Source organism: Mesoplodon densirostris, chromosome 3 (assembly GCF_025265405.1).
Source record: "Mesoplodon densirostris isolate mMesDen1 chromosome 3, mMesDen1 primary haplotype, whole genome shotgun sequence".
Classification (NCBI taxonomy): Eukaryota; Metazoa; Chordata; class Mammalia; order Artiodactyla; family Ziphiidae; genus Mesoplodon; species Mesoplodon densirostris.
This window is the reverse complement of record NC_082663.1, coordinates 38,127,782-38,271,960: the sequence shown is the minus strand read 5'-3', so window position 1 is coordinate 38,271,960 and position 144,179 is coordinate 38,127,782. Positions and strand designations below refer to the sequence as shown.

Genomic DNA, 144,179 nt, shown 5'->3' with positions numbered 1-144,179 from the left:
ACACCTACTGAACGCTGGCAGAAGACCCCAGACCTCCCAAAAGGCAAGAAACTCCCCACATACCTGGGTAGGGCAAAGCAGAGAGATTCCCGCACAGAGGAGCGGTGCCGAGCGGCACTCACCAGCCCGAGAGGCTTGTCTGCTCCCCCACCAGGGCGGGCGGCGCTGGAGCTGAGGCTTGGGCTTCGGTCAGAGCGCAGCGAGAGGACTGGGGCTGGCGGCGAGAACTCAGCCTGAAGGGGGCTAATGAGCCACAGCTAGCCGGGAGGGAGTCCGGGAAAACTCTGGAGCTGCCGAAGAGGCAAGAGACTTTTTCTTCCCTCTTGGTTTCCTGGTGCGCGAGGAGAGGGGATTAAGAGCGCCGCGTAAAGGAGCTCCAGAGACGGGCGCGAGTCGCGGCTGAAAGCGCGGAGCCCAGAGACGGGCGTGGGACGCTGGGGCTGCTGCTGCCGCCGCCAAGAAGCCTGTGTGCGAGCGCAGGTCACTGTCCACACCGCCCTTCCGGGAGCCTGTGCAGCCTGCCACTGCCGGGGTCCCGGGATCCAGGGGCGGCTTCCCTGAGAGAACGCACGGCGCGCCTCGGGCTGGTGCAACGTCACGCCGACCTCTGCCGCTGCAGGCTCGCCCCGCACTCCGTGCCCCTCCCTCCCGCCGGGCCTGAGTGAGCCAGAGCCCCCGAAGAGGCTGCTCCTTTAACCCTGTCCTGTCTGAGCGAAGAACAGACGCCCTCCGGCAACCTACACGCAGAGGCGGGGCCAAATCCAAAGCTGAGACCCAGGAGCTGTGAGAACAAAGAAGAGAAAGGGAAACCTCTCCCAGCAGCCTCAGAAGCAGTGGATTAAAGCTCCACAATCAACTTGATGTACCCTGCATCTGTGGAATACATGAATAGACAACAAATCATCCCAAATTGAGGAGCCAGGAGTCAGTGCTGTGCCTCTGAGGTGGGAGAGCCAACTTCAGGACATTGGTCCACAAGAGACCTCCCAGCTCCACATAATATCAAACAGCGAAAATCTTCCAGAGATCTCCATCTCAACACCAGCACCCAGCTTCAGTCAACGACCAGCAAGCTACAGTGCTGGTCACCCTATGCCAAGCAACTAGCAAGACAGGAACACAACGCCACCCATTAGCAGAGAGGTGGCCTAAAATCATAAAAAGTCCGCAGAAACCGCAAAACACACCACCAGACGTGGACCTGGCACCAGAAAGACAAGATCCATCCTCACCCACCAGAACACAGGCACTAGTCCCCTCCACCAGGAAGCCTACACAACCCACTAAACCAACCTTAGCCACTGGGCACAGACACCAAAAACAACGGGAACTACGAACCTGCAGCCTGCAAAAAGGAGAACCCAAACACAGTAACATAAGCAAAATGGAAGACAGAAAAACACACAGCAGGAGAAGGAGCAAGATAAAAACCCACCAGACCTAACAAATGAAGAGGTAATAGGCAGTCTACCTGAAAAAGAATTCAGAATAATGATGGTAAAGATGATCCAAGATTCTATTTCCCAGATCCAAAATATTGGAAATAGAACAGACAAAATGCAAGAAACAGTTAACAAGGACCTAGAAGAACTAAAGATGAATCAAGCATCGATTAAAAACACAATAAATGAAATAAAAAATACTCTAGATGGGATCAATAGCAGAATAACTGAGGCAGAAGAACGGATAAGTGAGGTGGAAGATAAAATAGTGGAAATAACTGCTGCAGAGCAAAATAAAGAAAAAAGAATGAAAAGAACAGAGGACAGTCTCAGAGACCTCTGGGACAACATTAAACGCACCAACATTTGAATTATAGGGGTTCCAGAAGAAGAAGAGAAAAAGAAAGGGACTGAGAAAATATTTGAAGAGATTATAGTTGAAAACTTCCCTAATATGGGAAAGGAAATAGTTAATCAAGTCCAGGAGGCACAGAGAGTCCCATACAGAATAAATCCAAGGAGAAATACACCAAGACACATATTAATCAAACTGTCAAAAATTAAACACAAAGAAATCATATTAAAAGCATCAAGGCAAAAACAACAAATAACACACAAGGGAATCCCCATGAGGATAACAGCTGATCTCTCAGCAGAAACTCTACAAGCCAGAAGGGAGTGGCAGGACATAATTAAAGTGATGAAGGAGAAAAACCTGCAACCAAGATTACTCTACCCAGCAAGGATCTCATTCAGATTTGATGGAGAAATTAAAACGTTTACAGACAAGCAAAAGCTGAGAGAATTCAGCACCACCAAACCAGCTTTACAATAAATGCTAAAGGAACTTCTCTAGGCAAGAAACACAACAGAAGGAAAAGAACTACAATAACGAACCCAAAACAATTAAGAAAATGGGAATAGGAATATACATATCAATAATTACCTTAAATGTAAATGGACTAAATGCTCCCACCAAAAGACACAGACTGGCTGAATGGATACAAAAACAAGACCCATATATATGCTGTCTACAAGAGACCCACTTCAGACCTAGAGACACATACAGACTGAAAGTAAGGGGATGGAAAAAGATATTCCATGCAAATGGAAACCAAAAGAAAGCTGGAGTAGCAATTCTTATATCAGACAAAATAGACTTTAAAATAAAGACTACTAGAAGAGACAAAGAAGGACACTACATAATATTCAAGGGATCGATCCAAGAAGAAGATATAACAATTGTAAATATTTATGCACCAAACATAGGAGCACCCCAATACATAAAGGAAATATTAACAGCCATAAAAGGAGAAATCGACAGTAACACAATCATAGTAGGGGACTTTAACACCGCACTTTCACCAATGGACAGATCATCCAAAATGAAAATAAATAAGGAAACACAAGCTTTAAATGATACATTAAACAAGATGGACTTAATTGATATTTATAGGACATTCCATCCAAAAACAACAGAATACACATTTTTCTCAAGTGCTCATGGAACATTCTCCAGGATAGATCATATCTTGGGTCACAAATCAAGCCTTGGTGAATTTAAGAAAATTGAAATTGTATCAAGTATCTTTTCCGACCACAATGCTATGAGACTAGATATCAATTACAGGAAAAGAGCTGTAAAACATACAAACACATGGAGGCTAAACAATACACTACTTAATAACGAAGTGATCACTGAAGAAATCAAAGAGGAAATTAAAAAATACCTAGAAACAAATGACAATGGAGACACGACGACCCAAAACCTATGGGATGTAGCAAAAGCAGTTCTAAGAGGGAAGTTTATGGCAATACAATCCCACCTTAAGAAACAGGAAACATCTCGAATAAACAACCTAACCTTGCACCTAAAGCAATTAGAGAAAGAAGAACAAAAACATCCCAAAGTTAGCAGAAGGAAAGAAATCATAAAAATCAGATCAGAAATAAATGAAAAAGAAATGAAGGAAACGATAGCAAAGATCAATAAAACTAAAAGCTGGTTCTTTGAGAAGATAAACAAAATTGATAAACCATTAGCCAGACTCATCAAGAAAAAAAGGGAGAAGACTCAAATCAATAGAATTAGAAATGAAAAAGGAGAAGTAACAACTGACACTGCAGAAATACAAAAGATCATGAGAGATTACTATAAGCAACTCTATGCCAATAAAATGGACAACCTGGAAGAAATGGACAAATTCTTAGAAATGCACAACCTGCCAAGACTGAATCAGGAAGAAATAGAAAATATGAACAGACCAATCACAAGCACTGAAATTGAAACTGTGATAAAAAATCTTCCGACAAACAAAAGCCCAGGACCCGATGGCTTCACAGGGGAATTCTATCAAGCATTTAGAGAAGAGCTAACACCTATCCTTCTGAAACTCTTCCAAAATATAGCAGAGGGAGGAACACTCCCAAACTCATTCTATGAGGCCACCATCACCTTGATACCAAAACCAGACAAGGATGTCACAAAGAAAGAAAACTACAGGCCAATATCACTGATGAACATAGATGCAAAAATCCTCAACAAAATACTAGCAAACAGAATCCAACAGCACATTAAAAGGATCATACACCATGATCAAGTGGGGTTTATTCCAGGAATGCAAGGATTCTTCAATATACGCAAATCAATCAACGTGATACACCATATTAACAAACTGAAGGAGAAAAACCATATGATCATCTCAATAGATGCAGAGAAAGCTTTTGACAAAATTCAACACCCATTTATGATAAAAACCCTGCAGAAAGTAGGCATAGAGGGAACTTTCCTCAACATAATAAAGGCCATATATGACAAACCCACAGCAGCATCGTCCTCAATGGTGAAAAAATGAAACCATTTCCACTAAGATCAGGAACAAGACAAGGTTGCCCACTCTCACCACTCTTATTCAACCTAGTTTTGGAAGTTTTAGCCACAGCAATCAGAGAAGAAAAGGAAATAAAAGGAATCCAAATGGGAAAAGAAGAAGTAAAGCTGTCACTGTTTGCAGATGACATGATACTATACATAGAGAATCCTAAAGATGCTACCAGAAAACTACTAGAGCTAATCAATGAATTTGGTAAAGTTGCAGGATACAAAATTAATGCACAGAAATCTCTGGCATTCCTATATACTAATGATGAAAAATCTGAAAGTGAAATCAAGGAAACACTCCCATTTACCATTGCAACAAAAAGAATAAAATATCTAGGAATAAACCTACCTAAGGAGACAAAAGACCTGTATGCAGAAAATTATAAGACACTGATGAAAGAAATTAAAGATGATACAAATAGATGGAGAGATGTACCATGTTCTTGGATTGGAAGAATCAACATTGTGAAAATGACTCTACTACCCAAAGCAATCTACAGATTCAATGCAATCCCTATCAAACTACCACTGGCATTTTTCACAGAACTAGAACAAAAAAATTCACAATTTGTATGGAAACACAAAAGACCCCGAATAGCCAAAGCAATCTTGAGAACGAAAAATGGAGCTGGAGGAATCAGGCTCCCTGACTTCAGACTATACTACAAAGCTACAGTAATCAAGACAGTATGGTACTGGCACAAAAACAGAAATATAGATCAATGGAACAGGATAGAAAGCCCAGAGATAAACCCACGGACATATGGTCACCTTATCTTTGATAAAGGAGGCAGGAATGTACAGTGGAGAAAGGACAGTCTCTTCAATAAGTGGTGCTGGGAAAACTGGACAGGGACATGTAAAAGTATGAGATTAGATCACTCCCTAACACCATACACAAAAATAAGCTCAAAATGGATTAAAGACCTAAATGTAAGGCCAGAAACTATCAAACTCCTAGAGGAAAACATAGGCAGAACACTCTATGACATAAATCACAGCAAGATCTTTTTTGACCCACCTCCTAGAGAAATGGAAATAAAGACAAAAATAAACACATGGGACCTAATGAAACTTCAAAGCTTTTGTACAGCAAAGGAAACCATAAACAAGACGAAGAGACAACCCTCAGAATGGGAGAAAATATTTGCAAATGAAGCAACTGACAAAGGATTAATCTCCAAAATTTATAAGCAGCTCATGCAGCTCAATAGCAAAAAAACAAACAACCCAATCCAAAAATGGGCAGAAGACCTAAATAGACATTTCTCCACAGAAGATATACAGACTGCCAACAAACACATGAAAGGATGCTCAACATCTTTACTCATTAGAGAAATGCAAATCAAAACTACAATGAGATATCATCTCACACCAGTCAGAATGGCCATCATCAAAAAATCTAGAAACAATAAATGCTGGAGAGGGTGTGGAAAAAAGGGAACACTCTTGCACTGCTGGTGGGAATGTGAATTGGTACAGCCACTATGGAGAACGGTATGGAGGTTCCTTAAAAAACTACAAATAGAACTACCATATGACCCAGCAATCCCACTACTGGGCATATACCCTGAGAAAACCATAATTCAAAAAGAGACATGTACCAAAATGTTCATAGCAGCCCTATTTACAATAGCCCGGAGATGGAAACAACCTAAGTGTCCATCATCGGATGAATGGGTAAAGAAGATGTGGCACATATATACAATGGAATATTACTCAGCCATAAAAAGAAATGAAATTGAGCTATTTGTAATGAGGTGGATGGACCTAGAGTCTGTCATACAGAGTGAAGTAAGTCAGAAAGAGAAAGACAAATACTGTATGCTGACACATATATATGGAATTTAAGAAAAAAAAGTGTCATGAAGAACATAGGGGTAAGACAGGAATAAAGACACAGACCTACTAGAGCATGGACTTGAGGATATGGGGAGGGGGAAGGGTAAGCTGTGACAAAGTGAAAGAGTGGCATGGACATATATACACTACCAAACGTAAGGTAGATAGCTAGTGGGAAGCAGCCACATAGCACAGGGAGATCAGCTCGGTTCTTTGTGACCGCCTGGAGGGGTGGGATAGGGAGGGTGGGAGGGAGATGCAAAAGGGAGGGGATATGGGAACATATGTATATGTATAACTGATTAAATTTGTAAAATAAAAAAAAAAGAAAAAACTGAAATCATTACTCAATTTAATTGAAGTAGTTATTAGCAATTCTAGTGTTGTGTCCATCGGTTGCCAAACTAAAGGTCTACATACCCACTCTTTCAAAAATAATGAGTTGTTTAATATTTCACAATTTCCCTCAACCACCAAATGCAACTGTTGCAAATACCTTGCTAATTCACAAATTTGTGAATACTTCTGGAAACGGGAATTGATCCAGGAAAAGTAACAAGAGGGAAGCTCAGCATTATTGGAAAGTGATCCTTTTTGTGTGAGAAAACTTTGCTCTCCTGTTGATGAGAGCTTCCAACACAATCTTCCCAATACTTTGAAGCTGTGTTCAGCTGGGAAATGGGCAATGGAAAACTCTCAAATCCTGGAAATGGACATGGTCCCCTTTTCTTAGGAGGACACAGAGCAAGACATTTTGAGAAGTGTTTCCCTGTGGTCTGAAAGCTGTCACAGGAGTGCTGAAGGGCACTGAGCTGGTGCCCATATGCCTATGTGTACTCTAATAAATTCACTTTATTCTCATTTGTTAGATTTAGGACCCTCTATCATGCAGGACACAGAGCAGGGGTCTCTTTGCCAGGTCTAAGGGTGGTACTTCTTCCAATAAGGGAATGAAGTCAGTACTATCACTATCTTCATTTGAGATTACGAGGAAAGGGGCACATAATGGCTTGATTTACACAAAGATGGCCTGGTAGTAAGTGGTAGAGGCAGATTCAACCCAGTAAAGTTAAATTCAGAACACAAGACTTTAAAACTACACAGAATAATGCCATGAATCTTTTAGGATTACTAAGGACTAAATTATTTGCTGCTTTCCACCCCCTCTGTACAGACCCCAGAGCCCATCCATCTTCAGTTGTATCCTTCTCTACTGTTAGAATGTTGCTGAATGTCCTGTTGCTTTTTCTAACCTCCTGCATCACCTTTGCTCTGAACTGCTTCTATATTTATTATCACATTTTTGCTTTCTTTTTTTCCTTCTTTCCCTTCTCTTCCCATGATTACATTTGTCTGTCTTCAGTCAGTCCTTCTAATTGTCCTGTTTCAGATTATGCAATGCCAAATAAAAAATATCTTTCATCTGTCTCTAATTGTTCTTCAGGAAGACTGAGATTTTACATCACAAACTGAAACATGTAAACTATAGAAATCATGATATTCCTTGGCAAGTTATGTTTTAGTTGTATTATTCTGTCTTGCCACGTTTTAATTGTTCATGGAAAACAGGAAGACTTAAATGTGCATCATGTGATTAAACTTTGTAGTCACTATGGATTCCAGTGGAATTCTCCACAGTGACAAAGCTACTTGTCCAGCTATTCAGGCTTCATTTTTGCATGTGATAAAGTATTGTTGTGATCATGTTACCCTGATAAGAAAAAAGCAAGTCATACTATGCAGATTTGTGTGGGAAGTGACTTTTCACTCAAAGGGCACGACAACCAAGAAATAAATTTGTGTTGTGAGATCTGGCTGCAACATAACTTTAATCATTAACTATTCAATTTTTGTTCCCCTGTAAAATAAAGCAATTGAGCTAATATTAATTACTTCTGTTTATCTCAATGTCTTAAGAGAAAAGGAGCCTATGAGAAGTATATTCATACTTCCCATGTAACAGTTTGAATGGACAGGGGTCAATAGGGTGCTTCTTCCACTCTTAGGTATTGAAACAAGATGGAAGAAACACTAAAAGACAATGAATACCGTACCATGGTTTGGGACAGATACTATGTATAACTTCCCTATTTACTTAGTGCTTTGAGATGGAGTTCTATCCTAATAACTTTCCTGTGTGAAAAGCACCAAATGAGGGCCAATGAAAGTGAGTCATGGTCCCAAAGTGGATTATTAAAATGACACTCTTCATCATCTACATGCATCCCAAGGGAGTTTCTTAGACTTTTCTACTCGGGGACCATGGATGGGAGAATGCTAAGGGTGAGGAGAGTGGACAGGCATTTGACATTACTTGCTTTTATTTTTTTAAATATTTTACTTTTTTCCCCAAGTTTTACTGAGAGATAGCTGACTTACACCACTGTATAAGTTTAAGGCGTACAGAATGATGGTTTGATTTATAGATATTGTGAGACAATTACCACAATAGTCTCAGCTAACGTCAACCTCCACATATAGGTACAATAAAAATAAGAGAAATAAAAAAAGAGAAACATGTTCTCCTTTTGATGAGAACTCTTAAGATTTACTTTCTTAACAACTTTCCTATATATCATACAGCAGTGGTAGCTATAGTCACCATGTGGTACATTACACCCCTGGTACTTATCTATCTTACAGCTGAAAGTTTGTACTTTTTGACCACCTTCCTCCAAATCCCTGTCCTCCCACCCTCTGCCTCTGGTAACCACAAGTCTGATCTGTTATACCCATAAAATATAAATGGGTATGTCTTCACACACACACACACAGGCACATTCTTAAGGTGATTGATTCTGAAAACCATGTGGATGGGCTAAGAAGTAACTTCAATAAGATCATTTCGTCCCCTCAAATTTCTTTAGCTAATATTATTATTGAACAACTGTATTATCATTAGTACATGAAAATACATAGAATTACCCTTCAGTTTTCAGGAATTCAGAATTCTAGCCACACCCTGTATCTAAACAGTACCTCAAATCTCAAATGTTTCTATGGCATTTTTTAAGAGTCTTCAGCACCATAGATTTACTCCCTCTTCAGTAGGTACCAACAACAAGACAATAAGGATCCCCAAACTAAGTGTTGAATTCCATTTACCTTGATTGGGCAGGACAAGAGCAGAAGAAATGTGCTTTCATCGGCTGGCAATAGCTGTAAACAAAAGCAAAGATAGCTATTAAATACTGAGTGCATACTGCTGAATGTTTTACATAATATCTCATTTAAGTTCCCAGCAAACGTTGCAGTGGTTAAAGCAGACTCCAGAGATAGACTAACCAGATTTTAATTCTGGTTTCACCATATCATGAACTGTGTGGCACTAAGCAAGTTACTTAACTTTCTGTGACTCAGTTTTCTCTTCTGCAAAATGCAGATGTACTAATAGTATCTACTGCACAGGGTTATTATGAGGATTCCTGGATTTGTATTTGCAAAGTGCCTAGAGCTCTACCTGGCATAGAGTAGTACATACTGCATAAAACCCTAGAGGGCTGGCAATGCTTTGCGCTTTTCAGATAAAGAAACTGAATCTTAGGGAGGTTCACCAACTTTCTTAGATTACATAATTTGTAAGGGCCTGGATTTGGAAACAGCAATGGAAATGAAGAAGATAATTCTGTGACAGATGTTGCCAAGTCAGACTTATTATTTATAACTGTTATTATTAGATTTTACAGAACTTAGCAACTGTTTAAACTTAGGGAGTGAAACACTTCTGATTATTTCTATACTCGACAAGAATGCTAAAAACACAAACTCCATCTGTTATTTTTGGTTGAACCAAAATGACATGCTTCTGGCCACTTTCACAACAGCTTTTAGAACCAAACAGCCTTGACAAGCTTAGATTCATTTAAGTCATAGTACCTCAGCTTGAACATAAATCTGTTTTTCATTCAGTTCTTTTTTATGACATGCAACACAATTAAGAAGCATAACTATAAACACAAAGTTATTTATAAAGATCAATGTGCTCTGCCCCACATCATTTGCAGGGGAAATTGTGTGTGAATTTTTCCCCCAGAAATCTGTACAATCACACTTAAAGCAAACAGTCTTAAAAGTGAATGCTTCTGTGGGGTTAAAAAGCAGTTCAGAGAGGACTTCTCAGCAGTGTTTTGCAATTTGGGGAAGAGTAAATATCTTTTTATAAAATCACTCAGTGAGTCCTTTTGTAAGCCTACACGTTTTATTCTGTTGAGGCTTGGTATTAAAGAAAAACATGGTGTTTGCCTGCTTTTGTTTACTCCTTCTCATTTACGTGGTGTGGAATCTTAATTAATTCAAAGCCATCTAATAATAAGGCTACTGTTGTGTAGAATAAACTAGGCATTATGGTAGTAACTAAATTCCCTGAGCATCAAGAATATTTCAAGTTTCTGGAGAGAGCCAAAGCACCACGAGGGCTTCATTCTGCCTTTGCTTTTAGCCCACAAGCCCCTCTGATATTAATGGCTCCCAAACACAGCCATCCAAGATTTTGTCCCATGTAGGGGAGGGGTAACTGAGTACATTTTTGATTGGTCTCTGTGTGTTGTGTACGAGAAGGAGGGGGAAGAAGATGATGACTCGCACTGAGTATGACCAACTGGGGCTCCAATTATATGCAGTTCTGTATTTCTTGGAAAACATTTCTTAAGCACACTCAGGTGGTCTGATTTGTCAAACAGCTTTGTCTTCTACTGCTGAGTAATCCTACTATAAATGGGAAAGGAACCCAGTAAAATACAGTGACTTAAACGAAAAGTGTGACCCTCATAAGTTCCAGAAGTCTCAGTCAAGTTAACAATCAGAAGGTATTTTTTTGCTTCAAATGCTCAGTTACTTTGTTCAATGGATCTAAACAAGCCCTAGGCAGGGAAGTGAGAGCTAGAATACAAGGCCCCGCATAAATATTAAAGGAGACATGGAGATATCTCTGCTAATTGAATCTTTGAATCTCCTCTAATTGACATATCCTCTAACTGAAAAGGAAACTTCCCTAAGCATTGATCCAAGGTAACCATTTCCATGGGAAATTTCCAAAACAGGGCATTTGAGCACAGAAATGATAAAACAGTAAAATACTAGAAATAGTATCAATGGTAAATTGGTATGCCATTTTCATTACTTTTCTGGATTATAATGAAATATATATTAATTGTAAAATAAATTTGGGAATTAGAGAACACCATTAAGAGGAAAATAGAAATCCAATTCCCTAGAGATAATGTATTGTCCTATTACAAATATAATATATACTTTAATATAAAATAACTGAAGCTACAGAAAATAGAATGAAAAAAGTTATTCATGATTCTTACAGATTAAAGGCAACTACAGTTAGTCTTGACTGGTTAAGTGATGGATTAATTCTGTTATATCAAGGATGTTGAAAACTTAATAGTTAATTTTCATAAAATCAACTTAAAATCTTGGATTTTAATTAAGCTCAGCCTAATTAATACCAAGGTAAGATATAGCAGATCATGCAATCATTTCACATTTTAAATACATGTATATAATGCTAATATTCAAGAGGTTCATATGGATCAGTCTCCTTATGGAGTCAAATGTAAGAAGCACAGTTCAGTACCATAACTAAGTTGAAAAAAAATTATCCTATAGAGTCCTCCACACCCAACTGAAACCCCACACTAATACTTTCAAGAGTCCCTTTATTCACTGCCTAATTCTTCATACCCAGCAGCAGTTGGTCAGAAACCTCTTGCAATTGAAACAGCAAAATTTCCTTTCCACATTTCAGGCTCTTAGTATGCAATTTCAACTTAGAAGTTCTGAACAGTTGCACTCCCAGCTTCTACCTCTTTAGCCAACTGGTTTCCTAAACACCAGAGAATCACAAAGATCAACTCTCCTTCCTCAGAATGTGGGAAAGGAGAGAAATTCAGTTGCAAATAACTATTTGTATGTGTGTAGGAGATGGAGAAAGAAAAACAGTGAACATTTTCCTCATTGTTTATTTTTCACCTGTCATATGAACAAAATATAGAGTTTTGTTGGATTCTATTTGCACTGTCTGGTTTGAACTATAAAGTTGAGGCATACTTTTTTTATGGCCTAGGTATTATTGAATACCCAATGAGTCACATTAAAACATTGCAAAATAGTTGAATTTAGATGTGTGTGGGGGGGCAGGGCTTGGGTAAATGTGTCATTGTACATGTCAGCAAATAAATAATTACCAATATGAGGTTAAAGAAGGGAGCTTTGGAACCTAAATAAAAAAATTAATTGACCAATGTTCAGCATGTTGTTGAACATGGTATTTCTTTTTGCTCATGATATTTCTTTTTGTATTATGAGAAACCTGTCTGTAGTCAGGGAAATCTTTTCATGAGAAAGTGGGTTATAAATACTCTGCAAATAAGACTTATTGCAATCTTGAAGAATAAAAGATGAAGCCAAAATAAAATAAGAAAAGTGAACATAGCAATTTTAAAAATGAAGACCTCACACATATACCAAAAAAAAACCCCAATAAAGTTGCAAAATTACTGGAATTTTATGTCTTTCTATTATCACCTTACATGGAATTCAGACCATAAATGATAAAAACTAAATTAATTGTCAACTAGCTGGATTAAATGCATGTTTAAACAAATATTATTTTAGTTTAATTATGTTTTTATATCAACTCTCTTTCATGGGAATTACAGTGATTCCTTTCTGAATAACAAAATTTTCAGTGGGGAAAAAATAGACAAAATTTCGGTATATAAGGAAAATTAAAAAAATTTTTTTACATATGCCCAGAACTACCAAAATTATAAAGTTAATTGATTTATTTTAGACTAAAATGGATATTTCTCTTCTGAAACACACTAGATTATCTTATTTAACCACCTACAGTTCTCCTCAAATTTAATATGCCTGGGTCATCTAAGAGTCTTACTGAAATGTAGATTCTTCCTCACTAGGTACAGGGTAAACTGAGATTCTGCCTTTCTTTTTTTTTTTTTTAACATCTTTACTGGAGTATAATTGCTTTACAATAGTGTGTTAGTTTCTGCTTTATAACAAACTGAATCAGTTATACATATGTTCCCATATCTCTTCCCTCTTGCATCTCCCTCCCTCCCACCCTCTTTATCCCACGCCTCTAGGTGGTCACAAAGTACCGAGCTGATCTCCCTGTGCTATGCGGCTGCTTCCCACTAGCTAGCTATTTTACATTTGATAGTGTATATATGTGCATGCCACTCTCTCACTTTGTCACAGCTTACCCTTCCCCTCCCCATATCCTCAAGTCCACTCTCTAGTAGGTCTGTGTCTTTATTCCTATCTTACCCCTAGGTTCTTCATGACTTTTTTTTTTCTTTTTTCCTTAGATTCCATATATATGTGTTAGCATACGGTATTTGTTTTTCTCTTTCTGACTTACTGCACTCTGTATGACAGACTCTAGGTCCATCAACCTCAATACAAATAACTCCATTTTGTTTCTTTTTATGGCTGAGTAATATTCCATTGTGTATATGTGCCACATCTTCTTTATCCATTCATCCAATGATGGACACTTAGGTTACTTCCATGTCCTGGCTATTGTAAATAGAGCTGCAATGAACATTTTGTTACATGATTCTTTTTGAATTATGATTTTCTCAGGGTATATGCCCAGTAGTGGGATGGCTGGGTCATATGGTAGTTCTATTTGTAGTTTTTTAAGGAACCTCCATACTGTTCTCTATAATGGCTCTATCAATTTACATTCCCACCAGCAGTGCAAGAGTGTTCCCTTTTCTCCACAGGCTCTCCAGCATTTATTGTTTCTAGATTTTTTGATGATGGCCATTCTGACCGGTGTGAGATGATATCTCATTGTAGTTTTGATTTGCATTTCTCTAATGATTAGTGATGTTGAGCATTCTTTCATGTGTTTGTTGGCAATCTGTATATCTTCTTTGGAGAAATGTCTATTTAGGTCTTCTGCCCATTTATGCATTGGGTTGTTTGTTTTTTGTTATTGAGCTGAATGAGCTGCTTGAGATTCTGCCTTTCTAAGGTGCTCCCACGTGTTGTTGCTGCCACTGTTCATGCTGCTCCTCACGTTCTTGGACCATATCTTGCATAGCAAGTGTTTATGCCAGCCTCATTCATTGGTACTTTCTACAATGATGGAAGTGTTCTATATCTGTAAATGACTATCGAGCACTAGAAATGTGACTACTGTGACTGGGAAATTAAAAATTTTTAATAAAATTTTAATTTAATTTACATAACCATAAATGACCTATTAGGCAGTGCAGGACTCTACACAATATAATTTATCAGAAAATCGTTAATTGTATATGGTCTGTGTAAACACACGCCAGCTGTGAATGTGTTGCACTCAGAAGTCTTTATGATAGAGAATGGACTTGAGGACACGGGGAGGGGGAAGGGTAAGCTGGGACAACGTGAGAGAGTGGCATGGACATATAAACACTACCAAATGTAAAACCTATAGCTAGTGGGAAGCAGCTGCATAGCACAGGTAGATCAGCTCGGTGCTGTGTGACCTCCTAGAGGGGCAGGATAGGGAGGGTGGGAGGGAGGGAGATGCAACAGGGAAGAGATATAAGGATATATGTATATGTATAACTGATTCACTTTGTTATAAAGCAGAAACTAACACACTATTGTAAAGCAATTATACTCCAATAAAGATGTTAAATAAATGAATTAATTAAAAAAAAAGAAGTCTTTATGAGAACACAGGTGCCCAGGCTGTGAGACAATGCACTTCAGTGAATTCTCTGGGTGAGATTTACTATCCTGGTGGCTACTCACTGGGAAAGTTCATTCCATAGTGTTCTGAAATTCACCTGTTGAAGACTGGAAAATAGAAGGTGAATCATCAAGAAATGTTGCAGATTACCAAGTAGCTTTTAAGGCAAAACAGTTCTTGTTTTTTCTTTCTCTTTCAACTGAGTGAAATACCCACAAAGGCATGTACACAATAGAAACATGAGTCTTATGCAATCAGAACCCTAGTTTGCCAAAATTATTCCATTTGCAGATTAGCTTTTATACTATGAGTGTTTTCAACAGGAAAATGGCAACATCAAAGTAATTTCTGAGCCATGTGACAAGGTAGCTACTTGTGATGAACTTGAAGCCCAGACATTTGAGTCACAAACTAAGTTCTAGCTTTATTCTGTTATCACTCACTCCCATCTTGGCCTTGGGCAAGGTGTTTCTCATTGTAATATTCAGCTCACATGCATAAACATGGAATATAATGACAAATGTTGATATGAATATTCATTGCTCAAATAAGTATAATCATAATGATACCAATAACAGTGATGAAAATAAGAACATCTTACTCTTCTAAATTACTTTGAAGTTTACAAAGTACTTACATATGATATTCATATTAATTTTCAGGTAAGATAGCAAACAAAATGTCCAAGAAAAACAGCTGTCTCTTGTTTTGTGTTTATTTGTTTGTTTGTTGTTGTTGTTAATATGCTTCCAAGAAATAAAATGTGATCATTTCATACTCCTCTGGAGATGTGTTTGTTTTTTGTTTTTTTGCAGTACGCTGGCCTCTCACTGTTGTGGCCTCTCCCGTTGCAGAGCACAGGCTCCAGACACGCAGGCTCAGCAGCCATGGCTCCTGGGCCTAGCTGCTCTGCGGCATGTGGTATTTTCCCGGACCGGGGCACGAACCCGTGTCCCCTGCATAGGCAGGCGGACTCTCAACCACTCTGCCACCAGGGAAGCCCTGGAGATGTGTTGTGATGCTTCACAGACACCATCCTCTCCCTCCTCCCCCTTCTCCCCCTCCTCCACCTCTTCCTTTACCTCCTCATCATCCTTATCATCTTCATTTTCATGACAATGTCCCTAAGGACTAGAGAAGAAGTATCAATAATTTTTGTGTCTTCTTGAAAGCCAGTGGTGTTTTATGCAAGAAGAAATCTACCCTTCAATTTATAAGAATTGTTTTTTCTCTCCTAAAACCTATCTCTTGCAAAAGCCCTTTCCTGATTAGGTTAAAGAAAATTAAATTCCAAAATCCATCAAACTGCAAGAAAAATCAAGGAGTACTTTTGGTTGCTAATAAGCATCCAAACTCTAAGGAGTAATATTAAAAACAAACAAAACAACCAAACCGTAGTGCATAAAAGTGCCCATGTCGCCAGATAACTTTTATCTTTAAAGTTCTCTCTTTGAAAAATATAACCAGAATTCTGACCTCTGAAAATATACTCAGCAAAGGTATATGATCTTGCAATAATTTTCAAATTATAAACAGTTTTCAACACAGTCAATTTGATTTTGTTTTTTTCAAGGGATGTGAACAAAAGGGCATCTCAAAGCTTCACAGTTATAATGAAAAAAGCAAAACTAAATATGCATGCATTATTTGTGTTAGAAAAAAATCCAAAATGGAGTCGATCATTTTAGGCTGATCCTTTTGCAAATTTTTATTAACGTTTTTATTTTTTAAAGATTTATCACCTCCTAACACAAAGGGGGAAACAGCTATACATTCAATTACAAGTGCAGAAACATATAATACCATTCAATCTTGAAAATGTAACAGCCATGAAAGCATCCAAGATTAGTGCTTTCTGAATGGCTTCTGAGAATTTCTTCATTTAACACATAAAATTGTCCATGATCTCTTCTGACTTGGACCCAGAATTTTTACCAGTGTCAGTTTTAAATAAGCATATAATCCATGCAGATTCTGTTTCAGAATGTTGATAGATGACCTCAGTCAAGTTGTTTTGTACTAATCATGAACAATTCTGCACATTGGTCAAATCTTAGAGGACAGAGTGGAGCTAGCAATATTTTTATTTGTTAAACTCAGATACATATAAAATTTATAAATGGGTGCATCTGCCCTGGTTTAGTATTTAGGATGCATTCTTTTTTCAATTTATCACAAATGATGTGAGTTAAAATGCCTACTTTGCACAGTATTCAATTCTTAAAAGCTGAAGACATAAGAAACAATTTTTAGATGGGTCAAAATATCTTCAGTTTGAAGACTGTTGCTTTAATACACAATGCTGCTGCCATTAGATTCCTATGCATCCAATAAATCTGTATTATGAAAATATATTTATGAATGCAGAAAAACCTTAATGAAATATTTGTAAGTGAAAAATTCCTCAAAATATACATTTATTGAATGCTGTTGATATATTGGGTCTATATTTTTATAAAGAGAAATATAGAGATATACACACAAACATGTAACCAAATATCTGTTAAGATACACATCAAAATTGTAAGAGTGGTTTATTATTAGGTTGTGGAATTATGGTTAACTGGTTTCATTTCTCCATATGCTTTTTGAAGTTTCAGGTATTAAGCATGATCTACCTTCTAACTGGAAAATGTTTTATATGTGCGTGTGTGTGTATGTGTGTAACTTTTTTCTTCAAAGAATTTTTTCTCTGAAATCCACCTCCCTATAGAGATTTTGCAGCAAGCAAACATTTAGCCATAAATAATAACATTAACAACCTCATTTGTATTGTATTGATAATACAAACATTTCTGCTAAAGGATGAACAGCATTCTTTGATTCTAGTTAATACAAATGTTTGATTTCAAGCTTACCAAAGACATCAAAGTTCAGAGAGAAAGGACCTTATTCTACAATTAAGGTTTTCTAGCACAATCATATTGCCATGGATAAACCAATTTGCCTTTTAAATGCTTAAAGATGATTTAACATCAGCCATAACCCATGGAAAGCATTGCTGAGAGAGGAGCTTTATTCCATAATGGCTGAGATGAAAGAGTTTTCCTATTTGCTTATTTCTTCAAGGAAAACAAAATACCATTGAAAGAATGTATAAGGCAATTTAACAATTGACAGTTGGAAAATTAGGCAATTTAACAGTATGAATCACTAACTACCCCTTCTGGAGAACAATTTATGCTGCCCTATTTTGTGAAATACTGAGAGCTAGTTTAGGTTGCAAATTTGGTGATAATCATGATAAACTCTAGTAGTCAATTCAATTCAGCAAATACTCATGAACAACTACTTTATTTTGCTAGGCTGTGAGCCTAGCCTCTGGAGCCAGCTCTGGAGACAGAATTCTCAAGTAAAATCTGGATCTAGCATTTCCTAACTCTGAGACATTGGACAAAGTTATACAACCTCTCTCTGCCTCTGTTTCCTCAGGTGTAAAAGGAGATTATAACTATCTCATAGGGTTAAATAGGCTAGATGCATTAGGGTCCAATCACATCTCACCAAGCAAAATCAGAAAATGTCACCTTCTCAGATGCAAACAGTGTGTCTTCAGCATCACCCATATGAGAAGGTGATTAATAGAGAAGCTTATGGAGTCTTTCAAGTTAGTCCCAAATTATTTTTTTTGTAAAAAGCTCCCATATTTAATCAAGGAAGCTAGAGTTTTTATCAATTGTATTATACTATGCCTGAATCTTTGATAAAGATAATTAAAGAAGAAAAATTGTATCTGTAAACTGAGATGGACCAGTATTAAACTGAAAGGGTACAGACAAGAAATAATTTTTTCTTCCATTATTACCTTCAAACATTTGCACTTAAATCTTTCTTCACTGTCCTTTAAAGATTTATTGAGTAAATTCTATAATTCTCTGCCAGTTTTAGATTTTAAATTCAAATCCACTTTAATCCAATTTAAAATGTCAAGCTCGTATGCAATTTATGGCTCAGATTTGGAAGAGGCGTGGTCAGCTCTCCCATATCCCCCTTCCTTCCCTTTTCTGGGTCCATTTCGTCCAGAATTTTAAAGACCACGATTAGTGTTTAGAGCAAAGGGGCAAAGACTTTTTACTTAACTGGGCTAATGTAGTTCTTGTCTGCCTTTTGTGGCTTCTCTGGCTGACATCAACCAACTGTGCCATTGAGGGGCAGTAATGCCAGTGACCCCCTCGTGGAGCACTCCTATTGGGGGTGGGGGCAGTCAGGTGGTGCAACTTTCCAATTTTTGCAGTGCCAACTTGACCTTCAGCCTTAATACACTGCAGATGTCCCAGTGTTTGACTACAGCTTATCTCTCTACTCCCTTATCTCCCTCTAATTCTAGTCTTGCCCCAGCTAGATCTTCCCAGATGGCAAAATGTCAAGCTGCTGCATACAAAGAAGTCCATCCAGGAAATGAGTTGCCAATCTTACCTTCTCCTCTTGATTCTATTGATTCTTTTGGAGCTATTCCCCAGCTGGCTTGACAGGAGGAGAAGGAAAGAATGTCAAAACATCCTTCCTCGTACCATATGATATCACTTATATGTGGAATCTAAAATATGACATAAATGAACTTATCCACAAAACAGAAACAGACTCACAGGCATAGAAAACAGACTTGTGGTTGCCAAGGAGAAGGGGCGTTGGGGAGGGATGGATTGGGAGTTTGGGGTTAGCAGATGCAAACTATCATATTTAGAGTAGATAAACAACAAGGTCCTACTGTATAGCACAGGGAACTATATTCAGTAACCTGTGATAAACAATAATGGAAAAGAATATGAAAAATAATGTATATATGTGTATAACTGAATCACTTTGCTGTACAGTAGAAATCAATACAACATTGTAAATCAACTATATGTCAATAAAATAATTTTTTAAAAAAAATCCTTCCTCAGGTAGAAGACTCAGGATTTTCTGAATGCAATGAATTTTCTAACGGTTGGGAAGGGAGAGAAGGATTCAGGAAGTGGTTGAGAGTAGCCAAGCTGATATAGATACTTTAAATAAACCCTGGACAAAGTTCTGGAGTCTACTGTTTTCAGTTCTATTTTCAATAGTCCAACGGTAGATAGAATAATGGCCTCCCAAAGATGTCCATGTCCTACTCTCTTGGACCTATGGAAATGTTGTATCCCATGACAAAGACAAATTAAGGAAGCAGATGAATTTAAGCTTACTAATCAGCTGGACTAAAGATAAAGACATTATCCCGATGGATTATCCAGGTGGACCCAATGCTATCACAAGGGTCATTAAATGCAGACAAGGGAAGCAGAAGAGTCAGTGTCAGAGTGATGCGATGTGAGAGAGTTGACCAGCCACTGCTGGCTTTGAAAATGGAAAGGGACCATGAGGCAAGGAATATAGGCAGCCTCTAGAAGCTGGAAAAGGCAAGGAAACAGATTCTCCCTTAGAGACTCCAGAAGGAATGTAGCCCTACAGACACCTTGATTTTAGTCCAATGATACCCGTTTCAGAGTTCTGACCTCTAGAACTGTAAAATAACAAATCTGTGTTGTTTAAGGACACCAAGTTTGTAGTAGTAATTTGTTTTAGCAGCAATAAGAAATTAATACAAGGTCCTAGTAATCAATTTTATTACAAAAATAAAAATCCCTCTATCTTTCCTGTTTTGTGACCAAAAGAGACTCACATCATAATTTGCTAATGTAAATGTTCTGCTTTACTTTGAAAGTACAGTCTGGTTTTGTTATATGGTAAACGGAGCTGTTCACTCAGATTCAATACACTTCTCCACATTTATAAAGCAATGATTCCATTTAATTTTTTTTCCATAAGAGACATTAATATGTGTGAGAGAATGCATTAATTCATGGTCAGAGAACTGTTCATCTCTTCTGCATTGAAATAGTAGGCTTGAACACACTAAGAAAGATTTCACATACCAGTCCAGGAAGTTTGAAATAAATTCAGTAGCCAACCAGCAGTCATTGAATACTTTGGGGCAGAAAAGAGACACTCTGAGAATGAACATATGAAAAATTCCTCTGGCAGTAATGTGTATAATTATTAGTAGAATGAGGATAGACAATAGAGAAACATATAGATATTTATTTCTTTAGTGCAAGCAGGTGATAATAACTATCTAAAACTAGAACATGTTAATGACAACAAAAAGGGAGAGATTAATTGAAAATAAATTGTCAATAAATTTTAGTGATTAACTTGATATGAAAGGACAGACATGAATGAGTCAAAGATAAATTCTAATTTTTGTATATGAATGACTAGGAGACTGAGGGTATAAAACTGCTGTGAAAAAAAATGTAGAAAGGAAGATGATTATGGATAATGTTGAAATAAATTTGTAGACTCAAGATGGAACTGCTCCTCTTGGGGTGCCACTCAGCAAATAGAAATCTATACAGCATTTAAATTTATACAGTGTCTCTGTAAATGCTCTGCTTGACCAGAAATGTAGTCTATTCAACCAGCCAATCCCCAAAAGCCAAGCCAACTCTGGGCCCTGTACTTATTTCCCTGTTCTTTATTTATTTTCTATTTCTCTCTTCCTTGTTCTTTATTCCTTATCCTATAAAAGCTTCCTGCCTTTCACTCCATTTTGCAGTTCTCTGCACCATTGGGAATAGAGACCACCCACTTTATGAAGGGTTAAAGTGTATTTGTATTGCCTTCTTTAATCATTTAAAATAATAATAAAACCACTAATACTTTGCTAGGCACTTTACAGCTAAAAAGCACTAGAAATTTGTACTAGGAAAAATAAACTTCAGAGACTAATAACATATTTCCAGAGTAACAGTCATTCTTCTCATTTACCATTAATTAATTTCATTGAAACTTAAGCCTGATTCTCTTGAAAGAGAGTCTAAGAGAGATACAAATTAACTGCTTCTCTTAATTCATTCGGGCTACTAATAAAAAAAATAGACTGGGCATCTCAATAAACATTTATTTCTGACTTTTCTGGAGCCTGGGAAGTCCATGATCAAGGTGCCAGCAGATTCTGTGTCTGGTCAAAGCCCACTTCCTTATCCATAGGTTGACATCATTTCTCTGTGTCCTCATGTAGAGGAAGGGACAAAAGAGCTCTCCTGGGTCTATTTTATAAGGACACTAATCCTATTCATGAGTGTTCCACCCTAATGACCTAATCACCTCCCAGAGGCCCCACTTCCAAATACCGTCACATTGGGGATTGTTTCACCATATGAATTTTGAGGGGACAAAAACCACTATGGTTGTTTTGCTGGGGAACAGATACACAGAGCTCTTTATACTGTCATTTAGAAGGTGGATCTACTGAGTGGCATTTTTATTTATTTTTATTTTTGGCTGTGTTGGGTCTTCGTTTCTGTGTGAGAGCTTTCTCTAGTTGCAGCGAGCGGGGGCCACTCTTGATTGTGGTGCGTGGGCCTCTCACTGTCGTGGCCTCTCTTGTTGCAGAGCACAGCCTCCAGACACGCAGGCTCAGTAGTTGTGGCTCACGGGCCCAGTTGCTCCGTGGCATGTGGGATCTTCCCAGACCAGGGCTTGAACCTGTGTCCCCTGCATTGGCAGGCAGATTCTCAACCACTGCACCACCAGGGAAGCCCCTGAGTTGCATTTTTAAAAACTAGTCTTAAAACCACCTATTTGTCTCTCAGTGAAGATAGCTCAGGCAGAAGTAAAAACACAGGGTAACTCTTACTTTCATTTTCTTAAACTTCAAAAACATCTGACTTAAGAAGCAGCATATTAGAGCTGCTTCTAGCAAATATTGCTGGGGGGTGAGGTGTCCAATTACAATTGCCATCGTGTCAGTAAGAACAGTGTGTTGAGAAGCCTGTTCACTACCTCTTTAAAAAGTCAGTTATTAAATCACTCCTCGATTTTCTCCATGTTTATTGGTGCTTACTTTTATAATGTTTCTGCAGAACTATGTATCAATTTCGATTCTATTCCGTAAATAGAAACCCTCCAGGTATTTTGAGCAGAAAGAGTTTTAATATGGAAAAATGACACCTGTAGAATGTTTAAACGGCTGGAGCAAAGGGATCTCATTGAGACCTGTACCACAGAAGGCCACAGAACACACCACCAGAGTAGCTACTACCTTAACCGCACTCCAGAAGGGTTAGGAACCTGAAGGATGCCAAAGGAAGTTTTAGGTTCAAGAACCACACTTCTCGGTAGCACACTGACGATCAAGAAACCAGGATTGAGAAGCTGCTGCACCACCACTATTAACTCCTTCTCAATACCAAAGCTGTTGACTAGACATGGAATTCTGCTGCAGAAAACAAAAACAAAACAATTATTTCTCCATCCCATGGGTTACAGCTGGAAACAGCCAGCAGTAGAAGGAAGATGATGTTTGTCTCATTTCTATCTTCTAAATCTCACACAGTGCATTTAATAGGCAGAAAATGATTTATATCTAGAAAGCTAATTACAAGGAAATGGAGCATTTTGCTTTACAGGCCACACAAAACAAGAAAGTCCCCAAGAAATGGCTAAGAAAAGTAAATATTGGGTGCTAATTAATCATATCCAACACAAAGTTTCATTTTAAAACCTTTATTTTATTTACTTCCCAAGTTGTTCTATTTCTCTTCAATTGTTGAATGTAAGTGAGATATGATATCTTATTAAGGCATAGTCTTCGCTAATTAATTAATTATATAAAAATCACTTAATCTAACACTCAAAGTTCTCAAACTTTCTATTAACCAGAACCTTGGAGTTTCACCACAAAAATAATAACTCATCCTCATTTTGATGATCTTAAAGCCCAGTACTCCTTTTAAACTACAGAACTGTCTGTACACCAATATGAAGAGTATACTTCTTAATGTTTCCCAAGATTTTTCATTTCAGAGAAAGTATTTTATTTCAAATGTATTATCTTATAATACAAAAAAAGAAATTATGACAGTTCTGTATACGTAGTCTATTCACTTATCTAGTCAGTGCAAGATGTTTTTTCACCTGATTTAGCTTTTCTAAAATCTTACATTTGAACTTCCAAATTATTTAAAAGTTAATACAGTGAAGAGGCATCTTAGGTCCATGGAGAAAAAAATGGCATCCTGGACTGGCAAGGCTTTTTGGACATCAACAAGCTGATTCTAAAATTTACATGGAAAGGTACAGGCCCTATAATAGGTAAAACAACCTTAACACAGAAGAATAAATTGGGAGCAATCACTTAATCAATATTAAGGCTTACTATTAGTTACAGTAATCAAGGTAGTATGGTACTGGTTGAGGGACAGAGACATAGATCAGTGAAACAGTACAGAGAAGTCAGACAGGCCCACACAAATATGCTCAACTGATTGTTGACCAAGGCATAAAAGCAATTTAATGGAGGAAGACTAGCATTTTCAATAAATGGTGCCAGAGCAACTGACCCTACATCAGCAAAATTATGAACCTTGAACTAAACCTCACACCTTACACAAAATAAATCAGAGACCTACATTATAAAATTATAAAACTTCTAGGAAATAAAACATTGGAAAGAATCTTTAGCATATAGAATAAGACAAAGAGTTTTTGACTTGACACCAAAAGCATGATCCATAAAAGAAAAATTTGACCTCATTAAATTAAAATTTTTATCTGCAAAAGATGCTGTTAAATGGATAAAAATACACACTACAGTGTGTGTGTGTGTGTGTGTGTGTGTGTGTGTGTGTGTATATATATATATATATATATATATATATATCTTAAAACTTAATAGTTTAAAAAAATCCAGTTAGAAAATTGGCAAATTTTCACCAAAGAGGATATATACATGGCAAATAAGCACTTGAAAAGATGTTCTACATTATTATTCATCAGAGTAATGCAAATTAAAACTGCTATGAGTTATCAGCAGATACTTATCTCGAAATTAAAAAGAAAAATAGTGTGAACACCAAATGCTGGCATGGATATGGAAAAACTAGATAACTCATACCTTGCTAATAGGTATGTAAAATTGTACATTTACTCTTGAAAAAAAAATTGGCATTTTCTTAAAAATCGAAGTATAAAGCTATCAAACTTCCCAACAATTACACTCCTGAGTATTTATCCCAGAGAAATGAAAACTTACATTCACACAAAATCCTATACATAGCTGTAATAGCCAAACACTAGAACTAACTCAGATATTATTCAATGGGTGAATGGATAAACTATGGTACATCCATACCATGGATACTACCCTGTAATAAAAAAGAACAAACTATTGCTACACACAACAACCTGTGCATCATCAGAGAATTATGCTGAATGAAAAAAAACAGTCCCAAATGGCAACATACTATATGGTTCCATTTATGTAATATTTTTGAAATGACAAATTTTTAAAAATGAAAGGAGATGAGTGGGTTGCCAGAGTTGGGGATGGGAGAAGGTGGAGGTAGTGAGTATGGTTATAAAAGGGCAACATGAAGGATCCTAGTTATGAGAATTGTTACATGTTTTGACTGTGATTATAGATATGCAAACCTATACATGTGATAAAATGTGATCAAACTAAATACACACACACATACATGCACACAAATGAATATAAGCAAAACTGAGAAAATCTGTGAAAATATGTGATTGCATTCAATGTCAAACCCAGGTTGTGATACTATATTATAGTTTTGGCAGATATTACCATTGCGATAAAGGGTATAGGGTATCTATCTGTGTTATTCCTTACAACTGCATATGAATCTCCAATTATCTTGATATAAATTTCAATTAAAAACTCAAAAAAATGTGAACAAATTGCTTTAAATTATACTCTAATTATACCACTTGTGCATATCACTCAAAAGCTATAATTTCAAATCTATTTATTAAAATGTTTCACTGGAATATACTAATCATGTTTATACACATTTGCTTAAAACAATGAAAAGCTTATAATACAATGAAGGGACCTGAGAAATTTAGTGGCAATTTACTAATTTCCTTTACTTAATATAATTTAATTTCATTTTTAATATACAAATTATCTCATGTTGAACAAATTTGTATGACAAAATAGTCCTTAAAGTGTGAAAAAAATGTTCAAGAGAAATTCCATGAGGAAAAAATAGAAAACTGTCAACATGAAATGTAGCCTTGATTCTTATGAAAACTAGATTTTTCATTATAAAAATTCATCTTAGAGGAAAGAGAGAGATCTAAGCCCCAAGTCTTATCCCCTCTGCACTTTGGACCAGATGCTGAGCTAAGACACATACCTGAATTCAACCTTTTTGTTTTTTGGTGTTCTTGGAAAATAGAGTCTATGCAATTATGCTTTTCATTCATCCAAAAGCTTTAAAAACCTTTGTTTACCACTTCCTTCGATACTTCCAATTGTGAGATGAAAATCTGCGGAGTAAAATTATATTTCCTTGATTTCTATGTTATAAATCTTCAGGTGAACTTCTTAAGCATCTCAAAGAAATATTGATTGAGTTTATTTCAGACTAAGGTAGCTTCCTCTAACAGTACTTTGAGCTCAAAATAATTGTGAGGGAGTGCCCTTTGTAAGGACTCAAGTAATAATATATGAATCTCTTATGCTAAAGAATAATTTTGAAGGTAAAAAAAAATGCCAGAAAAAGCTTGCTTTCTATTTTGGCACATTCCACACTTAATCCCATCATAGCTTCCACCTTGATCATACCAAAAAAAAAAAAAAAAAAATCCTGAAGTACGACCTTTAAAGTAAAAACAAAAGAAGTATATCATAACTTAAGGGAAAATTTTATTCAAGAAGCTTACAGTAAATTTGTTGCAAATAAGGGCAAAATTTGATTTTAAAGTCCCTTGCTATTAAAACCAAATATTAAGTATAGTGAATCACTTAAACATTTTATTTTAAAAAAGCATAATGATAGGTAAGCTTTTTTTCTATCATTAAGTTATAAAGGACTGTGTTGCATATGGCTTTATGAAAGATAATAAATAATACAATGGTGGTATCTTGAGAACAGTTTAGATAAAAGAGCAAATTATTTTTAAGAGGTGAATATTGATGTGTATTAACCATAAGTATGTAAGTGAGATTCTGTGGATGGAATATAGATAAAGTTTAGTAAAAATAGATTATAGATAACATTGAAAAATGGATAGAAGCTAATCCTTTCCTCATTCTAATTTCCAACACTCACTTAATCTTCCAGTCTTTCTGATTTCATCTTACAAATTCCCCTCAAATCCATATAATTCAATCAGGAACCTGCCACCACCCCCAAAACCTGGTTGTCATTTCAACCACTTACATGAGTAAGGTGGATGTCCAGTACCCAGCCAATTTTCCCAGGTGGCTCACTTATCAAATCAAGTTTTATATTTGATTGGCTGAACATAAGTGACATGTCTGCACCTTAACTTAAGGGATATTAAAAATTGTAGCTTTTGAGTTATACCTTAAAAAAATAAAACTCAGAATGCACTAAAACACAAAGATGTGAGTGTTGAAGAACTTTTAAGTGTCCACTTCAAAGGCTTTTCATGATAGAGATCCTTGCCTTATCTCCAGTCTCATTTCAAGCCATCACTACTCTTGTTTATCTGATGCAGCCATTATAAATTTCTTTCATTTCCTTAAATGTACCAAACTCTATCCTGACTCATGCCTCTATTCACTCAGTTCTTTATTCTTAGAGTTCTCTTTCTCCAGTTCTTGGATAATTTCTACTCATTCTTGGAGTTTGAGACTAAAGATGATGTGATGGTTAGTTCTGTCAACTTACCACAGCTATGGTGCTCAGTCGTTTGGGCAAACACCAGTGGAGATGTTGCTCTGAAGGTATTTATTTTTTAGATGTGACTAACATTTAATAAGTAAATTTTAAATAAGCAGATTAGCCTCTAAAATGTGAGTGGAACTCATCCAATCAGCTGAAGGCCTTAAAAGACTGAGATCCCCTGAAAAAGAAATAATTCTGCCTCAAAACAGCCTTCAAATTTGAGATTGTGATATCAGCTCTTGTGGGAACTCCCAGCCTGCCCTGCAGATTTCAAACTTGCAAACTCCCACAGGTGAGCAAGCAATACCTTACAATCTCTCTCTCTCTCTCTCTCTCTCTCTCTGTACACACACACACACACACACACACACACACACACACACACACACACACACACACTATTGGTTCTGTATATCTGGAGAACCCAGACTAATACTGATGACTTATTCAAAGAAGCCTTCTCTCACATTTTAAAACAGGTTAAATCCCTTTATTGCAATCTCTAAATACTTTATCCCCTTTCAGAATATGCACATGTATAATCACCTTAGCTTTCACCCCTTAAGACTATGATTCCGATGAAAAAGAGAAACAAATTGCCTTGCGTGTTGCTAAGACTCTTGGTGTAGTAAAACACACTGATTAAAATGTAGTAGGGACCCAAGAATTATGTTTTGAATTTGATAAGGAACATAAACTCTAGGGTCAGGGTAGCTGCCTTCAAATACTGACCCCGCTCTCAACAGCTGCATGTCCTGGGGAAAGTTACTTTATCTCTCTAAATCTTAGTTTCCTCCTTTATAGAAAGGATGTAATAATACTGTCCTCATAGGCTGATTTTGAAAGTTAAATGAGATGGTAAATGTAAATCATTTAGCACCACACTTGGCACACAGTAAGCCCTCAACAAATGCCAGCCGCTTGTATCATTATTTTCTTATTTTTATTTAACTATTCCTCTGAAATATCAATGACCTTAGTTGTAACTTTACAGCGACTACCAGTTATCAGGGATGACAGGAAATCTTCCATAGGCACCCTACAGTCACTCTGTTTCTAGTCTTGTTCATTAGCAGAGTCTGCTTCCCGTGACAGAGGGTGAAAGTGACAGACACTCCATCTCCTGCCCCCTTTGCAGTCAGTGTGGCCATGTGACCAAGTTCTGGCCAATGAAATGAAAGAAGTCTATAGGGGGATTCTGGGAAAATTATCTTGCTGACAAAAGTCAAAAAGAAGATCTGCTCCTTCCTCTCTGTTTTTGGACAATGCCCTGTAAGATTGTAGTGCCTGGTGCAGCTAAAGAAGGTATCACCAACATGCTGAGAACGGTAGAACAGAAGGTGGAAACAGCCAGAGCCCTTTCTGAAAACTTTACTTTGCTGACCCAATCCTGGAACATTCTACCTCTTACTTTCTGTTTGGTAACATGAATATTTTTATTTTTAAAATCACTCATGTATTTTAACAGTTGTAGCCAAATGTTCTCTGATATCGCAGTTTAAAATTGATCTATACACTACCAAATGTAAAATAGATAGCTAGTGGGAAGTAGCCGCATAGCACAGGGAGATCAGCTCGGTGCTTTGTGAACACCTAGAGGGGTGGGATAGGGAGGGTGGGAGGGAGGGAGATGCAAGAGGCAAGAGATATCGGGACATATGTATATGTATAACTGATTCACTGTGTTATGAAGCAGAAACCAGCACACCATTGTAAAGCAGTTATACTCCAATAAAGATGTTAAAAATAAATAAATAAAATTGATGTTTCCCAAAGCACAAGTTTGCATAAGGCAGACAGTGTATAATGAAATCCACTGGGTAGGGATCAGTTTCTATTATCCCATCCATTACAGGTTGTGACTGTTCTAGACTAGGGAATACACAAGCCACACACACAGCTACTCCACTGGAGCCCTGTTGTTCTCTGTTATAAAGCTGTATGATAATGATGATAAAATGTTGTGAAGCACTAGTGACTAATTTATGTGAGCAGAGAAATAGGCCAGTGTTCGTGGGCAAAAGCTAGTTGTAAACAGCCAACTCCTTATGCTCAGAGATGGTTAGATTTATAAGCCTACAATTATGGCTACGAATGACAACTTAATTATTAAAATTACTGTAAGAAATGTAAATTTGTTTTTTTCAAGTTTAAACTCTCTAAGCCATAACTTCCTTATTTCTCACTGAAATGATAGTACCCTGAAATAGCATATTTTTTGATCATAAAAGATGACTTAGAAATATAAGTATCAGCTCTTTTGTTAATTTTTAGAAAGGTAGAGCTTTCGAAACAATGGTGATTTTGAGTCTTGTTGTAATTTCCTTTTCAGTGAATCAGAAATAGAATTTTCAAGTTGCAGACTCACTTTAGGAAATGAGACACTGCCCTGGAGTGTGACAGAGTCTACAGGAGGCCACATGGGGAAGAGGACGTCAGCATTTACTAAGTGCCTGCTCTGTTCACGCTCATATTTTTAATTCCCACCAAATTTCCCCAAGTTAGGTAGAATTTTCATTTGTTGCATGACAAGCAAATTGAGACACAGAATTTTAACAGTTAAACTAAAATTTTTTTTCTAATATTAGTCCCTCAGTTTACAAATTCTTGGTACGAGAAATTATTTGTCACCCAATAAGCAAGAATACCTTGACATTTATTTCTGTCTGGTTTTAATTAGAAAAGTTATTGAACTTGAAATATTAATAATGTCACCACTATCAAGTTTTAATATCTCCAAGTATAAAGGGTTCGTGTTCATCCAAACCAGGTTAAGACACTAGACCACGAAGTATGAAGACTGGTGAGAATAGAAACTCAAACACAGGGTTGCTGTGTTTGGTTTGACACAGACCTAAGCAATGCAAAGAAATCAACCAGATAATGATAAAAGTGGAAGCAGCTCCCCAATGCTTCACTCTTGCTTGTTACCTAGATGTTAGTTCTTCATAAAGTTCATTCAAATTTCAGAGGTCAGTGCAACCTGTGTAGGATAATCATCCTGCTAGGTCAGAATTACTCACATCTCTGGGCTCCCTGTGTTTTATCTATTAGTTGGGCTGGAAGGACCATAGCAACATTCAAGAATTTGCCTACTAATACAAGTCACATTAAGTCCTTGCTCTATTCCTTACTGTATCATGGGGCAGTACCAGGCCTAGCTATGCAAAACTCAGAGCTACTTACTTCTCCTTCAGTACACAAAGGTGTGGCTATTTTAAATCATTCCTTCCTCCAAGTTCTTTGACATTCCTTCCAACAAGAGGTAGAGTCTATGTCCCCACCTCTTATATCTCAGCAGGCATGGAACTGCTTCCTCAACTACAGACCAGCATAATTGGGGATAGTAAAGGATGACGCAGCTTCTATCACGTTGATTGAAAACACATGTATTGGGAGCCCTGTGCCACTCTGTAAGATATATGAATAAGTACCTTGAGGCCACTATGCCATGAGGAAGACAAAACACAGGGAGAAGCCATGTATAAGTTATGCCAATTGGCAATGCTAGTCTTCTAGTCCTTATAGGACAACAGCAGACATGCTTGTAAGGAGTGAACTTCAGATAATTCTAGCCCTTGACTCTTGAGTCACCCCAGCTTTCAACTGATCTCATTTGAGGCCCAGACACCATAACATAGAGACTAGCAACTTTCCTATATCCTGTCCCAATTCTTGACTCCAGAATTCTTGCCCATAATAAAATAGTGGTTATCAGCCACTAAGTTTGGGGTGCTCTGTAGTATAGCAATAGTAACCAGAACAGATGATCAGACACCAATCACTTTTTTTCAGTCCCACTGTGTGGCTTGTATAGAGCCCAAAGCTTAGTCAAAGGGAGTAGATCCCTGTCTTTAAATGTTATTATTTGTAACCCTATGCCATACCAACTTCTCTGGCTCATACAGAATTTTTTTCTGTGTTATAAATATAATTCAAGTATTTCTGAGAAACTTGCATAAAAAGATAACCCTAACAAAAGTGCTATCAAAAATAATAAACCATAAGAATACATGAATAATATGTCAATTCTGCTTGTATTCCCAAATATATGTTGGGATAGTGTTAGTTAGGATCAGTTTTTGCTACTTGTGATAGAAAAGAAATTAACAGTGACAAAAATGCATAAAATTTTTATCCTGGAATTTGACAGTCTAAGGTTCTGGGGTCAGACGACATACCTTAATTAGAACAATATTTCATTAGAAACACACACATTTTTCCTAGCTTCTAATGATCCATTCCTAGGGTGTGACCCTCTTCTGCATGACTCAAAATGGCTGCTGTTGCTCCAGTTATTACTTTTACATTCCAGTCAGCAAAAATTAGGAAAGGGAAGGAGTGGGTCAGGCTACCTCTTTAGCACACTTTCAGGAAGTTGAACATTCTATTTTCACTTTCATATCTGTCAGAACTCAAATGACCACACTTAGCTGCAAAGATACCTGGGAAATGAAGCATATCCGGGAAAGCAATGTGACCAGTGAACATTCAGAGGTTCTGTTCTAAGGACAAAATGGAGAATGGATATGTGGTACTACTAGAACTCTCCTCTTGCATAGGGTGTGCACAGAAAAACATTTCAACTGAATACTTGTTTCAAAGAGAAGAGGGAACACTAGCACATATGAAAGAAGCACCTACTATGTGTCAGAGACTACATTGTTAGCCCAACTTGTGAGGTAGCAATCATTGGCCTTATTTTATAGAACAGAAATTGATTCACCAAACTTAAAAAGAGACCAAGTTTCCATTGCTAATAAGTAGCAGAAACATAGTTCAAATTAAGGAAGGCTTTCTGACCCCAATACCCATTCCTTACTCCCTGAAGAGAAGTATGGTCAATGACCTTTGAAGCAGGAATCTTGATAACAAGCAATCTATGTCCTGCTTGTTATCAGCTACCGACAACTTACAACAATGACTGAAGATGAAGATGAAGATGCTGACCTTTATTGAGCACTATATCCAGGCACCCCTCTAAGTGCCAAACAGGTTATAAATTCATTAATGTAGACTCTACGGATTTCTTTTTCCTAATAGTGCATTTCACTTTCACTTAGAAAGAAGTAACAACACTTAACATTTTTTTTCTTTAGTTATTTCTGAAGAATAGGGCCATAATTTTGTTCAAATGTTCAAAGTGATTGTTGAGTTCCCTTTTCAGTCATACAGTGATTTCTTTGGCCCTGCACACCAGTCCACTCTAAGTTAACTTGTCTTGATTTGGTTGAAGAAAAAGTTTTTGTATTTTTAGTTGTTTTAGTTTATCTGAAGAATCTAGAGTACCCTTTATTCAGCTTGCTAAACTGAAAAATAATTCAAATGTTAACTTTGTAAGAAGTCCTGTGACCTTTTAACCTCCTCTGATGTATTTTGGAAATGGCTATTTCCAATATTTTACAGTTGGTTGTACATCAGTTTGTTCTTCATTAAAAATAAACCACTGTACATGCCTGGGAAATTGTTGAAAACTGGTGTTATCCAACAACTTTGGAACTTATAAAATTATTCTCCTGTTAAAGCATTATAGTCCTTGAAATCCATAAAGCCTACAATAATAGTTCTAAGAAAATCTGGAATCACCAGAATAACACCATTGTGAAGTAACAGCATAAACAGAATAAGGTCAATTAAGTACACCACTCCAAAAGTGGGAACCTGCTGTATATAGCACAGGGAGCTCAGCTTGCTGCTCTGTGATGACCTAGATGGGGGGTAAGGGAGTGAGGGAGGCCCAAGAAGGAGGGGATATAGGTATACCTATAGCTCATTCACTCCATTGTATAGTAGAAACTAACACAACATTGTAAAGCAATTTTACTTCAATAAAAAAGAAAAAAAGTGGCCTGGGATGCAGGAAGAGGGAGGGTCATAATGAAGATTCCATGAAATTTGGAAACTGTTTGCCTGAAGGAAGCATATTATTTGCTTTTGAAATGTAAAATATTCTCTAGATTTAATCATTTCTGTTGGTTTCTTTAATTTCCAACCTACTTTCTCAATTCTTCAAGTAAATACAAATTTAAGTAGCAGCATTATTTCATGGCAAGAAACAACTAATTTTTCACTGGTGTTGACACAAGTCTCAAGAGCAATAAAGCTAAGACTGTTACCTTTGTCAAACCTTTCTACAGAAAATCCCAGGCCATGGGTCTCTGGGTTTTGCAAGTAAAGACATAAATTAAAAATTAAAAATTAAAAATCAATCAGGATGCTATTCAATGATTATTAATAATCAATTTTTATTGTCCATAGAACTATGTAACCAAATATGATCCTATATTCCCAGGTATTAAGTCTTTAAACCCTAAAACTTTCTCAGTAGGTGGTGAAGAATTGTGTGTTGCTAAAATGCATACTGTAGGCTTTGAACTAAATTTTAGTGAGCCATAAAATTCTGAGTCTGAACTGTCATAAAAAATTGTAGTGAAGTAGCTATCTTCTAGCAATGTGTCCTTATCTGCTATTTTCCTATTCTCTAAGTTGTGGTTATTTGTCAAATCAAAGAAGTCAGAAGTCAATGAAGCAAAGAGAAATTTCCAATCTTGTAAATTAGAATATATTTTAAATACCTAGATGCTAGTGCCATACACATTGTTTTATTTTTAACCTATGCTGGATAGTTCCAGAACTGAAAGAAGATTTTAGGCATTTCCATACCATATGTAAAGGTCTGAGTTGAATTCCATAAACAATCAATCGCATTCTTTGTTCTAAAAATTTTAAACATCACCCTATATACCACTGTTTGTTGGATTGAGACTAACATATAACAAGTTGATGTATTCTAAACTTTTTGACTACTTAATATTTATTTAAAGAAGAAGATAATTCCCTGAGGTCCTAATATCACCCACATAAATTGCTTCAGGTTATGAAAAAAAATTTAAAAATTAAACCATTTAAAATTATAATTTAATAGTCATGGAATGAGGCCCAATGACAAGGAATGTGCTTAAGGCTGGCATGCTGTATGCTCGGTCTCCACCCCTTTCGTTTCATTATGCAGTCTTGAAGATTAGCTGGGTGGCTGCCAACACTTCAAGGCTAAACACGATTTTCAGCCAGCTATTCAGGGTGAAAGACTGGAAATGGAATATGTATAAAGAATGTGAGGGTGATGGATTTAGCAAGAGAATTGCTGAGGTCATTGGGTTTGAAATCCGGATGGTTGAATGTGTGATGCAGGCAATTTCCAAGCATGATAATTTCACTTCCATTTTAATTTGCCTGGACAGGGTATTCAGTATATAAGCAATTAGTCCTCCAAAACACATTACAAGCTAAAAATAAAAGAGATTATTTTACCTTTCTTTGACTTTTTTTCACTTTAGACAGATTTATTTTTAGCAGACCTGGACATTTGTGACATTTCCTATTATTAACAGTATTGATTTCTTTGATGAGGAAACTTTCTAAAAAAAAGAAGCTTATTATTAAGCTTCATTTATTATTTATTTATTATTCTTTGGAAGAAAAGTTAAATGTAAATCATTTGGAAACTAATTATGGCATTGTTCAATAGTACTTTAAGTCAAGTAGATATTCTAAGATTTTTTTCATGGACATATGGCTATTTTCTGATTTTTTAAAATCATGATATATTTATAGTTTATATACTATACCATACATTAGTTTATATACTATACCATATACCATAGATTATATACCATACCATACATGCCTCATCAGATGTTCATTCATGCTACAAAGTGAAAGCCCACAGATCTGCCACAGTTTGGTAAACTAGATATAAAACTAATGTCCATTAGAAGGCTGAAGAAGAAATAACATGTCTTTATGTAGTGATCATTTGCCTATCTTAGGAACTAGGTACCTTTAGGCTTGACGGAAAAAAGAAAGAGCAATTCTGTTAAAAAAAACAAAAGTGTATAGAGGTTTAAAGGGAATAGCAGTTTCAAATCTATATTTAAAATATACATATAGGGCTTCCCTGGTGGCGCAGTGGTTGAGAGTCTGCCTGCCGATGCAGGGGACACGGGTTCATGCCCCAGTCCGGGAGGATCCCACATGCTGCGGAGCGGCTGGGCCCGTGAGCCATGGCTGCTGAGCCTGCGCGTCTGGAGCCTGTGCTCCGCAGTGGGAGAGGCCATAACAGTGAGAGGCCCGCGTACTGCAAAAATAAATAAATAAATACATACATACATACATATAACTAAGATTAAAAATTAGCCTCTAATCAATAATGATATACTTTACCAAAGAGCTTTGGTGGCATTTTAGAATTCACCACTAGTAAGATTTTGAATCAGTCATCAACTTTTGTTTGTTCTGTGTGTTTTGCTCTATGTTGAAACTACTCTGCCCAGGTAAGGTACAGGTGGTAATGACATGTTTGGATTACATCACCAATAACTGCCTGTCAGGATACAAAGGATTAATTCCCTACTGGAGCACAGCTTGGAAACCTTCCACTGTTTGCCTTGCCCATGTACATACACATGTGAGTGTTACTTTTCTACTAAAAGAGAGTAGAAAAGTACCATTCAGATAGTCCTTCCCTTCTTGCTCTTATCATGCACATCTACTTTAAGTGGTTTGTTCAGTGACCTATATCTTCCATACATGTATACAGAAAATATAAGTAGATGAACAAACCAACTAATATACAGCAGGGAATGATGAAGACTTTGGGCCACTCAAGAGCATGTGTCCAGATCAAGGACTCCGTCACTTCTCAGCTCCAGCTAACGTTTTTATGAGCCCAGTATAGCAAAACCGTCCTTTTTTCTCTCCTTCTTCTTCTTCTTCCTCCCCTTCTCCCTTTCCTTCTTCTTTTTATCCAGAAGTTCAATTTTTATGTGTAGTCTCTCTATTTTGAAAATAAGTTAAGCAAAATGTATAATAAAATAAATAAATAAATAAATAAATAAATAAATAAAAATAAAAATAAAGATGGATATTGCCAACAGGCTACCAGTCCAATGTAACCTCATTTTACAAATGAGAAAAATGATTCCTCATAAGATTAAATACAAATAGCAAAATGGTGAAACCAAGAGTAGAATCGTGGATTCCCTGGGTCCAGGCTGTTCCATTCTCCAATACTGCCTCTCTACTCCATGGTTTTAGTTGCCATGGGATTAAGTCTATCAGATTTCTCAGTCATCAAAACTAACTTAAAACTATTCTAGTACATTGTTTTCCTTTTATAATCAATTTGTGTTTTTCATGAACTGTATCTTGTTACGGAAATATAATTAAAACCCAAATGTCCTCTCAACCCAGAAAATCTGTCCACAAAGGTAGAAGAAAAAGAAAACTTCATTATTGAATAAATATTAGGCCTGCAAGCTGCTCAGAGATTGCAAGACAGAAAGAAATCTCACCCTTGTGTATAACCAAGCAGATACAACTCGTTACACACATGTTCTCAAGATAAACAGTAAATAGTCCTCCAGTAAGAGTACTTGACAGAACCATTTGTCACATATTCATCCTAAACTCATCTGGTAATTGGAGTGACTGCCTATGTTAGCTAATTGGCTTTAGCCAAAGGAAAAATAAACTCATCTTTTTGACAGGTGGTAAGGCACCCACCGAAGTAAGGCTCCCACCCTTCCACGGACACTAGGAGATGGGGCCACCATCTTCCTGGATTGCATTTTAAAGAAATGACTCCTAGGTCCTTGAGAAAGACATTCCTGAGTCGTAAAGTGCAAGAGGCTTATTTAGTTTTTAAAGAGATTTATGTATATTTCAAAGAGACAGAGATAGAAGTTTTCTAAAGAAATGCTCTAAGACAGGAGGGTCTCTTTCCTTATTTTCAACAGGGAGTATTAAGCCTCTTATTTTTAATTTGTATCTGCCCTTACAAACCACATACACATACGGTGTTATAATTCCAGGTTTAATTGAATTAGTTTGGCATCCCTAGTGATTTAGCTCTTTAAAAATATTTATTTTTGCAGATAATTTGCAGTTTTATGATTTTTATAACTGGAAAAAAATTTAATTCCCTCACCAAGAGGTGGATATATATTATTTTTATTTCTGCATCAGGGCTAGAAAAACAAGTACTGAGAAATCTGATTTTTATGTAAATTAAATATAGGACAGCCAATTTGTTTTGAAAATAACATTCCTATTTCCAATATGTAGATATTTTCTTCATAGTCTAAACATTTAGATTCGTTTTGTAAGGTATCATCAAATTGCTCTCAACCATGAGTTTTAGCTCTTATAATTTGCTTGTCTCCTTGGCACACTTTAGCATTTTGCACTGGCTGTCTTTCTCTTAAATTATTGCTTCACCGAGTGGTCTAGACTTAACTTATTTTCCTTCAATCTAATGTGTCAAACTCTCAATACTTCTTGTTGTTAATATGGGTGTGTGTGTGTGTGTGTGTGTGTGTGTGTGTGTGTGTGTTAGTTTGTTGATCTCGTTCCATTTTAGGTTAGATACAAGGAAGTAGCTTGAAAAATATAATTTTCACTACTTTATCCACATTCTAACCTCTGCTATAAGTTTTCAGAAATAAACATTTTCTTAGGTTTTCGTGCTAGATCATCTGCTAAATGCCTGCCAACAATTCCTTCCATCTCTGTACACTCCTGTCACTTGTTCCATTAAGAGCTGGAGTCTATTTCCTTCCTGTCAAATCTTGACTGGTCTGTGACTAGATGTGACCAACAGAGGACAGTAGAATTGATTCAGGGCCAGCTCTGTGCCTAAGCATCAAGAGGGCTGTCAGCTTCTCCTTTCCACTGTCTGAGAAGCCAGCTGTGTGGTAAAGTTGGGTAACCTGATGGGAGAGATAAGCCTTGGTGGATGAAACTTCACATAGACAGAGAGGTCACACAAGGAAAAATGACAATACATGCAACTGAGTCTGGAGACTCCATGAAAAGAGAGAGGTTCAGCCATCTCACATAACGCCACCCAAGACGAGGTTCTGGACAAATGATAGAGGCCATCATAAACCATTAACTCCAGTGGGGTTGCCCTAGCTAATACCATGTGAAGCAGAGGAGCCATCCCCATTGAACCCTGCCTGAATTTCTGATCCACAGAATACGAAGTAATAAAATAGTTATGGGCTTCCCTGGTGGTGCAGAGTTTAGGAATCTGCCTGCCAATGCCGGGGACACAGGTTCGAGCCCTGGTCCCAGAAGATCCCACATGCCGCGGAGCAACTAAGCCAGTGCACCATGACTAATGAGACTGCGCTCTAGAGCCCGTGAGCCACAACTACTGAAGCCCGTGTGCCTAGAGCCCATGATCCACAACAGAAGCCCCTGCAATAAGAAGCCCACACATCATGACGAAGAGTAGCCCCCGCTCACCACAACTAGAAAAAACCCATGCACAGCAAGGAAGACCTAATGTGGCCAAAAATAAATAAAATAAATAAATTTCAAAAAATAGTTACTTTTACCCACTGAGTTTTGAGGTAATTTATTATGCAGAAAGAATTCATTGAAACAGACATGCCCACAAAATATGAGAGATGAGTTGGCAATCATCTAATGCACTGTGTCTGAATAAACTACCACTGGCAATTATATTTGTTGATATTGTAGAGAATTTCCTGTTTATAAGATGGCTTAATAAATATTTTCCATGCCTTATTCCAGAATTCCTTATAAACCCAAAGAAGAAATACTATTATTTTAGCTGTTATATAGCTGAGAAAATTGAGGCATAAAGAGGAAAAATTATCTGCACAAAGACACATTAAGTCAGAGAACAGGATTTGAACACAAGCAGTATTATCCCAAACTTGAGAGCTTAACCACTATGTTCCTTCAAACAAAATTACTTCATTTTAAAAATCCAGGCACTGAATTATTTCTATTATGTAACCATACTGTCCATATTCACCAAATAAAGTATTTATTTGTTCATTCAACAAATATTTGTGGACCAATTTTATACCAGGCACCATTCTAAGTGCTAGAGATAGAAAACAAAAGAGATCAAATCCCTGCCTCATGAAATTTTCATTTTAGTGAAGGTAAACAGACAATAAACAAACAAGTATATACTAAGCCAGACAGTGTAAAGTGCTATGGAGCTAGATAAAGCAAGATGATGGATGCAGGAATATAGGGGATATAAATGGAAATGCTATTTTAAATAAGATGGTCATGAAGGAAGGCCTCTCTACTACAGTTACATTTACGAACAGACAGAAAGAAGTAGAAGGAAGGTAGGTCCAAGGGGCTGGAGTAGAGTGAGTGATGGGAACGTTTGGAGGTCTTGTATGCAGAATTCTAAGGTGGCTCCCCAAATCTCAGGACCCTGGTATTACACCAGTAAAGTTCCCTCTCTCTGAAGCCAAATCCAGCCTCTGTACCCTGACACTGAATTAAATCTCGGAGACAGAGTTTTGGGTGAAGTAGAAAAGAATAGCTTTATTGCTTTGCCAGGTAAAGGGGGCCACAGCAGGTTAATGCCCTCAAAACTGTGTGTCCCAGCTTGGAGAGGGTAGTGAGAAGTTTTATAGTAATAGTTCAAAGAGGGCGTGGTCAGCTCGTGGATGCTCTTCTGATTGGTTGGTGGTGAGGTAAGTAGGAGTCAGCATCATCCACCTTCAGGTTTCAACCCATCTGGGGTCTATGTGCTTCTGGGCAGCATACCGTCATTACCATTAACTTCTCCCACTTGATGGGGGTTCCAAAGACGTTGTGTGTATCCCTTGATGGGGAACTAGGACCTTGCCCCAAGGCTCCACTATTGTTTCCCATGACTGTTTCTCCCTTGTCTCATATCCCCTCTCTTCCCTAATTAACAACTGCTTGAATCTGTCCTTGGAACTCAGGGAAAGTCATGGAGGCCGAATGAAGCCTATTTCCCGTAATCAAAGAATAGGGGGACACAGAAAGGCTTTTGTGCCCAGGAGCCCCACAGGGCCCTACTTGGTATCACATTTAATAAAAGAATATAGCAAAGGAGAAGGCACATCACTGCCTTGATTAGTTTACACTATATGGCAAAGATGTTGAGCTGCCTCTCACATGATTAAGTGGCATTGTATAAGCTTCATCACAGTAGACTGGAGTGAGAGGCTCCCCTCACTATCTTTGAAAATGTAAGGTATCATGTTGTGAGAGGACCACATGGAAAGGAACCATGGCTGCTTCTTGGAGTTGGAGTGGCTCTCAGCTAACAGCCAGTAAGAAAGCAGGGAACTCAACTCAGTCCTATAAGCACAAGGAGGTGAATTCTTCCACTGACCCAAGGGAAGTTGGAAGTGGATTCTTACCCAGACAAGCCTCCAGATGAGAATGCAACATGGCTGACACCCTGACTGCAGCCTTGTGGGGCCCTGAGCAAAGGGCCCAGCTAAGTTGTGCTCAGATGCCTTACCCACAAAAACAAAGATATTTCATGTGTGGTTTTAAGCTACTAACTTTGTGATAATTTGTTATGCAACAAGAGAAAACTGATACAGGAGGAAAACAGATTGCTGTGATCATGTGATGGTGTGAGAGTAGGGGCCAGCCAGTTCACTTAAGATTTGTAAGTCACAGTAAGATCTTACTGTTTTTGTGTCTGGTTGTAGCACTGTACTATAATTGTGCAATATGTCACCATTGGGGAAAAACAGGTGATGTATATAAAAACCTCTTGTAATATTTCTTACACCTGTGTGTGAACCTACAATTATCTCAAAACAAAAATTGTTTTTAAATGATGTGTTGTCAGGAGAGAAAAGGGTAGAATAAAGGAGAATTTGATGGAGGAAACAGTCAGAGGGACTATTACCCTAAGTACAATGAGAAACCATAAAGTTTTTTAAGCAGGAGATTGACCTAGTCTATTATTTGTTTTATGAAAGATCTTGTGTTTAATTAGTCTCCTCTCCATTATTAGTTTCTGCTATAATGATCCTGAAAAGTATTTTCCTTGACAAAAATTCTAATAGCTACCTAACAGTCAACAATTTCAACTTTTCTTAAATTATTCCATATTTTCCTTATTCTTCCAATTGCAATATAAATTTTAAATTCCCCTTTTTGTTGTATTTCTCACACCGTAATATCTTCCATTAATCTTTGCTGTTTCTGGGGTCCCTCAGGAATCTGATCAGAGCTGGCTTTGATGTTTTGCATGCCAGGAGAGTACACTGGAAAGTTTGAGATTTCCAGACCATCTTTGAAAGAGTCAAGCCAAAGAAAGCTCATCCCTCATTTCTGCCCCTAGTTTTCTCTCTCATTGACTATTTTAATAATAATCCTGGGGCTTCCCTGTTGGTGCAGTGGTTAAGAATCGCCTGTCAATGCAGGGCACATGGGTTCGAGCCCTGGCCCGGGAAGATCCCACATGCCGCGGAGCAACTAAGCCCGTGCACCACAACTACTGAGGCTGAGGTCTAGAGCCTGTGAGCTGCAACTACTGAAGCCCACGCGCCTAGAGCCCATGCTCCTCAACAAGAGAGGCCACCACAATGAGAAACCCACACACCTTAACAGAGTAGCCCCTGCTCGCCGCAACAAGAGAAAGCCCATGCACAGCAATGAAGACCCAATGCAGCCAAAAATAGATAAATTAATTAAATAAATTTAAAAAATAATAATCTATCACAATTTGCTAGAGAAATATCTCGAGAAGGCAAGAAAATACCCTCTTGTGAGTACTACCTTTGCCCTTCATTTAAGTTGTGTATCCTGAGGTCTCCTTATATTTTCTACCTATGAGCTTGTGGCCTCAATACATTCAGCTTAACATCTTTGCCTTGGGCCCTTCCATTTCCTGCATTGGTAGATTAGAAAATTAGTTTTTAAACTGTGAATCCTACATATTGGACTGAGAAAGGCTTAGGGAAAATACTGGCAAGTAAAGGAAATTTGTTTTAATATTAGATAATGTCTTTGTTTAATAAAGAAATAGCAAAGTGCAAGAGAGCAAGGGGGGAAATATATCAACCAGAACAGTCTTGACTTTTCACCCAAAATAGCCCTACTCATTTCCATTTGAGGCCAAACTCAATGGCCGGTAGCAAATTTTGCAAACCTCAGCTCATTATGGATGTTGACCTTCCTGCACTATTCTTGCCAATCCACTCTACATTCCTATATTTAAAGTTATTTTTCTTCCTTTTGGTTATCCATCTTCCTTTTCCTCTTCTGTACATGTCTTTTTATGATCTGTAGACATAATACATATACATTCTCTGCATAATTATGTCATTTTCTTCCACTATCAGCTTTATTTTCTTTCTCATTTAAATAATTTGAGATTTGCATTGTCAGAGTTATATCATTAGCACCTTTTGCTACCTTTCTGAGCTTTCTTCTAAGTTTGTCATATCTGAAATTTTTGAAGCCTTTCTTCTTAAAGTCTAGAGTACCCATCTAATGAATGTCCCTCCCAAGGTACTCCAAATTCTTAAAAATGACATGGCCAGTTTTTCCAGTCTCTTGTCACTGGCCTTTTACGAACTAAATTCTCCTTGCTGATCAAAATTGGGCCAGAAATGATAGTTCGTATTATCACTTCCTTTACCCTCCAGGGCATGAAAATGTCAATAAGACCAGGCAAGACTTCGTCAGTTGTTCTGCTCGTGTGGAATAGACTTCCAGAAGGTGAACAGATTGAAGTTTCTGTGTCACTTCTTTAGATTCCATTGTAACAGTTTTGTGATTGTGTAACATACACATCACCAACTGATTTCCTCTAACTGGACAGATAGCGGTAAGTTTTTGCCATACCGGAATTACCGTTCCTATTTTTTCCCTTAATCTCATTTAAATACACAAACTTCTATCCATATTAAGGTTTATAAATGTCTCTGCATAGTATACAGTTTTATACTATAAAGTGATGTTTACCTTCACTTCTGATTCCATGATTATGAAGTTTGAGGAACTTAATAAAATACGTATAACTTAGAATAGTACTTGGCACATAATAGGTACTCATTAAATATTTATTAAAGGAATATCACATTATGAAGATGATTATTTTCATCATTAGAAATTCTCTTGCATCTCTCCAGCTTGTGACTGTGTTTCACGTCGTCAATCAGCATTGATGTGCCTCTCTAACCATTCTTGAAAATTGGATTAATGCAGATGGGATGACTGAACATTGAAAGTCCCTGTAAAGAATGTTGCTGCTGTCCAGCCTCGAATTCATTATTTGCACAAAGCTTTTTAAGCGGTTACAGCAGAAGGAACTCACTCAATAGATGATACAAAAAAGCAGCAGTAGGATATGGCAATGGTTTGAACAAAGGATTATAAGAATGAGAGTCCTTGGTTTCCGTGGTGGTGCAGTGGTTGAGAGTCCACCTGCCGATGCAGGGGACACGGGTTCGTGACCTGGTCCGGGAAGATCCCACATGCCACGGAGTGGCTGGACTCGTGAGCCATGGTCGCTGAGCCTGCGTGTCCGGAGCCTGTGCTCCACAACGGGAGAGGCCACAACAGTGAGAGGCCTGTCGCGTACCGCAAAAAAAAAAAAAAAAAAAAAAAAAAAAAGAATGAGAGTCCTTAACCTCTCTGTGTGTTTAACTGGAAAGCAGACAGGATGATAATACTGCCAGATTTGTGAGAAGGTTAGTGAAGTGAACTGATGTAGAATGAAAAGACTAGAAATTTATTTATTTATTTATTTATTTATTTATTTATTTATTTATTTATTTATGTATTTTTGGCTGTGTTGGGTCCTCGTTGCTGCGTGCGGGCTTTCTCTAGTTGCGGTGAGCGGGGGCTACTCTTCGTTGCGGTGTGTGGGCTTCTCATTGCAGTGGCTTCTCTTTTGCAGAGCACAGGCTCTAGGTGCGCAGACTTCAGTAGTTGCAGTGTGTGGGCTCAGTAGCTGTGGGTCGCAGGCTCTAGAGTGCAGGCTCAGTAGCTGTAGCGCACGGGCTTAGCTTCTCTGCAGCATGCAGGATCTTCCCGGCTCAGGGATCAAACCCATGTCCCCTGCATTGGTAGGTGGATTCTCAACCACTGCACCACCAAAGAAGTCCCTAGAAATTTATTTTTTAAAATCATATTGCATTTCAGCTATCAGAAAGATATCTGACCAAAATAATAAAATCTCTAGATTATGATACACACAAATTTCACCAGTAGTGAGTATGTTACCATGAATGGCAATAACAAAGAGTATTCGTGGGTTAAAAATGAAGAAATCTTCTGCAACAAGTTTTGGCAGTTCTAAAACATTTGACAATTTTAGACTTTAGTTTTGTAGAAATGGAGAGACATGTTTCAAAGTATCCCTCAAAATACTGTCTTTTGGCCATAGAAATAAAAAATAGAAGTGAAGATTTCCTTGTTACAGGAAAAAAAAAAACCCTGTACAATGATCAGACAGTTGTAATCAGAACTGCCTAGAACAAATTTCTATACATTTCAAGACTAATGACTAAGAAATTTGAAGATGCAGCTGGATGAAAACCTATATCTCAACAAAGATCACTCATAGTAGGTACTTTTTCTGAAATTATTACCTCTAATCAAATCAGCCATGGTGTTTGTTTCTATGTTGTCTACAATATCATTTGATGACTTCTATAAAAATTCCATGTGAAAAATAAATGTCTGGAAAAGAATCCCTGTATTTATTAGACAAAATTAATTTTAAATAAACAAATGCTTTATCACTACTAGTTTCATAATTAGTTAGATGATATGTTTATTCAAATTTAAGTTATTGATAATTTTATATTTTGTATGGCATTTCTTTAAGAGAGCAGAGAACGAAGATGGAAAGAGAACCAATATTTATTATCACTCTTCTATCCAGGCACTTTGCTAGATGCATTGCATGTATCATCTCAGTTTTATGGAATATTTAGTCCCATCACTCTATCCTCATTGTGGCAGCAAGTATAACTATGAAGCAGAAGGAAGTATAATTAGCCTTTTCAAAGTGAAAGAAATGACTAAGTAAATGGCACAACTTAAGATGCAGGTAGAAAGAAACCTGTATCTTCCTAAGTCTATAGTCTTAGTTCTCTCTTAAAAGCAACCTCCTTTATTCCATAGAATTCTACCTATAGCTACCCAACCATTCTAGCTAAGAGACAACTATATAACAAAGAGATGGAAATGGATAGAAAATAATACAGAAAATAATACAGTTGATCCTTGAAAAACAAGGGTTTGAACTGCACGGGTCCACTTATATGCAATTTTTTTTTTGCTAATTATGTCCTACAGTACTGCACAATCCACAGTTGTTGAATCTATGGACATGGAGGAACCATGCATATGGAGGGTTGACTATAAGTTATACATGCATTTTCCACTGCATGGAGGATTGGTGTCCCTAACCAGGTTGATCAAGGGTCAACTGTGTATTATATCAAAAAATTGTAAAGAACTTTTTATAAATGTCAACCCGGCATATTAGTTTTCTAGGGCTGTCATAGCAAAGTATCACAGACTGGGTAGCTTAAATACCAGACATTTATTTTCTCCACTTCTGGAGGCTGCAAGTCTGAGATCCACAGGTCATCAGGGTGGTTTCCTTCTCAGGCCTCTCTCCTTGACCTGTAGATGGCCATCTTTTCTCTATATTTCCACAGCATTTTCCCTCTGTATCTATTGGACAGCATCTATGTCCAAATTTCCTCTTCTTCTGAAAGCACTTTGTCTTATTGGATTAGAGCCCATCCTGCTGACCTCCCTTTAACTTAATTACTACCATAAAAACTCTGTTTCCAAATGCTGTCACATTCTAAGGTACTGGGGTTAGAATTTCAAAATCTGAATTAGGGGCAGGGCATAAGTCAGCCCATAACACTCAGCCAAATACAAAAAGCCTGAAAATTTTGAAGTAAGAATATTATTACAATTTCTCTATGTTATTTCTAGCTTTCCAACTAAAACCCAATGGAACAAATATAATATTTAACAAAGTTGCCCACAGACAGTCTACCAAGTTTAATAAGATCTTTAGTCTCATTTGCTTAGGGGCAGGTCCTCCTTCCATAACAAAATTATACAAGTGTTTGAGAAAGTTGACCCACATTATGAAAAGCTATCGATAGTAACACAAACAAGGGTTTGCTTTCATTTTTTTGTTTTGTTTTTGTTGCTTTGGTGGGTTTTGCTTTGTTTGTTTTGTTTTTGCTTTTTTTGCTAAAATTATTGTTTGATAGGGTGATTTCCTGCATCAGATTAATAAGAGAGAGCTGATATATTTTTCTGGATGATGTCTAAAGTTCATTTTTAAAATGCCAAGGTTAGTCATTGTGTTTTTCTAGGTATTTGATTTTTACCTTTTAGTAGATGGTGAAACTCACTGTAATTGTATTGAAGGAGTAAGTGAATAACATAAAAGACAAGAACACACCCAAGGAAATATGCCACTGGGTAATAAATTACATACTGTTTATACCTAGAAAATAATTACCCACCAGGAATGTTCTGTAGGAACAGAACAATTAGTTCATTCTTTCTATAAGATAATTTACTGATTGTTTTAAAAATGGGTCTCAAGATTTCAGTCTTCCTATAAGCTTTAAAAGTATAAATTTACTCAAAATTATGCTAAATGATGATATTTCTTACTTCAGAGAATAATCATTTCTTCCCAAATCATATCACTAAGTACAAAACTAAAAGATTATATATAATTTGTAACTTTCCAAGATATATCATTAAAGAAATTAGAGGTAATTACATCTAATAGTGTGTCAGAACCAATAAAGTATGTAAAACTATCTTCAGAGATTTTTTAAATACATGAAAAAATTACTAAAATTTAGCTTTGAAGAACAAATGACTTATTTTATTGCTTACTGTGGGAAACACCCATAGTTATGCCTCCCAGAATTGAATATTCTTACCAACACATTTTGGCTTGATTAAAATAACATATATTCAGAGATATTTAAAAGGCAATGTTTAATTGAAACTAGGGTGAGTTACAATATATACTTAAAAGGCTTAAAGTCAAACCTCTCTTACCCAGTATTTCTCCCTCAGCTTTTCCCATTTCCAATGCAATTCCATTGCCCCCTTAAGGAGATATTTTATACCTTTTTCTTTTTCTATTTGTTTCTACCCCAAGAAATTTTAATACCACAGATATATTGTAAATCAGTTCATGTAGTACTGTATCTATAGCTACATGTTGCACATAAAATATAGTAAGATTATTTTCACCTCTCAAGAACAAATTTTTATCCCCTTGAGGGTGATATTACCCCACGGAAAATGCATGCTACAGAGTGACAAATAGCACATTGCTTGGTATGTAGCCACACAACAAATGTTTGATGTCAAATATTTAGAAAAGAGTTTCTTAATATGATGTCCACAGAAACCTCATAGACTCCTGGGTAGGTCCACCAAAATCATATGGAAAAAAATTGTTCATCAAGAACTATTCTGAGAAATAATGCCATCTGCAGCAACATGAATGGACCTAGAGATTGTCATACTGAGTGAAGTAAGTCACACAGAGAAAGAGAAATACCATATGATATCATTTATATGCAGAATATAAAAAGAAATTATACAAATGAACGTATTTACAAAACAGAAACGGACTCATAGACTTAGAGAATGATCTTATGGTTACCAGTGGGAGAAGGGTGGAGGGAAGGGGTAGTTAGGGAGTTAGAGATTGACATGTACACACTGCTATATTTAAAAAGGATAACCAACAAGGACCTACTGTACAGCAGAGGAAACTCTGCTCAATGTTATGTGGCAGCCTGGATGGGAAGGGAGTCTGGGGGAGAATGTATACATGAATATGCATGGCTGAGTCGCTTTGCTGTGCACCTGAAGCCATCACAACATTGTTAATTGGCTATACTCCAATATAAAATAAGTTAAAACAAACAAACAAAAAAAGAAAGCATTTCCAGTACATGTTTAAAAGTTATTCAAATGAGTAATGCATTTATATTGTTTTTATCAAATGTATATCAATTATTTTAATTTTAAACTTTAATACTTAGAGATCCAATTCATATATACAGAAATGAAACAAATTTTAAAATTCATTAAAAATTGTAGCCATTCATTATAATATTTCAATCTAAATAAATGAATTATTTCAATACTCTTCAGCAACATAGCACAACAGCTAAGAGCTAGGATTTGGAAAATGAAGACTTGAGTTCAAATTTCAGACATAACATTTATAAGCCAGGTAATTTTAAGTAAGTTAAATCAACTGTTTTGCCCTCAGTTTGCTTTTTGAAAGATGCCATCAAGAAAATGAAGGGACAATCCAGGGACTTGAGAGAAAATACTTGAAACATATATTTGAGAAAAAGGACTTACATGCAAAATACAAAAAGACTACTTAGAGCTCAACATAATACAAAGGCAAACCAATTTAAAAAAAAAAAGAACTATCCTGAGAAGTTCACAGATTTCACTATATTAAAGTAATTAAGAAGTACTGGTTTTAGAACAATAGGAAAAGGGACATTTGTATGCTGGATATAATTGCTTATTTTCTACAGGACTGGAAATGTTTTAGGCATTGATTGACTTAATGAATTGTATATAATAGCTTCCATTTTCATTTGTTGAAATAACCAAATTCAGTGTAGATCTTCAAAATTTGTTGAGCATTGACTCTGTGAAAATGGCTATAGTACATGTAAAGAAAGTGGAACATTGTCTTAAAGAGCTTTCTTAGAACAAGAGTTTTTGTGAGAGGGTTTATACTGTTAGTCCAAGTTTTAGCCTCAAAGTAGCTGGCAGGATTACTAGAGATCTTTAGATCCATATTGGTTGTATGTGGGAAACTTTGGATCACATGTAAATTTACAAAGGCCTTTGAGGTCTCTGAGTGGAATAGGTAATAAGAAACTCTTCTGTCTCTGAAGTGCTTTGGGAATGTTTAAAATTTTAGGAATTTAGTAAATAAGACAACTTATATAAAGCTAAATTTGAACAAAGATGGAGATTAACTTATATTAGTGTATTTGCTGGCAAATTCTTTTAAGAAGTCCTTCCAACTCCCAAGACCTTCTCCTACAGCTAAAAAGATTTAACATAAGATGGAAGAGTAGAGGAGGAAATATGCTTTAATGATATTTCTCAATCCATATTTCCATTAGTAGTCGAATAAGTAAATAAAAAACAAAATATCTTGCAGCAGTGATAATGATCTACAACGACACACAATAGCATGGATGGACCTCACAAATATAATATTGAACAAACAAAAAGTCAAATATGATTTTCATACTTTATCATTCCATTTCTATAAATTCAAAAGTAGGTGAAAGTAATTTTTAGTGATCTTTAGTGATAAAAGTCAGGATAGTAGTAGTTGTATTGTGTATGGGGTGAGGGATGACCAAGGAGGACAAGATAGGGGCTCCTGGATTATTGGAAATGGTCTATTTCTTTTCTTTACTGAAGCAGTTTTTACATATACACTATAAGAAAATTCATTGAGCTTTACATTTATGACATAGGCCCTTTTATGTGTATTATACTTCAAAATTTACTTTAAAAAAGAAAAATTATTTCTTTAGCTTGTTGAAGTTTCCAGATAGACACTACACAGTGAATCAGGCTTGTTCATATTTTTTGTACTAATAAAATAATACTTTATATATAATGGATATGTATGAGAAGTATATATTCTATCTTAAGGGTACTGTAAAAGTTACCAGTTTAGACCACAGTTAAAATAGAAAAATCAAGCTCACTGGTACTTTTTCTTACTTGAGAATCATTCCTCAGTTACTCAGTTTAATGCAGAATTTTCCATTTCAAATAGATTTTGCAACTCCTGGAATGGCACAGCAAAGCATGCTAAAGCACCTAACAGCTGAGAGTCTGGACCAGACCTTGGGCAAGTGTTTTCACACTTCTAAATTTCGTTTAGTTTATTTGTAAAATGAGGATAATAATAGTACTTATTTAATATGATTTCCATGAGTATCAAATTAGATAATGTATATAAAGTCAATAACCCATTCTAGGACATTCTGGATGTTCTGGCACATTCTAGGAACCTTGAAGAAGTCAACTATTATGAGCAGCACTGGCAATAGATTATACCAAAATGATTTGAATCAAGAGATTAAAAAGGTTTTTTACTCATAATCTTCCTCAAATCTTCATGAAAAGTACCTGTATTTATCTCATTTTGTTCCAAATGTATATCACATTTTAATTATGTTTTACCTCCAAACCTTATTTAACACCCTAAAAATGGACTACTTCCTGCTAATCCAAGAAACCCCCGGGAAAACTACCTGATCTATTTCTAGTGTCTGCCTGGATTATACATTAGTAATGTTCCACCAAAGAAACAGCCAGTGTTCTTTTCCCAGTCAGCTCAGTAACTGGGTGTGCTTTTCCGGTAGGCATGATCACCTCCGTGATTAAATTATTTTCATGACCACCCTGAGTTTCTCTCCTTTCCTCCTTGATCCATTCATCCTAGCTCAAGAGTTGTTTCTATTTCCTTACGTTGCTTTTTTTTATCACAGTGGCCATTGAGAGTTTCCAGGTCTACCAGAGTAAGCCCGTAAATGTTTAGCTCCTGGAGTTGGGGGTGCTTATTTTTGCAGTGTAATACTTCTGCTATGGTCTGTTTGAAGCAACCTATATGATATTACTGAGCACAGAGTTGGGAAGAGACTCCTACAATCTGCTCTGGACCGGTACCAGCCAGCTCTAGCACACCACTGTGTTCACTCAAATCTGAGCTCAGATATTAAATGCAAAAATTCATTTAGATCTGTCTTCCCTCATCCCTTCCTGCCTTCCCCTTTCTCCTTCTCTTTCCCTTTCTTCCTCCTCCTCCCTTCTCCTTCTCTCTCAATAGTTGGATCTTCTTCTCCTACAGAAGCCACGTTGAACTTGCTCAGACTATGTGAACACCCTTTCTCAGTGCACTGTATGGAAGCTGCATATGGGCCACCATGCGGCAAAGTTCTTTGGTTTGCTTCTCAACATCCAGGTCTACATTTGCAGGTCAGATCATTGGGAACACGACGGGCAATTGTCTTCCTTTCGTTCAGGATGTAAGTTCTTATAGTAGATTGGTCAATTCACAACAATTTAAAAATTTTTATATGACTAACCCTCATTTGAGATTAATGAAATAAATAGAAGTATGCAATCTAACCTTTAAAAAATGTTAAATTTCTGACAACATATGGTGGCAAAATTACCCAGAACAATTTGACTGTTTCCACAGAGACAAATGCAAGAATTTTGTTAGGAAAACTCTAGAAAACAAAGTTTGCTTTTGCTTTTTCTTTTCCCAGAATCTAGGGCATTGTCAGAAAAACCTCAAATGTTTTTCCAGTGTAAAAAAACATTTATTCTGTTGTTTGATACTTGAAGAGTTATTTTCGAAGTGAGACAAATTCCCTTTGTGAATTATATATCAAAAAGTTAAAAGTCTAAATGAAATTTCCTTGCAGTACTAACTGAATGAAGTATTTACCTCAACCACTAGGGTGAAGGCAAATCTGTCTTTGCTTGTCTCCATTTTCTCAGATCTTCAAAAATATCAGTCTATAGTCTTTAGATCTGTTGCCAGCATAACAGATTAGTCAGGACACTTCTATTTTTAAAATTAGGTCCCACACCAGCCTACATTCACCAGAATTGGTCCTAGCTTTTTGACATCATTCTCTGTAGAAATAAAACTACAGCTTTGCTGAGTGGTGCTTTGCTTCAGAGCATACAAGTTTGCCTGTCAGCATGCTATACATCATATATAATTTGTAAGCTTTCCTAATTTTAAATGGTTTTAAAACTTTTTTAAAAAATGTCTTGCTTAGCCACAATATAAGAGACTGGAGAATGGTCATTGTATAGGTATTACCATTGTTAGGGGGAAAAATATTCTTGTAAAATAAATCAGCATTAGGCTCCCAAGTGCAATGATTGTGCTGTCATCATCTTTGGTTGTCTACTTACTCCTAGGGAAGGACCTCAATCAATGTGTAAGGAAGTTAATTGAGTAGAAATTGTAATAACTGACATTTGTCTGGGATGTAGAATTCACATTTATTGTCATTTTCCACTAAAAGCAATTACCTAAGGTCAGTATTGTTAGCTTTACCATTTTGCATATTTGCTTGTTAAGAAGCTTCATCAGTGGATATGGGAGACAGTGAAATACATATTTTTAACCTGAGATTCTCTAGTTATTATCAGTTAATGGTTATCAGGCAAGGCCAGACCTAGCGTGAAGCAGGAAAAGTACCTAGAGTACAAAAGTGAAGGAGGCAATTACATTCAGGGTCTTGCAGCACAGGGCCCTGGTCCTGGCTCTGTAATTAAGTCACATTAGCAGAAAAATTCAAATGATATTGGTTATTATCTCCAACACCTGTCAGTACAGGTTGTATCCACATGACAAATGTCCATTAATTACTGTTGCTAATCCCAGGAGATGTGCTATAAGTGGTCAAGGATAAACTCACTGCTACAGGGACAGCTCTCAAAATTTCACCATGCTTTGTTGTAATGTGGGGAAGAAGGGTTCACTCAGTGTTTCTGAGCACTGTTACTTGTGTTTCAAGTCTTACTGAGGTTTAATGAAACCACTTTTATAGACATCATTCACAGCACTCCTGATAGCCTCTGGACTTGGACATGAAGTCAGTGCAATCAATCAGGACAGAAAACAAATACCAGGGACAGATCCTCTGCTAATTAGAGTGATCCACCTTCTGATAATCCAGAAATTGATTTCTTAGTTATCTCTATTCACTCTGTCATTTATGATAAACTTTCCCTCTGTTTTATCCACCCATTCATCTATCCTTCCATTAACCTATCTATTCAACAAATATTTATTGAGAAAATTCTATGAACCAGGCACAGTGCAATGGAGTCTCAGTGTTAGACAAGGATTTTATCACCTTCTTGGGATGCTATTAGACTTCCACACCCATCCCACCAATCATCCAGACCTGTCTGAGTCTTTGTATTCAATTTGGGATCCCTGCTTTATTCTATAAAAGGTAAAGAAAATAGTTATGTAAAAAATAATGATGATAGCAGTCCTGCAAACTTTAATTATGTAGGATCATCTCTCAATAATCCCTGAGAAAATATATTATTTTTATTTTAAAGATTTCCAATCAGTTTAAGACTGGGGGATATGAAAAGGCCCAGTTAGCTGTATAGTGTCTATAGTGTCTAACTTCAAGAAGCCAAAGAAAGACTTTTTCTTTTTTTAAGTAAAAATTTTAAAGTATAATACACATTAAAGGGCATACAGCAGCAACTAACACAACTTTGTAAAGCAATTATACTCCAATAAAAATGTTAAAAAAAGGGGGGGGCATATGTCATAAGTGTAAATCTCAATGAATTTTCACATAGTGTACATACTAGTGTGAAAACTGCCTAGATAAAGACACAGACCATTTCCAACAACTCATGAGCCCCTCTCATGCCCCCTTTGCTCACTCCCCACTTAGTGAAGGCTTCTCCCTAGATTTGAGCAAGAGCAGTTTGAGCAATTATTTCCTTCCCTGCCCTTGAGTGGGAGATATGACTAGAGCGTAGATTTTTTTCAAACTGGTTCTCACCAAATCCTGCTGAATCTTCAGCAACCTGACCATTTTAGATCTTTATTGAAGATGACTCATCCAGCAGGTTCCCAGACACTTTCTTTGAAATTTCATCCTGTCAGTCTGACTCATAACACATTGTAACTTGGAGTTCAGTCAAAGCCTCCAACTTAACATCCTGTTACTCTAGTATAAAAAGAAAGTTTTGACTTTTTGTAGCCAGCCATCTTAATAAATTTTTTTTCTGTTCAAAAAGATTGTTGGTTGAATTTCTTGATATTCTTAGGTATTCAATTATATCATATGAAAACAAAACATTTTCTTACTACATTTATTCCACACTGTGCCTTTTTGAATTACCTAAAATCACCAAAAGAGTATTGAATAATTGCAGTGGCTATCAGAATGCTTGCTGTGTTCTTAATTTTAATAGAAACTCCTTAATATTTCACCACATATATTTGCTGTTACTTCCTGAAACAAACTGTTAAGGGTATTTAAGACTTTGGCAGGCACTAATATAATAATTTTTTTTCTTTTTTCCATGAAGTAAATTAAATTTCCTAATACTGAACCAACTTTATGTAACTGGGATGTGGAAATTTCCTTTTTGGGTCTGCAACCACTTGTTTCCTTGCTTAAAACCACTATGTTATTCATCCCTCTTCTCAACATAACTCAAAACTGTTCCTTCAAAGATCTCTGAAATTCTCTGTGTTTTCAAATTCCTTTCTTAGTCCTCTTTTTCTTCCAGCCTGTGGAATTCTTTGTGTGTCTGTACCACTGAGTAGATCGAGTTCTTTAAAACAGGGACTGACACATATTTGCTATCTCCAGAAATTATCATAACACCTGACATGTAACAGATGTTCAGTAAATATCACAATGACTTATAGGACACTGCTCTCTGAACTTAACAATATTAAATAAACATAAGATGTAACTACAATTATTTTGGTATATTTTCTTATCACCCCACATCTTTTGTATATGACTATCTAGTTTTCCCAACATGATTTACTGAAGTGATTATCCTTTCCTCATTGTCTGTTGTTGGCAACTCTGTAAAAGAGTAGTTGACCACATATGTGTGGTCTTATCTCTGGGCTTTCTATTCTCTTCCATTTAGTCTATGTGGCTGTTTTTACGCCAGTCATACTGTTTTGATTACTGTAGTTTAGTAATATAGTTTGAAATCAGAAAATGTGATGCCTCCAGCTTTGTTCTTCTTGCTCAAGATTGCTTAGGCTATCTGAGGCATTTTGTGATTCCATACAAATTTTAGGATTGTTTTTTTCTATTTCTGTGAAAAACGCCATTGGAGTTTTGACAGGGATTACCTTGAATCTATATAGAGGTTTGAGTAGTATGGAGATTTTAAAAATGTTAATTATTTTAATTAATGTAGATTGTATATTTTTCCATATACCTGTACCTTCTTCAATTTTTTTCATCAATATTTTACAGTTTTCAGTAACAGATCTTTCATCTCCTTGGTTAAATTTATTCCTAAGTATTTTATTCTTTTTGATGCTATTGTAGAGGAGATTGTTTTTGTACTGTCTTTTTTAGATAGTTTACTGTCAGTGTGTAGAAACACAACATGTTGACTTTGTGTCCTGAAGCTTTACTGAATTTATTAGTTCTAACAGTTTTTTTTCTGGAGTCTTCAGGATTTTCTATATACAAGATTGTGTCACCTGCAAACAGAGACAAAGAAAAGGCTGGAACCAGATGGCTTCACTGATGAATTCTAGCAAATATTTAAAGAATTCATACAAATTCTTTTGAAACTCTTCCAAAACATAGAAGAGGGAACACTTCCAAACTCATTTTATAAGGCCAGCACATAGACAGGGATGCTACAATACAGGCCAGTATTCCTGATGAACATAGATGCAAAAATCCTCAACAAAATACTAGCAAACTGAACTCAACAGCACATTAAAAGGATCATATACTATGATCAAGTGAGACATTTCTGGGATGCAAAGATGTTTCAACATTAGCAAATCAATAAATATGATATATAATATTAACAGAATAAAGGATAAAATCATATGATCATGTCAGTAGAGAAGAAGCAATTAAAAATTCAATATCCTTTCATGATAAGAAATCTCAACAAATTAGGTGTAGAAGGAATGTACCTGAACATAATAAAGGCCATATATGACAAGCTCACAGTTAACATATACTCAATGGTGAAAAGCTGAAAGCTTTTCCTTTAAGATAAGGAACAAGACAATGATGCTCACTCTCACCACATTTATTCAACACAGTACTAGAAATCCTAGCCAGAGCAAATAGGCAAAAAACAAATAAACAAACAAAAACAAACAAATTTTAAAAATGGTATCCATGTTAGAAAGGAAGAAGTAGAATTAAGTCTATATATTTCTGATAAAACTATCCTTTGCCTCTTTTGATTAGTATTTATATAGAATAACAACATTTTTTAAAGTTTTTAATCCAATTTGACTGTCTTGGTCTTTTAATAGGATGATTAATTTATTGTACTTCTGATTACTAATATATCTGGATTTATTTCTACATCTTTTTCTGAATCTTTTAATTTACTATGCCTTTGTTAGTATCTTGTGTTTTTTTTCTTCTTTTATCTTCTATTGACTTGATAGAAATTTCCTTCCTTGTTGGGAAATTAAACATTCTATTTCTATTGTTGCAGTGATTCTATTTCCTTTAAAACTGTTACATATACATTTAACTTTATTTCTTAGTAATAAAATCTAAAGTAAATCAATATCACTATTTTCTTTCAAATATATGTAACAAAGTATATTCCTTTCAGGTACTCCTCTTTAGTCATTTGAATTACTATTCAGTATTTAAGTTCCACTTGTTTTTAAACCCTCCAAAAGTAGTTACTGTTAGTGATCTTAGTATTTTAGTATTTTTAAATTTGTTAGGTCAATTGGTTTGGTCACTATTTTTTCTTGCTTTACAAACTTTTCTTATGAAGTAAGTTTTTTTCTTGCTGAAGTATATCCTTTAGTATGTGTTTCAGTGAGGGTCTATGGACACCATTTTAATTCTGTTTTTATGTTTATGAATGTCTATGTCTCCCCAGCAATTTGAAAATATTTCATTGTATTCACACATCTATTTTTCCTAATGAGAAATATTATAGCAATTGAATTATGTCTCTTTATAAATAATCTGTCATTTCTCTCCAGGTTCTTCACATCTTTTTAAATCTTTGATATAGTTTCAGAGCACAGTGTCTGGTTATGGGGACTTGAGATGTTTTCTTCCAATCTGAAAATTTATATTTCTCTTCAATCTGGAACATTTTTCATCAATATTAGAATAGTGTCTCTTTTCAATTCTCTTTTGTCTGAGTTTGAATTTGATGAATGATGGATAATACAGTATAATTCTTTTCTTCTGAATGATTTCATTAAATCTGGCTTGTATTTGACTAGTATTTTCTGCAGGTATGTATTGTTTAACCCACATGAGGTTTTTATTTCCTTATGTGTAGGTATGTATAGTCTCTAGAATTTTTGTCTTTTACTTTTTTGTACACCTCTCTTTTTTAGAATTCAAAGTTGTCAGTCCTGTGGCCCTGAATGATCAATGCTCACTAACATTTAAACACCAACCATCTCTTAAGAATACATGCTTCAGATATCCCCATGGGCTGGAACAGTTTGTCTACAACTCAATTTTTCAGCTATAAGCACCCTCAACATTTCTGCCACTTGGTAACTTTGAGTTTAACTTTTTTAATGCTCTGATATTTTATTCAACTTTTCTATGTGTTTTGTGGGTGGAGGAAGGGGGACATATCTCAATGTATTTGTCAGCTAAATTTAACAAAATTTTACCCACATAGACCTTAAGATATGTTTCTTTCTCTATCAGTCATCCATATTTTTTCATAAGAATGTATCTTTATCTATCTATCTATCTATCTATCTATCTATAGTTACCTGATTCCTATTCTGAGTATAGGGGTATAATATATGGCCTAGGAACCATTTTTCTCTAGGAAAACATAAAGCAGATGAAATTTTATATCCTGAGCTTAAATAATAATTTAACCTAAACATGTTAGTACAAAATTCTATGAGGGCAGTGTCCATTGATAATCAAAACTTTAAGTTGAGTATGATTATTTTGCCATTTCTCTTTATCCAATGTCTTATTTAGCTGGGTCTTTTACTATATAAAATTGATGTTTACTTTATAGAAGTATTCATTTTGTTAGGGTCATCACTTTGATGGACAAAGAAACAGTATTAATAGAGACCAAGATCAGATGGATTATTCCATTAAGCAAATAAACCATGAGAATGAGTTAATTATATGGTTAAAACAATACTGGCATTCTGAATTGGTGAATATCCTAACTTATTTAGTGGAATTTATGTAAAGAATTAACTACAATTACATTTGGTAAATCTTGAAGCTTAGGAAACAGTCCTAAACATTTTAATTCAAATAATTGTTCAGCACCATGAGTATATCTGTCAATTACTTGTTAATTGACTGAAACAGGACTATGTAACTACACCATCTGTCACCAACACTCATTCCAAATACCAGTTGATCCCTTAGTGTTAAATGCAAATTGACCTGTTCATTCAACTAGCAAATTTTATGTACTTGATTCAATTATGCCACTTTGTCACTCCTTTATAATCACCACACACATCTGGATTTATTTTTGCTATGGCAATAATTGTGTCAATAAATATCAAAATTTACATCATTGGGGCTTCCCTGGTGGCGCAGTCATTGAGAGTATGCCTGCCAATGCAGGGGACACGGGTTCATGCCCCGGTCCGGGAAGATCCCACATGCCACGGAACAGCTAGGCCCGTGAGCCATGGCTGCTGATCCTGGGCGTCTGGAGCCTGTGCTCCACAACGGGAGAGGCCACAACAGTGAGAGGCCCATGTACCGCAAAAAAAAAATGAAAATAAAAATTTACATCATTTAGCTACTATCATAATTTTCACTCTAAACATAGCTTCAAAATTGATCTTTTTAACCCTTAGAATTTAACCATAGTGTTTTATTTAGTAGTCAGGGTAATTCTTTACTTATAATTTTTAACCCAGATTAATAGAAATATTTTAAAATACCCATATCTGGTACTAATACAGTTGAAAATCTATTAGGAATAAAGTAACAAAAATGTGAAAATTTTCAATGTCATTTTGATAAAACCTCTGAAAACAAAACAATTCTGTATTCATTTAAAGGCTAAAATAAACAAAGGGATATTCAAAGCTTCACATGCAGAGATGTTCTTATCTTTGTCTAACACAGGGGATTCTGTACAAATTATTCTCATTAAAGCTAATGATAATCTTGACTATAACTTCCCTAGGGTCTCAGTAGGAAGTTAGAGGCTGGCATTTCTAAAGTTATCTAAAGATAACCATGCTATAGAATAATTTGGATGTTACCCACTGCTTACAACCCATAGTTTACTTAAATGGTTTTAATGTTCTATACAACACGCAAGTTAATCATCACTCACAACTGCCATTGCAAATGTGGTACCAAAGTTAGGCCTCTCATTATAGTGGATACTGTGGTGTGTTGCCCAGAACTCCTCCTCGGGACTGAAACACTCATTTCATCCATTGCTGGGAATGTTGGTGGCCAACAGCTCTCTGATTAATCTCTCTCCAGGAATCAGCCTCAGCCAAAAAAAGCAGGTTGGCTCAAAATGACCCCCTCCCCAAAGTGGCCTGCATTCAATGGTTGATGGATACGGGAGCATAAAATCTTGCTCCTTGCCTCAAAACACAAAACTCTGAAGGGCCATCCCAGGTGGAGGGCTTTCTGTAAGATGGTCCAAAGCCAATGCTGCAACTGCATCACAGCTCATGTTCTTAAACTGCTCAACATCTCTTCAATCATTTTTCCTATTTATTCCCCAGAGCAATCCCCTGCACATAAATCTCAGAGGCTCAGGGTCTGTTCCTTGGGGAATCTATCCTATGGCATTAGTTTCCCTTGACTTATATGATGTTTCAGTGAAAGCAGCATAACATCTCATTTTCTACAGGAAAAAATTTCACAGTGAATAGAAGTAGCTAGAAAGAAAGAACTGAATGACCTAGGTACCTAATCTGGCAAGCTGGGGACATTTAGAAACACATTTTCAGTTATCAGCAGGAAACTGTTTCAGGCACTCACAGAAACTTTTCTCAAAACAGAGGATAAAATTTCTACTAAAGGACTGTAACAATTCCTTGAATTAACTGGAAGATGATGCATTTTGTAATAGCATTTAATTAACTATAGGGTATGCATTTCCCCTGAATAAAAGTGATGATTTGTCAGAGAACTACTTCATCATTAAGAAAAAGAGGAAAGAAATACAGTATTAATAATAGTATATTAATCAAAACATTTAGGTAGGATACCTCTAACTTAGTTATATGTAATGCACAAATACATAACAATCTGGGTGCTGGCAATGAAGTAGGGTGAAGATAAGGAGAGTTAAATTAAACCTAAGTCCACAATCTGGTTTCCACTAGGGCTATTGAAATGGTAGATCATGTTTGTATTCACTGAAATGGCAAAGAAAAATAGCAGATCTCTTAGATATTTCATTTAAAGAATCCTGAATTCTGGGACACTTGAGCACCTGCCTCTTGAACAATTTGAGAATCTCTAAGGAAGTAGCTCATTTATACCACCTAAGCATTGTTTCACTCATAGATTATGCAACTATAATTTGACAGATGTTTCACTGATTTCGACCGTTGGGAAAGTAAAAGCTCCCCATTAATGAACTGGAAACGGATAAATCAGCATTACATTTGTTCAAAAATTGTTTACTTAGATCACACACCAAAAAATTGCATTTTTTCTTTTCTAAGGAGTACAGAATGAACTCACTAGCCATCACAAACTGTGATTAATCACCAACAGCTGTGCATTATGTAATGCTATATATGGACCAGAAGACACCATCTTCAGAGCCCAGTGTCTTATTAATCATGCTTAGGGTTGCTGGAGTATATTGATGAATGCATTTGTGCTAATAAACAAATATAATCTATTGAATTAATGTCCTACAGCTGAAGTTTAGCTTTCTTTCATTCTTATTGATAGTGAAGAGAAAAACATATCTTTCTGCAAATCATTTGTATGTGAATTTATTCTATAAATATGAGCAGTTACATTTTATTTATAATAGATTTGTTCTATGTATGTGTGTAATATATTAAACCTCAGTTCTACCAAAATTGAAGTGATGTAAAGGCCTGTAACTTATGCTTGTCATTGACTTAATTTCTTATATCAAATTAGAAGGAGCAGTCAGAAGCTTATTCTTGAGTCAACAGATGGCTAAATTAATGTCATTCGCAATAATGACAAACCAGGCAAGAGATTATGATTGGGGACATATAAATCTCTATTACTAAAAAAAGGAACTGAAAACACAGACCACTGAAAATAAAGCAATAGCTTCAAACCTTGTGACAAGACAGAATTCAACTTGTAAGAATGACAGCAAAGTTTGTGATAATTATCAGATCAAGTGACCTCATGTACAGCCCTAACTTTTAGACTTTTACTTTTTCTTTTAGGGCATTGTCTTTGAAAGACCATGATTTGCAAGTAATTCATTCAAGAGAAATGTATTTGCAGCTCCCATTATGTGTCTAGCATTATGTTGTCATGGGGATACTAAGGTGATTAGAACAAAATCTTGCCCTCAAGGAGCTTCCAGCCTGGAGGAAGAAAGATAAGTGAAGAAATAATGGCAATAAAATAAGGATAAATACTACAATAAAGGCACAAACTGATATGACAGCACAAACAAGTAGAAAATTAATTCTGCCAAGGTCAAGGGAAGGTGTGGCTAATGTTAAGATATGCAAAAGGAAAAATAAGTAGAATTTCTCCAGACAGTCAAGATATGGAAGGGAATTCCAGATGCAGGAGCACAAGGGGCTAAATAACAGAGGCATGAAGTATATGACAAATTCTAGAATAAACTAAGGGAAAATGGGTGAAAAGTGATGCTGGAAAGGCAGCTTAAAGCCTATATTGAAGTATAATAATATCTACTTTCCTACATTATATGCCATCTTTCAATTTTCCATGGCCTTTAGATTAAAAATAGCATTTCAAACAATGAATTAGTAATGATGGCTTTAAATCAACCTGGTCAATAAATACCAAAAAAAAAAAAGGGTCGATCAACTTCAAAATTATTTGATCTCTGAGCAACTCATTAAGATGCAGTGTGTCACAGAATTCCACTGAATTGAGAATCAGGAGACCTGGATCCCTCTTGTAGATTAGATAAATCATTTCACTTCACTGACTGTCAGCTTTTTACTCATCAGTAAAATGATGGTTGAGGTTCAATTTTGCCTTAAGGTCTCTTGCAGCCCTGAGAGTCTGATTCTTATTGAACTAAGTTTCAACCCTAAAAGAAAATCCATTAGAGGGAAATTGTTTTTCTAAAAAGGAGAAAGGCAAGTTAAGCAAAAATACAACAGGCAAGGATTCAGAGGTCAGATGGAGAACACACTGAATATGAGTTGAAAATGCCATACTCTTTTAAAAGTCAACAATTTCTGTTAAATGGTAGATCCTGCTTTTTCCAAAGGCTGCATGTAGAAAGTTTATTGAAGGTAATTTGAAGTATATTTGCAAATTTTCTTTTCATCTACTTATGTATATGTAGAGAATATATAGTCCAGCTATGAATTTATATGTATCTGCTCTAAACTCTCTGGGGGGATTTTTATAAGCAAGATTTCTAGATGTTGATAACACATTCTTGTAAAAGGCAACACAGGACAGAAGGGGCATTGGCTTTGAAATCAGATGCACCTGCCTTTCTGTCCTGGCTCCATGATATCTCCGTTGCATGACCTTGGGCAAACACTATACCCTCTTCCTAGGCCTCGGTTCCTTGATAGGCAGCAATGGGATAAAAATGTTGAACCACCTCATGGAGTTAATTATCTGAACACCTGGAAGGGGGTGGACACAATATGTGCTAATTGATATCTGCATACCACGCTTTCCATCGTGCTGCATTAGGGTCCAGTCTAAATTAATGGTAACTCTTTAGATGAGGCCTAACTTGAGTTCTTCAAAAATAATTCAAGAAATTAAATTTCAAAACACTGGTAAGTTTAGAGCTAAACCAAAAAAAATTTTTCTACTGCCCTCCCTTTTATTACTCAAAACATTAGCATATAACATCCAGGTATTTATTACTACATTGATTTTAATCCTCTGATTTTGAGATATAGATATATCGATCTGGATATTTCCCCATCTTTTCTAGATACAAACAGGATTTTTCTCACAATTGGGTGTTTGTTTCAAAGGAGGAATATATTCCTATATATTCTATATATAACATCCTATATATAACATCTAAAACCAAGGCAGTCGATTAATTAGGACTTCAGGAATTCTCAACAAAGAAACCTGTCTAAAGAAACTTGGGTCAGTGCCATGCATTTGTGACAACTCAAACATACGTGTAATTTAAACTACACATTTAACACATAGAAATCATACGATTTAAAATAGACTTTTCCATCATGCGTTGGAAAATCCCATTTGAGTTTCTACTCAATGGCTTGGGGGGGGAGAGAAAAGAAATGGATTCTGATTATGGAAAGGAGAAGAAACATTAGATCATCTAAGAGATGTAAGCAGTATGTATTAAGATCTTTCCACACAACCTTAAGTAAGTGAGTAAATGGGCATTTGATACTCTGCCTTCCCATCCCAAAAACATATGAGTATATTGTTTTGAAACTTTCTCGTCTTTCATCTTTCTTCCTTACATTTTTCCTAACTACCACTCTTTAAGCAGGTATTGCTATGGAGTACATTAACTAGAGAGTTTTCAGAGGAATGTGATTTCTTTGTCAGCCTAAAAACAAAAGTTTACAGATAAATATGGACTTCAAAGAAACTCTTTAAAAATCTTCTCTTAAATAACAGAATCTCTTTCTTTTTAACTTTATGTCAGGTTGACATCAAAAGCATAAGATTGTTTTTCCTGTTTGGAACAACTCAGTTGACAGTCACTAATATAGTTTGTTTGAAAGACTTATGAGACAAATAAAAGAGATCTATTTAGGCTGATTTTCTTGTCCAAGGACAATCTGAGGGAGTCTTGCCGAGGGACAATGGGCAGTGCCTACAGAAGACAATGTCCATCTAACCCGAGGGCAAGAAAATGAGTGTGCCCATGCCAAAATAACCCATCTGTAACCTGCTGTTTTAATTACTGGGAACTGCAGTACAAATGACACAAATAACAATGTTAGAGCTTAAGAAGGGGAAATTATCTTAATTGACCTTGGTAGAATTTCTCTGTCCTAAAATAGATGAAGTATATCAATTTTCACAGGTAGTATTAACTCTGTTCTAATTAGAAACTTTATTTCCTGAGAAATGGATAGTAAACAATGTCAGAGTAAGAAAGCTTCTTAAAAACAGGTTATTTGACAGATAGATATTTGTAATGGTATTTATATTCATTCTGCTCATAATTTCTTTATTTCATCTCTTTTATCAATTTTGCCTTTATCTTATAAAAATTCCTATACACATGTTAACCTATTTTCTATTCAATGCACACAAATTTATATCTCCACTTTTTAATGTATGTTGTAAAGTTTTAATGTATAACATAAATCTTGCTACAGCATTACCCAAGAACAAGTGGTAAAAAATAACATCGTACTGACCAAGAAAATTGTACTAAGTATCATAAACTATGATCAGGGGTCAGTAAACTTTTTCTGGATAAAGTAAGACAATAAATATTTTAGACTCTATTGCTACTACCCAATTCTGTTATAGCACAAAAGTAGCCATAGATAGTAAATGAGAGTGGCTGTATTCTAATAAAGTGTATTGACAAAAACAAGGGACAGCCTGGATTCGGTGGTGCCAGTAGTAGTTTGCAAATTCCAGACATATATAACTAAAAATCAACTTGTAGCAAATTTTTCAAAAATTAAACCATGGTATAAACAGTAGGAAAGCAGTTCAAATGTAAAGTTTTTCTTTAGTAACAATGAAGCACAACACGGTACTGGTTCATTTGCTTGCAGTGCTTTCTGCTATGTTTTTCCTGGTATGTTTTTCCAAGTTTAAATGCTTCTGCAACATGTTTAAATGTGTCGTTACCAAATGCCAGGTTTGGTGTAAAGGAAGAACTAGAAGAGGCTGATACCACACCAACTTCCTGTTTGGCTAATATAAATGTTTCAGCCTCCTTATTCAAAAGCAACATTCCAAATGCATAAAGTCTACAAGTGAGATTCTTCACAAATACTGGTTAATAAGTAAAGTGATACTAAAAAGAAAGCATGTCTCTATAACGAAGTCCAGAAGTGAAAATTAGTATCACAGAGGTCTTTAACTTCTCTGTGGAATGTTTAGTCCAAGTATTCACCCATTGCTGTTCCCCAAGAACAAAATGAGTAGATGTGGCTTCCTGGGAAAGAGGCATTGACAGTTGAGATCAAACGTGTAAAACCTGTATTGATGCATTTTCATTGCTTGAAGCATATTAGGAAAAAAATGGATCTTTTCCTTTGTTTCCTCTCTCAAGCATTAACAAGACTAAGAGCTTGCCAGAGATATCCATTACTCTCCATTCAACAGGTGCTTAATCTAGTAATAAATAACCAAATATATTTCCCTTTGAAAAAGTGAGAGCATGAAGGTGAAACAAACAGGCTTAAATAAATTGTAGGGAAGATTTGTATTCAAATGCCATAACAGACTACCTTGGAAAAGTGTGAGAAATCTATTTCTTTGGTATTTAAAAATTAAAACATAAGGTAATAGTAAGCAAATGATACATAGATTATTTATACTGAAACACCATGATTTGAAATTAACCTGTTATCAAGTTTTTAAAAATTGATCCAAATAGTTCCATAATTTATGTGATTATTTCAGTATCCATTTATCTCCCTACAGCTCTTCCTTCATTCATTTATTCAACACAAATATACTCACCAAGGCAGGTGCTATCATGGTGAAAACATAAGAGCCTTGCCTTTCATAGTTTAGGAAGAATTTGATGTGCGAAGAGACAACTACTATGAAAGAAAGGAGTCTTTTTGTTATACTATAGTTTCTTCAGTTCATCATTGTCTTATTGTATAGACAGACAGGATGGGAGAAAAGAAAGATGATGTCCAGGCTGTGGGACAACTTGTGCAAAAGCCCAGAAGCTTCCCTAAAATGTCAACATGTGAAAAATGACAGAAATTTGGTACAACTGGAGCAGAGTGGAGCCAGGAAAGGAAAGGGCCTGGGGAGATAGATGGCAAACCATCATGAGAGGTCTCCTGGAGATCCTGCACAGGAGTGAAACAAAGAGGAGTCCACAAAACAAACGATTGGGCAGAGGAAGATTAAATGCAAGGCTAGGAGTTTCCGGTCTGTTTTGTTTCCTATTCAAATTTAAATAGAGAGATTTGTATTGAATCCGGCAAACAGCAGGGATCTAAACCCTCATACTCTAGAATCCAGCATTTTCTTTAACAGTTTTACTCTATCAAAACCAAAGACAGGGCTTCCCTGGTGGCTCAGTGGTTGAGAGTCCGCCTGTCGATGGAGGGGACACGGGTTCGTGCCCCGGTCTGGGAAGATCCCACATGCCGCGGAGCAACTAGGCCCGGGAACCATGGCCACTGAGCCTGCGCGTCCGGAGCCTGTGCTCCGCAACGGGAGAGGCCACAACAGTGAGAGGCCCATGTACCGCAAAAACAAAACAAAACAAAAACAAAAACCAAAGACAACAGCAGCTGTGTCCAATGTCTATGAACAGGATGGTTGAATTAAGTCCCTTTGGGGCAGTACTGTTATGACCATAAATTAGAATTAAAATGTATTGCTTTCTTTCTATTTTGAATGGTTTTATTATGCTTCCTGTTTCCTGCCTCACAAAAACATTAAACACACAAACATTTCCTTGAACACACCCACATTATCTAGTGCTCCCTCTCCTCCAAGTCAGACATTCCTCATTCTCCACTGCCCCCGTCTCACTAGATTTAAAAAAAGATTAAAAAATGAAGCATGCCAACCTAAGGCAAGGGGGAATGGGGAGATGAAAAAGTTCATGAGAAAACAAAAATCAGGAGATGGGGGGCTAGAATATAAAAAGAAAAACAACTTTTAAATTGTTTTTCAGATCATTGTGTGAGTTTATGTTTTAAATTTTGTTTGGACACTGATTAGGGAACCTCTATTTATTTTTATATGGTTAATGATTAAAATTGCAAACAAGAATTAAGAATGTTTTCACCTTAGCCCTTTCTTTACCCTCAAAATAAAACAATCAAGGATGTATTTCTTGATTTCATTTGACGTGTAGGAAGCAAAAAGCTTAGCCTTGGTTACAGATCGAGGCATATTTCTTCATCCACTTCCCATCATTCTTTAATATGTTATATTCTCTTCTGCCTTCACTTTGCTTTGCTCATATTTTTTCTCTTCCATGAAGCACTGCTCTCCTTCCCCCTACTTTAGACAACGTGACTGCTTTTCATATTTCAATACCTAGTTCGTGTATCTGCTTTTTGTTGAAATCTTCTGATTCTCCCTGAGTTAGGTGCCCACCTTTTGGTTCTTATTCCCCTTATGATCATCTTTCTAATGTGGCATTTATAAAGTTGAATTGTAATTCTTTGCCTATTTTCCTGCACTCAGCTGTGAATTTCTTGAGAACAAGATCATGTGTGATTGCAATTTTTATATATGCCATCACTAGTAAAATGGCAGGCACGTAATAAGCTCTCAATAAATATTGAATTAAATAGTAATCACCATAAGAAATACAAAGTACCAATGAAATTAGACAACTGTTACTCAAATTATTATGCATATTACAGGATCCATTAGTTCATCTAAAGTCATTTTCTTTCTTTTAAAATCCAAACAGGGAGCTGTTTTTCTAAGTTGATACAAAAATCTTTGCTTAGCTTTGCTTCCCAGTGGTTTAGGATAAGTCAAAGGAATTAAGCCACATTGTCCCTTAACTTTTAAATTGAAAAGCAAAATTAGGATGTTTTCACATTTGTAATATATAATACATTCTTAAACATATGTAAATACTAGTGGGTTTCTACTTTCATGTAATATTGATAATCATGTAATATTGTTTTTAATCATTGCAATTAGCATCAGAAGCTCCCCAACAGGAACTAAGATGATTAAGCAATAAATCAAACTAAAATATAAAATAATACATTTTAATGGTTCTGCATTTGAGGGTTTGGTTATTAGTTTTTGTTTTCTTGGACTGAATTCTACCTAGAGGAAATGTTTAGCCTTAAGGCTAGAGAACACTAATAATTACTTAAGTTCTTGAGTATATTATTTGCTAAGACTCTGTCAGCTTCGTCATTAGAGATTTTTCTTCCTCAGTTGGAGGAAATGCAGCTATTAGAGATCTTTTGAAGACCTCTGGTGGTAAAAAGGAAGCATTGTTCACCTCCTACTTCACAATTCACGAAGTTAAATTTCCCTTGGTGCACTTTCTGTTATTTAATTTCTGTTTTGCACAGGAATAATTCAAAAACTAATAAAGTTTCCCAAGATATGTACTTCTGTTCTATTACTTGAGTCTTAACTTTTTCAACAATAAATTGAGTGAACAAAATCACCAACAAGAACAACAAAATCCCAAACAGTTAATCATAGTGAAGATACTTATTTTATTTATTTACTTTTGGCTGCATTGGGTCTTTGTTGCTGCGCTCAGGCTTTCTCTAGTTGCAGCGAGCAGGGTTTACTCTTCATTGCAGTGTGCAGGCTTCTCATTGCCATGGCTTCTCTTGTTGCGGAGCATGGGCTCTAGGTGCATGGTCTTCAGTAGTTGTGGCACACGGGCTCAGTAGTTGTGGCTCACGGGCTGAGTTGCTCCGTAGCATGTGGGATCTTTCTGGACCAGGACTTGAACCCATGTCCCCTGCATTGGCAGGCAGATTCTTAACCGCTGCACCACCAGGGAAGCCCACAAATTTATTCTTTATTGTTTCTAAGTATAGAAGTTGGACCAGAAAAGAAGACGGTTTTTTTTCAGTTCAATATAACAACCCTCTCTGTCAAACATGAAAAGGAATATTCACAAAGTTGAGTTTTTAAGCTCTAGCTGAATAACCATTTGTCAAGCAAGCTATAGAAGGGAGCTTTACATGGGACACATGACCTCTGCAGGTCTTCTTGCTTCAATATTTGAGAATTTTTCATTTATAATTCAGCCCATCTTTGCAAACAAATTCATATGAATAACTTGCCATTTATACGAGCCATACCCAAATATAAACTTTGTTTACATGTAAATTTAGGCAAGTTCTCACCTCAATCTGGGACTCAGTTGTCTCCAATGCAAAAATGAAGGGATGGTGGTTGACTAAAATTCTGAGCATCAGAAACTGGATGCAGTGCCATACTCATTGGACTTCAAATAGACCTAGTTTTAAGTCCCATCTCTGACATAATTATTAGGTCATACAAATTAAGTTCCCGGAGGTTCAATGTATTGTCTACAATATGGGAGCCATCTTCCAACACCCATTTAGTGCTTTAATTCCTTCTACAATGTCGCCTTCAAATATGGAAAACACTCAACAATTGCTGTAAAATTATTTTCAATATATCACTGAAATCTGTCTTTCTGCAATTTTTATCCATTAGCATAGGTAACTCTTAAAAGACAAGAGTCCTCTCCTTCTTTCTTTCACATCTGTTCAAATGCTTAAGAAATTGCTTATGCTGCTAGTTAGCTAAAAATTCTTCCAACTCTCCTCATTTGAATATAGTTTCAAGTTTTCTTACTGTTCTCATAATTCGCCTATGAGCTATCTCCAGTAGGGCTGATATACATTTAAAATAGAGCATAGAGCAAGATAAAGTTTACTAGAGTTAGTAAAATGCTGTGTCAAGCTAAAATTTAGATGTTAACTTCATAATTATAATTTTATGATACAGACATCATTAGTGAATGGACAATTACAGAACACAGGCTAAAACTGGATTATAAAATGAGATTCTACAGAAAATGTGTCATAGTCCAGAAAAAGCTACAGGTTAGTTTAACAGAGAATATTTAGGCCTTCTGGGAAGGATTCAGTGTCCATAGGTTGTTTTCAAAAAATAGTTATTTGGTGTCACACTAACAAAGAGTATAAAATAGGTTTCCAAAAGGGCTAATAAAAAATTCAGTCAATGTAAACATTAGAAACCTTCATTGTGGGGTAAGAACCAAATAACCAATATTATAATTAGGACTCTGTTTTGGGCCTCATTACAAGAAAGACAACAGATACAGAATAGAGCTTGAATTGAAAACCCAGTTTCAGAAAAGTAAACTTTCTGCATTTCAGTCACCTCATTTGTTATAAACACTTACCTTGAAGAGTTTCTGTGATGGTTAAAATAGGCTACAAATGATGAATCTTAGAACATGCATGTCTCAATTTCATATATGAGAAATAAATATTGCTTAATTTAGACCAAACAATTATAAGAATAGACATATTGCCTTTTAAGTAGAAAAAATAGAACAGTTAAAAAAATGCCATTATTTAACTACTTATATCCCCTCAACATTAGCATTTTATTGTACAATTAGAGATTGCCTTTCCTACAAGTAAGTGAAATGATTAAGGAATTAATATAGAAATTTTACAATTATTATATAGATCTCAATTTTGAAAATCTGTTATATTAAAACTTAAAGGTCTCGATAAAAATGTTTCTCTTAAGATGTTCTACCAAAAAAAAAAAAAACTGACTAAACTGAACACATATGAAGATTACTCTTTGATTATGGAGATGGATACAAGTATTAGAGTCAAATCTTATTTATGGTTTCAGCACTCAGCTTCATGGTTTGCCTGATTATGTCTAATAAAAGTGAGTCACATTGTGTAATAGGTGCTAAAATTGTTATAACACTACAGATTGAAATTTATTACATTAAGGTTCAGAAATATATATACCTCATTCACTAGGCCTCAAGTGGAAGATTCTTTAGTAGAATGTCGTCATTAGCACTCTCTAATCCATAGGTGTACCTGTTTGGGAAGGAAGTTATACTTTTCTCATTACTTAAAATCATCTCTATTAATGTAATTAGACATGGATACTTCTAATATAAGAATAAAATCAGAATAAACATTATGTTACTTGAGAAGAAACAATAAAAAGCAAGATTTAAAGAAATCTAAAAATTTAAATATAAAAAGGTCACCTATTAATTAATTCTGAAATACACCTTAATATACTACAAAAATCACACAGGGTTGGCAAAATAACTATTATCCTAATGTTCAAATGAGAAAATGGAAGTTCAGAGAAGTTAGGTGTATAATCATAGATCACATTCTTAGCAAGGGGAAGTACTGGAACTAGCACCCAGGTCTTCAGGTTCCAAAATCATAAGATTATACTGCAGAGAAAACCTCATAGTGGGCAACTACAGACATGTTGTTGACAATAAAGCACATGGTCTCAGAATCCTATTACTGAAGAGTCTATGTATGTCTTGTTGCAATAATTTAGTAAGCTTCAGGGCTTCCAACAACCTCATAACAGGTTAAACATCTGCAGTCTTTTTTGTCTTCTTTTCAATATTTAGCTTCATACTGTAGACAGAGCACCCAAGAGAACTGTCTACAATGATGGAAATAGTCTACATCTGCATTATCCAAAATGGTAGCCAATACCCCCATAGGACTATTGAGAACTTGAAATGTGGCTAATATGATGGAGAAACTGAATTTTTTGTTTTATTTATTTTTATTTATTTATTTATTTTTTTGCCGTACGTGGGCCTCTCACTGCTGTGGCCTCTCCCGCCACAGAGCACAGGCTCCAGATGCGCAGGCCCAGTGGCCACGGCCCACGGGCCCAGCCACTCCACGGCACATGGGATCCTGAGGGCACAAACCCACGCCCCCTGCATTGGCAGGCGGACTCCCAACCACTGCGCCACCAGGGAAGCCCTGTTTTATTTAATTTTAATTGATTTATTTTAACATGCCACATGTGGTTGATGGCCACTATATTGTACAGTGCAGCTACAGACAATATAGTGTTATAGCTCTATGTTTTGAGACCCATTTCTTCTAATGTACAGCAGTGGAAGATACCAATTAAAAAAAAGAGAGAGAAAATTAAAAGAAACAGCTGAGATCTGAAATAAGACAACCATCTCTGTAGCATAGGTATGGAGTCAAAACACAACCATGGGCCAGCCAAGTTTAGCATCTGTAAGAAGGCAGGGTCAGATGGGAATTCCCAACTTGGCAAGTATGAGAAACTTAAAGTGATCCACGCCAGCTTAGGCAATAAAACAAACTTCATCCTACTCAAGGTTTGGTCAATTGTCCCAGTCTGTGACCAAACTCTGCCAGAGGTTAAAACTTAGATTAAGCAAGGAAAGTAGAAGCAAGCAAATGCAGCCTAGAGGTCAGGACATGGGCCATATTTTCATCTAGCTTAGTGACTAGTTTCCAGGGCTCCTGCATCTCTGAGGAACAGGAGCCCTGAGTCACAAATAAGAGACCTAGTTCAGGTCTGGGAGTTCTGGCGAATTTGGATGGAGAAAATTATAAAACTGCCAATAAGAAGGGGGTAAAAGCAGGTGAGGTAGAAATAAAATCTTCCACTCATTATAAGCCTCTAAATAATGAATAGGGAGATAGCCTACAACCTTAAAAAATAGCTGATAAATTTACTCTAAATAAAATGAAAACAAGGCAATCTGAAAATATTTTTAGAAATACGACTGTTTAGCATCCTTACTGAGCACAGAGATAGCACTCATCAAAATGAACAAGAAATTATGAAACCAGCATGAAGAAATTATGCAAGAATGGGTGAAAACAAAATGGAAATCTTAAGAAATGATCAAATAAATTCATTGAAACTGAAAACTTAAAATAAGGTAAACTCCAATCTGAAGTATTGTAAAAAGAAAATTAGTAAATTCAAAGATGATGTAGAAACTTCATCCAAAATGTAGACTAAAAAGATAACAAAATAGAAACTTTAAAAACGAGGTTAAAAATTATAGCTTGGGAGACTCCAGCATACGCATAACAGTAATTCCAGAAAATGAAGAATAAAGTAAAAATGTAAAATGACATATATAAGTTTTAAAAATCAGTAAACACAAACAAAATCTAGCTAGATGCTTGCTCCAATATACTCCTTAAATATGAAGTGGGAAGTTTACCAGTGAAGATTGATAAATAGTCTCCAAGAATATAATAACCAATAAACAAATGATAGTAAATAACATAATAAAAATGGAAAAGATAATAATCATTTATATGTAGACATATAAATGCATTGCCTTAAAATATGTAAAGTAAACTTTATGGAATTATAAGATATTGATAAAAGTCACAAATATAATTGGAGATTTAAATCCATTTCTTTTATACATAGATAGATTGAGTCAATTATTGACAACAGAGAGGATTTAAAGAACACGATAAACTCAATTACACAGACATATAATTGAGAATCCTACACCCAACAAATAATAATCTTTTCAAGCTTGCCTGAAACATTTTCAATATTTAGCCATACTATTAAAAGATGACATATTTACTTATATAAATTATATAAATTACCAAAAGAAAGACTCTAGCTTGATCTTTTTTTTGCTCAGCCTATAAATAAGACAAAAGCTCTTCAGACAAATAACACTGCTCTTTTCTGCAGATACTGGCAATTTTTATTTTCCTCCACTAGAAAATATTAACTGACTTTTGAACATTAACAAGGAACTGCTTCTATTTTAAAGGTGCAGAGGGGGAAGAAAGACTATCTTGTAGGGGAAAATTCTTATTACAAACTAAGCACTATTCTAACAAAATTCGTAGTCTGAAGTATCAGTAACATTTTATTTATAGTCACATTTCTTTTCTAAAAAATAAAGGACATAGGTAAATTCTGATGGTAGGAAATATCCAGCCTTTTCTATCCATCCACAAACTTTCCCCAGTTCTCCCCAAGCATACTTAGATTCTTCCACATAGTCAGTATTTGATTGAAAAAAAGAAAATATGTTGTCAAAGTAACCAAGAGTTTTCGTTATCACTCAAACCTGTGTTAGCAATTACCAATGCCCATATTCTTTAGGAAGTGACTCATTGTAATGAAAGTACCATTGCCTTGATTCTGACAAGTTGGTGCTCGGTTGGTTGGAGGATCTTTTCACAAAAACAATAACTCATGTTGGGGACATAATTTATCTAAAGTTACACATTAGACTGCTATGAAAATAAAACTCCAGTGCACCATTCAACTATCGTACCTTCCATAATTGATTTTTGTATAACCAAAAGATGTGTAACTACACTTAATTTAATCACCCTCTAATGTTTATTTCCATTTGCAGATATAATTGCATTTTGAAATTGGTTGACACTGTAATGGTATAATAGTCTATCTAAAGCTTGCTAACTTTTTAACTTTTTTTTTATTACTCTTGTACAGAAGGACACACATATAACCCAAACCAACTGTGACTTGTTTATTACATTTATACTAAAATATTTTGCCAAATCAGTGTGCACACATTTATTTCTAATTTGATTTTCATTTTAATCATATTGAGGATGCAATCATTTTAAAACCTGCTAAAAATTCTAAATAGGCAGCATAACTTTATGCAATTATAGTACAATTTGCATAACAATATTGGGCTATAAACACATCCACAAGTGTATATTTCTCTAAGGATTTTCTCTAGGCTTGGACTTGCCTTGCTCTATTTCCCTGTATGCAGGAGTCTTTTGGCTGTACTGCAGTTCCAGTGAGTTGGCTTCCTCTACTTGCTCTTAAATTCCCTTCCTACCTGTGTCTTGTAACATGTCAAAACCAATGGTCTATCATATGTGAAATCTTTAGACCATGACAAGCACTCAGGTACTGTTGCCTGAATCACCAGCTGCATTTACTGAACAGGCAGATCCTCCTCGACAACCTGCAATGTCTACCTGACCCTCACTGGCTACTATTAAAGCCTGTCCTGGATCCTTCATCTGCCGTGGTAGTGTTGTCTACTCGCCAGGCCTTAGCAACCCCAATACCACCTGAGACCCAGTGCTGACAGACATTCAGAAGTCGATTCAATCTGCACTGTCAGGGAAGACAGCACAGGGGAGAGGGTTGGGTTTGTTTTTTGGTTTCTTTTTTTTTTTTTTCCTTTTAAAAACTGATTTTTATTCTCAGAAATGTCTCCTTGTATTCCTCCAAAGAAAGCAGTGTTCAATGAAGAATAAAGGAGAATGAAGCAGAAAAGGAGGAGGAGGGGATGGAAGAGGAAGAAAAGAAACAAGAGGAGGAGAAATGAAAAGGAAGAGTTATATTAAAGGCTGTTTGTCATGAGAGGTGAACTCATAGACAGAGAATTTTCTCTGACGATGTTAGAAGTCAACTCGTAATTGAAACTTCTCTTTTGCATATTTAGTGAATGACCCCGCTCTACTTGAGGAGGCAAACGGGAAATGAGATATAATTTTCCCCTAGCAGCTCAAGGAGCGTGCATTGTTTACTCGTGATTTATTGATGAAAGGATCAATAGCACTTTCTCTGTTTCCAGCTATTATTTCAACAAATAACAGTGTAAGCTTGCTTGGATTCAGTGCCCCAGACACAAAAGGAAATGCAGTTCAGCAGTCTACCTTTCATTGACATCGTGTCCCAGACGGGTCCTTTTGTGGAGAGATTGCAGAGCAGATGAGGGACAGAATTGGTTTCCAATATTTTTTTTCGCTGGAATTTACTTTATTCCTCACATGACAATATTCAACATAAGGCATTTAGCAAAAATATAATCATGTATACTTTTTAAGTTAGGAAATGTACTGTTTTCATGTAATGTTTGTCATTAGTTAAAGTTACATAGCTTTATATATAACTTTCCAGATAGTGATTTTGAAATTGGGTATTGATAAATATTGAGATCTTAGTTCTCTAGCCAGGGATCGAACCCAGGCCCCCCTAACCACTGGACCACAAGGGAATTCCTAAAAATATCAACTCTTAAAGTACTAAATCAATTATATCTAATATGATTTCTCTAAAGCATATAGCTCCACATTCAGTAATAAGAATTTTTGTCAACTTCCATTGCCATCTCTGGAAAACTCCACTGAACTTCATTTGAGAAAAATTTGTTTACAAGGTTATTGATAGGGTTTATTTTCCTAGGGATAGATAGAATCATAGAGGAGAGGGGGAAGATGGCGGAATAGTAAGACTCGGAGATCACCTTCCTCCCCACAAATACACCAGAAATACATCTACACGTGGAACAACTCCTACAGAACACCTACTGAATGCTGGCAGAAGACCTCAAACCTCCCCAAAGGCAAGAAACTGCCCACGTACCTGGGTAGGGCAAAAGAAAAAAGAATAAACAGAGACAAAAGGATAGGGACGGGACCTGCACCAGTGGGAGGGAGCTGTGAAGGAGGAAAGGTTTCCTCACACTAGGAAGCCCCTTCGCGGGCAGAGACTGCGGGTGGCGGATGGGGAAGCTTCGGAGCCACGGAGGAGAGTGCAGCCACAGGGGTGCGCAGGGCACAGCGGAGAGATTCCCGCACAGAGGATTGGTGCTTACCAGCACTCACCAGCCCAAGAGGCTTGTCTGCTCACCTGCCGGGGCGGGCAGGGGGCTGGGAGCTGAGGTTCAGTCTTTGGTCGGATCCCAGGGAGAGGACTGGGGTTGGCAGCATGAACACAGCCTGCAAGGGGCTAGTGCGCCACAGCTAGCCGGGAGGGAGTCCGGGAAACAGTCTGGAGCTGCTGAAGAGGCAAGAGACTTTTTCTTCCCTCTTTGTTTCCTGGTGCGCGAGGAGAGCACACTTAAAGGAGATTAAGAGCGCCGCTTAAAGGAGCTCCAGAGACGGGCGCGAGCTGCGGCTATCAGTGTGGACCCCAGAGACGGGAATGAGATGCTAAGGCCGCTGCTGCTGCCATCAAGAAGCCTGTGTGCAAGCACAGGTCACTATCCACACCGCCCCTCCCGGGAGCCTGTTCAGCCCACCACTGCCAGTGTCCCGGGATCCAAGGACAACTTCCGCGAGAGAACACACAGTGTGCCTCAGGCTGGTGCAGCGTCACGCTGGCCTCTGCCGCCGCAAGCTCACCCTGCCCCGTACTCCGTGCCCCTCCCTCCCCCTGGCCTGAGTGAGCCAGAGCCCCCGACGCAGCTGCTCCTTTAACCTCGTCATGTCTGAGCGAAGAACAGATGCCCTACAGTGACCTACACGCAGAGGCGGGTCCAAATCCAAAGCTGAACACCGGGAGCCGTGCGGACAAAGAAGAGAAAGGGAAATTCCTCCCAGCAGCCTCGGGATCAGTGGATTAAATCTCCACAATCAACTTGATGGACCTTGCATCGGTGGAATACTTGAATAGACAAAGAGTCATCCCAAATTGAGGAGGTGGACTTTGAGAGCAAGATACATTATTTTTTCCCCTTTTCCTCTTTTTGTGAGTGTGTATGTGTATTCTTCTGTGTGAGATTTTGTCTGTACAGCTTTGCTTTCACCATTTGTCTGAGGGTTCTGTCCGTCTGTTTTGTTTGTTTGTTTGTTTTTGTTTGTTTTATTTTAAAACATTCTTAATAATTATTTTTTATTTTAATAACTTTATTTTATCTTCATTTTATTTTATTTTATCCTCTTTCTTTCTTTCTACTTTTTCTCCCTTTTATTCTGAGCTGTGTGGATGAAAGGCTCTTGGTGCTGCAGCTAGAAGTCAGTGCTGTGCCTCTGACGTGGGAGAGCCAACTTCAGGACACTGGTCCACAAGAGACCTCCCAGCTCCACATAATATCAAATGGCAAAAATCTCCCAGAGATCTCCATCTCAACAGCAACACCCAGCTTCACTCAACAACCAGCAAGCTACAGTGCTGGACACCCTATGCCAAACAACTAACAAGACAGGAACACAATCCCACCCATTAGCAGAGAGGCTGCCTAAAATCATAATAAGGCCACAGACACCCCAAAACACACCACCAGACGTGGACCTGCACACCAGAAAGAAAAGATCCAGCCTCACCCACCAGAACACAGGCACGAGTCCCTTCCACCAGGAAGCCTACACAATCCACTGAACCAACTTTAGCCACTGGGGACAGATACCAAAAACTATGGGAACTACGAAACTGCAGCCTGCAAAAAGGAAACCTCAAAGACAGTAAGATAAGTAAAATGAGAAGACAGAAAAACACACAGCAGATGAAGGAGCAAGATAAAAACCCAAAAGACCTAACAAATGAAGAGGAAGTAAGCAGTCTACCTGAAAAGTAATTCAGAATAATGATAGTAAAGATGATGCAAAATCTTGGAAATAGAACAGAGAAAATGAAGGAAACATTTAACAAGGACCTAGAAGAACTAAAGAGGAAACAAGCAACAATGAACAACACAATAAATGAAATTAAAAATACACTATAAGGGATCAATAGTAGAATAACTGAGGCAAAAGAACGGATAAGTGACCTGGAATATAAAATAGTGGAAATAACTACTGCAGAGCAGAATAAAGAAAAAACAATGAAAAGAACTGAGGACAGTCTCAGAGACCTCTGGGACAACCTTAAATGCACCAACATTCGAATTATAGGGGTCCCAGAAGAAGAAGAGAAAAAGAAAGGGACTGAGAAAATATTTGAAGAGATTATAGTTGAAAACTTCCCTAATATGGGAAAGGAAGTAGTTAATCAAGCCCAGGAAGCACAGAGAGTCCCATACAGGATAAACCCAAGGAGAAACATGCCAAGACACATATTCATCAAACTATCAAAAATTAAATACAAAGAACACATATTAAAAGCAGCAAGGGAAAAACAACAAAGAACACACAAGGGAATCCACATAAGATTAACAGCTGATCTTTAAGCAGAAACTCTGCAAGGCAAAAGGGAGTGGCAGGACATATTTAAAGTGATGAAGGAGAAAAACCTACAAGAAAGATTACCCTGCCCAGCAAGGATCTCATTCAGATTTTATGGAGAAATTAAAACCTTTACAGACAAGGAATAGCTGAGAGAGTTCAGCACCACCAAACCAGCTTTACAATGAATGCTAAAGGAACGTCTCTAGGCAAGAAACACAAGAGAAGGAAAAGACCTACAATAACAAACCCCAAACAATTAAGGAAATGGGAATAGGAATATACATATTGATAATTACCTTAAATTTAAAAGGATTAAATGCTCCCACCAAAAGACACAGACTGGATGAATGGATAAAAAACAAGACCCATATATATGCTGTCTACAAGAGACCCACTTCAGACCTAGGGACACAAACAGACTGAATGTGAGGGGATGGAAAAAGATATTCCATGCAAATGGAAATCAAAAGAAAGATGGAGTAGCAATTCTCATATCAGTCAAAATAGACTTTAAAATAAAGACTATTTCAAGAGACAAAGAAGGACACTACATAATGATCAGGGGATCAATCCAAGAAGAAGATATAACAATTGTATATATTTATGCACCCAACATAGGAGCACTTCAACACATAAGGCAAACACTAACAGCCATAAAAGGGGAAATCAACAGTAACACATTCAGGTAGGGGACTTTAACACCCCATTTTCACCAATGGACAGATCATCCAAAATGAAAATAAATAAGGAAACACAAGCTTTAAATGATACATTAAACAAGATGGACTTAATTGATATTTATAGGATATTCCATCCAAAAACAACAGAATAAACATTTCTCTCAAGTGCTCATGGAACATTCTCCAGGATAGATCATATCTCGTGTCACAAATCAAGCCTTGGTAAATTTAAGAAAATTGAAATCGTATCAAGTATCTTTTCTGACCACAACGCTATGAGACTAGATATCAATTACAGGAAAAGATCTGTAAAAAATACAAACACATGGAGGCTAAACAATACACTACTTAATAATGAAGTGATCACTGAAGAAATCAAAGAGGAAATCAAAAAATACCTAGAAACAAATGACAATGGAGACACAATGACCCAAAACCTATGGGATGCAGCAAAAGCAGTCCTAAGAGGGAAGTTTATAGCAATATAATCCTACCTTAAGAAAAGGAAACATCTCGAATAAGCAACCTAACTTTGCACCTAAAGCAATGAGAGAAAGCAGAACAACAACAACAACAAAAAAAAAAACCCAAGTTAGCAAAAGGAATGAAATCATAAAAATCAGATCAGAAATAAATGAAAAAGAAATGAAGGAAACAATAGCAAAGATCAATAAAACTAAATGCTGGTTCTTTGAGAAGATAAACAAAAATTGATAAACCATTAGCCAGACTCATCAAGAAGAAAAGGGAGAAGACTCAAATCAATAGAATTAGAAATGAAAAAGGAGAAGTAACAACTGACACTGCAGAAATACAAAAGATCATGAGAGATTACTACAAGCAACTCTATGTCAATAAAAAGGACAACCTGGAAGAAGTGGACAAACTCTTAGAAATGCACAAACTGCCATGACTGAATCAGGAAGAAATAGAAAATATGAACAGCCCAATCAAGCACAAGCATTGAAATTGAAACTGTGATTAAAAATCTTCCAACAAACAAAAGCCCAGGACCAGATGGCTTCACAGGCGAATTCTATCAAACAATTAGACAAGAGCTAACACCTATCCTTCTCAAACTCTTCCAAAATATAGCAGAGGGAGGAACACTCCCAAACTCATTCTACGAAGCCACCATCACCCTGATACCAAAACCAGACAAAGATGTCACAAAGAAAGAAAACCACAGGCCAATATCACTGATGAACAAAGATGCAAAAATCCTCAACAAAATACTAGCAAACAGAATCCAACAGCACATAAAAAGGATCATACACCATGATCAAGTGGGGTTTATCCCAGGAATGCATGGATTCTTCAATATATGCAAATCAATCAACGTGATACACCATATTAACAAATTGAAGGAGAAAAACCATATGATCATCTCAATAGAAGCAGAGAAAGCTTTCAACAAAATTCAATGCCCATTTATGATAAAAACCCTGCAGAAAGTAGGCATAGATGGAACTTTCTTCAACATAATAAAGGCCATATATGACAAACCCACAGCCAACATTGTCCTCAATGGTGAAAAACTGAAACCATTTCCATGAAGATCAGGAACAAGACAAGGTTGCCCACTCTCACCACTCTTATTCAACATAGTTTTGGAAGTTTTAGCCACTGCAATCAGAGAAGAAAAGGAAATAAAAGGAATCCAAATGGGAAAAGAAGAAGTAAAGCTGTCATTGTTTGCAGATGACATGATACTATAATAGAGAATCCCAAAGATGCTATCAGAAAAACACTAGAGCTAATCAATGAATTTGGTAAAGTAGCAGGATACAAAATTAATGCACAGAAATCTCTGGCATTCCTATACACTAATGATGAATTATCTGAAAGAGAAATCAAGAAAACACTTCCATATACCATTCCAACAAAAACAATAAAATATCTAGGAATAAACCTAGCTAAGGGGACAAAAGACCTCTTTGCAGAAAATTATAAGACACTAATGAAAGAAATGAAAGATGATACAAATAGATGGAGAGATATACCATGTTCTTGGATTGGAAGAATCAACATTGTGAAAATGACTCTATTAGCCAAAGCAATCTACAGATTCAATACAATACCGATTAAACTACCACTGGCATTTTCCATAGAACTAGAACAAATAATTTCACAAATTGTATGGAAACACGAAAGACCCCGAATAGCCAAAGCAATCTTGAGAATGAAAAATGGAGCTGGAGGAATCAGGCTCCCTGACTTCAGACTATACTACAAAGCTACAGTAATCAAGACAGTGTGGTACTGGCACAAAAACAGAAATATAGATCAATGGAGCAGGATAGAAAGCCCAGAGATAAACCCATGCACATATGGTCACCTTATCTCTGATAAAGGAGGCAGGAATGTACAGTGGAGAAAGGACAACCTCTTCAATAAGTGGTGCTGGGAAAACTGGACAGGTACATGTAAAAGTATGAGATTAGAACATTCCCTAACACTGTACACAAAAATAAGCTCAAAATGGATTAAAGACCTAAATGTAAGGCCAGAAACTATCAAACTCTTAGAGGAAAACATAGGCAGAACACTGTATGACATAAATCACAGCAAGATCCTTTTGGACCCACCTCCTAGAGAAATGGAAATAAAAACAAAAATAAACAAATGGGACCTAATGAAACTGCAAAGCTTTTGCACAGCAAAGGAAACCATAAGCCAGACGAAAAGGCAAGCCTCAGAATGGGAGAAAATATTTGCAAATGAAGCAGCCGACAAAGGATTAATCTCCAAAATTTACAAGCAGCTCATGCAGCTCAATAACAAAAAAACAAACAACCCAATCCAAAAATGGGCAGAAGACCTAAATGGACATTTCTCCTAAGAAGATATACAGATTGCCAACAAACACATGAAAGAATGCTCAACATCACTAATCATTAGAAAAATGCAAATCAAAACTACAATGAGATATCATCGCACACTGGTCAGAATGGCCATCATCAAAAAATCTAGAAACGTTTAATGCTGGAGAGGGTGTGGAGAAAAGGGAACACTCTTGCACTGCTGGTGGGAATGTGAATTGGTACAGCCACTATGGAGAACAGTATGGAGGTTCCTTAAAAAACTAAAAATAGAACTACCGTATGACCCAGCAATCCCACTACTGGGCATATACCCTGAGAAGACCATAATTCAAAAAGAGTCATGTACCAAAATGTTCATTGCAGCTCTATTTACAATAGCCAGGAGATGGAAGCAACCTAAGTGTCCATCAACAGATGAATGGATAAAGAAGATGTGGCACATATATACAATGGAATATTACTCAGCCATAAAAAGAAATGAAACTGAGTTATTTGTAGTGAGGTGGATGGACCTAGAGTCTGTCATACAAAGTGAAGTAAGTCAGAAAGAGAAAGACAAATACCGTATGCTAACACATATATATGGAATCTAAGAATAAAAAATGTCATGAAGAACCTAGGGGTAAGACGGGAATAAAGACAGAGACCTACTAGAGAATGGACTTGAAGATATGGGGAGGGGGAACGGTAAGCTGTGACAAAGTGAGAGAGTTGCATGGACATATATACACTACCAAACGTAAAATAGATAGTTAGTGGGAAGCAGCCGCATGGCACAGAGAGATCAGCTCAGTGGTTTGTGACCACCTAGAGGGGTGGGATAGGGAGGGTTGGAGGGAGAGAGACACAAGAGGGAAGAGATATGGGAACATATGTATATGTATAACTGATTCACTTTGTTATAAAGCAGAAACTAAGACACCATTGTAAAGCAATTATACTCCAATAAAGATGTTAAAATAAAAAAACAATGGAAAGATATATGTATTTGTATTTTATTGAATCTTTCTATCCAGAGAAACAAACCATCAGTCTATTTATTCATGTCTTCTTTCATTTTCTTCAGTGAATTTTGTCTGTATAATTCTGTACAATTCTGCATAATATGTCAATATAATTTTTTGATAAGTTTGTGTTTTCTAGGAACATAACCACATAATCTGAAAACAATAAAATCATCACTTAAAAAAAAGAATCAGAGAAATGCAACATATCAATGATAGAAATACAAAGCTGTACAAAAAATAACGGAAAATTAGAGGTTCTTTAACTGTCTAATCATAGAGGAATAATGGAATGAATTATGGGATATCAAACCAATGAAATATTCTGTAGATATTCATAACTGTATCTCTGAGGAATTTATAATAATACAGGAAAATATGATGTGTACTGGTAAAAAGAAAACTAAATAGAATTTGATATTGCTTATATACACCTATGAAAATCCCTAAAGGTGAACATAGATAAAACATTAGAAGAAAATATACTAAAGGTTAAAAGACACGACCTTTGAATGATAATATTTAAAGTGAATTTTCTCTTATTTTTCCTTTTTGTATTTTCTAAATTTTCTCTAATAAGAAAGGAAAACATTTTTTAAATAAGAAACTGTACAGTTTTTTTCTCCTTTCAGTTGGATTGCCCCAGTATGGCTTTATTACTTTATAACAGTGACATTTCTGATATGGGAAATAACCTCACAAAATGGGAAAGCAAATTCAAAAATCAATGTTCATTTCTTTTAAATTATGTGTGGTTTTGAGTTCTTCTTTCTTCACCAATAATCTAAAGGTAACACACAAAAAAGGTAAAACTTTGAAATCCTGTCATTTTTTATTTAAATCCAACATGGTGGATAGCATGTGTGTAGCATGAAGTGTTACTTTGAAATTATTTTTTTTCCAAAGTGACAAACTACCAAATGAAAAAGAAGACATGTTTGTGAAAAAAGTAATTTGCAATATTGTTAGATGGAAATATAACAGGTTTAGCTAAGCAAGGACTAAACAAGGGATCATTTATATATTTAATGAATCACATAGGGAATAAGTTAATTATAGAACTGTAATTTGGTGTATTTGATAAATTTCACTGGTATTAAAAAAAGCATTATCATAGCACAGTTATTGCTTTTTGAAATTTATTATTTCTTTAATAATCACTATGTGAGAAACTACCCTTTAAAATACGTCCTAGGGTCTTCTTCCATGTAGAACATATGATACCTAATATCATGTGAGCTCTTAATTTAACCATCTGAGAAATAATATAGTATAATTACCTACCATTTTTAATCTATCTTAGCCATTTCCAATACTCATGACCATAACTTACAACTAAAAAAAATAACAATAATAAAAGGACTGACAAACCATATATCAATTCTTAATAGCATACAAAGATTTTCTGGGATAACAAAGATTCGAGTGAACGTTCCAAATAGTTTACTCAGTTGATGGCCTATTCCAAAGTACGAGACAAATTCAATGCAAATCGTTATTTCATACGGGAAAGCTAGAGTAGCACTTTCAGAATAAAGCAAATTTCCCATGAACTGAATGTGGCACATCTTGGCCTATTTTGTGATAGAGATTGCCAAAAGAGGAGGAAATGTATATCTTATTCTTATTTGAGGACCTAGAGTTCATATTTATTTAAGTATATATTTGATTTATTTAAAGTAATAGATCTAAAATAAGGAGTGTGCTGCAAAATACATAGTATGTAGCCTAGGACAATTCATTTTTTGATACTCTTGATGACATCTCAAAGCAAAATATTATTTATTATAATTATTTTTGGAGAGAATACTAGTTAGTACATAATTCAATTTCTTATAATGACCTAAAGTCGCATTTTCTAATCAAAGTTTCGATTCTCCTCCTCCATGTCCTAGATTTTCTGGTCAAATGCAGTCTCAGAAATATATACAAACTTAATCAGAAAAACACTGATGCACTCCAAGGAAAAATACACTGTTGTGTGTGTGTGTGTGTGTGTGTATGTTGGGGTGTGGATCAGGGTAGGGGGACAGAAAGAAAAATGGGAGAGAAAACTAGATATCTAGATAGATTTAAACTATATGAAAAATACATACAGAAAAATTAAAGACTGCACATTATATTTCAATAATCCTTGAAAATGTTTTAGCAATATCTGGATCAGAGTAATCAGCTAAATTCTGTACGGTGAGGCTTGCTTTTATGGTTAAGAGCTTCACAATCTAGGAATCTTCATGTTGAACATAAATAACCATTTTTCATTTTGAGTATAGAAACTGAAGGAGATTGAGCTCATGGATTTCTAACTACAAGATGGGATCCAGAAGTTGTTTTACCACACACGCAGATTCTCAACATACCTCATTTTCAGATGACTTGCTTCTTACCCTCAAAGAGGAATACAGAAAATAAAATCAGTTATTGAAATAGTTTTTTTGAACTAATGTGATAACACATACAGAGCTAGACCTAAACATCTTACCAACTGGCATATATTAGGTATTCCAAAATGCCAATTCTGTGTCCATCAGGACAACTCAGGTGCCTTTAGAATGAGAAATTGAGATACTGCATAAGGAGAAGTTAGAAAGTAATGAAGTGACAATAAATTCATGAAGTGACAACTGTCATAGTTGGCTCTGTAGTAAAACTGAGTCTCTCCAACTAAGGATCATCCCACATTCTCTTGGGGGTTTATGAGTTCTCTGAGAATTTTAAAATTTTACTTTTTCATTTAAAGGTAAGCCTTAAAACTAATTTTGACAAGATTACAGGTTAACCACTCTTTTTCAGTGATAATTACCATGTGAGAGACATTTTAAAAGTATAAGCCTTTAGTTTTCCAAGTCAGTGTTTCTCAAACTGGTGAACCTTGGAATTTTCAGGGACTAATAAGAAAATGTCTAATTAGTCACATGAGGCCCGTGAGTCCCAAATTTTCCTGATCATCTGAGGCATTAAATATGTCTTTCCCAGCTCCTCCCTTAGAGAGTCAGCAGTCTCAGTAGGGACTGTGGAATGTAAAATGATAGGATTACCTGAGGTAATTTTTACCGCCAGGCAAGTTTGGCATGTACTGCCTTAAAGGAAATTGGCTCTCAAGTATAAAGCTCAGAGGATTCCATGTTCTTCCCAAAGGTCAGAGGCAAGAAGAGAGATTTGTTTGGCTCCAAAGCCCCTAATATTTTACTACATCAGATAGAACTCCATTACCACCCACTTCCAAATTCCATCCAGCGCCATAACCAACTAATCAAATTCAGTTCAGTGTACCATGCAGCTTGGTACTGGTTATTTACATTATTGTGAAATCAACACTCTTGTATGTGGAATTACGATTTGCAATTCTGTTCTCGTTATCCTGACTTTTCTTCAATAGAACTGTCTTGGCTCTGCATATAAGAAGGAGTTGAAGACGCAGTTAGGAAACTGAACTATTTGAAGTTTAGACACTTCTGGAAATTTATGCAGACAACAGAAAGCATATATGAATTTGATAGTGCTTTAAAAAAGAATCAGAGGACTTCCTGCTCTGATGTGAAGGCAGGCCCATTAGCATGAATCAAAACAAAGGAATAACTTCCTCTTTTTTTGATGCTAATTCACTCTGGAGTCATCCTTCTGAGTCTCCGCTTAAGGCTTTTAAAAGACTGGGGGAAAACATGTCACAAAATGGATCCATTTTAAATATTACAGGGACTTGCGGGCTTATTCGTTGTTGGCACTTGCATGTCCTCAATCAACAGTCTAAAGGCCAACAGAGCTCACTAATCCCCACTGACTACTTTTAAACAGATTGCAGATTTCAGTATCCAATGGAAATGTAAAGGCAATAGCATGGAAAGATTGCAAAGCAACTCTTCTAGTGTCTGGACAAGTCAAAGAATAAAGAAGCTCCCCACCTACTTCTTTATATTCACTCAGACAGTGAAGGCAAGTGTACTGACCACTTCTGTCTTCTGGCTCTTTCCCAGCTGGGCAATCTTATCTCGCTGCAATTTCCCTTTAGCCTACCCTGCTTCAGATACACAGTCACCTTTTTGTTTCTCAAGGCTGAATCCTTCTCATCCTTAAAGATTCCAGGCCCCTTAGAGAGGCCTTCTCTAATAACTCTATATAAAATATCCACTTCTGTCTACTTTCTACCATATCACACCACTTTTTTTTGCATAGAACAGGAACTTTAGCTGTCTTGTTTACATTTGTATACCCAGTACATGTACCAGTCCCTGGATCACAGAAGGTCTTAAATACCTTCACTTCCTTTAAAGTGAAGGAATGAATAAGGGAATGAATTAGTAAATATCCTGTATCTAGTATTCACCTAAACAGTAGAGATGCAAAGTTGAATCAGACGTGGTAAACTCACGGAACTTACCGAGCCAGAAGAATGTTAGACAAGTTTAATATCCAAGGTTTGTGTTTTAGAAAGATCACTGTGGATGGGTAAAGTATGAAAATGGATTGGAAAAGAGCTGGACTGAATGTAGGCTAAGTACTTTGGAGACTATCACAGTAAAGCAAACAAAAAATTATGAGGCTCCAAAGTAAGGTGGTGATATGAGGAAAGAAAAAGAAACTGATCCTAAAGATGTTAAGGAGGGTGAATTAATTGTCTGTAAGAAATGAGGAAGATGTGGAGTTTTGATCTTAGATTACAGTCTTAGGTAGCTACATAAACAAAGGTGACTTTCACTGAAATAAGGATATAGTAAAAGGACCATGTTGTTGTGAAAATGTATAAGAAGGAGAGAAAATATTATGTGTTAAGATTCTAACATATTGAGTTTGAACTGTCCAGTATGTGTGTTCTTTCCACACCACCAAGCAAGTAACTCAGTTCCCTGTGGACACCAACCAGTCATTTCACAAATTTAGCTTAATTCTGACACTATCTATCTGGAGTTAAACATCAAATCCCACAGGTTAAGGGCTCAGTCCCACAAGACTGCCCCTCTCCCCCGCTCCCAATTCAGCACCAATCCCAAATCCAGGTTGTCACCTGTGCTTCTAATTCACAGGCTATAGATCAGAGGTTCCAACACCTGCCTCCTGGGGTTCCATTAATTTACTACAGCAGCTCACAGAATTCAGAGAGACATTTACTTAATAAATCACCAGTTCATTATAAAGGGTATTATAAAGGATACAGATGAACAGCCAGATGGAAGAGATGTATAGGGTTGGGTCTAGGGACAGGGGTGGGGAGCTTCCATGCTCTCCCAGTGTACCACTCTCTCCAGATCTCCATGTGTTCACCAGTCTGGAAACTCTCTGAAGCTCATCCTTTTGGGCTTTTCTTGGAGGCTTCATTTCTTAGGCATGACTGATTAAATCATTGGCCATTAGTGATTGGACTCAATCTCCAGCCCCTCTCTCCTCCCCAGATGTGGGGCTGGGGTAGGAGTAGGCGGGAGTACTGAAAGTTCCAACCCTCTAATCACATGGTTGGCTCCACTTGCAACCAGCCCCCAGCCTTAGGTTTACCTAGGGGCTTTTCAAAAGTCACTTCATGCGCATAACAGAAGACACCCATTGCTCTCATCACTTAGGAAATCCCAAGGACTCAGGATTTCTGTGCCACGAATAGGGACAAAGACCAAATATATATTTCTCTTTATAAACCACACTATGGCAGCTGTCTGTTGGATCCAGAACTTGAGATGTTCAGGGGGCATTTAAATATATGCATCTGAATATTCTGGACAGAGATATAGGTTGGAAGTTTAAATGGGGCATCTTTGGTATATACAGAGATTGTACTAAAAACCATAGAAAGAAAGGAAATAAACCAAAGAGCTTTAATAGAAATAAAAGACACGAAGGTCAAGGACAAAATCTGAAGGTGTACATGCAAATAGGCACTCACAGAAACACATGCAACCTCATGCATCAAGGGGTGGCTGGCTTAGCATTCATGAAAGGGATAAAAATTTCCACTGCACCTGGCTAAAACGATTGCCCATAACAGCATAATTATAAAGTAGAACAGTCCCCTTGGGAAGGCCATGTGCTGAATGAAAGACTTGGAATAAAGCCAGAAACTACTATCTTCCTAATATACTAGGTACCAATGTATCATAGCCTTTTGTAACTGTTACCCTTTAAGGAAAAACAAAAACAAAAAACACCTGACATTTACCAAAAATGTAAAATTCTTTCCTTAGAGAAGTCTGAATTGTTGACATAATTTTGTGAGCCAAAAATATAGAAAATAAGATGATACAAGTTTTAATTCAGTCTGCTAATGTGTATCTCCTCCTCCTCCTCCCAAAGGAGTCCGCTCTTTCTATAAATGCATACACCTGAGCTATGAAACTTATAAGGCTAACATGTTTACCGAGTATGTGCAAATTTAAAAGTCCCATAATTAAAGCATCATAGTTTTTAATATCCACTAAAGGCTTTTGTCTCACCCCACCACCCTGCTCTATTCTAAATCATCACATGAGGGATATGGATATTCCTACTGATGGTTTGAAATGAAATCTGGAATTACTTCTTAAAAGGGAATTGGTGAATGAGAGCAAAAATTAAAATTTTTAATTAAAAAATTTAAAAGCAGCAGGTTGTTTTACTGCATAGAAAACTACACATTTAATGACGTTTTACTTCAGTGAATGTGCCTTAATAGACTTTTGAACCTCTGTACAACTTAGCTTGTATACTCTCCTTCTTTCTTTCATCTGTCTTTTCTAATCAAATAACCAAGTCAGTTAACGAACACCTAACTAACGCTGTGTTAGACTGTGAGAGTCTAGCAATGCTCTTGCTTTTATATGGCTCACTGTCAAGTTTATACAGTACCGCTCCAGCTGGATTTCCGTGCTACTTCAGTCCCTTCTGACTTACTTTGACAGATCCTTGATTAGGGCTCTCACCTAGTCTACTTCTACCAAAACAGCCCTATCCTAATCCAGGACACTAAACCACCTGCCCTAACCACCCTCAAAAGCAGGCAAACCTACATGTCTACTGGCCTGTTCTGGTTCTAGAACTAGCTCTGCTTAGCATTTAGCTCCTTCTTCACCATTTGAGTTTTTCTCCATTAATTCTGGCTCCAGTGAGGAAAAAGCCTTTCTAGAGAAAGTAGCATTTGAGCTGGAACTTGAAAGAAAAAAAAGTATATGGATTCATTTCCAGCTGAGAAAAGAGAATGAAGAAACGTATGGAAGTCTGTCCTGATGAGGCAGAGCAGAATTACATAGATAATTTTTAAATACTAACAATGTCTGGGGCCCCAAAAGGAATGGGATACAATAAAGACAGTATAAATACAGTGAGAGCATGGATTTTTGTAGGCTTTATTGTAATGGGAGAAACAATATCTCCATTTTTGAGCAATATTTGCTTGGAAGCATGCACTGCACTTATAACCTACCACGTCATTTAAACCCACATAGACACAATGAAGTGAATGTTATAATTAGCACCATTTTACAGAGAAGGAAACTATCACTTAGAGAGGTGGAATTTGAATCCAGCTCTTTCTTACCCCGGAGCACTTGCTTTTACATTAAATTGCTTGGACAAGTCATGACACCTTCTGGCACCTTGAGAATCTAAGTCCTATTTCTCACATTGCTTCCTCAGGAAAATAGGTTATAACTTCTAAAAAATTAACTTTCAAATGAACTTCCAGAACACAATCTATTTATAACTAGATGGAATTGTTTATGTAGTTTAAAATGCCCTCTCTACTCATGTAAGATGATGTTTCCTACAGAAGTAGCAAACTCACTAGATACATGAAGACTTGAGGGAGAATATATGTCCTTATATAACATATTTTCTAATTCTAACCTGTTTTGAAAATGTTTACTTATCATTTTTTTCTGTTCCACTAATTCATATTTATCTAAGATATATCTTGAGTTAACAGTCAATGCCTCTAAAATAAAGTATACAAAAAGAGGACAGTAAAAGATAGCTACACTGTATGAACTTACCATTCACACCCAAGTTTGGATTCTGAATTTTTAATAAACTTTTACTTTCAAAGCCTTTGCCATTAAAACCTTTGCTTTACAAACTTTTTTCCACTTGTTATGCAGGAATGAATTAATCTCTCCCATCTAAAGACCACCCCTCCCCCCAACACACACACACAAAATCACATTTCTAGTGTTTCCATTGATCAGTCAGAATTTACCCATCCAACAAATATTAAGATCCACCTATGTGCTCGACACTGGGTCAACTGCTGGGGTCCAGGGCTGGGTCCAGGAGGCAAGATGTATGTAATCCACACACATTTCAGTAGATTCACATGCTGTCTTTAAATTAAGGTAGTCCTCTGAACAAGACAATTGTCTTTTAAGGCACAGACCTTCCTGGGATACAGCTACACTACTTAGACTGTGAAAGACTTCATGTTTCTCCTGTTTTCCTATGGGTGCTTTACAGTTATTGATTTAAATACACACCCAAACACAGTAAATGTTAGTATGTATATTTAAATGCTGGTAATGAGCATTAAAAATTGTGAACACCAACTACTTCAAGAAAAATAATAACATTGCCAGGGATGTTGTCCAAAGAATTAGTCAAGCATAAGTCTACAACCTTTAAAGGGAAAAATACATACATCCAATATTGTCCCCTAAATTATTATCAGTATAACACCTTGTTTTTAATTATCTACAATTCATATAAGAGCTTTACTGAAATTTTAATTGCAGGATTTTTTTGATATATACTTGCTATTTTATAGCACTGGACATAAGTACTAAATTTTGAGATCTGTACATTAATAAAATCAGAGGGATTCTGATTGTTTCATTCAAAACACCCTAATTTTGTGAAATTTTCCACCAGATCAAGAGTCCTTATTGCAGCCATGAAGGGAAAAGAGTAATTGACCTCTATACTGTTAAGTAAAAAATGTTTAACATTTATATCCAGAATATTTTAAATTGCGTTTATTGATACCTGACAGAGCTTTTATTATTGATAACATAAATATAAACATAATTCTAATTTAAATTTGGAACTCTCAGTGATTTCAATATTAATGTGACATCTCTCCTTGTTGATTTACTGTAGAAGGACTTCACGCAAGTTAACTCAAAGGACCTAAGCTTTTGCTACATCTGGAAATCCTGTTGAAAAATATGGCAGAACTGCACTTGCTACACATCGAGGAAAAATAAGAGTAAGTTACAGGCGTCCAGACTGAGAGGTATCATGGTTAAGAATTGGGAAACTAGAATAAGACTACCTAGGGTCAAATATTGTCATTAGCATTTACTGGCTCTGTGACCATGGACCCCATCTTCCAAGTAAGAGTGATAAGATAAAAAGACATAACTCACCAAAGGCACTTAGGCACGTGCCAGGCAAAAATAAGAGTTCAGTATAAACAACCTATCACAAAATAAACTGACATTGCTGGGAACATGCTAAGCACCTTATATGGATTGTTTCATTTAATCCTCACAACACCACCAAAAAGTATGTGCTATTATTATCCTCATTTTATATGTAGCTCATATTATGTTAAAGAAAGAGAGAAAGAGAAGGGTGGGGGGAGAAAGGAAGGAAGATTAAACTTCTTTAAATGAAAGATTAGATTAACAGATAACTTGTTTATGGACGGTGTTAAACAATTCTGGATGTTATAAATTTATAAGTAATTAGCTGAATATTTATAAGCAACTACATTTAACTACAGACATTTAGCTATTACTCAGTGCCTAATTATAAAGTCTACTTATTACCTGGGATTTTTATTGCTTCTCTTTTCCATCCATTTCATGGCGTATATAGTTGCTGTCAGGAAAACAAAGCTAAGTCAGACTTTAGATCAATTACACATACTTAGTTGGTATCTCTTACGTGCATAGCACTGTGAATATCCCTGTTTGGGGAGGAGGGGAGAAGTGAACCAGGGAATGATATTGTTAGGGATTAGGGAGAGACTGAACAAACAAAACCTGGTGGGGGAAATTAAAGGCACCCATCATTATGAATAATCAAGATAGGTTTTTAAAAACTTAGTTAAAGCTTCAAAGCAAAAGAAAAATTCCATTTAAATAACCATTCGCAGATTAAATACATTTGTTCTATTAACATTTCCTTGGGCATTTTTCTTCCCTAGCACTCATCTGACCTCCTTAAAATTTGTCTGCATCTTTTGTTTCTCAAAATTCCTCCTCGGGCAAAGTTCCTGTGCTACATCTCCAAAGACAAATAGAGGTGAAGAATGTTTCATGGTAAAATAATAATTTCCCCAGCATTATTAGTTCATCTCTGCTCACACTGGCTGTACTTAACATTGTAGATTGCTTTGTCACCTGCATGCACTTGATTTATCAATATAGATGTAGAAAATAATTTGTATATTTACATAGTGTATACTTCATTCTTTTGTCATTCCAATGGACCTCGTTTTGTGTACTCCTCATAAAGCTGACTTTATATGTTTTATTAAAGTATACCTGGGATTCATTGTAAGGTTTAAGAAAAATCAGTAGCCTTAGAACTGGAAATATCTAGGTTTGCACCCTAGGGTTCCCCTCCCTAACTATGTGGCCTTAAGCAAATCATTTAACCATCTTAGATTCAGTTTCCTCTTTTCTAAAATTACAGTAATTATCCTTGCCATAATTATCCCATAAAATGTCTGGAAAACCCAGATGTAATATATGTGAATTAAAAACAAATTTGGTATTACTAGAGTATCTCTGGTCCTGATGTAGTTTATTTTGTCTCTGACTTTGGTCCTAGGAATAAAAGATCTTTTCAAATAATTAAACAAAATGTGTTGCTGGTCATACTGTTGATAGAAGTCTCAGATGTTTGAACACTTATCCCACTAAATGCTTAGCAAGGACCCTGACAACTGGGAGAGAAGTCTTCAGTAGAATAAGTACCATCATACTCTTATTTATTCCTTCTTCTCTTGATTGGGTTGAACCATAATCTTAAAGGCATACTTAACTTATTTGCAAAGGCACAGAGCGCCCACTGGTGCCAGCTCACTTTACCAGTGTTTGGACAAATGCACCCAGAGATTCAGACCACCCTCCAACCCCCTCTCCAGTCCATCCTCCAGGACCACATCTCTGTAGGATCTTAGCTTCCAAGATCAGCTAATGTTATTTTCTGTGGTTAAATCCTCATGGCCAACCAACCATGAGCTGTCAGATCTGCCAGAATTATTCCACCAAAGTGAAAACCACCATCAACTATCTGGTCCACCTGCAAATGCAGGCATCCTACACCTACCTCTCTGTGTTTCCATTTCCACCATGAAGATGTGGTCCTGGAGGGTGTAAACCACCTCTGGGCAACCACGTGATCAACCTCCAGAGGCCTGACAGCCCCAGAACGGACTGGGCAAAAGGCTCACCTTCAAGCCCGACAAGGAGCCTTCCAAGCCCAGCGGCCTTCCTCATTCCAGAGTCCCCTCTCAGGTGTGGACTAAATGGAAAAAATAAACAATAAACTTTCCTTTTACATAAAAAAACCCCACCCTTTTGAGGTTATTCATTTAGTTATTCATTCATTTATTTTTATCTCTCCAGTGGGAAGAATTTATTCCAACTTAAAAAAATTGTACAAGGCTTCCCACAATTCGTTGGATTGAATTCTTCATTGCTTCCAGGATGAATTCCAAACTCCTTGCAGTGGCATTTAGAGAATTCATCACTTTTCCCAAAATATATTTCCAATCTTTATTTCTCATTTTTCTAAACTCTTATGCCACAACAATATCAAGCCACTGGATTTTCTGCAAACACAATATATATTTCAATCCCTTTCTCATTTCATCATGCAATTCCTCTACCTAGGGATGTCCTTCCTTTGCTTCTCCATCTGCTGCTTTCTTACCCCACTTCTAAGACATAATTCTCAAATACTTTCTTCATGGGGAATCCTCTCCTAGACGGCCCACCTTAACCCATCCTCCAGACTGACCCTGAGGAAGGTCAATGGCTGTTTATCAAGCACTTTATGGAAGAGATTTCTGCACTGGGCTAAAAATTGAACTAGATAATTTCAAAAGTCCTGTGTGATAACTCAATAAAATGCTTCCAAGCTTGGGAGGAGCAAATTGTCAGCATACAACTGACTTTTATACTGATACAAAGGCACAACACAACTAGAGTCTAGTCTATTTTGAATTTAGTATATTTCCAAAGTTGACAGCCACTTTTCAGTCCAGGACCAAAAGTTTTCATTTCAGGATTTCTTAAGACAAATTGTTTTAAAAAGTTATCTAGAATTCTCTTTTTTGTTTGTTTGATTTTAATATCCATTCCATTTTAGCAGCAAAATGTTTCTTTTCATAATTTTAAGTGTCTAGGTCTAGGGAGTTTAATAATCATGGTTCCATTTTGTTTTGTGTAAACTGGAAAGTGTTAATTTGTTCCTAGAATTCACACCTCTGTAAGGAAGGTATGACGGGTTGTCATAATTTCTTATCGTGATGGGGAAAAAAATGTTAATGCATGAATGGTCACATCTTCCTTCACTCTCCTATCCTTGCTGGGCTTCTGAGATATTTATTATACTGATTCTTGTGTTGGCCAGACTATGGTGTAGGTATCAAGCGGCAAAGTAAAAACAAACAAACAAACAAACCCAACTAGGTTACTTACTTTAAGGTAGGCAAAGTCTATTCTTGAAAGAAAAGAGTAGATTTGAAACAAAGGAGGGAAAGGAGAAAGAAATAAGAGAAGACCAAGAGTGGTGTGAATTTTGAGAGAGAGAATTTGAAGAAGAGACAACGAAAGAGGAAGTGGGGAAAGAGCAAATAAACCAAAAGATGGGGAAGGGGTGAAGAGAAAATTGAGGGCAGCAGCCTTACTGTGTTTATCAGCTGGGGGGATGGTTGGGAACGCAGATTTTTAGGATATTTTGCTGTGCTTCATGGGACAACCACTCTTGGCATTTTTCAAGAATACACACAAAAATAATTTAATTTTCAATTTTTAGATTGAGATTCTCATGCATGTCATACCCCATAGGACACCATGCTGTTGAAATGGGCTACATGGTAGTTCAGCTGTATTCGGTTACCTACTATAATACTTACCATTATTGTAATTGTCTCTTTAGTGGCTTGTTTTTCTTACTATACTACAATCTCTATGAGGATAGGGATTCTGTCTTAATCATTTTTGTAACCCTATCCTCTAGGACAATATCTGGCAAGTATTAGGTTCTCAATAAACATTCACTGAATGAATGAATGAATGAATGAATGAACATGATGCCAGAAGCCTTGACCAATTGCAGTCACAATACCATGGAAGAAAAGTCTTAAGATAGAAAATTTCTTCAAAGTTTCGGACGAGTTATGAAACAATATTTTTTCCCCAAAGGTAAGAACAGACACCGCCTACAGTTTTCTCCAGCAGTGATTTTCCTTTTTGCCTGGGCAAATTACACATCAGAGCACCCACACACAGTGTCTTGCAAAAGAGAACAAATATGATATACAAAGCATTCTTCTGATCATAAGGAGGAAAAGACACAAAGTAGACAGAGATAATAAATGTGTTGGTGTCTATAATTTACAGCACTTATGTGAGAATCCACTGTAGCTGCAAACTATATTTTCCCCAAAAGGTCAACATATTCAAATCAGATAGTTTTATTCTTAAAATATTCTGATTGATTATGAGTGAAGCCAGTAGAAGATTCAATGTATTTGTAACTCCAAAACTTGTAAGTCAAATTTTGCTGCATAGTAAATTATATTTTGATTGCTTTTGTTGAGGGTTCTAATCAGGGGGGTGCATTCATTCATTAGCCAGATATTTACTGAGAATTATAATGTACCAGGCACTGTGCAATGTACTACAGCCTGAACAAAGAACAGACGCAATCCATACTCTCAAGGAACCTAGGAACAATAAATGCAATAAAATAGGGATGTAATGGAAGTCTGTGTGGAGTAAATGGGCAGTGAGCCTCAGTCTGTGTGGAAGAGCCAAGAAGCGGTTCACATATAAAGGTAAATCTGGAGCTTCGTCATGTAAGGACAAGGAGCTCAGGATCAATTCAGTGCATTTAATGAAAGACATCTTGTTCAGTATAGCTAAACACGAAAAAGTGAAGCATGACAGGACTTCAGGCCAGAAAGGTGACCAGGGGTCTTGCAGGCCTTGTTATGAAGCATGGATTTCATTCAGAGGGAAATCTTTGTATCCTTCTGATGGCATTGTGAAGGCTAAGTAGAGAGAAGTGAGACTGGAGGCAAGTAAGAAGACCCTTGGAATTGTCCAGATGAGGAGTGATGAGGATCTGAAATGAGACAGAATTGGTAGGGGAAGAAATGAATGGTGAGAAGGAAACATCTTTAGGAATTTTCAACACCTGGTAACTGACTGGATATGGGAAGGAAAGTATGGATGTAAAAAATGACTCCCAACTTTCCAGACAGGAGACTGTGTAAACAGCTGTGCCAATCCATGGATTTGGGAACACTGAAAAGGACAGGAGGCTAATGAGTCCAGTTTGGGGCATGTGGAGTTTGAGCATATTGGGGACATCCAGGTGGTGATCAGGAGCAAACTCCTGGCTGTAGAAAGAAACCTGAGAGTTTTTTAGGTACACATGGCCATTGAACATGTGAAGAACATGAGAAGTGTTTGGAATATCTTAAAGCTGTTACCTCCAATTTGTCTATTGTCTAAATCCAGATTTTCACATATGAAGGTCTGTTGAAACAGTAGTTTACAAACTTTAGTTTCCTTCTCACATTTGGAAAAGTGAAACACACTTAACAGGTACCAAAAGCTTAGTACAGCAGGATTTTCAACCTAGCTGACAAGTTCAGTGATGGTGTAGTCTCAAAACTTTGGGGAGATACAAGGTATGAAAGGCCCTCCAGATAACTGACTTCTTTTTTTTTTTTTTTGCGGTATGCGGGCCTCTCACTGTTGTGGCCTCTCCCATTGCGGAGCACAGGCTCTGGACGCGCAGGCCCAGCAGCCATGGCTCACGGGCCCAGCCACTCCGCGGCATATGGGATCCTCCCAGACCGGGGCACGAACCCGTATCCCCTGCATTGGCAGGCGGACTCTCAACCACTGCGCCACCAGGGAGGCCCCGGATAACTGACTTCTTAATCCATGGCTTATCACTGATTAAAAGTAAGGCATATCCTTGTATACATAACTATCAAAATGTATATTTTAGCAACAGAAAATTCCATGATTCCCTACTGATGTACTGTTTCTTTTTTTTTTTTTTTTTCATTCAAATGTAAGAAATTGAGAAACTATGAACCACTTTGCTTTGTTCTTCTTCTGGGGTTTATCTTATTCCTTCATTTGGAACATATTCCTCTGTTGTCTCATTTTGCCTAATTCTCTGTTTTTATTTCTATGTATTAGGTGAGTTAGTTACATTTCCTGATCTTGGAGAAGAGGCCTGATGTAGGAGATTCCCTATGGGGCGCAGCAGTGCATTCCTCTCTGATCACCAGAACAAAATTCTCCTGTGATGCCTCCTATGTCAACCGCATTGGCCCTTCTGTTATGGTGGGACTGACAACTGTGGTAGACGGGGCTAACCCCTGGCACAGTTGACTGCCAGGCCCTGTCTCCCGTAGAGGCTGCCAGCCACTGGTGGAAGGGGCCATGTCCTGGCTCAGCTGGATGCATGGCCCAGGGAATCCCAGGCCTGGTGCCAGCCCACTGGTAGGTGGGGCTGGGTCTCATTGTGACTAGCTACTTGGACTGGAGTGTCCCAAGACTGGTGCAGACCAGTTGCAGGGGGATAAGTCTCCGGCACTAATAAGTAGAGGGAGGACTCCAAAATGGTGCTTGTCAGCATCAGTGTCCTCATTGTAGAACAAGCTCCCCAAAATTGTTACGGCCAAGAGCTGGGTCCCCAGAGGATGTTCCAGTTGCTTCCTGCCGCCCTGGGAGGCTCTCTAATATCAGCATGTGAGTCTGATCCAGGTTCCTTTCAAATTACTGCCTCTGCAGTGGGCCTCAAAGTATGTGAGATTTTGTATGTGCCTTTTAAGACTGGGATCTTTGTTTCCTACAGCCCTCCAGCTCTCCTGTATGCAAGCCCTGCTGGCCTTCAAAGCCAGATGTTCCGAGGGCTTGTCTTTACAGTGCAGGACCCACAGGCCCCCCCAGAAATGAAAGCTTTTGCTCTGCTTTGAATGTTGTATTAAGAGAAGCCCTCTGATTTCTGCCACCATTCCACCCACTCACCATGACGCCCACACTCACCACAAGCCTACATCCACCTCCACACTCAGTCCCATCATTCCTCCTCATACCTTATTTCTTATTCCTTTACTCCAAGGACTTCATCTTCAGACATTGATTTTTTGTTCCTTTATCTTTATCTACCACCCGATGGAAAAAATTATATTCAGCTAAGGAAACGTGGGGAAAGATATAACCAAAGTGGAATCATGTCACATTTGGGTCACATGTTTGCTCAAAAGAAGTTTCTCTTAGGCTTCCTTTCCATAGCACTGTCAAACTATAAGTGTCTTCAGATTTACTGTAGGATTTGGGATGCCAGTTGAGCAGCTACAGTCTCCTTATCTAGATTCGGATTTCAACCAGTGAAACCATTCCAAATAGCTAACATGTTTCCCTACAATGGCCAAAAAAGCTTTTTCTGGTAAACACTGCCAGATAGACAAAACAGAGTCACCTAAATTGTCACTTCGAATATACAGCCATCTTTTATGCAAGAAGAGATCATCTCCCAAAGATGATCTGTTTCACTGGCACAGAAAGGACAGGTAAGGTCAGTATCATTAATGAAAAATATGAAGAACTATTTTATGAGGAAAAGAATAGTAGAAGAAACAAGTAAATGGAGAAAGGAAAGTGAGGCAAAAGGAAGCACTAAATAATAAGGGCAATTGATTTGACCAAGAGCATGAGACGACTCACATGGTAAAGACAGGTTTGGAATTTAGATTTTTAGACCCCTAGTCCAGAGTGATTTTCTCTACCCACAGTTTCTTAATCAGCCTGGCAAGAGTGGTCTATAGGTATACAAATATTGATTCCTTTTACACAGGCACATGGAGAAATGGATGGAAGGAATACATAAGCCAGTTGCCGCTGATTAAAAATAGACACTTCCTAAGCTGTGAAAAAGCCAGAGAGAGGCATGGACATATATACACTACCAAACGTAAGGTAGATAGCTAGTGGGAAGCAGCTGCATAGCACAGGGAGATCAGATCGGTGCTTTGTGACTGCCTGGAGGGGTGGGATAGGGAGGGTAGGAGGGAGGTAGACACAAGAGGGAAGGGATATGGGAACATATGTGTATGTATAACTGATTCACTTTGTTATAAAGCAGAAACTAACACACCATTGTGAAGCAATTATACTCCAATAAAGTTGTTAAAAAAAAAAGTCAAAAGAAGAAACAAGCATTGTAACACTATTAATTTTCTGAGAAATCACTACCAATGGAACTTTTTGTACTTTAAAGTGTACTATTCTAGCCAAGTAAATCTCTATTAATTTAAAAAAATAGACCCTTCCTATTTAAAAGAGAATGCTGAGTAAATATAAATTTCTTTGGGCTCTGTGATATAAAAAAATGTTTGGAAGCACTGTGGAGTCCACACCACAGTGAGACTTGGACGGCCAGTGTTTGACTGGGATAATCAGCTCCTTCTCAAAAATGTCTTGTCTCATGAGTCTGAGAGGACATGGAGTCTGTGTCGGGAATCGTGAAACCAAGTCCCGCCAAGGTTCTGTGGTAGGTATGAGGACAGGCAGTACTCCTGGAAGACAATATTATATTGAGGAGCTCTATATTAAGGAAGGAGATTCCTTGAAATTGTACTAAAAAGAGTGTTGAAACCTGAAAAACCTTTTCATACATCTGGGAGTAAGTAATTTAACACTGAATACTTTAAGTAGGCTGACATGATGAAGTGGCCGTTTTTTGCTACTCCTTCCTAGTGGGTAACAGAGACCAATTAATGTGGCTGAGGCTAGGGGTCCTCACTGTCCATGCTAATCTAATGTTAGTGTGGAGGGCTTCCTGAAAGAAGACGTGTGAGAACCTCAGAGTAATCACTAAAGCAACACTTGGATAGCAGGCAGCAGCCACAGCTTAATTAGAGCTGAACCTTCCACAGGCAGCCTGATCTGGGTAAAGAGGGCAGAGTTTCTCACCATTTTCCTTTTGTTGTCCTCTTTTTTTGATTTTAGAGGCCTTCAAGTCATGTAGCCTATGTCAGTTTTTTTTTGTTTTTTGTTTTTTTAATTTTTATTGGAGTATAGCTGCTTTACAATGTTGTCTTAGTTTCTGCTGTACAGCAAAGTGAATCAGCTATATGTATACATATATTCCCCTCTTTTTTTGGGTTTCCTTCTCATTTAGGTGCCTATATCAGTTTTAAAACATGATTCCAGGGCTTCCCTGGTGGAGCAGTGGTTGAGAGTCAGCCTGCTGATGCAGGGGACACGGGTTCGTGCCCCGGTCCGGGAAGATCCCACATGCTGCGGAGCAGCTGGGCCCGTGAGCCATGGCCGCTGAGCCTGCGCGTCTGCAGCCTGTGCTCCGCAACGGGAGAGGCCACAACAGTGAGAGGCCCGCGTACCACAAAAAAAAAAAAAAAAAAAAAAACATGATTCCAAATTATTTTTATATTCCTGTCATCAGGAAGAGGGGTCTCTGCCTCCTTCTCTTGATTCTTGGTAGGTTTATAACTGGTCACAATGTAAGTGATGCTATGGGACTTCTGAGACTAAGTCAGAAAAGGCCATGCAGCCTCCAACAGTTCTTTTTAGACACTCCCTTATGGAACCCTGAGCCATCACATAAAAAGTCCAACCACTCTAAGTCCTCTATGCTGTGAGGAGGCCCAGGTCACATAGAAAGGCCAAGTGCATGCAGTCTAGTCAGCTAGCTCCAGCTGAGATCCCAGCCAACAGCTGGCATCAACTGCCAGACATGTGAGTAAAAGTGGCTCCAGATGACCCCAGAATGTAGGTGTTGAGTCACTCCCAGAACTTGAGTTTTACCAGGTGAAACCCCGGGCATCATGGAGCAGAAACAAAACACTCCTGCAACAGGCCTTTGTAACCTCCAAAGCATATCATGTAAGCTGTCATACTGCTCACTGCAGAAGGTCCAAATTAAATGTTTTGTTACTTTCCCCCATGTCCAATGCCTCTCTGCTGCAGATGTTTTAACATTTTCAAACAGTCAAACATTAATACTGAAGCCCTGTAAATGGTTATATTTAATAAGAATTAATTAATACCTTCTCACACTGTATCTCTGGATTTAGCATTAAAATCCATTTCCAGGGGCTTCCCTGATGGCGCAGTGGTTGAGAATCTGCCTGACAATGCAGGGGACACGGGTTCGAGCCCTGGTCTGGGAAGATCTCACATGCCACGGAGCAACTAGGCCACAACTACTGAGCCTGCGCGTCTGGAGCCTGTGCTCTGCAACAAGAGAGGCCGCGATAGTGAGAGGTCCGTGCACTGCGATGAAGAGTGGCCCCCACTCACCGCAACTAGAGAAAGCCCTCACATAGAAACGAAGACCCAACACAGCCAAAAATAAATTTAAAAAAATACGGGAGTCCATGTATTAAAAAAAAAAAAATCCATTTCCAGATGGAGAAATGACATATGGCAAATAACTGATAAAGGTGGACTGATCAGAATAGCAAGAATCCAGTTCCTGACACCCAGCTCTTTGCTCCCTCCCCAGGGAATGCTTAGTGACTATAAACATAGGACAAAGAAGATAGGTACAATAAATGACCTCCATTCCCTGTCACTTGTTTTAATACTTCCATGTTCAGTATTTTTCCCCAAGGAAACAATTCCTTTGCTAAAAATACAACCCCTCCTCCACAAAATCTATGTAGTTCTACAAAATATTTGACAACACTAAAAATGGTGTCTAGTCACAGTCTATTTATCTAGATTGTCAAGAAAAGATAAGACAATCTGGAATCTAATATAAGCATTGAACACTTTGTTTTTTTTACTAACTAGAGTTGAAAATAAACAATATATTTTTCTTTTAATCCAAAAGATTGCTAGTTAATACACATACCAGCAGAACTCTCAAACAACTGATCTTTTGGTGTGACAGCAGCACACCTGTACTACTACTTTAAGCCTGGCTTGGCAAACAGAGATAGGTCAATAAGTCATTGATTTTGTACTGCAAAAAAATCCTAAAAGCTAATTATTACTTGAGTCTCAAGCTTGATGCCAACTTGGAGATTCTCACATGGAAGTAAATTGTATCATCTCAGAGTTACTCTGGGCTTCCTACTATTAATACATCAAAATGCCTTTCACTATAGAAAGAACTAGAATATAAAATAAAGGGAATCTATGAAATACAGCTCACAACATGATCTACCTTATGAAGCCAAAGTACAAATCATGAGTTGTACACTAATGACCTATTTGTGGCAATTTAGGAAGAATATGGGACAGGACTCAGAACACTTGGATTCTAGACCCAGCTTTACACCAATTATACATGGGACCTTGGGCAAATCTCTAAACTTCTCTGGCTTACAGGCATACCTCATTTTATTGAGATTTGACTTTTTTGCACTTCACAGTGCTTTTTTTTGTTGTTTTTGCACATTGAATGTTTGTGACAACCCTGTGTTGAGCAAGTCTATCGGTGCAATTTTTCCAACAGCGTTTGTTCACTTCCTGTCTCTATATCACATTTTGGTAATTAATGCAATATTTCAAATTTTTCATTGTTATTGTATTTGTTATGGAGATGTGTGATCAGTGATCTTTGATGTTACTATTGTAATTGTTTAGGGGTGCCACAAACTGCGCTCATTTAAGACAGTGGTTCTCCCTCCCTCTCCTCTGGCCTCTCTAATCCCTAGACACAACAATCTTGAAATTAGGCCAATTAACAACCATACAATGACCTCTAACCGTCCGAGTAAAAGAAAAGCCACATGTCTCTCACTTTAAATCAAAAGCTAGAAATGGTTAAGCTTAGTGAGGAAAGCATGTTGAAAGCCAAGATAGGTCTTGCACAAAACAGTTAGCCAAGTTGCGAATACAAAGGAAAAGTTCTCGAAGGAAATGAAAAGTGCTACCCAAGGAACACACAAATGACAGGAAAGCAAAACAGCCTTATGGCTGACATGGAGGAAGCTTTAGTGGTCTGGATAGAAGATCAAACCAGCCAGAACATTTCTTTAAGCCAAAGCCTAATCCACGGAGAGGCTCTAACTCTCTGCAATTCTGTGAAGGCTGAGAGAGGTGAGGAAGCTGCAGAACAAAAGTCTGAAGCTAGTAGAGGTTGGTTCATGAGGTTGAAGGAAAGAAGCCATCTCCATAACATAAAAGTGCAGAGTGAAGCAGCAAGTGCTGATGTAGAAGCTGCAGCAAGTTATCCAGAAGATGCAGCTAAGATCATTAATGAAGGTGGCTACACTAAACAAGAGATTTTCAGTGTAGACAAAACAGCCTTATATTGGAAGAAGATGCCATCTAGGACTTTCATAGCTAGAGAGGGGAAGTCAATGCCTGCCTTCAAAGCTTCAAAGGACAGGCTGACTCTCTGGTTAGGGGCTAATGCAGCTGGTGACTTTAAGTTGAAGTCAATGCTCATTTACTATTCCAAAAATCCTAGGGCCCTTAAGAATTACGCTCAATCTACTCTGCAATCTAGAAATGGAACAACAAAGACTGGATGATTATATTTACAACATTGCTTACTGGATATCTTAAGCCCACTGTTGAGACATACTGCTCAGAAAAAAAAATACTTTTTTGCTAAAAATATGCCAAACTATTTTTTAACTAAGGTGTGTGCATTATCTTTTAGACATAATGCTATTGTACAGACTATAGTATAGTATAAACTTAACTTTTATATGCACCGAGAAACCAAGAAATTTGTGACTCACATTATTGCAATGGTCTGGAACCAAACCCGCAATATATCTGAGGTATGCCTGTACTTTAAAACCAGAAAATTGTACTAGATTGTCATATGGGAATGTGGATTCTCAAATAAGTTTGTGCATTTAAGCCAGTTCCTTATTCCTAGGATTCTCCATGCTTATAATACTCATAAGTTTGTCCTGCCTTTCCTTTGCCTATGTTTTTCACACACACACACACACACACACACACACACACACACAGCTTTTGTTATATACGACATGTTATATTTATTTTTATTTTTATAAATGTAGTGTAAGCCCTGAATGGGTGTTTTTTTTTCTCTTTTGTAATTCAAGTGCCTGACTTAAGCTTTGATTGTTGTCATCCACTACAAAGAGTCATCCCCCTCAAAGAAAGCTATCTCAAATGAACACATTGCCAGTCAAAGAAATAGAGCCAGGACATCACTGCCACCCCACAGTAGTCTCCCTTGTTTTAGAGATCTTTGTTGATTTCTGTAACTGACCACTTGGGCTGCTTTTTTTTCTCCTTCTGTGCTTAAAATTTCCACTTATATTTAAATTCACCAATAAAGAGTGAGCCCGTGAAATCCTAGGCCCCCAGCCTCGATCCCCCAAAAAACAGAACCCCAGCCTCATGCTCTCTCTCTCTCTACCGGCAACCTTGCTGTGTGGCCCCAGGTGTGCCATGTAATTTCCAGGACCTTTAAGTAATAAAACTTTTTTTTTCCAAGTTTGGTGATGGTTATTGCTGAGGGCATCTTGCAGTCATAATAAGAACCATAAGGGCTGGTCCAGCCACAACACTGGTTATAAATAGACTGAGACCGGCACAAAACAATACATTTACATAAATTTTATAACATATGTATATTTCAAGCATTCAGAAAACTTAGAAAATATTGAATGAAAACCAATATATCCATCATTCAATCTTAACAAATACTATTATTTTACAATACTTATTCCTGATCCTCCTTTTCTAAAATAAATAAAATGTTGCAAACATAACTAAAATAACCAAACAGAACCACCAAACATAACCATCACCCCACTCCAATGCTATTCCACTTCCTCCCTCATCATACTGTAATATCCAGAAGTATGTACAGAGCTTCCAGTTTATATTTTTATATTTTACTACACCTGTATAGCATTACCAATGTAATATTCTCTGGACTTTTAAAACTTACATAGATGGGATGATACTGACCATATCTTTCGACAACTTGCTTTTTCCCCCCAACTTTGTTTTCCAGATTCGTTCATGTTCATTCATTTAAACACTAGTATGTTCATATGAACATATAACAACTGATATATCTATTCCTTTATTGGTAGACATTCGGTGCTTTGTGACCACCTAGAGGGGTGGGATAGGGAGGGTGAGAGGGGAACGCAGAGGGAGGGGTTATGGGGATATATGTATGTGTATAGCTGATTCACTTTGTTATACAGCAGAAACAGCAGAAACTAACACACCATTGTAAAGCAATTATACTCCAATAAAGATGTTAAAAAAAAACAAAAAAGAACACAACTTATTATTGGCGGAGGCTTTTAGAGTTCAGAAATCCTGTTCCTAGAGCTCAGAGTTTCTTTTGTTTTTGTTTTGTTTTGTTTTTTTAAACTACAGTGGACCCTGGAACAATGCAGGTTTGAATTGCATAGATCCATGCATATGCCGATTTTTTTCACTAAATACATACTACAGTACTACTGGATCCACAGTTGGTTGAATCCACAGATGCAGAACCATGTATGCAAAGGGCCAACTGTAGAGTTATACTCAGATTTTGGACTGTGCAGAAGGCTGGCACCCCTAAGCCCCCCATCTTGTTCAAGGGTCAACTGTACCCGTGTTGGTTTACTAGGGCTGCCAAAACAAACTACCACGAACTAGGTGATTTAAAACAACAGAAGTTTATTATCTCACAGTTCTGGAGGCTAGGGGTCCAAAATCAGGGTGTTGGCAGAGAGGGCAGATGTTCCTCTGAAACCTGTAGGAGGGAATCCTTCTTTGCTTCTTCCTAGTTTCTGGTGGTTTACTGGCCATCTTTGGCATTCTTTGGCTTGCGGCTGCAACACTTCAATCTGCCTTTGTTGTCACATGGTTTTTCCCTCCTGTGTCTTTTTCTTGTAAGGACACCAGTCATATCAGATAAAGAGCCCACCCTACCCCAGTCTGACCTCCTCTTAACAGATTACATCTGTAGTGACTCTTTCCAAATAAGCTCACACACTGAAGTACTAGGAGTTAGGACTTCAGTATAGCGGGGGGGCACAATTCAACACATAACACTACACATGTTGATAATTTGTTAAAAAGCTTAATGATGATAGACTTATTAAAATAGGATGTTCCCAAACGATCAATGACAACTTGTGCCTGGTCCTACAAGATAGTGTACGACTAATTGAGTACTTATCCATTTCATCATTTTAAGTAGTTTTATAGTATTTGTCATGGGTTGAAGAGTATCCCCCCAAACTCATGTCCACCTGGAAGCTGAGAATGTTAACTTACTTGGAAATAACGGTCTTTGAAGATGTAATTAGTTAAGGATCTTGAGATGAAATCATTCTGGATTTAGTGTCCACCTTAAATCCAATCACTGGCATCCTTGTGAGAAAAGGAGAAAACACACACAGACACTGGGAAGAAGACCATGTGAAGACAAAGCAGAAATTGGAGCTATGCTGACATAAACCAAGGAATGCCAGGAGCCACCAGAAGCTTGAAGAGACAAGGAAAGATTCTCCCCTAAAGCTTTCAGAAGGAACATGACTGCCAAACCTTGATCTTGGACTTCTGGCCTCCAAAAGTGTGAAAGAATAAATGTCTGTCATTTTAAGCCACCAAATATGTGGTTATTTGTTATGGCTACTCTAGGAAACTAATGCAGTACTCCTTTTATGTAGATTGGGAAAAATTTATTTCAGCAATCCCTTATTGTTGAACAGTTAGGTTGTTTCCAATTAAAAGAACATAGTAAGACAGGGACTTCCCTGGTGGTGCTGTGGTTGAGACTCTGCACTCCCAATGCAGGGGGCCCGGCTGGGTTCAATCCCTGGTTGGGGACCTGGATCCCACATGCATGCCGCAACTAAGACTTCACATGCCACAGCTAGGACCTGGTGCAACCAAATAAATAAAATAAATATTTTTTTTAAAAAGAGAACATAGTAAGATGCTAAAAAATGTACTTGATGAAAAGAAATGGAGAAGATATCCAAATAACCTTGAGATAGGCAATTATAAATGGGAAGAAGCTACCAGAAAAGAGATTTCAACTCAAAATAAACTTTGTCTAGTAATCAGTACAGTACAAACTGGGAAAATGGCAGCCTAGGGAGGTAATAAATCTTCAATCTTCAGGCACAGAGCTGAGTATTTGGTGCAAATATTTTAGAGGATATTTGAGCACTGAATCGTGGGTTGAATTTGATGACCATTAAATTTCCTTTTATTCTAAAAGTTTATGAGTCTATCCCTTAGGGGATAGTGCCATGGGGGAAAATGTATGAAAGAAAAATATCACAACTGAAGAAATTTAGTGAAAGGGCAAGCTGAACCCCACACAACTCTCCAGCTCTCAAGAACATTACCATTTTGTCATTTGGAAACAGGAGGTTTAAAAAAGAAATTAAAAAAAATAATGTTAATGGCAAATCACATCTGCTGTGACAGGCTTAGAAGGAATGATTCATCGCACATTAGAGTTAGGAGGGATTTTGAAGATCTTCTTGTTCTATCCCCTCAATTTATTATATGAAGGAACTGAATTCAAGAAAAACTGAGTGGTCTCAAGTCATTTAGCTAGTTAATGATAGAAGCAAGACTTCAATCTAGATTTTTAGATCCAACTGTCAAATCAATTTTAAAATTTGTTTACATTTTCAGGTAACATGAGACCTAGAATTCTCTGGCATTTGTTCTTTTAAATGACATTTAAAATCCTAGTTCTGAAGGTTGCAACAAATTACACTTTACCAGAGGATAATTGTATAGATATTTTTTTCTTCCTTTAGGGCTTTCCAAATACACAGATCCTTTATTTTTCCAATTATGAATCACACCAAGGTGGTGAGATATGGAAATCTTGCAAATATACTGAAAGGATATAATCATCCGCATACTTGTGAACTAGTCCAATATTAAATATATTTATGCCCACATTAGCTAATCTTAAAGAATTATCATGTTCAAGTTTCTTACAATTGAAAAAATTATGATTCTTTTTCCCCCATAAATGAATGTGAACTTAATATTGTGGAAATTTCATGTTTAAGTATTTCTCCTTCAGTGTATAATACTGTTACTATTCAATCACCTTTCAAAATACCCCCAAAAGACTATTCATAGAATATAGAAACTTACAGTAATTTGATTATGAAATAAAAACATAAAACATTTTGTCAACAAAAATGCATAGATATAAGGCAACAGTCCAAAATGTTAACAGTATGAGATTATTTTTCCCACTTCTCTGTGTTTTTCAAATTTTCTATAATGATTACATATTTCACACTGACAACAAAAATAATCTTATATTCTACAGATTAAAATGAAGCTAAAAAACAAAACAATATGAAAATCTGATTTTCTAAACTAAATCAAAAGCCTATCCATTCTCTACCTAAGTGGATAAAATTAATACATAGGATATTGGGCCTCCCTGGTGGCGCAGTGGTTGAGAGTCCGCCTGCCGATGCAGGGGATACGGGTTCGTGCCCCGGTCTGGGAGGATCCCATATGCCGCGGAGCGGCTGGGCCCATGAGCCATGGCCGCTGGGCCTGCGCGTCCGGAGCCTGTGCTCCGCAACGGGAGAGGCCACGGCAGTGAGAGGCCCGCATACCGAAAAAAAAAAAAAATACATAGGATATGATTTGATATAAACAAAGTCATAAACCTGACTGGATGCTTCTACATAGGGATGTTAAAATATTTATCTATATGTCCCTTGGGTAGTGCATGATAAGAAACTAAACAATGTCATCGAGTTTCAAATGAATATGGGTGTTGAAGGTTGACTGATTTCATGTTAATATAGTACCTGGAATTAAGAAGTTTATTCGCCATGTTTTCCTTTTTCTTCTTAGCTTCCTTTGCATCTAGTCAAATTATGAAGAAAGTTTCTGGATTTTATTCAGTATGAATCTAGCTCGAGATCATTTTCAAACTAACATGCAACTGATAGGACCATTAAATTTATGAATTCTTAAAAAGGAGAAATAATATAATGACTTACATTATAGAGGCCTTTGCTTATCAAAGGTTACAGTAACTTGGTTTTCCAAATTACTATTTCCTCTCCAATTTTGCCAGGTGAAATTGGTCTTTCAGACATATTAATGGTTTATTCTAAAGAAATTCTGTTAACATTAAAGCGTTTTTCCATTATAACTAAGCTGAACAAAGACAGAACACCTATGAGATAAACTAAAACTGGTTCTTAACCTACAGTTGTCATGTTGGGTGTTTTTGGACATTTAAAGAATTTATTTACGGAAATGCATGCTAATTTGAAATATATTTACAAATATCACCTCCCATGAGGTAATGGCCAATTAAAAAATAAACACCTATTTTAAAAAATTGTATACTTCTCAGAAATATGATGTTTGCACCTTGAAAAATCCTGTGTAGAAAGAAAATGAGCAAGATAAAATATGTGCTATGGCTAGTAGTTTATAGACACACGTTTCTACTGATTATCCACTGGCATGTTATTAATCAACATCAAAAATATCAACTAAGCCACAAATTATGTATAGCTCATTACAAAGAGTACTACAGATGGGGTACCCACTGGCATCCAGAACAAGAAAAAATGGGATTCCTAAATACCTAGTTTGATCCTTCATTTCCTTCCCTAAGTCTCCTTATTTCTAAGCTCCTGTATTCAATTAACATATATCCTTATTTATCCTCTCTCTACACTACTTCCATTCTTCTGGGCATGGGTAGATATTAACCCTTCTTTATTGGTAATGGCAGAGTAAAAAAGTTTATGAAGACAACATTCATTATGGATATTTTATTCTGACTTTCCAATTCAGGAATTCTCTCTTCAGTGGTATTTATAATCTTTGGTAGGCAGACTCTAAGAATCATCTGTCTCCAATGATTCACACCTCCTATTCATGACCTTGTGCAGTCCCCTCCCCTTGGTTATGGACTGGACACAGTGACTTGGCCTTCTGACCAACAATCTTGTTAGCAGACTCGCTCTATATGCTCTTTCTATTGTAAGCTGCTCTAGTGGAGAGGCCCATATGGCAAGGAACTGAAGGATGTCCCTACCCAATGGCCAGTAAGGAACTGAGGACTTCAGTCCAACAACCTGCTTGCAACCACACAAATTTGAAGCAGATCTTTCCCTAGCTGAGCCTTCAGATGACACCCTTCCCCTGATGGATACTTTGATTGCAGCCTTGTGAGACTCTGAATCAGAGAACCCAATTAAGCCATGGCTGAACTCCAGATCCACAGAAACTGTGATAATAAATGTATGTTGTTTTAAGAAGCTAAGTCTGCAGTTATATGTTATGCAGAATAGACAACTAATACAATGTTTTGTGTCCTTAATTTTTTTTACTGTTTTGTTTTTCTAGTTCTTGAATATTTGGCTCTTTTACAAATCTGCAATGACATTTTTTAGTTTCCAGTTCTATATTGAAATTTTCAATCTTTTATTCTATCTCCTTGAACATAGTAAACATTAATTTTAAAGTCTATTTCACAATCCAAATATTTGATGCCCCTTTGGGTCTGTTTCTATTGTCTATTGTTTCTGCTGATTTTCATTCTGACCGTCTTTCTCCTCTTGTGCCCAATTATTATATGGATATATTGTATTTGAAAAAGTTTTGTAGAAATAATTTGAGACCTAGGAACCTGTTCTCCTTCTTCAAACTTGCATCTTTCAGATTCCCAGGGCACTAAAAATCTCAGATCATGTTAATCTACTTTCAAAACTTCAGATTTTTCTAAGCTATCTAGTTGACTCAATTCTAAGCTATATTCTATGTGAATGGTTTGCTTCTAGTTCACCTTTATACCTTGAATGTGATCCTTCAGGGTCTCAAACCAAGGAATTCTACCCAAGTCCCAAACTTGGAGGTGCTGTGCTATAACTTCTGTCCTTCTAATCTCATAAGACTATTAAAATTCTACTCAACCTTTCAGCCTCCTCTTCTTGGTTAACAAATTCCCCCTCCAGAGCAAAAGCAGACCCAAGACTAGGTTCACCTTTCTGGATTCCCATTTTCTTCCTGATATCAGTCTGGCAATTACTCACTACCTTGTTACCTCTCTAATTGCCTTCAAGTGGATATTTGTTATATTTAGTCAGATATCATAGCAGGAAGATTGAACCAAATAATCTAGTCTACCATTTTGGGACACAGAAGTCAAAGGTTTCTTTTGTTTCTGTTTTTTTTTTTTTTTTTTTTTTTTTTCTTTTTGCGGTATGTGGGCCTCTCACTGTTGTGGCCTCTCCCGTTGCGGAGCACAGGCTCCGGATGCGCAGGCCCAGCGGCCATGGCTCACGGGCCCAGCCGCTCCGCGGCATATGGGATCCTCCCAGACCGGGCACGAACCCGTATCCCCTGCATCGGCAGGCGGACTCTTAACCACTTGCGCCACCAGGGAGGCCCTGTTTTTGTTTTTTAATAGGTTACTTCACAGCCTTCTAACCAGTCTGTGTTTGACCACCATTTGGGCATCTTCTCTAGTCTGATAAAGGCTCAACTCTGTAAGAGCATCCTAACCATTCTTCCACAACTGGGGAGGGTGATACTGTAGACAACCCAACATAGACTATAAAGGGAAACAAAATACTCCATATAGTGTCCAAATATTCTCTGGTTGCCAACTTTGGTTCTGTGAAAATAGACAAAATTTCTCCCAACCTCATGATTAATAAACTGTTAAAACAAAACAAATCAGGTTTCACTTTGCCTTTCATTCAGCAAAAGAGGTAGGGAACAGAAGTTCATGTATTTTGCCAGGTAACTAATATATCTTCTTTCACTCAAAGACCAGGTTTCACTTAATTATCTCAAATGAAACTGAACTCCTCATTTGAATTCAATTTATCATTCATGTATGTTGATAGAAAACTGAGATCCTAAAGCCTGAAAAGTAATCATAAAGGTTGAATTTTACCACTAGTAATACAAGTTCTTAACGGTAATCTGGACCTCAGGGGTCATAAACTCAATGCCTTAGAGACAAAACATTTAACAGAAATTAGTGAAGCATAACAGATGATGTTGGTCAAGAGAGTAAAAATGACGAGTGGGTGGTGGGGGGACTGGGACAAACTGGAGAGAGTATGTCCCCTCTAAAGGGACCCAGAGCAGACAAGTTCCAGAGTCTGTCTATTGTTAACACAAAAGAATGTAAACCTAGAGTCATCAGATTTTACTATTTTTCAAAAGAACTTGAAACCTGGATGTTTTAAAACCTCTCTCCCTTTTAATGTTGCCAATTAAGACAAAAAAACCTGCACCATCTGTGGTAAAGATGAATGACATAAAACAGAACTCAGCTGCCAAACTAAATTATCCCTGATGTACATTCTGGCTTTAAATCCTGCCCACCTTCTTTATTAATGATTAATGATTAATTACTGATTAAGAGAGGAAACTTATTGGAATGCTTCAGAAGATCTTAATAAAGTGCTTATAACAAAAGTACTGTTAGTTTGCAAATAAAAGTCAAGTTTTACATGAACTGAAGACCCAGAGAAATACTTTCCAAGTGGCTAAACATCATGTAAGCTTTCATTTTCCTAAGATCATGACAGGTTCTAGTGATTCAAACCTAGAATTAAAATGATAAAAAGTACAGGTAGCTCATTTATAACGCTATTTGGTTACATATTTCTGCAGTATATACCTCTACAAGATGAACAAGGCCATAAGGCCATAGCAAAAATGACTATGACAATTCCCATTTTATATATATATTTATCACATCTAAAAAATGCTAAAGGTGTGAATATCTTATCTTTATATCAATACACAACTTTTTTATTTTTTTATTTTTTATTTTTTTCAGTATGCCGGCCTCTCACTGTTGTGGCCTCTCCCGTTGCGGAGCACAGGCTCCGGACGCGCAGGCTCAGCGGCCATGGCTCATGGGCCCAGCCACTCCGCGGCATGTGGGATCTTCCCGGATCAGGGCACGAACCCACGTCCCCTGCATCGGCAGGCAGACTCTCAACCACTGCGCCACGAGGGAAGCCCAATACACAACTTTTATAAAAACATTCTGAGGGTGTTTGTTTGAATTAAAATATTAAAGCATCAAGTTTATAATCATTTACACAGTTATCTATTCAAAAATAAAAGATGGGGGCTTCCCTGGTGGTGCAGTGGTTAAGAATCTGCCTGCCAATGCAGGGGACACGGGCTCGAGCCCTGGTCCAGGAAGATCCCACATGCCACGGAGCAACTGAGCCCGCGAGCCACAACTACTTAAGTCCACGTGCCACAACTACTGAAGCCCACATGCCACAACTACTGAAGTCCATGCACCTAAAACCCATGCTCCACAACAAGAAGCCACCGCAATGAGAAGTCTGCGCACTGCAAAGAAGAGTGGCCCCCGCTCGCTGCAACTAGAGAAAGCCCGCTCGCCGCAACTAGAGAAAGCCCGCGCGCAGCAACAAAGACCCAACGTAGCCAAAACAAAATAATAAATTAATTAAACATTAAAAAGAATAAACAAAAATAAAAGATGGTTACTTTCTTCTGTCTTCAGCTTTTCTAAACTGGTTAATATATAAGTTTTTGCTATAAGTCACCGATTTAAAACTTCATTTATTTTGTCCAAAAACTAAAAAGGTAAAAAAAACTGATATCCCATTTGCATGCATCAACTTGGACTTCCCATCAATTCAATTCATTTCTAGAGAACATTACTTGCGTTTTAAATCCAATGGCAGTTCCTTTACATAATTTTAAAAATAAATCACCTTATAACCATAACTTTCTTTTAAAGATGCAAAAAGCCAAAAATACAACCTACAGATTAAACCCCAAACTTATGTCCAAACTACTCTAAAAGTTTCAAAAGCCAATTTCAAGCGTTAAAAGTTAATTACAAAAATTTCCAGAGTGAAATGCAGAATTCTGTAGGATGACAAAGAACACAAAATGTAATCAAGACCTGAGACAGAATTCCATATTTTTACATAGAGGGAAAGAAACAAAGAAATGTGATTGAGCTTAATTTTGTTCTAAGGATGACATCCAGAACATTATCTAAAGCAGGCTAATTATGAGAATACTCTTAAAGCTACATAGTCTTATAAGCTATATTTAATGAAGAGATAAGCTTATTTGGATAGTAACGATTGCTGAATTTTAGTCAACAGTGTGCTTATTACACACCAAGACAGTGATCACGTCTGTACATTTGGAATATTATTACCTGTAATTCTCACACTTTGTGGAGTCTTATTAGTCCCTGCTTTTTATTTTGTACTATTATTGTTGTTTGTCTTACAAAAAGTTTTTTAGCAAACTTTGGAATACTAAGGCCTTTCATGAGAAATTCAACCTTGTCCAATCAAATATTGTCCAATGTCAATGTTGTTTACCCGTGGGTCTTTGATTTCTATTCTCAATATTGTCTGTATCATTTTTTCCCTTTTATTTTTTATTTTTTCCTGCCTCTGTCCAAAGCAACGATTTTTTCCGATTTCTGTAACAGTAAATGAGTAATTAAAAAATTATTGTGTGGTGGGAATGTGAATTGGTACAGCCGCTATGGAGAACGGTATGGAGGTTCCTTAAAAAACTAAAAATTAAACTACCATATGACCCAGCAATCCCACTACTAGGCATATACCCTGAGAAAACCATAATTCAAAAAGAGACATGTACCAAAATGTTCATTGCAGCTCTATTCACAATAGCCCGGAGATGGAAACAACCTAAGTGTCCATCATCGGATGAATGGATAAAGAAGATGTGGCACATATATACAATGGAATATTACTCAGCCATAAAAAGAAACGAAACTGAGCTATTTGTAATGAGGTGGATAGACCTAGAGTCTGTCATATGGAGTGAAGTAAGTCAGAAAGAGAAAGACAAATACCGTATGCTAACACATATATATGGAATTTAAGGGAAAAAAATGTCATGAAGAACCTAGGGGTAAAACAGGAATAAAGACACAGACCTACTGAGAATGGACTTGAGGATATGGGGAGGGGGAAGGGTAAGCTGTGACAAAGCGAAAGAGAGGCATGGACATATATACACTACCAAACGTAAGGTAGATAGATAGTGGGAAGCAGCCGCATAGCACAGGGAGATCAGCTCGGTGCTTTTTGACCGCCTGGAGGGGTGGGATAGGGAGGGTGGGAGGGAGGGAGATGCAAGAGGGAAGGGATGTGGGAACAGATGTATATGTATGACTGGTTCACTTTGTTATAAAGCAGAAACTAAAAAAAAAAAAATTATTGTGCCTTACATTTTATGTGAATTAACCATACCTCAAATTTAATTTAAGCATTATCCAAAATGTGCTAGAATTTAATATAAAATGCAATATGCATAGCAATTAACTTGACTGGTCTATTAAAATATCTCAAGAAAAAAATCTAAGGTCTTTGCATCTAATAAATAAGCTTTTAGTTTATAGGGATCAACTATTTAGAATAAGTTAAATATACTTATGATGAAACTTACATGAATTTTACTGAACAAATTTTTCTTAAATAACAAATGTACTCAAGAAATGTTTTTCCAAATACAATTTCACAATAAAGTTGTTTATGATGGAGTACAATTTGACATAAGACGGTGGTTCCATGTTGGAGTCCGTTCAGGAAAGAGAACTAGGTTCTTTAATCAAAGTGAATTTTTTATTATAAAAATAATATGTATTTTCTGGGAAATTTATGAAACTGAAAAATTAATGAAAAATCACCCTAATTTTAATCACTCAGACCTATTCAGTTACAATGGTGATGTTAACAGTTCAGATATGAAACACAAAATTGAAACAGAATTGCAATTTTGAATGTGCTTATAAATATATTTAAATCCATGAAACTTGGTAAGGTCATCAAAGGAAAGATGGTGGATAAAAAAAGATGGAGTCTAGAGAACCCTGAGGTATACCAATATTTAAAGAAAGATTAGAGGAAGAACAGCAAAGGGGAATGTGAAAGAATGGTCAAAGAGATAGGAGGAAAATGGAGTATGTTTCATTGAAGGCAATAAAAGACACCACTTCAAGAATGAAGGGGTGGTCATCCACGCCAAATGTGACAAATGTACTGAGTGAAGTAGTCAGAGACTGTCCAATGATTTTACTACATGGAGGTTGATGATTAGCTGTGCTGATAAGCAGTTTCAGAAGAACCCAAGACAGACTGGAGCTATATACCTCATGAGACTCAACTAAAAAATTCCTGATTTAATGAGCTAATTAAACGGCCTTTTACAAAATAAATATATAGCAGTCAACAACAGCTATTACAAAGCCTTTTTTGAAGCTATAAAAAATAACTGAAATGAAAAAAATTCACAATTACAGAAGAATCTAGGCATGGAAATCTTCATAAAGAAAACTGTAACTTTGCTGAGATATGAAAAGTGCAAATAAATGAGGAGGTATACCTGATTTCAAACTAGAAAGACTGACTACCTTAAGTTCATTAATTCACATCTATTCAACAAACTTTGGAGTGCTTGCTTGTACGATTCTAGGCACCTGGAATGAATCAGCAAACCACACATAAAGGTCAAAGCTGGCAGGCTTACCTGAGTTCAGTGGGAACATCAGTTATTGTTCACCATTAAACATAAACTGGGGGTTGACTAACATAAAACTCTTATTAAAATATACTTCTATTAATACCCATTTTTCTTTGTCTTTTAACCAAGAGTAAGAATTTTATCAAAAGCCTTATTTTTTTCCTTTGAACTACTGATGTTAGCTATTAGCATATTTCCTAACATCTGGTACTGAATTTCCATGATTAACTCTACCCTATTAGGGTGGACTTTTTAATTACTGTTGAAGTTGGTATGTGGTATTTCATTTGGAATTTCTGCATTTATATACAAATGTGCATTTAACCTGTATGTTTTTAGATTTTTTAAAAACTTAGGATGAGTTAATAAGACGAATTGGGTAGCACTCCAAACTTTAGTTTTGTTTCATGGAAATTTTAAAGAATTCACAGATAAACTGTACTGCTCTGGACCCTTGTCAGAAGGTATCTTAGAAATATTTTCAGTTTCTTCCACAGTCCATTTAAGCTTTCTATCTTTATCATTTTTATATTTCTCAGCAGAAAATGTCCAAATTTGTTATATATAGCATTTTCCTATCTATCTAGAGCCTCCACCAAGTATATTACTTCCCCTTTTCCAATTCTAAATGTTTTTTTTTTTTTTTTTGCGGTATGCGGGCCTCCCACTGCCGCGGAGCACAGGCTCCGGATGCACAGGCCCAGCGGCCATGGCCCACAGGCCCAGCTGCTCCGCGGCACGTGGGATCCTCCCGGACCAGGACACGAACCCATGTCCCCTGCATCGGCAGGCAGACTCTCAACCACTGCGCCACCAGGGAAGCCCTCTTTTTTCCTCTTGATTAGATTTACTAGAATATAAACTCTTTTACTGATATGGGAGGGGCTAGGATAAAGAACCAGTTAGTGCATCTACTTGTCAAGTCTGCTTTCTCTTCCAATTCAGTCTTCTACATTTATATTTTCTTCTGATTTTCTTTAGTTTGTTTTTTTAAACTCTTCTAGCAAATACAGATTTTATTTTCTTACTTTACATAAACACGTAACATTATAAATTTGCCACTAAGTATACTACTAAACAGGCATCAAATCAAATGTAAGACTGCAAAAAGCAAGATACGATGCTCTTCCAGAGTTCTGAGATTAGTGAAAATTTCTCTGAACTTCATGTTTTATCTTTTAAAATACATGTGGCTTTCCCCATTCTACTCCATGTGTTTTAATACAAAAACAAAAAGTATTAAAGCAAAGTTAGTTGACAACTGCAAAAGAAGAGATTATGTTTATTCAGTGATTCTCTCCTACAGCACCTTCATGCATCCTTAGGAGTAAATGTATTCAGAATAACTGGCTATATCCCACTAGCTTTTATAGGCAGGATTTGTATTTTAGTCTAAAGTTTTACTTACACTAATACAATGCTTTCCTGCTCAAAGCATAGGAAAGGAAGAACTGTCCAGATCATATAAAATTACATCTGACAAAAATGAAAAGGCAAGTAAGATAACTAGCTCTCACTTTTAGATTGTGATATAGCTCTGGGAGTGTTTGATTTTTATATTGAAAATTCTGCCCAGGCAATAACCACTGAGGCATATACTTTTACTTTCAAATGATTAGGTGTTCCTGGTTTAAAACTATACTAACAATTTCTGGGTATACTGCGGTGTGGATAGAGTTCACGACCTATGTGATTCCCACTTTTAAGAATTTCCTGACACTTTCTGTGGTCTAATAAATGATCTTGTATACATGTTCTATCACATTTTAAAAGATCTATTCTGCTTGTAAGATACCAAATTTTATTAAGTCACCTTTACTCATTATTCCTCATTTTCAGTTACTCCAACTTCTCAAGACTAAGATTAATATTTCGTACACTGATTACAGTTTATAACATAAAATGACCTTCTAACACTAGATTTCTTTTCTTGGCTTGAATTGTTTGAAATTGTAGGCACTAACCCTGCTTTATGCTTACTTTTGCCTGATACGACTTTGTGTACTCATTACATTTATTCATCTTGATTCCTCCATTCATTGGTTCCTCTATTCAATCATGTGCTAATCAACTGCAATACATTTTTGATGAACTGGTAAGAGACTTGGGTGTTCTAACATTTTTTTCAATTGTCCTAACCTATCTTTATCTTGACTAATTTAGATTTCTTCTGATGTAATGTTTCCCCTAGAAGTCTAAACATTGCTACACTGTTTCCTAATGTTCAGTGTTATATGTAGATGGGACACCAATTAGATTTTGTTTCTTAGTAAATAATTTTTTTCTGGAAATGCTTTTAGACTACACCCTACTTGGGTAAAGCAAGTTACCGCCTACTTCCCAGGTAAATCTTGAACTTTTCACCTTCATTCACAGTTCTATCCACTTATTCTCCTGTTTTTGGAAAATGCCATCTATCAAGAACCAATTCAAATGCTACTTGCTCCAACGCACATTCCTATGATTCATATCAGTCAGTATTAACATTTCCTTTATCTAATTTATACCACTGATACACTGCTGTAGCACTGACTACATCTACAGTGTATTACTGGGGAATATCTACCATAGGCTCTGGAGTCAGACCACCTGGGCTCAAATTCTAATCCTGCCACTTTCTAGCTGTGTGATCTGCAATAAGCTGTTGGGCTCTCTGTGCCTGTTAACTTACCAGCAAAATGAGAATAACAGTCCCTAGCTCACAAAATGGTTGTGATAATTAAGTGAGCTAATATCGGTAAAATATCTAGACCATGCTCTAGAATATAGTAAGTGCTCTATGAAGTCCTGACATGTATGTACAGGTGTGTATGTCTGATGTGTGTGCTGTCCACCACTGGTAATGAGAAAAATTGTTGTGAAACAATGAAACAGGTGCTACCGTAGAGGAAGAAGTATTCAAAGGATGGGACAATCAATTACAATCTGTTTAGGAAAAGAAAAGTATTTCAACTGAACCCTCGATATTTTAATTACATAATATTTTAAAAGCACTTTCATATACACTGGCTCATTTCATCCCTAGACAAGTTTGTGAAATTATTTTGTTTTATGGAGGTGGAAATCAAGGATGGTAACTCAAATTGCCCAAGGTTCAATTAGTTAGAAAGTGAGAGCAAAGATTAAGAGATATTTTATTTGGAGCTTGATATGGTTGTTCCCTCTATACCTGCATTTTTCTATGAAGGATGAATGAGAATGCAACAGACAGGTTGGAATAAACAGGACCAGGGGTAGAAAACAGTATTCCAAGCTTTGGAAACAGCTTACATAAAAGAATGGTGGAGTGAAATTACACGGCATTCTTCAAAAAATGAAAGTAAAGATGGAACACTTAGTACAATGCCTTGCAAAGGAGGCACTTGCCTGAACTGAATTACAACTTTCAAATAATATTCCTTCAGTTTAGCAATCATTTGTAGTAAATAATCCCTTCTAGCTGAGGCATATATTCCATATAACTGTGACCTCTGTTTTGAAAGAGTGGGAGGAAGGGAGGGAAGGAAGAAGGAAGAAAGAAAAAACAGCATTTGTCATTAACTACAGTAAATAATGGATTATTTTAGATATCTACAACAGGAGGTTATATAAAATCGTAAGTGTTAGCATGGTTATACAAAGGTAATTAGGGGAATTGCCTGGTGGTCCGGTGCTTCCACTGAGCACAGGTTCGATCCCTGGTCAGGGAACTAAAATCCCTCATGCCGCACAGCATGGCCAAAAAACAACAACAACAACAAAGGTAACTATTTTTTCTCACTAAAAATAGTTTGAATGAACCTTAATTCTCAACAAGATTAACAATTTTACCAACATTTTGGTAACATATTTTGAAACATATCAAACCTAGTTTCCCAATCTTTGGGATAGAACAAATGAAACTAGCAGAAATATATTAATGTTACTTCTAAGCTCTAAGGAATCTAAGTTGCATATAATTCATCAGTTATATTATTAATCATCTGTGAAAACTTATTAAAGTCACTTTAACTCCTCTGTGCCAGTTTCCTATATGTGCAAAATACTGTTCATGTTTTGAAGGGGTGTGTGTAGGGTTTTGAAACTCTATACGATATTATTATAAAAAAATAAAAAGAAAAAATATAACAAAACATCTAAATATTCTCAAGCACTGAATTGTCTTTGTATTACTTTTAAAACCATAGAAAACTGAGCAGGAACTGCAGAGCCTTCCAGGGTATGGAACCCCCATATCCCCTGCCTCTTGTTTGTAGAAAAGCTTCAGCCTCCAAGGCCTTCCCTGAGTTCCAAACAGCAAATTTAGTCAGAGAAATGAGACAACGTAGAAAAAAAGGAAAATAGTCAAGCAAGACAGAATAATTGTTTAGCCACAAAACAAAGTCAAAAGACCTTTAGTTCCTCCTTGAGGGCTATAGATAATATTGAGCTATATCCTTCATTTGTCTTATAGATACTAAAATTCTCACCAGGTAGAAAAAGTTAACTACATGCTAACCACAAGCACGTACACCCCAGCCAGGTTAGAACCAGAAGGTTGATTAATGTTGACTCCCAAAATACCACCTGGTTATCTCATTACCAACCAGTCAGAAGGCTGTCCACAAGCTTATCAGGCACCCTGCTTCCCCCTTCCCTAGCATAAAAGAAGCTAGAATTCTACCCTGAATTAAAATAATTCTTTAGGATGCTAATCCGCCATCTTGGCTCACTGGCTTTCCAAATAACATCATTTTTCCTTACGCCAACACCTTGTCTCTCAAATTACTGGCCTGTCATGCAGTGAGTGGTATGCAGCAAGTAGTACGAGCTTACACACACAGTTAATACCAGGTATTGATGATTGCTCAATTAGTCTCATCAGTTAGTCACATATAAGTAAAATTATTTTTAATCGACATACTTTATCTAAAATTAAATCCTTTAGTGATGCATTTTGAGCCAAATGAAAGGTCTAATCAGAGGTTAACATAAGAAATATATGTCTCAAAATCAGTACATTCAATATTTGACAGAAATCTCATTATCAAAATTCCTTTTATTGTTCCTTCAGTGAAATTTAAGTATTCCCAAAGCCTCAAATCAAATGTTTTTTCTTAGTTTACCAACAGCTGTGATTTGTCTTCTTTTGGTCCATTCAGTAGGAAGTGAACTATCTGAAGTAAAACATCATCATTAAAACCTTTCACATTATTATCTTCGATTGTTTCATAAAGAGGCTTACTTTGTGTCCCCCAACATATGTTTTTACGAGGGTTATTTTGATCAGCTTGTGCAGTCAGCGCCAAAGTGTTTAACTGGTAGCAGAAAAAGGAGAAGTATTTTCCATCTGTGATCACACCCTGGGAGACAAAAGGTCGAGTAACGTCTGCTTCACTCCAGAATCCTATAGAAGAAAGTTATGCTGAATCTTACATATATATGTTACCAAAACAAAACACACACATTAGAGGATATAAAATATCTCCTAAAACCTATATATTTTACCTACCAAATTCCTAAAGATATCAAAGTTTTCCCTATCTTCTCCATTCTAATCCTATATTCCATTTCTGCATTAAGAACTATTTCCTTCCTTCTACTATCCCCAACGTTCATGATACACCTTTTCAACAACTTTGGACTTCATCAGCTTTCAACCTTAACTCACTTCATCTAAGAAGAGCAGCAAGCTCTATCTATGCAGATCTCTCCTACATCTGGTACTAACCACATGATTACTCACAACCTCAAATATGTTCAAATTTTCCTTATACCAGCAGCATCTAATACCCAATAACCACTACGGCCATTTACTTCACCAAATCTACCAAAAAAAGTCCTTCAGAAAAAAACTTGACTTTCTAAGAACTTCAACCATGTAGTTACTAGATGAATTCTGTGTCTTAATTTATAATTCAAAATTGATTTTATGAGTTGCTTTCATTTTGCCTAGTGTATTTTACTTCATCATAAGGTTCCAGGATATCTTAATACCTTTACTACTCAAGTTTTCTGGCTGCTTCTTGTTCCAGGCTGACTGGCTTTAATACTTTTAAATCCAACTGCCAGGGCCAAGGAGTAACTTATAAATTTTGTCACACATATTTTATATCAGCTTTAATGAAGATAGCCAATAAATAGTATTGTTAAAATATAGAATTACACTGTGAAAAGAAGTACTTTATCTTTTATGAATAAACAATGCCATTCTAGTATCTTCAAGAAAGTTTCCTTCTGCTTTTTCTGATTCTGTCTACTTGTATTCCTACTTTATCCATTTATTTCTATTACAAAAATGTAAGTCAACAATTATGAGTGTAAGGTTAAATATATATGTGTGTGTGTGTATATATATATATATAAAGGAAAAAGGTGAGCCTGGCAGCAATTAAATCTGTATTAAAATTTCTCACGGATGCTTATATAGGAGTAATCTAGGTATATACTGTATTGTAACAAAATCCAAATGCTTCACAATGGGCTGGCCCTACAAGTCTTCCATGGCATGCCTCCAGCTTCCTCTCTCTCACCCCCTATCGCTTTCCATTCTCCCCCTCCCTTTCTTCAACAGCCTTCAGGTTGTTCCTTCAACACTTCAAGTCCGTTCCTAGCTCAGAGTTACTTGCATTCCTTTTGCCTAGAAGTGTCCTTCTCCCAGGTTTGTGCAAAGGCAGCTCCTCACCATTCAGGTCTCTGTTCAGATGTCATTTTTTTAGAGACCTCCCCTGAATTAACTCTGTTCAAATATTCTGCCCCACGCCTCATTTATACCTGCAACCTATGAATCATTCTACCCCTCATCTAGTATAGTCTCTCCAGAGTAACACCACTAGCTAAAAATACTACGTTTATTATCTTTTACCCTCCTTACTATAACATAAGCTCCAGAAGAGCAGGATCTGTCTCTCTCACTCAACACTATATCTCCAAGGCCAACAGCAACTGGTATGTAAAAACCATAAGCCATTAACTGAATGAACAGTCTCCTAACTCACACCCTAGATATGGCCTTCAAAGAAGTTATATATCATAAGTGTCATTTAATCTAAAATGTAATCCACGAAAGCATTTCATTTTCTAGTTTCAGAAAGCTGCTGTCATCTACAGAGCTGACTCAGTTAGGTGGTCTTTGAAATGCTTGAGAACATCATCAGAAAAAAATACATTCACACAAAAATGGTCACAGTAAAAGATCAGAGTAACTACCAAAGTGCCACTTACCAACTACAAATGTAAAATATTTAATTATGGACTTTAAAACAACTGCATTTTGTGCCAATGCAAAAGTCTTCAAAATGTGAAGATTCAGCCTACATTTTAACCCAAGGAAAACAATTTGATCTATTAAATTCTTAAAATGTCTTCCAATAACTAAATGCCATAAAACTAGTTTTACCTTGATACATAGCCTGTGCTCCGGTCCAAGCAAAAAGGCTTGCAATAGCATTAGCTCTAAAAACAACTTCTATCTGATTGGCACAGTTTTGTTTCAAGAGCCTTTCCCTTTTTAATTTGTCAGGTAGCAGATGAAACTGGGTATGTCCATAACAGTGTGGATCTGCTGTCTTTGTGCCTGAAGAGCAAAATAAAAACATTTCAGATGAAATACACAAGTAGAATATCTGGAGCACATGTCCTCAGTATTTGCTTCAAGGCTATCTGTCTCCTCTACTCATTATGTGATCAGCATTCAAAATACACAAACAGGGGCCTCCCTGGTGGCGCAGTGGTTGAGAGTCTGCCTGCAGATGCAGGGGACACGGGTTCGTGCCCCAGTCCGGGAAGATCCCACATGTCGCGGAGCGGCTGGGCCCGTGAGCCATGTCCGCTGAGCCTGTGCGTCCGAAGCCTATGCTCCGCAATGAGAGGGGCCGCAACAGTGAGAGGCCCTCGTGCCGCAAAAAACAAAAAACACAAACGGAAAGCTTGCTTTCCTTATTTATTTTATTGATTATAATAAATTTCACCTGAAAGTACAATCTGCTAGCTATCATCAGTTCACTACGACATAGGATAAGTCAAAAGAATATATGTAAAATTTATTTAAAATTCCCTATTATTTCAGTTTTCTCAAACTCCTCGGTCATCATTAGGAGCTTTGTTATTCTGCTGGTCATAATCACCAAAGGATACAAACGCTTCATGACTTTAAAAACCTCCTTTATAATGCTGACATTCTTGGTTTTAGTGGTAAAGTCTTTTCAACCAAAAGTTCCCATTAATTCACTCTCTAAGACCACAGCAACTGAGAAGGGACTGATAAAACAGTTCTGGAGGACCAGCAGAAAGCTGCTTTCTTAAAAATCTTCCTCAATCATCTAGGAATTAATAAACAAAGAAAAAATAGCCAAAGTATAAGCTGCATGAGCACAGAGATCAGGCCTTATTAATTTTTATATTCCTGATGGCTATCAGTGTGTGGCACAAATGGGAGGCTTTTGTTAAAAAAAAAGCCAATCACTACCTCAAATCCAGTTCTTACCTGCTTACTTTTGAAAAAACACAAATTACTTTTCTATATAAATAATAAATCAACAAAGCCTAATAAACATAACTATTTGTCAAATACTGTTAATTCAGTAGAAACAAGTAAAATTTTAAATGGCAAGCTGAAAGAATATTTTCTTTCCAATTTTCATGCAAACTGCAACCTGAGATGAATTACATTGCTTATAGACTATCTGAACCTCTTGGTCATCAAGAATTAATTACGCAAATTTGCACAGGACACTTTGAACTCATTTATTAAAAGAGGAAACTTACCAATAAATATGGTATTTTCATATTGCCGTTTGAATAATGGAAGTTTGTCTGGCTTACAATTCATGACAGGGACTTCTACAGGTACAGAATAATCCAGCGGCACAAACTTAAAGAAAAAGTCATAAGTGAATTCACAGCAACACGAGCATATGTTTTAGTCACATTCTTAATAGATGGAAAAATCTTAAAAATGAGATGATTTTACAAAATGATTTAACACTACCATCTAGTGATGGGCCAAATCCAGCCAGCCACCTGTTTTTCCAAATAAAGTTTTATTGGAACACAGTCATGCAAATTCATTTACCTGTGGTACACGGCTGCTGTTACATGATAAGAACTGAGAATGCAACAGAGACTTATGGCCCCCAAAGCCTGAAATATTTACTATCTGGACCTCTGCAGAAGAAATGTGCCAACCTCTGACATGGACACACAGATGACACTCAAAACACACTTGTTTTCTCCAAAAGAAGTGTATACACGTAAGATGATCAGCTTATAGCTGTAAAAATGCCTTGATTTATAATTAGGTAGGGTAGTTTACCGTAAATTATAATCATAAACTATTATCCGTATTTTCATATTAAAAAAAGATTTGTATGGTCCTAAAAACTGAGGACTTAACCCCACTTAAAACGATTATTTGACCTCTGCAAAATATATATACTACAGCAAGTTAAAAAGCTGAAAAAGAATTTCAGCTGAGATATATTCCAAATACACTTGAAAGAAAAGGGTTCTATCCAAAACTTTTTATCCTACGTAGCCCATTATCTGGCCTGCTATGACACTTCCTCCTCAACTGTCAACAGCAACATATGCAATAAATCCTTACCTCGGGTAGTTGTTTGGATATTCGAATCTGGTTGTGTGGTTTATCATTTATTTGGTATCTCAAAGCATCAACTCGACCTTTCCGATGACCACGAGGAATAATTTCTTCACCACGCAACCAGTAGAAGTGAACTGGGCGTTTACAATCTATCAAAAGATATTCAAAAAATTTTTATCTGATAATTTAGATGAATTTAGTTATTGTAAGAACACCAAACTCAGCAATACAGAACTCAAGAATGACTGTGCTAGCTGAAAATACATCAAAAATTACTCTTTGATATAAGATATAGAGTCTGGATTATGTAATAATTTAACTTAAACAACCACAACTTTAATATAACGCTCAAATCTTTATTGTCTACTTGTGCCACACTACACTAAGCATTGTAACCAAAGAGGTTTCTCAGTTAAGAATAAACATAAAATAAGACCAACAGCAGCATCATTCACCAGAAATAAAAAGTTTATTAAGAGTCAGAGCTGTCTTATGAATTACTAATTCAATCTTCACAATAACTCTCAAAGGTATGTATAGTTGTTATCATCTCCATTATATAGAAGAGGAACCTGGGTTTTGACGAGATTGTCAACTTTCCCAGGCCATCAATCATGAGCAAAGCCTGTGAAGCTTCTCTCAAGACCACTTCATTCCCAACTGGGAGGGAAGAAACAAGAACACTACAAGACTCAGCTGAGCACACACCTACAGTCACAGTAACGTTAATTCAATAGATATTTATTAAGATACCTACTGGGTGGCTGATATAAAATGATGAACACGTCAGAAACACTGATGTTTAAAACTGTCTATCCATTAATTATTTTTCATGCCTGCACGTAACAGTAAAACAGAAGTTGCTGATTGTTTACTGGGAACCCAGAATGGCTGGGTTTGAAGCCCGTCCTCCAAATCTACCAGCTGTAGGCTCTTTAACTAGATACATTTTACGTTTCTGTGCCTTGGATGTTTGTTTTTTCATTTATAAAACAATGCTGCCTACTGTAAAGTTACTGTGAGGATTAAATTTGGCACATATAAAATTTAGAACAGGGCCAGGCACATAAAGAGTACCGAATACACGTTAGGTATTTTAATCAATATCGCCTTTAATCTTAACAGTTCTATGACCAAGTAGTACTATTATCGTATTCTCATCTTGAAAATGAGAAAAACTAGGGCAAAATCAGTTTATAAACGAACATAAGGTCAGTAACTTTTTGATGGAAGAGCTAAAAGGCAACCCCAGGCCTGTCCCGCTCTCCAGGAGCCCCTTCTCTTAACCAACACTTGTCTGGACCTTCACAAAGCAGTCCTGGAGGGCTTAGGCTACTTAGCCTAGGGTTGTACAGTGAGTAGGGGGCAGCACAGGCACGAGAACTCAGTCTCCGGATGCTGTCGCCAGCCAGGAGCGAACGGACTGGGGAAAAAAACTGACCAAGCAGAAAGAAAGGAAGAGGGGGCAAATCTGGCGCAGAGAGGTCCCCTACCATCCCCACCTCCCCCGCCCGGAGTGGCGGGCCCGAGGCTCACCGAGGGCGGCGGCAGCCAGGGCCGGATTGTGAGCGCTCAGCAGGCCCGTGAGGGAGGCAACCAGCTGGTCCAAGAAAGGCGAGGCGATGGCCTCACGTTCCATGTAGAGAGGCACACGCTTCTTGCGCCGCAGAAAGAAGTGCTCCTGCAGTAGGCAATCGCAGGCGGCGGCGCGCAGGGCCGCTACGTCCAGAGCCGGCGCGGGCTCGGTATCGGGCTTGGCAGGCGGCGGCGGCGGCAGGCCCGATAGGAATACGGTCTTGGTAAAGTTCTGGTACCAGCGGTCGGCGTTCAGGGCGAAGGTCTGCGGGTAAACTACGTACTTCATGAACTGCATCTTGGTGAGGATTCGCAGCTTCTCGTCCACCGACTTGGCCGCGTGCACCGTGGCCTGCCATCGCTCCACTCGCCGCTGCCGTGCCGCCTTGCTGTCGGCAGTCAGAGAGGCTACGAGCGGCGGGTAGCGCGCGACTGGGGCCGCCGCGACATCTGGGCCGGTCACTTCGGGAGCCGTGACGGCGGCCTCGGCCGCGGTGTGCAGTGACAGCCCTCGACCACGGAGCACAAGCCTCCAGCACCTGGCCGCCGCCATATTTGCTGGGGTTCCCGACCCAGAGGTCAACTTCAGCAATTGTCCCCGCCTTCTTGCCGTAAGAACCAATCGGAAAGCGGAATCTGAGCCAGGCTAGGGGAGGACGATTCTCAGTGGGCTTGAGAAATCTACGTCATTATTTCTTAGCCAATCAGATAGCTTCTGCAACTTAGTTTCTCGTGAACCGTAGAGTTTGTTGCTGAAAGGAAGAACTCGTGCGCCAATAGGATTCCCGCGATGTGGCGGGGAGCAGTGAAACTTTTAAATAGGAGAGGCTGCCTGTTTAGGACCAGGGCAAACTTTTTGCCAGAAACCCTTTAGGAGTACTCTGCACCGAAACCTCTGGCCCTTGGCTAAATTTACTGGTTTCATTTATGGCTATCACATCACTTTTCTATTTTAGTTCTTGGGGTAGAGTCCTGTTATTGAAAATACTGTTCTAACATGTTTTGTGATACATGCTTATTTTTTAAATGATGCAAGCCTCACTCATAGATGACTAGTGCTAATTTGGGGGAAAATAATTACACATATATCTCTATGCTAGTTGATATATAATTTGTTTAATGAGAATACTTTACAAAAAGAGGAATATACTTTTACTTGGATCTAATTTAAAAAGGGAAATAAATTAAAAACTACCAAAGAATTGTATTTAAATTTTGCTTTGTGTTAAAGCCAATTATTATTTTAACATGAATTGGTTCCTACTAATCTGTGAGCTGCTCAAAGTAGGGACTATTTTATTTTTGATCCTCAGTGGCCAGTCAACCTTGCATAGTGGGTACTTACCAAATATCTGCTGAAAAAACTCATCTAAATCACTAAAAAATAAGCTCATTTCAGGTGATCTAATTTATTGACTCTCATTCCTATTATAATTAGGAACTGGAATATTATTTGAATTTATTGCAATAGTTCTTGAGGGTATTGAAAACCAAACATTTTGTTGGTAAAAGGAAGTTATAACTTAAGTATTCCTTTAAGCTATAATGGATGATACAATCTAACGATAAAGTTGCAGGTATATTAAACTGACATTTAGAAATAGATGCCCCAAATGCATTATTTTTTTCATTAAGTCATTAATTTTTGAGCAAAGGAAGCTCAAAGGAAGTGAGGAGTGAATCATGACAGTACTGAGAAAAGAGGATTCTGGCAGAAGGGACAGCTGGTGCAGAGGTCCTGAAATGGGAACACGCCTGGTGGGTTCAAGCACAAGAGAGGAGGCCAGTGTGGTTGAAGGAAGTGATGGATGGAGGGTAGTAGGAAATGAAATTAAGAAGGAAAGAAAAGCCAGACCTTATAGGTTCCTAAAGGCAATTTCTAGGATTTTTAGGACTCTTAACTAATATTCAGAAGAGTAAGAAGCCAATGGAGGGTTCCACACAGAGGGATGGCATGGTGTAACTTAGCTTTTAAAAGAATTACTCTATGTATTAGGCAGTTTAGGCTTACTAGTACCATAGACTGGGTGGCTTTAACAATAGAAATTTATTTTCTCTTAGTTCTAAAGGCTGGAAGTCCAAGATGAGGGTGCCAACGTTGTTGGGTTCTGGTGAGAGCTCTCTTCCTGGCCTGAAGTCGGCTCCCTACTTGCTGTGTCCTCACATGGTGGAGACAGAGTTCTCCCCTGTTGCTTATTATAAGGAGAGAGGCCTATCAGATTAGTGCCCTAACCTTATGACTGTATTTACATAATGTTAACTACTTCTATAAAGGCTCTGTCTCAAAGGCTGTGTCTACAGTCACATTGGAGGTTAGAGCTTAAACATATGAATTTTAGAGAGACACAGTTCAGTCCATAACACTCTGGCTGATTTGGAAATAGATTGTGGAGAGTCAAATTTGGAAGTAGAGAAACCAATTAGAAGACAATTTGCTGTATTTCAGGCAAAAGCTCATTGTGGCTTCAAGAGACAATAGCAGTGAAGATCGTGAGAGTAATCATAGATCCTGAATTGAATGTAGGTATGAGAAAGTATCCAAGATTTTGGTCCTGAGCAGTGGAATGAGAGGAGAAGGCCAATGGGCAAGAAATACATTTTTCCTTTAATCTGTCATCTTTTTCTGGAAGGGTACAGGGCAGCAGGAGAGTGGGTTAAGATTTGGGAAAGGAAATAGGAGAATCTGTGAAACATGTATTTATCTATTATATATGTTTATTTAGTTGACATTCTCCTAGAAGAAATGGATATTAAGATCTTCCCTATTAAGGTTGCCACTGATCTTAGATTTAAAGTATTATAGTTAAAAGCCATGACATTCTCCAATGGCCTTTTGAAACCTATCTACTTGATTCATTCAACAAATATTTATCAAGTGACTACTACATAGAAACACCTTTCTAGGTACATGGTATACAACAGTGAAATAAAGGCCTTCATAGAGCTTACAAGTTAGTACGTGAAATCTAACCAAATTTGTCAAATATACATGTTCTATGCTAGATGATGATAGGAGCCAAGAAGAAAAATAAAGCTGGGAAGAAGACTTTTTTGGGTTTCGGGGTTGTGTAGAGTGATTTCAATAGACTGATCAGAGAAGACCTCCGTGAGAAAGTGACCCTTGAATAACATCTGAAGGAGATGAAAGATAGAGCCATGTGGATATCTGGGGGAAAAACATTCCAACCAGGGCAAAGGTCACAATGTATCTGGAAAGTGGGAGGAACAGCAGGGAGGCCAGTGGGCTAAAGTGGAATAGGACATTACCCTTTTGCCAGCAATAGTCAATATCCAATTCAGAAACAGGTTCTGATGAGTTAGGCAATATTTATATCTCACTTTTTATTTTCCTATTGGGAACCTATCTCAGTGTCTCCTGTCTGGGCATGAGTTCTGTTGATGTTTGGATGAGACCATAACCTCCCAGTTGATTGAGGTCCTTATCAGAGCTTATATCTCAAACTGGAGGTATGGGAAGGAAATGGAGACTGGATAGTTCCTATTTACAGATGTGGATGAGAATAACAGCTAGTCCTTTTGAGTTGTTTCCTTCACGTGTATTTCTTACTGAAGGCATATTTCTTACCTGGTTGCATATATAACACATTTACATAAAACAGAGAACATAATATACAGTATTACTGGGGGAGAGAGTCTGTGTGTGTGTGTATGTGTAGGATTTTTGACGGTTGGTTTAGAATCAAGAGGAAGAAAGCTACGTGTCTGCATCATATGCCAGGTACTATACGAAGTACTTTATATGTGTCAGTGCCCATAATCTCACAATCACCCTCCAAAGGGAAAATTATCCTCCCTCTGGGTTTTTTTTGCAAAGTCACAGAGCTCTTTCGCATCAACAGATGAAGAACAATTAAAACAATTTTGAAAAAAAAAAAAAGAATGAAGGGGGAGGACCAGTCTATTTGATTTTAAGACTTACTATTTAGCTATAGTAATCAGTGGAGGAAAGATAGATTCTTCAACAAACAGTGCTATAACAATTGAACATCCATAAGCCAAAAATAAAAACAAAAAGAACATCGACCTATTTCTTACATCTTTTGGAAAAATTAACTCAAAGTGGACCACAGACTTAAATGTAAACATAAAATTATTAGAAAAAAAAAAAAGAGGAAAAAATCCTCAGGGTCCAGAGCTAGGCAAAGAGTTTTTAGTGTTGACACCAAAAGCATGATCCATAAAAGGAAAAATTGATAAACTGGGCATCATCAAAATAAACCTTTTGCTCTGCAAAACATACTCTTAAAAGGATGAAAAAGCTACAGAGTGAGAGAAAATAACTGCAAACCATATATCTGACAAACAACCAGTATCTAGAACACATAAAAAGGAACTCTCAAAACTCAACAGTAAACAAAACAATCCAATTAGAAGATAGGTTTTTAAAAAATGACTATCAGAATATACAGATGGCAAATAAGCACATGAAACAATGTTCAAGATCATTAACCATAACGGAAATGCAAATTAACATCAAAATGAGATTTTATTATACTCTTATCAGAATAACTAAAATAAAATAACACAAATACTGATGAGGATTAGGAGAAATTAGATCACCCAGTACTTTTCTGGGTGAATGTAAAATGGCACAGCTACTCCAGAAAACAATTTGTCATTTTCTTCAAAAAATTAACCATACAGCTATCACATGAACCACACTCTTAGGGCTTCTATCCCAGAGAAAGGAAAATTTATTTTCAAGCAAAAACTATACATAATATAAACTTATTCATTAGAGCCCCAAATTAAAACAAACAAAAAACCAAAACAAAACCCAGGTGTCCTTCAATGGGTGAATGGTTAATCAATCTATGATACATCGATACCATGGAATACTCTCGGCAATAAAAAGGAAAGACCTACTGATACATGTAATACCTGGATTAACCTCCAGAAGATTAGATTGAGTGAAAAAAGCCAACCCTTCCAGAGGAAGCTCGGCGGCCATGGCTGCTGTAAGCAGGCCAGACACCTGCTGGCTGACAGGATTTCCTCTAAAGCTGGCGAAGGTGGAGCTGCAGTCCAAGCTGCCACAGCATCTGGACCCATGGCGTGACAGGTTCCAGCAGAGAGGGACATAGCTGCGTTCAGATCTCATTATGCATCAGAAAAATGAAAAAACAGATGAAAATTCTATGGAGGAAAGGAATCCACTTAGCCTTTTCTTAGAAATGGAATACTGGGTTTGCAGGCTTTAAGAAGTTCTACTTTCATCAACAGTTGTGCATTCTGAAAGCCAAGTTGGGAAGGCCAGTTACTTGGAGCAGGCATTTGAGGCATTTCCAATGCAGAAAGAAGGCTCTTCAGATCCAGAAAATATGGATCCAGGATGAACCCCCTTTTGCTAAGACAAAGTCCAATATGGCTGTTCAGAATCTTAGTACTTTGTCCTCTAATGTGAAAAGTAAGGACACTAAACACTTCATTTCCTCCTCAAGTACCTTCCTGAAACTCTAAGCAGAGAAGTTGCTATCATCAGCAAAGAACTCTGATCATGAATACTCTGGAGAGAAAAGTCTCTTGAAGGCAGCTGCTGACGTACCAGCAAATAGTGTTTTAAGTCAGGCCAGTGGTCACAGACCTAGGATGGAGCCACAGGCTTCTGATCTTCCTATGAAGTTCAGTGGGGAGAGCCAGAGTCCAGGTGAGAGTGGCACAATTGTGGTCACCTTGAGCAACCATAAGAGAAAGAGCTTTTGTTATGGCTGCTACCAAGGGCTGGAGCACCACAGGAATGGGGGACCCCTGATTCCAAAAAAGTTCCAACTTAACAGAGAAGAATAAAAGTATCTCCTCATATGATGTATGAGAAATGATCCATGATTAGATTTCGGTACAAGATTCTCAGATCCCAGCACTTCAGAACAAAAAGCAAAGTTTGCAAGCTAAAAAAAGCCCAGCAAAGATGGGTGCAGGTCACTGGGGACCATCAAGAGACCCTTATGGAGAACAGTGTGGGTGGCAGTTGCAGCCCATTCCCTTCCCCAGAACCTGAAGACCCTTCTTGTCGGCATTAACCATACCTTCCAGATATGGACAGCAATGCTGTGGTGAAGGGAAAGAACTCTCATGTGCCTCATGGCCACACTAAAGGAAGCCCTCTTTTGGGCAAGGAGCTTAGTTTAGATGAAGCATTCCCTGGCCAACAGAATGGCAGTGCCACAATGCACCTGGGACCAGTCATCCTCTTCCTCTCCTAAGTGGTAGTGTACAGAGCTGATTCATGACATCCCCTTACCAGAACATCATTCTAGTAACATGTTTATCTTGGAAACTGAGAGAGAAGTTATGGCTCTGGGTCAGGAAAACCGGATAAGTACTGTCAATGATGACAGAGTAAAACTGTCAGTGTCAGAGGCAGATCAATCTGTGAGTAGTGTAGATGGGCCTGTGTCTGAAGAGACTATTTAGAATGAGATCTCACGCCAGAGGGATGAGGATGGATCTTTCAAGCAGACATTCTTAGTTCTAAGTTTCTGGACCACCCTTACTGTAAAAGTCCACTGGAGGCTCCTCTGACATGCAGTGGACTCAAACTAGAAAATCAAGTGGGAGGTGGGAAGGACAGTCAAAAATCATCTCCAGTGGATGATGAACAACTGTCAATCTGCCTTTCTGGATTCCTGGATGAGGTTATGAAGAAGTATGTCAGTTTGGTCCCACTCAACGAAAAAGATGAACTTGGAGGATTAAAAGATGTCTCTAATGAAGACTTTTCTAATAGAAAACCATTTATCAATAGGGAAATAAGAAGCTATCAGGCCAGACATCAAAAATGCAACTTCCGCATCTTCTACAATAAGCATGTGCTGGATATGGATGATCTGGCAACCCTGGATGGTCAGAATTGGTTGAATGACCAGGTCATTAATAGGTACAGTGAGCTGATAATGGATGCAGTCCCAGACAAAGTTCACTTCTTCAACAGCTTTTTTCATAGACAGCTGGTAACCAAAAGATATAATGGAGTAAAAAGATGGACTAAAAAGGTTTATGGATACAGAAACTGAAAAGTAGAAGTGGTTTGTTACAAGGTCATGTAGACTAGAAGAAGATTCTTCTGGAGCAGGACATTATCTGAATATCAGAAAGGAAAGAAGGCTTGAGAAATAGTTTCTAAGAATCTAGTTTAAAATAGCCCTGTAGGGACTTCTCTGGTGGCACAATGGTTAAGAATCCGCCTGCCAATTCAGGGGACGCGGTTTCGATCCCTAGTCAGAGAAGATCCCACTTGCCGCCAAGCAACTAAGCCCGTGTGCCACAACTACTAAGCCACAACTACTGAGCTCTAGAGCCCATGAGCCACAACTACTGAGCCCTCATGCCACAACTACTGAAGCCCGCGTGCCTAGAGCCCATGTTCCACAACAAAGACAAGCCACGGCAATGAGAAGCACGCACACCACAACAAAGAGTAGCCCCCACTCGCTGCAACTAAAGAAAGCCTGTGCAAAGCAACGAAGACCCAACACAGCCAAAAATAAAATAAATAAAATAAATACATTTTTTAAAAAAGAAAAAAGCCAATCCCAAAAGGTTACATACTGTGTGATCCATTTATGCAACATTCTTGAGAAGACAAAATGGATAACAGATTAGTGGTTGGCAGAGATTAAGGCATCAGTGGAATGAAAAGGAAGTGTAAGTATCTATAAAAGAGCAACATGAAGGATCCTAGTGGTGCTGGAAATGTTCTATATCTCAACTATATCAATGTCGATATCCTGGTAGCATTATTTTACTGTAGTGTTGCAAGACATTACCATGAGAGGAAACGGGGGAAAGGAGGCAGGAAATTTCTTTGTACTATTTCTTTTAATTGCACTCAGATCTATATCTTAAAATTATATATATAATTTAATGTATATAATTTATATATATATTGATATAATGTCTATAACTTATATAGAATTTATATATATGAAAACAAATGAAGTAGAGTATTTGGACTTAGAAACTATTGTTCTGTCTTTAGGTTAAATAGGATTCAGTAGGTATGTATCTATAGCTGTTACAATCCTGGTGGTCTATATATAGGGATGTTCTTTATATGTGATTTCTAGTGTAATTATGCCTGAGCATTTTGTATTAAAATACAAATTATTTCATTAAATTACTATCCTTTCATTTCTCCTTGTATTATAGTGGGGGTATCAGTTAGATAGGTAGGTAGATAGATAGATAGATAGACAGATAGATAGCTAGATAGATAGATTAGATATAAATTCCATATAGTAGGTTATCTATAAATATTATTTCAGGATAGTAAAGAGAGGGTTACAATTTATTGTTATATAAAGGGAGCAGTGGGTCTAATAGGGTTGAGAAACTTTAATGTAGATAGTCTACATTTAGAGTTAGATACAAGAAAAAAAATAAAGATAAATGTTCTTTTCCTACAGGTCCAATATATAACAATTTATATGCATCTATGGAAGTATGTTCTTTGTCTTCCTTAACCATTCTCTCTGCTGATCTGTTTTTTTTTTTTCTGGTATCATAAAGAATTTCATGAATTTACTTATGTGTTTTTTGTTTGTTTGTTTGTTTTTACACCTTTATTGGAGTATAATTGCTTTACAATGGTGTGTTAGTTTCTGCTTCATAACAAAGTGAATCAGCTATACATATACATATATCCCCATATCTCTTCCCTCTGTGTCTCCCTCCTTCCCACCCTCCTTATTCCACCCCTCTAGGTGGTCACAAAGCACCGAGCTGATCTCCCTGTGCTATGCAGCTGCTTCCCACTAGCTATCGGTTTTACATGTGGTAGTGTATATATGTACATGCCACTCTCTCACTCTTTAATGATTTGAAAGATCTCATTTGAGATCCAGGCCCAGCTCTGACACTTTCACTTTCCTTATTTAGGAGACTAGATTAATAAAACCCACTTTACAAGTTTGCTATGGGGACTTAATGAGGTGGCATATGTAAAATGATGCTAAACAACATTTGCCAAGTACCAAACACTCTATAGGTGCCAATGTTTTTAATTCCCTCAACAACATACTTTAAATCAGAACACTAATTTTCCTGAAGTAAGGGATTTGCTCAAGCTTATTAAGGGTCAGAACCAGCATTAAACCATGATCTCTGACCATGAAGCCCATGCTCATAAAGAGTGGTTTTGTAAACTAGAACGATGAGATTCAGGAGTTCTTAAAAGGTAGGAAGTCATCTTTCTAAGATTGTATGCACAATCCAGAAATAATAGGAAATTGGGATAATATGAAATCCACCTATATCTACTTAGCACAAAATATTTCAGAATCTTGTGCATTATTTTGACTAGTCCATGACTTTTCCTATCTCACAAATAAGCAATGTGAGGGAAACTGAAATATTTTCTCTTGGCCTCAAAAATCTTATCAGAGATACAGGAGTCATAGGACAGCATAGCAGACCTTTAAGTTTGCTAAACTACAGAAGAGGAGGTCACAGTGGACTTCTCAGGCATAATGAGTCAACAACCTAAGTCAACTCAAAATGACATAGATCGTGAGGAGAATGGAGAAAGTTGACTGCCATGTCAGCAAATAATCATGTATCTAATTCTGCTTCTAAGAAATAAGAGCACTTTAACTTCCATGACCAGGATATGGTCCTCCACTGTGGGCAAATAATTCTGAGGTATCAGTGTCCTAAAACCTATATAGCAACAGCAACAATAAAATATGGTCATGGCAAAGAAATTCATTAAATGAAAAACAGTAATTAGGATCAACTTCTACAGTCCGTATCAATAGCATAATGTCCCAAAAATTTTCCTACAGAAATTAAGGTTAATATGTCTATAGAAAAAACCTACAAAAAGTGTTCACTTTGGTTCACTGTCAAAGTTTGTAGGAATAAGGTGGGGTGTTTTTCTTATTGACTAATATTTCATGATTATAATACAGCACTGAGCTTGCATGTTATAATTATTTGCTATAAACGATTGAGTGGATAAATAATCTGCAAGGTAGACTTCTAAGAACTTGAAAAGTGTAAGTTTGTATTTATCATTGTTGCTGTTTGTGGTCAAGCAGTACACAAAGTTATAATACGTGTTTTGAAAAAGTATATATGTTGATCATATTTGTGACTGGAAATTTCAACCACATACAAAAAATTATAAAACGAAAACTCTTCTATGATTTTCACTCCCTAAGATAAGTTAGATTAAAAAGTAGATAGCATTTCAGATTTCAAAGAAACTGCTAATTCAGCATCCTTGAACTTCTTGTTTAGCTCCTTTTATTGGTATTTCTATTGATCAGACCTTGCTACATCTCAACATGTTTTTTTTAATTCTTTTTAAAAAATTGTTATTAGAGTATAGTTGATTTCAGCATGTTTATACAATTTGTAATTGATGCTTACAGAGATAAATCAGAGCCACTGCAAAATTCCAGTGACCCTTTTAAAATCAAATTTTTCTTAAATAATAAATGTCTAAGGTCAATAATTCAGAGACCAAAGGATGGGCAGTGAAAAACTCTCCTCCTTCCTCACTCTTAGTTCCTCCTTTTCCTTCTCCAGAGGCAATTACTGTTACCAGTCTCTGGTATATCCTTTTAAAGAACTCTATTCCTGCATATGAATTTCGACATATACATACACAATCAGAGCGTCAGATGTTATTTGCTCTTGTCACTGACTGCTTATTCAAATCTGCTCTGAAGAGCTATTTCCTTCCTGCATCTTGGAGAAAATGTAGGTCAAGATCTATTATTTTTCTAGTTGATCTCAGATAAATCCTCCAGTTCCTTCTAGTCACAAAAATGTCTTAACCCTGTAACTCCATGTTCAGTTCAATGCAATAAGAAACAGAAACAATGCTGTCAACTTCATTTAAAGTTCTATCCTCTCTCTCCAGCCTTAACACAAGCTGCCTTAGCCTGGCTGGCAGAAGCCTGGGTGGGCTTCCTCTGCTTCCCTACATCAGCTTCTCCCCAGCTCACTAGGCTGCTCCTGGCAACTCCATGTTTTAAGTTGTGACTCAGACACCACTGTGACCCCAAACTCCAAGAAACCAGTATTAAGCTCCTCCAGGGGGTCTGATGGTCTTTCTAGGTAGGCTTGAGATAAAGGAAAGTCGCACCTCCTGCCCTCTCAAGGATGACATTGGGGAGGGAGAGACTCTTAGTGTGTTCTAAGTCTCTCCTCACCTTTGGATTGGGGGAGGGTCAAGAAGTACGAAACTAAAAAAAAAAAAAAAAAAGAAGTACAAAACCGTGTTTTATAAACTCCTTTGCAATTGCTGCATACTTAGCCTGGCACTTACTTGGAAACATGGAATTACTTGGCACCTAGTGTTTTAGGGCTTCAGCTGAAAACAAGACAGAGATAGTGTGTGTATATATACAGAAATAGAGAGAGAGAAATCTACCTTCTTTTTCTAAATCATTTTAGATGTATCATCAAGGAATCAAATATTCTCATTATAATTTTTAATTGAGTCATTTTTCTACACTCTAATATGAGTATTGGTCACCCACTAGCATGTAGGGTCATTTTATAAGAATAGAAACATTTGGTTAATCAAATCACACATTTTTGCCATATTAAGAATGTCCCTGGAGAGGACAATCTTTCCTAAATAAAAGGCAAGCTTCACAAGGAGAGGATCTCCCCTCCCATTTTTTTCTTCCTGGACCACAGATGCAAGAAGCCATAAACCAGGGGGGACAAAAGCCCATTTTGAAGAGTAAGGAAACAGAAAGATAGGTGTGGCTGGGACCTTCTTATCTTCTCGAAGCCATGCATTAGTCCAGATGCTTGTCTCCAGACTTATTGTTATGTGAGGAAAAGAACCAACAATACAGGTTCATTGCTCTGCCGTAGATAGATTTATCTCCCACTCGTGGCTTCAGAGCAGCAGACCCAATAATTTTCTCCCACAGTGCTCATAAAGCTATAAATATTTTCTATAGATGCTTATATGAGAGACAAATACTTACAAGACACTTATTTTTTCACTTTGGGTAGGATAAGTTTTAAATAAAAACAGAATTAATCTAATACATAGGAAGAGTCCTCTAGGTCAATAGATAAAAATTTAACACTTTTTTTGATAGCTGCTTTATATTCCTTAGTATGCGTCTACCATAATTTATTTAGACAGTCTTGTAGTTGGGCATTCAGGTGAATTCAATATTTTTAAATCTCTTTTCTTTTTTACATTACAGGCAATTATATAATAAATATGTTTAAGTACTACTGCTTTTATTTTCCTAGGCTAGACTCTGAAGAGTGGACACAGGTTATATGACCTTTTGATTTTTAGACATATTACCAACAATTTACCCTCCTACCACAGTGAAGTGCACATTTTCTCTCATTCTCACCAACACTGCCTTTTTAAAAAGTAATTTTAACCAAGCTTAATAGATTATATAATTGCTTTAACTTTTATTTATCAGATGTTAAAAGGTAAACCAAGGCACATTAAAATTTACAAGAGTTTATTTCAGCAAACATTTGTTCGAATTGGGCAGCACCAAACTGAAAGTGTTTAGGAGTGCTCTGCTGTCAGAAGCCAAGGGAAAGACTTTTCCAGAGAAGATCAGAGGCACAGCAAAGAAATTATCTGATTGGCTACAGCTTAGGCGGTTGCCTTTTTTGGGGAAGCCTGGTTGGCTCTTCATGATTAGTTGTTCTTCAGTTTTGTTTTCTTGGATTCAAGTGCATTGACTCTGACTTAGATTTCGGTTTGCTTACCTAGGTTACCAAGGCATTAGAGACACCTCAGTCTAACTGCCTCCTTGTTTAATTACTATAACACAGACTGCAACTGAGGTTGAGCATCTTTTCATATATTTGTCCACCACTTGCATTTCTTTTTTATGAATAGGCTTTGCCCTTTTTTGGTCCTTTTCTTTGAAGTTCTTTGCCTATAAAATATTCACCGTGTGTTATTAACCTTATTAATTTAGAGTCTTGCTACACAAAATTTTTATCTATTCAAAAATGTGTACCTTCTTTCTTACGACTTCTAAGTTTTCTGTTTTGCTGAAGAAAATCCTCCCACCTTATGTGAAAATTTAGATTTTAATCTAATTCATCTGGATTAGTGGTCCTTGAAATAAGAGAAAGTGTTACAGAAGTTACAAAGAATAGCCCAACTGGATTATGCATGAAAAAGTTCAGTAGAAACATTTCTATTATTGTATAATTAGAGGTGTATAGTTGATGCATGTCCTAAATTAATTTAGACATGGATTTGAATTGAGGAGGGGAGGTCACTTACATGTGACTATGTATACATTGATGTCTCAGTGTACCCATAGTCATAATACTCCAATTCATAATACTCTAAAATAAATACAGAGACACAGTATGGCTCTAGTATGACCATACATCATTCTACTAGATTTTGTATGTTCCAATGTAAATGATGTAGAGATGTTCATTAAATATTGGGCTCAGATTTTGCTTTGTTATATCTCTTAGGTGTATTGATAAAAGTCTCCTGCCAGGTGTCCTTTTATCTTTGGCTACCTTGAGCACATTGCCTCTCAAGCAGCATATGATGCTAGACCTTGTGTAAGAATCATATCCACTTTCCTAGCTCCATTCTACATTTTTTCCCCTTTTATACCCTAGGCCATGTCCTCTTTTATCAACATACAATTCAGGATAGTGTCACTGATGTCACATTGAATATTTTCTATGGGAGAGCATGCAGATTTATAACTCTTCTCTATTTTAATGGAAACCTGTATTAATGACACTTGCATATCTACCAATTTTCTTTTCTCCTATAAATCGTATTCTTTAGTATAGTACCCTATACAAAGGGAAACTTAAGGGATAACACCCAAGGGCTGTCTTTCTCAATTTGAGTAGATTCCTTTTCCTCTAAGTGTAATTTCTCAATAATCAAGTAATCTCCTAACTGAACAGATACCCCAGGAACTTGTTTTTCCTCCCACATACATTTTTACTTTTCTAGTACAATTTCAGCATGTTAATTCAGATGAACATTTTAAAGAACCATAAATGCACTGTAGGCCATGTTGTCTTTGAGTACACATTCAACCACCCATTACTATGAACAAGAAGCACAGGTCATCAGATATTCTGCTATCGAGTTAGATAATGATTAGAAATTTAGATAATTAAATCTTTGCAAGCTAGAGAATTAGATTAAATCTATCCATTTTTTTCCCCATTACTGTTCATGCACATCATTATGCACTTAGGGAAAGAAAAAGAAGATTGATATGGGAAAGAGGTAGAAAAATTTAGGATAGGAACTACTCATCCAACATTAATTAATTAACTCATTAATTACTTAAGAACATATTTCTTTATGAATATTGCAGTTGCATACATTTTAATAATAATTTGGCATTTTGAAATAGTACTAGCTTGTATTATTTTGGATTAAGTAAATCTAACAAAACAAAGGAAAGATGTAATTTTGATAAAGTAAACCATTTGTCCAAAAGTCTGGTCCCAACCCACAATCTCTTGTTGGTAAGACCAACCGCACTGATCACAACCCTGCACTCTATAAGAAAACAGGCATTCCTTGGGACTCTATGAGATAGCCAAGGCTGGCCTCTTGCAAGGGCTGACCACTTTTCTGTTAGTGCTTCAGTGTAACACAAAGCTCCAGACCCTAAAATTGTCCTATCACTTTTTCCCTAGGATTGAAATTCTCCCATGAGAAATTCCTTGCTTTTTTGTCTCTGGAAATTCCTATTGAAATGTAACTGTCTCTAGAATAGATGTGCAGACATATCTGGAATAAAAGTCCCTTTACCACCAAACATTAGAATAGTTAATGGATATTTGTTTTAAAGGTAGTTACATAAAAACTTTAAATTATCTTTAAATCATAAATCAAAATTATAGGAAATGTTGCCAGTTTCTGATG

The 144,179-nt window shown here is 37.0% G+C and overlaps 1 protein-coding gene and 1 pseudogene across 5 annotated transcripts; one reads left to right on the top strand and one right to left on the bottom strand.

Annotated features, from left to right (window-relative positions):
• Positions 1–68,833: 68,833 nt before the first annotated feature.
• On the bottom strand, positions 68,834–129,872 carry MRPS30 (mitochondrial ribosomal protein S30). 5 transcript variants are annotated; one of them, XR_009531395.1, is made up of 7 exons: positions 129,245–129,872; positions 127,712–127,857; positions 126,874–126,979; positions 125,507–125,683; positions 123,353–123,514; positions 71,042–71,116; positions 68,834–69,075 (listed from the first exon to the last, which is right to left on the bottom strand). XR_009531395.1 is itself a non-coding variant. In XM_060091682.1 (6 exons), exons 1-6 carry the CDS (start codon positions 129,834–129,836, stop codon positions 94,896–94,898), a joined length of 1,194 nt encoding a protein of 397 aa, XP_059947665.1. In that variant the 5' UTR covers positions 129,837–129,872; the 3' UTR covers positions 94,881–94,895. The 5 variants fall into 5 exon arrangements, 3 of the variants coding, with proteins under 3 accessions (XP_059947665.1, XP_059947664.1, XP_059947663.1); XR_009531396.1 differs by having other exon boundaries at positions 68,836–69,006; XM_060091682.1 differs by lacking the exons at positions 68,834–69,075; positions 71,042–71,116 and adding an exon at positions 94,881–94,906.
• A 4,547-nt stretch (positions 129,873–134,419) lies between these two features.
• LOC132486747 (sentrin-specific protease 5-like) lies at positions 134,420–136,317 on the top strand (annotated as a pseudogene).
• Positions 136,318–144,179: the final 7,862 nt, after the last annotated feature.

What these genes read in the sequence shown, in the direction of transcription:
- MRPS30 (XM_060091680.1), bottom strand. Translation starts at nt 129,836, where the DNA reads ATGGCGGCGGCCAGGTGCTGGAGGCTTGTGCTCCGTGGTCGAGGGCTG. An exon ending in TATCCAAACAACTACCCGAG is followed by an intron (nt 126,980 to 127,711) that starts GTAAGGATTTAT and finishes TTTTTCTTTAAG; the next exon opens with TTTGTGCCGCTGGATTATTC. An exon ending in AGCACAGGCTATGTATCAAG is followed by an intron (nt 123,515 to 125,506) that starts GTAAAACTAGTT and finishes TTTCTTCTATAG; the next exon opens with GATTCTGGAGTGAAGCAGAC.